This window comes from Mesoplodon bidens (genome assembly GCF_964165515.1).
Source record: "Mesoplodon bidens genome assembly, chromosome: 20".
NCBI lineage: Eukaryota > Metazoa > Chordata > Mammalia > Artiodactyla > Ziphiidae > Mesoplodon > Mesoplodon bidens.
This window is the reverse complement of record NC_138181.1, coordinates 11,576,457-11,720,635: the sequence shown is the minus strand read 5'-3', so window position 1 is coordinate 11,720,635 and position 144,179 is coordinate 11,576,457. Positions and strand designations below refer to the sequence as shown.

At 45.2% G+C, this 144,179-nt stretch overlaps 1 protein-coding gene across 9 annotated transcripts; it reads left to right on the top strand.

Moving 5' to 3' along the window:
- Positions 1 to 48,391: 48,391 nt before the first annotated feature.
- On the top strand, positions 48,392 to 143,821 carry TACC1 (transforming acidic coiled-coil containing protein 1; the record flags this gene model as incomplete). Of its 9 annotated transcripts, none has more annotated exons than XM_081220807.1 (14): positions 48,392 to 48,800; positions 86,462 to 86,577; positions 112,534 to 113,626; positions 116,071 to 116,106; positions 117,357 to 117,417; positions 119,582 to 119,789; positions 122,703 to 122,755; positions 130,265 to 130,390; positions 132,903 to 132,979; positions 134,352 to 134,395; positions 135,614 to 135,774; positions 136,535 to 136,641; positions 137,755 to 137,875; positions 138,994 to 143,821. In XM_081220807.1, the coding sequence occupies 14 exons, from the start codon at positions 48,724 to 48,726 to the stop codon at positions 139,060 to 139,062; spliced, it is 2,349 nt and encodes a 782-aa protein (XP_081076933.1). In that variant the 3' UTR covers positions 139,063 to 143,821. The 9 variants fall into 9 exon arrangements, with proteins under 9 accessions (XP_081076933.1, XP_081076934.1, XP_081076935.1 ...); XM_081220805.1 differs by lacking the exon at positions 48,392 to 48,800 and adding an exon at positions 85,332 to 85,675 and having other exon boundaries at positions 119,582 to 119,702; XM_081220803.1 differs by lacking the exon at positions 48,392 to 48,800 and adding an exon at positions 85,332 to 85,675.
- Between the last annotated feature and the right edge of the window lie 358 nt (positions 143,822 to 144,179).

The following is a 144,179-nucleotide window of genomic DNA, read 5'->3' as shown; positions in this document are numbered from 1 at the left end:
ATCCAACAACACATTAAAAGGATCATACACCATGATCAAGTGGGATTTATCCCAGAATGCAAGGATTCTTCAATATATGCAAATCAATCAATGTGATACACCATATTAACAAATTGAAGAATAAAAACCATATGATCATCTCAATAGATACAAAAAAGCTTTTGACAAAATTCAACATCCATTTATGATAAAAACTCTCCAGAAAGTGGGCATAGAGGGAACCTACCTCAACATAATAAAGGCCATATACGATAAACCCACAGCAAACATCATTCTCAATGGTGAAAAACTGAAAGCATTTCCTCTGAGATCTGGAAAAAGGCAAGGATGTTCACTCTCACCACTATTATTCAACATAGTTTTGGAAGTCCTAGCCATGGCCATCAGAGAAGAAAAAGAAATAAAAGGAATACAAATTGGAAAAGAAAAGTAAAACTGTCACTGTTTGCAGATGACATGATACTATACAAAGAGAATCCTAAAGATGTCACCAGAAAACTACTAGAGCTAATCAATGAATTTGGTAAAGTTGCAGGATGCAAAATCAATGCACAGAAATCTCTTGCATTCCTATACACCAATGATGAAAAATCTGAAAGAGAAACTAAGGAAACACTCCCATTTACCATTGCAACAAAAAGAATAAAATACCTAAGAATAAATCTACCTAGGGAGACAAAAGACCTGTATGCAGAAAACTATAAGACACTAATGAAAGAATTTAAAGATGATACAAACAGATGGAGAGATATACCATGTTCTTGGATTGGAAGAATCAATATTGTGGAAATGACTATACTACCCAAAGCAATCTACAGATTCAATGCAATCCTTATCAAATTACATATGGCATTTTTTACAGAACTAGAACAAAAAAATCTTAAAATTTGTATGGAGACCCAAAAGACCCTGAATAACCAAAGCAGTCTTGAGGGGAAAAAGTGGAGACGGAGGAATCAAATTCCCTGACTTCAGACTATACTACAAAGCTACAGTAATCAAGATAATATGATACTGGCACAAAAACAGAAATATAGATCAATGGAATAGGATAGAAAGCCCAGAGATAAACCCACGCACCTATGGTCAACTAATCTATGACAAAGGAGGCAAGGATATACAACAGAGAAGAGACAGCCTCTTCAATAAGTGGTGCTGGGAAAACTGGACAGCTACATGTAAAAGAGTGAAATTAGAACACTCTCTAACACCATACACAAAAATAAACTCAAAATGGATTAGAGACCTAAATGTAAGATCAGACACTATAAAACTCTTAGAGGAAAACATAGGAAGAACACTCTTTGACATAAATCACAGCAAGATCTTTTTTGATCCACCTCCTAGAGTAATGGAAATAAAAACAAAAATAAACAAATGGGACCTAATGAAACTTAAAAGCGTTTGCAAAGCAAGGAAACTACAAACAAGACGAAAAGACAACCCTCAGAATGGGAGAAAATATTTACAAACGAATCAACGGACAAAGGATTAATCTCTAAAGTATATAAACAGCTCATGCAGCTCAATATTAAAAAAACAAACAACCCAATCCAAAAATGGGCAGAAGACCTAAACAGACATTTCTCCAAAGAAGACATACATGGCCAAGAAGCACATGAAAAGCTGCTCAACATCACTAATTATTAGAGAAATGCAAATCAAAACTACAGTGAGGTATCACCTCACACCAGTTAGAACGGACATCATCAGAAAATCTACAAACAACAAATGCTGGAGAGGGTGTGGAGAAAAGGGAAACCTCTTGCACTGTTGATGGGAATGTAAATTGATATAGCCCTATGGAGAACAGGATGGAGGTCCCTAAAAAACTAAAACTAGAATTACGACCCAGCAACCCCACTACTGGGCATATACCCAGAGAAAACCGTAATTCAAAAAGACACATGCACCCCAATGTTCATTGCAGCACTATTTAGAATAGCCAGGTCATGGAAGCAACCTAAATGCCCATCGACAGACGAATGGATAAAGAAGATGTGGTACATATATACAATGGAATATTGCTCAGCCATAAAAAGGAACGAAATTGGGTCATTTTTAGAGACATGGATGGATCTAGAGGCTGTCATACAGAGTAAAGTAAGTCAGAAAGAGAACAATAAATATCATATATTAACGCATATATGTGGAACCTAGAAAAATGGTACAGATGAACCAGTCTGTAGGGCAGAAATAGAGACACAGATGTAAAGAACAAATGTATGGGCACCAAGGGGGGAAAGTGGCAGGGAGGGTGGTGGTGTGCATAAATTGGGAGATTGGGATTGACATAAATACACTAATATGTATAAAATGGATAACTAATAAGAACCTGCTGTATAAAAAATACATAAAATAAAATTAAAAAATTAAAAAAAAAAAAAAAAACGTTTTTCCATCAGTGTCTCCATTAAAAAAAAAAGGTTGGGGGGAAGCTTCCCCTCTTTCACTTCCCAGGTCCCTCCCTATCCAGGTTACTGAAAAGTTCCTGACTTTCGATATGGCAGTTGGGTAATTTCAGGTTTAGAAATGGAAAGAGCAGCCACAGCCACCTTTCGCTGGGATTGTTAATCATTCACGTTGCATTTCCAAGAACCTCAGATGGGGTCTGTGTGAGTATGTCTTAACTCCCACTTGGATGGTTGGCCCTCAGGGTCCTATGCAAAGAAAACCAATACAGACCAGTAAATAAAATCTCGTCACAGTCGAACATCTTGTGCATCTAAAGTGACCTATGAGTGTTTTTTCACTTTCTGGGGCCCTAAAGGCAGCCGGCCAACCAACACAGCTTCTGAACCAAGGAGGTCACGGTAAGCAGTCTACTGGGAATGCTTCCTTTCTTTGGGGTTGGGATGCTCTGCTTGGCTGACCTTGGTCTGGAGTCTGGCCTGCCTGGGATGAGCACCTCCAGAGACTGAGTGTCACTTTTGCCTTCCTCCAGGCCTCCCAATATAGACCGCAGGTCCCCTGAACTTCATCATCTGGACTACTGCTCATCCTTGAAGTTGTTCCTTTAGTCCTCTACCTTTCACCATAGACAGCCTTGGCCAACTCCCAATGACAGGTCCAACAGGTGACCTGTAGACCACTTTCTATGTTACTAATGTTTATGGGATAATTGTATGAGTTAGAATAGGCTACGCTGTGCTGTGATAACAAATTAGCCCCCAGATCCAATGTTGAACACAAAAAGATTTATTTCTTGCATATGATACATGTTGGTCGCAAAGTCAAGGGTGGTGGGTATGTGTATTGGGAAAATTCCACTCCATCGGTCACTCAAGGATCCAGACTGATGGAGGCTCTACCATCTGTAGCTGTAACATCTAGAACATGTGACTCCTTTGGTCTCCAGGGAAGAGAGAGGTTGGACATCTCATCCACTCTTCAATGCAGAGGAGTGACAGGTGTCACCTCAGCTCACACCCTGTTGGCCTACACTGGTCACACTGTCCCACCAAACCCCAGAGGGCTGGGCAGTCTTGTCTTCCACGTGCCTGGAAGGAGAGGAGACCCAGATGGCGTGAGCATGTCACATCTAACAAGGCCTGCGCTTTTGTTTCAAGCATGACTTATTTATTTACTTACTATAATGAATAAACACCAGGCATTTCAGGGCAGACCTCATCCAGAGCAGTGAAAAGTTTTGTGAAGCCCAGTAAGCTTGCCTCTGTAGCCTCAAGCAGGAACATGCAGGGTTCAGAGGGGTTTTTTTCTCCCAGCCAAGAGGTCAAAAACCAAAAATTCTTTGAGGAGCACGGTCTTAGATAGCCAAGCTACACAGCAGCAACTAGGAAACCCTGAAGAGTGGGGCCTGCACTAAAACAGCCTCCAGATAATTAACCCCATGGCCTTTGTGGTCCCATCCACCCACAGGCATGCAGATTCAGCCTGAGTCTGCGTTCAGAATTCATCTGTAGCTGGGCAGGCTGCGCCAGTTCTGAGATGCCAGAGTTTAACTTACTGGAACAGAGACCACATCAAAAAGCCTGTCACATGGCAGCACCAAGGGAGTCAAACCCCACATCAGAACGCTTTGGCTAGTGTAGAAGTCCTGAAATGTCATGTGTATTCTTCACTGGGAATTAAAACCATGTGGGCCCATCCTAAGTATAGCTTACTCTGAAAGTGTTTTTTATTATTATTATTTTTTTTCCCAGTACATGGGCCTCTCACCACCGTGGCCTCTCCCATTGCGGAGCACAGGCTCCGGACACGCAGGCCCAGTGGCCACGGCCCACGGGCCTAGCCGCTCCGCGGCATGTGGGATCTTCCCGGACCGGGGCACGAACCCGTGTCCCGTGCATCGGCAGGCGGACTCTCAACCGCTGCGCCACCAGGGAAGCCCTGAAAGTGTTTTTAATTAGGAGTTGAGACACTTGAGCATTAGTGGCCACAAGTGACCTGCCTACAAGATGAAGGCCATAGGGATGGGGTCTAACGTCTGAGAACTTAAATAACTTGCACATAGTAGGTGCTCAGAAAGGTTTTTCTTCGTGATGATGATCTATTGTGTGACTTATATGGTAGAGATAAAACTTGGTTGAATTTCTTCTGCTTGTTCATTAGACGATGAAGCCACAAGGCCACGTGCTGCCTGAACTTCTTGGCAGTGAGTAGAAACGCTGATCATTTTCAGGATCTGAGAACCATCAGCAAAGTTTACTTACCAAAAACAATAATAATTTGTACGATTTATTGTATGCCTACTCAGTTCAAAGGCACCGTTTGAAGAACTTTACACGGATTATTTTATTTAATCCTCACAACTACTTATGAGTAGTTGTTATACGAATGAGGGAACTGAGGCTTTAAAAGTTCAAGGAACTTATCTAGAATCACAAATTCCAGTAGTGGAGCTGGGTTCTAATATAAGCCTGTCTGATTGCAAAGCCCACGTGTGTTTCAAAATAACTTCCTTTATACAGCCCAACTCATAGAAAAAATTTAAAATACAAAAATGAAGAGGGAAGGAAATAAATATCATTTGTAATCCACTATCCAGAGATAGTAACTGTCATAATTTGGTGCATGTATATATCTCAGACTTTTCCTATTCTGATGTTACTCACAAGTGACTTGAAATTCCTTAGGTTACTCTTGTTCTTGGTCTGGATCTGCCTTCAGTGCATGTCAACGTCACCCCAAATTTTCCCCAAAGAATACAATCCAACACCCAAAAGAATTTCTATAGGAAATATAAACATTTTAATCATGTTCATTCTTCCAGTCCATGAGCACAGAATGTCTTTCCATTTATTTGTGTCTTCAGTTTCTTGAAGAACAATGTCCTATAGTTTTTGGTGTACAAGTCTTTGTACACAATGTCCTATAGTTTTTGGTGTACAAGTCTTTCACCTCCTTGGTTAAATTTATTCCTAGGTGTTTCATTCTTTTTGTTGTGATTGTATATGGAATTGTTTTCTTAATTTCTCTTTCTGCTAGCTCATTTTTAGCATGCAGAAATGCAACAGAGTTTTATATATTGATTTTGTATCCTGCAACTTTTCTATATTTGTTTATTATTTCTAATAGGGATTTTTGGTGGAGTCTTTGGGATTTTCTATATATAAAATCATGTCATCTGCAAATAGTGACAGTGTTACTTCTTCCTTTCCAATTTGGATGCCCTTTATTTTTTTTGTCTTGCCTAATTGTTCCGTCAAGGACTTCTAATACTATGTTGAATAAGAGTGGCAGGAATGGGCATCCTTGTTTTGTTCCTGATCTTAGAGGGATAGCTTTCAGTTTTTCACCATTGAGTATGATATTAATTGTGGGTTTGTCATATATGGCCTTTATTATCTTGAAGTACTTTTATTCTATAACCACTTTATTGAGATTTTTAAATTGTAAATGGGTGTTGAATCTTGCCAAATGCTTTTTCTGCATATATTGAGATGATCTTATGGTTTTTATCCTTAATTTTGTTCATGTGGTGTATCATGTTGATTGATTTGTAGATGTTGAACCATCCTTAACCCATGGAATAAAATCCCACTTGATCATGATGTATGATCCTTTTAATGTATTGCTGTATTCAGTTTGCTAATATTTTGATGAGAATTTTTGCATCTATCCTCATCAGAGATATTGGCCTGTAATTTTCCTTTTTTGTGTTGTCTTTGATTTTGGCATCAGAGCGATGTTTGCCTCCTAATATGAGTTAAGAAGCATTCCCTCCTCTTCAATTTTTTGGAAAAGTTTTAGAAGGATAGGTATTAGATCTTCTTTGAGTGTTTGATAAAATTTACCTGTAAAGCCATCTGATCCTGGACTTTTGTTTTTCAGGAGCTTTTTGATTACTGTTTCAGTCTCTGTACTAAAATGGGCAAAGAGGGTTTCCTTGGTGGCGCAGTGGTTAAGAATCTGCCTGCCAATGCAGGGGACACGTGTTCAAGCCCTGGTCTGGGAAGATCCCACATGCCGCAGAGCAACTAAGCCCATGTGCCACAAGTGCTGTGCCTGTGCTCTAGAGTCCGTGAGCCACAACTACTGAGTCATGCGGCACACTACTGAAGCCCACACGCCTAGAGCCCATGTTCCGCAACAAGAGAAGCCACTGCAATGAGAAGCCTGCGCTCTGCAATGAAGAGTAGCCCCCACTCACTGCAACTAGAGAAGGACCACGTGCAACAATGAAGACCCAACATAGCCAAAAATAAATAAATAAAATAACTAAATTAAAAAAAAGGAAAATTTAAAAAAAATGGGCAAAGAAGCTGAATAGACATTTTTCCAAAGAAGACATACAGGTGGCCAACAGGCACATGAAAAGATGTTCAACATTACTAACCATCAGGGAAATGCAAATCAAAATCACAATGAGATATCACTTCTTTCCTGTTAGATTGGCTATTATTAAAAAGATAAAAAAATAACAAGAGTTGCCAAGGATGTGGAGCAAAAGGAACCCTCATACACTGTTGGTGGGAATGTAAATTGGTACAGCCACTATGGAGAGTCCTCAAAAAATTAGGAATAGAACAACCATATGATCCAACTTTCCCACTTCTGGGTATTTATCCAAAGAGTATTAAAACACTAATTCAAAAAGATATATGCACCTCTATGTTCCTTGAAGCATTATTTACAATAGCTAAGATAAGGAAACAACCTAAGTGCCCATCAGTGGATGAATGGATAAAGAAGATGTGAGATACACACACACACACACACACACACAATGAAATATTACTCAGCCATTAAAAAATATGAAATCTTCCATTTGCAACAACATGGCTGGACCTTGAGGGTATTATGCTAAGTGAAATAAGTCAGACAGAGAAAGACAAATACTGTATGATCTCATTCATATATGAAATAGAAAAAAATGAATAAACAAACCAAAAATAACCAAACCAAACCAAACAAAAAGAAACACATAAATACAGAGGACAAAATAGTGGTTACCAAAGGGGAAGGGGTGAGGGAAAGGGTGAAATGGGTGAAGGGGGTCAACTTGTATGGTGACAGATAGAAACTAAATTTATGATGGTGAGCACACTGTACTGTATACAGCAGTCATAATAGAATGTTGTACACATGAAGCTTATATGATACTGTAAATCAATGTTACCTCAATAAAAATAAATTTTAAAAAAAGAGTTGCCAAATAACACAGGTTTTACTGAAGGTTTTGTGGTGACCTGGAGGAGATTCCCTGCAGCCCACATAGGAAAATTATCCTCCACCCACACCTTTAAACAAGTCATCCTCTCTGCTTTTGCCTCCTTCCAACATCTCTTCCTTTTCTCATGGAAAAAAAAAAAAAAACCTTTTTATTATCTCACTTTTACTAATTTGTACCCTTCCACATCACCCTGCTCAGGAAAGCAACAGATTCTTCTCAGGATCCACTCCTCTTAGCGCCAGAATTTAGGATCATAAATAATGAAAAAAAATTTTATTCTTGACTCTCTCACACACATTTTCTTACAAAATGGGTTTATTCTGTTTAGTAAGCCACTTTATCTTCCTCAAGAGTATATTATGTTATTTAGGGGAAATCTTAAAGTTCTATTTGCAATTGTTTTACTTGATTAATGAGAAAGGAAACCAGGTGTTAGCCTGTGCACTGGGGAATTTCTGGTAGAACACTGTTATAATTATAGCCCTTCAAGTCATAACGTCATTCTGACTATATTTAGGTTAATATTCAATATAATTTGGTTTCAAGTATACTATTTTAAAAGAGAAATTTTTTACAAGTCACCAACACCTGACCAGATAACTGATTTATTTCTACTGTTAGTCAAACTCTTTCACTAAGCAAGATAAAGCAGTAGTGCCAGTATGAGTTGGTTCTATTTTTCCCTACATTATCCTGCATATATTCTTCTGACTATGCCTTTGGAGTAAATAAGCCATTAAGAGAAAAGCCTGATGAAACAGCTTTGGGGAGGTGCATCAGTAGGAGCAGACCAGCTTCTGATGGCCAGGAATTTCTTATACAAGGGAGCTAAGCCCCAGTCTGGGGATAGAGCTGCTGATACATATTCTATTTACGTAAATTAGTGGTTTTCAGACATTTGTGATTGCATACCATGTAATGGATTAAAGATGGGCACAAATCCTTTGCCAGATCACTCACTGAGAGATGGAGTCTGTGCCTCCACCCCTTGAATCTTGGATGGACTCTTGGACTCCTTTGACCAATAGAATATAATGGAAGTGACATGATGGTATTTTCTTGCTTCAGGCCTTAAAAGACAGACAACTTCTACTTCCTGACTCTTGGAACATTCCCTCTTGGAATCCAGCCTCCATTTCATGAGGAAACCCAAGGAGCCCAACGGGGAAGCCATATGGCAAAGAACTGAGACATTCCCCTCCCCTACAGACAACAGCCCTGGCTGAGCTCCCAACTTGCCAACCAAGTGAATAAACCATCTTGGAAGTGGATCTTCTAGATCAAGTTGAGCTGCTCCAACTGGTGCTGTTTGGGAGAGGGATAAATTGCTCAGGTTGAGTCCTTCACAAATTTCTGATCTACAAGATTGTGAACAAAATTAAATTGTGTTTTAATCCACTAACTTTCTGGTGTATTTGTTACACAACAATAGGTAACCAGAACGCATCCTTATCATCAAAAATATTTTAACGATCTTTGTTTTCTTATTTGTTATGTACTATCCAGTTTTATTACATACATTATAAAACATATCAGAAATAGAAAATAAAAAGGGATTAGCTATAAATAGAAATTCTAAATGTTTCTTCTTATAGCGCAGTGGTTTGTTTTGAGCATATATATATATATTTTGGCAATCATTGGTCTAGAATAGGTGATGCTCGAGACCCAACTCACTGACCATAAATAATCTCCCAATGCTAGTCAAGTGTCTGAAAAATGGAGAGTGTGTAGATAGTACATGGTCCAAGAGGGGATAATTAACCCACATCTCTGGAAAGCTGAATTTGACTCAAGCAAGAACACTCATACTGTGAGACTAGAAGGGCAATTTTTGCCACTGCTATATTTCTCCCCTTTTCATTACCCCAACCAATAAATAGGCTTGTGTTTGTTTGCTTGACTTTAAAACATAGGGTTAAGGGTGAACACTTATTTGAAACTTGCTGCGGCCTAGGGGGAATGTAGATGTGCTGGTCCAAAGTCACGCCATATTATATGAATATTATTCCAGGTCAGTAAATAAAAGTCCGCATCATTATTTTAGTAAATACATGATATTCCAAGGGATGGACATTTTTTTTTTGACCCATAACTTATCATTGGATATTCAGGCTGTTTTCCAACTTTGGGTGATAGTAACAATAATTCTTATAGCTAAATATTTGCATGCATTCTTTTTTATTTACTTATTTCCTTCCAATGTATTCTGATTATTGGTTATGGACAAGCACTGGATATGAATAAGCACTGTCAAATTTCTCTCCAGAAAGTTCGCACCAGTTTATCGTTTTTCTATCATTAGTGTCCACTTCCCAGCACCCTCAACAATACTTGGTATTATAACTTTAAAAATAATTTTGTCAACTTAATATAAAGATTGTGCTATACATACACATATGACACGTATTTTATGTATGAAGCTTTCCCTTTTATTTATTTTGTCTAATTTCCTATTTTTCCTATTTATTTTTATAAACTGCTTCAGAATTGTGTGTGTGTGTGGGAAGGAATAAAGCATACTACAAGTAAACAGTTTTACAGAGGTAATTTCCTAATTCTGGGAAAGACAGAATCAACAGTTTTATTAGTCAATAACTCCTTTCATTTGCAAGTGTCATAAACACAACACCAACTGGCTTAAGCAAAAAAGGAATTTATTGGCTCACTGAAGAGTTTCAGGCACAGCTGATGAATGGGTTAAATAATAACATCAGGACTCTCTCCATGAGCTCTGGTTCCCTCTGCTTGCCTTCACTCCTAGTCAGACTCTTGCTTCGTGTCAGCAGGGATCCAGAGAAAGAGAGTACATCTTTCCCACATGCTTTAACAAAAGACCCAGAGAAGACTGTGATTGGCCAGCTTAGGTCATGTGCTCATACCTGAGCCAATCATACTGGCTGGGATAATAGAATACTCTGATTGGTCAGGCTTTAGCTCCATCTCTTCAGTAAGGGACATGGTGGGTTCTACCACAGCCAAACCAAATGAACTGAGGGCGGGGTGATTCCCAAAGGAGGGGATGCTGATACAGTAGAAATAGGACCTAGGAGTCAGGAAACCTGGAATTCATCCTACCTTTTCACTACTACCTGTGGGAGCTCTCTGAACTTCAGCTATCTCACTCAGCCAAGGGAAAGATTGATTGCCACCATACCTACCTCAAATGATTCTGGTCAAATGAGATCATGAACACGAAAGTGCTTGCCAACAATAAAGTATCATGCAAATATACCCTGCCTACAAATAAAACAAAAACAGGAAATTCTGTGTGTTCCCAATTGCAGTTTTGCATGAGCGCCCCCTTGAGAAATCAATGAAAAAATCCGTGCCTTGTGACTCTAAGGCCCAGCTCCGCTGCCACCCTTCGTACTGGCTCTGTCTAAAACAGTTCATTCTAATTGTGCTGAAAATCAGGTTGAACTGTTGTCCTCAGGAAGCAGGAAAGCGTAGCGGCCATAATCACCGCTGAAAGTTGGAAATAGTACTGACGTCACACCATGCTGATGTCTCTCTAGGAAAATTTGTATCCAGTCTGTCTTTGCTTTCCATCTAATTAACAAGCCTGTGACCTGCCCTAGCATGGAGTGACCCACAGTCCAGAGTGAAGCAGCAGGAAGCACCAAAGTGCATCTGGGCAGCCATGGAATTGCGATCTCGCTGAATCCCAGTTCAGGGCAGGGCCAGAGACAGAAGCCAGACACGGGGCTGTCTGAGAAGCTGAGGTGTTCTGGCTGGGAAATTTGTTTGGAAATAGCCACATGCAGGCAGGGATTATACATGGGGCCTGTTTTTCACCCAGTTACCCAGGGAAATCTGTACTAATTGCTCTCGGCCACCAATGTAGGCTCGGTCATGCTCTGTGCTGTACAGGAAAACAAGACTTTCACAGCTATTCCTGCTCACACCTGCCAGGATGTGGAAGGAGATGAGAGGCCCAGCCAAAGGAAGCTACAACCAGCCTCAAGCCAGAACGGCCACATGCAGGCGGCGACTGTCTGTGGAGTGGAGCTTTGAGAAATGTATCAACTCTTAAAATGCAGCCCCTCTCTTCACCCCACCCGCCCAAGCCCGTCAGGTGACTGCCTAAAATTCCCACAATTCAGACGACTGTTTTAGAGATATTTTTTGTTGTTGTTTTATTTGTTTTGGGTTTTTTTTGGCTGTGCCGCAAAGCATGTGGGATCTTATTTCCTGGACCAGGGATGGAACCTGTGCCCCCTGCAGTGGAAGCTCAGAGTCCTAACTACTAGATCACCAGGGAATTCCCCTAGAGGTATTATTATCTCCAAAAAGACTTGTTAAAAGGCAAATATGGGGAAAAGGTAGGGTGGTTGAGGAAAAAGACTAACAAATCCATTAAATCATTATCCTCCAAGAACTGTGATCTTGGAGAAGAGAGGGGAAGAGGGGGCCAGAGCACGGATGTTAGGTACTTAAGTGCAACGAAGGGTCTTGAAGATAGAGTCTGCCTGTCTCTGAGGCTGGTGTCTATGGGTTAACAATGATTAAAACTGCATCAGCACACTATCACACCTCCACGCACTGGGTCATGTCTGACCTCATCTCTTGATTTAAATACAGAGAAGACAACAGCCTGCGTCTGTCATTTTGACTGCGGATTTTGCTAAATGATTGTTCATAGCTTAGTGCCCTGTTGGAGCCTTCTGAGATTTGAGATTCCCTAGCTGGAACTGGTTTTCAGTACAAATCTGTAAACACAAAACCTGAGTTTTGTTGATTTCCAGATGGTATCTGTTCACATGAAGACTGCTGCTTCAGGAACACTTTCAAGCCTATTTTCTCTTCCTAAACAAAGTGAAGTTCGGGGCTTGAGGGCAGCCTTCCCTCCATTTTGTGCTGCTTCGATGCCTAACTTGCCTGTTCTTTTGCTCTTTCTTGGCAATTCTTCTTTTGCCTCTGATTAGTGATTAGAACTGCATTTGCTGACTGTTAAGTCACTGCACTCATTGGCAGTAACGCCCCCATTCAGAGAATCTGTATTACCTCATGACATATGGCACAGTGCACACTTTGAAAGCTAAGAACTGGAAAGTTTCTCTCCTGCCAACGTTTCCCCCAGTCGCCCAGGCAATTTCCACATGCAACACTTTCCATCCTCATTGAGAGCAGAGTTGAGAGGGCTTGAAATAAAAGACCTCGCAGGTTTTCAGGATTGGCCAACAAAGCCATCTCACCAGATGCCAGGACAACTGGTCAGTTCAAACACTTTGGTCTGAAGCCTCAGTCAATGCAGAGGAATTTGGGGCCTCATTTCTCATTATTAAGGGTAGCCTTAAGAGTGGATTGTTTTCCCCAGGCTGACATTGAGCCCAGTTATAAAATCTAGCAATGAGACAGTCAGCTTTTGTAATGGCAGGGCTACTGAAAAGAAATTGCTGGGAGAGAGTCAAGAATTATCACCGGGAAGGGTGACTCTGTAGCCAGGGCTGCAGAGTGGAATCCGGGCACTGGGACGTAATAGCCGTCACAGACAGTCCTCTGAGGGATACACAGCAACAGGAGAGCCGGGTCAATTTTGGGATCAATGTGGGGCAAATTTGGAAGTGCTTTGAGCTCTGGTCAAGCCGAGAGAGGTCAGGTTGCATATTAAATAGTCTTTGATTCACCTGAGAAGGCCAGGAGGGCAAGTAGCAACCAGGAAGACACAGGAAAGCTCACTGGACCTCCAAGGATGCTGAGGGTACATCTGAGGGCCTCCCTCGTGTAAGCCACACGTAGCTCTTCCTTTGCATCCCAGAGGCTCCCTTCAGGTGAGAAGGAGGAGGAAGGGTATTTTTATCCCTGAAACCCTGAACTCTACCCAAAGGGGCTGTTTAAGTTACTGAAGCTTTAAATGGTGTTGGACAGTTAGTTACTTTTCCCCTTCTAAACAGTGGGTGAAGAGGGCTCAGGGGGAAGACCAGCAAAGTTATGGACAAAATAAATGAATTGCATCTTCTCTGCACAGCTGTGCTGCAGTGTGGCTTAGCTCTGCCATCTTGCTACAGGAAACGTAGGACCTGCCCCCTCGCTCCTCGGCCCACATGGTTTCTTCACTGTCACCTGCAAACAGAACCCTCTGAGCTTTTGGTCCTGCCCAGATCCTCTTGGTTGATGACAAGCTGTGATGTCCCTCAGTCCAGCCCCAAAGGCTTGGGCTCCTGGGCTCCTCTATCCCTTGCATTTGCTGCAAGTTGCTCACACATTGGGCACTTGGCTATTTCCCCTCTGCGTGTTCTCTTCTCAAATCTCATCCCTTGGGGAGCTGTCCTTTGTTCTCTCCCACAGTTCCAAGGGGAAGGACCAGACCTAAGACTCAGACTGACCTCAAGGCTATGAACGAGATGCAAAAAGAGATCCTTGAGAAGGGTCTCAAATCTACATGCAAACTGACAAAGTGCAGACTCCTTAGGATAGGACATCTTATATAGAAACAGTATGTCTAGAATCAAGTCAACAATAGATCTAGAAAAAAGAAAAATAGCCTAGTATGTTTCTAAAGATTCCCTAGTAAGGATGTCACCCCCTCCTTAACCTCATCCCCTCCCTCTCCCCCTCCCTGGCCTTCTTTTCTTCCCTTTTGTTTGCATATCTTTTTTCCTAAGGGATCACGATTAATAAAAATAGTAACAATAGCCAGCACTTATTGAGCACTGACCATGTGCCCACTCTGTGTTAAGTGCTCATCATAGGAAGCCACATCTGTCCTCTGTGGTTGAAAAAATACTTGGGATTGAAAAATAAGCGGAGGAAACTGCGGCGGGGGATGTGGAGAGGTGGCCGGAAGATGCTGGGTTGGAATATGGACAAGACGCAAATTCACAAAATCATGCTGGATGCAACTCCGTTCTAGCTAATTTCCAGACTTTCCTGTTCCTTTTGCTGCCAAAATCCTCCACACTGTGGCCACACTCACTGTCTCCATCTTCTCTGCCCTTAACCGCTGACTCCCCCGCCCTCAATTCTATGGAAATGTCTCATCAAGACCGCTGTGACTTTCTTCTGGCCAAACACGATGTGTGTGTGTGTTTTTTTTTTTCCCCTAGTCCTTGTCCTTTCTGACCTCACGGCAATACTTGACATTGTTAATTACCTGCCTCCCGGGCATGTCCCCTCATCTTCTTCTCTCCCTGCCCGCTTGCTTATTTGCTAGGTTCTCCGGGCGCCCCTGAGTGTGGGGATTTTGTGGGGGGCCCCTCCCACGCCCCACCCCCCTCTTCTGGTTGTAACCATCGGGTCTCTCTAGGGCTCCCAAACTTACCTCTTCATGCTCCTGCATGCTGTACGGCAGGGGTCCCCAACCCCCAAGCCATGGACCAGTACCGGTTTGTGGCATGTTGGGAACCGGGCCGCACAGCAGGAGGTGAGCGGCCGGCGAGCCAGCGAAGCCCCATCTGTATTTACAGCCGCTCCCCATCGCTCGCATTATCTCGCCTGAGCTTCGCCTCCTGTCAGGTCAGCGGCGGCATCAGATTCTCTTAGGAGCGCAAACCCTACTGGGAACTGCGCATGCGAGGGATCTAGGCTGTGCCCTCCTTGTGAGAATCTAATGCCTGATGATCTCAGGTGGAGCCGAGGTGGTGATGCTAGTGCTGGGGAGCGGCTGCAAATACAGATTATCATTAGCAGAGAGGTTTGACTGCAGAGACCATGATAAATCAATTGCTTGCAGACTCATATCAAAACCCTACCAGTAAGGCTTCCCTGGTGGTGCAGTGGTTGAGAGTCCGCCTGCCGATGCAGGGGACACGGGTTCGTGCCCCGGTCCGGGAGGATCCCACATGCCGCGGAGCGGCTGGGCCCGTGAGCCATGGCCGCTGAGCCTGTGCGTCTGGAGCCTGTGCTCCGCAACGGGAGAGGCCACAACAGTGAGAGGCCCACGTACCGCAAAAAACAAACAAACAAACAAAAAACCCTACCAGTGAGTGACAAGTGGCAATTAAGCTGCATCTTACAGAGTAGACTGGACGTAAGGAACACACGACAGGTGTCCCTGTCTTCCATCACCCCCAGATGAGACCATCTAGTTGCAGGAAAACAAGCTCAGAGCTCCCACTGATTCTGCATTATGGTGAGTTGTATAATTATTTCATTATATATTACAAGGTAATACTAATAGAAATAAAGTGCACAATATATGTAATGCACTTGAATCATCCCAAAACCATTCCCCCCCCACACTCTGTGGAAAATTTGTCTTCCAAGAAACCAGTCCCTCGTGACAAAAATGTTGGGGACTGCTGCTCTACGGGTATGCCACACCCCCCGCGTCCAAAATTAAATGTGTCTTCTTCCCTCAACTTAGTTTCTCCTCCAAATATGCCCATTTCCAAAGTGCGTCTAAGGCAAAAGCAACCCCAAAGCCTTGGCGTCATCTGCTCCCGCGCCGCTTGGACTCTACAAACCCAGACTCTCAATGCTTCCCACTGCTGACATCCTCTCCACCCCACTGCTCTGCATGGGTCAGACCCTTCCCACTTCACTCCTCCTCCTTACACTGGTCTTCTAGCTAATCTTGGAGGCTCGACCTCTCCATGCCTCAGTATTTTCCTAAAACATTTCATTTGAAAGCAACTTTTGTGAATTCACACTTTTAAACTCATCTTTGATCTGGAGATTCTATGTACAGAGATCTAACCTAGGGAAATAATCGAATATGTGTGAAAACAAAGATTCATGAACGAGAATATTAAGTGAAAACCAGTTCAGTGGACAAAAGGGGGGGTTAGTAAATACACAGCAGTGAGTCCACTACAAGGGAACACGGTGCAGCTAATTAAAACTGTGCTCCAAAAGGATGTTCTGTGATATGGAGAAATGTTTATCCTATGTTGTTAAATGAAAAAAGCAGGCTACAACCCAGAACGTACTACGTGACCCCTGTCTCAACCCACTCTCTTGCTCATTACATTCCAGTAACATTCCTCTTCTTTCAGTTCTGCTAAGGTCTTTCCTTCCCCAGGGCATTTGCACATGTCAGCAAAAGCTGCACAATGCTTTGAAATGGTGTGCGTGTGTGAAGGAACGGGGGGATTCATGGGTGTCCTGACTAGTTTACCATCCTGGTTATCTACATCTTTCCTTTTCTCTGAGCTAGTTTACAAGTCTATAAGTTGTAGATAACTGAGAAAAATGCAAATGATTATTTTCCATACACCAGTGAATTCTGTCCAAGGGAGAGACAGCGAATTTTCTTGCACCCAGTTTGACATCTATTTGTATTTCATTTCAATATTCTTGATTGATAAGTGTGGTACTTTGAATTCTCCTTTGAACGAATTGTAACATCTTACTGGTTCCCTCATTACTTTATGAGTTAAATAAAATCTTTGGTACATGTTCATTCTATAGAGTCATAATTTACCTTTTTAAAAAATATATCCTTTAACCCTGACTGTTTCTCCCTCTCTTTCTCTCTTCACCTGTCTCAACCCTGCTCACCCTCAGGTCTCAGCTTAAATGTCACATCCTCAGAGAGGCCTCCTCTATTCTAGATAGGTCCTCCATTATTTATTCTCTTATCTGTTCCTTCATAGCACTCGTTACAGTTTATAATTATATATTCTGCATGTGAATGTTGGGGAGTCAAATTACCTGTGATTTGCATTTTCTTCTTTATTTTTTTATTACAAATTTTCTATGATGGATATGTACACTTTTATACATTTCTTAATGTTATCTTTAATCACTACTTTTGAAAGGAAAAAAGAGAACCACAGCATGTCAGTTGCCTCCTGCATCTCCCGTGAAATCTCCCTCCAGCTGCCCCAGGCCACCCAGATTGCTCCCTTACACAAACTCCCTTTGCAATTATATTCTGTTCCACACAATTATACTTACTGGAGCATTCAGGAACAGCATAATGAGCACCTAATGTGTGTATATCACCGTGTGTGTGTGTGTGTGTGTGTGTGTGTGTGTGTGTGTGATGAGACCCTAAGAAGAGTAAGTTGTGCTTTCTACCCCGGAGGAGTTTATAACCTAATAGGACAGACTAAATAACAATGTGAGGTATTATTTAACAAAGTACCAAAGCTCTACGACACAAATATTCCGGCCGGAGCTGACTTGAGGGCCAGAACAATCAAGTGGCCTTATGTGGTCTCAGCCTTGCAGTTTGTTAGCTCTGTGACTCGAACTAGGATGTAACCTCACGGAAGCCCAGATGGTGTTTTGGTTTCTTTGATACCCACAGTATTGAACACAGTCCAGAAACACGGCAGAGGCTCTCATCCATTGATTCACTAATTAATTGTCCATGATGATTGGCTGGGTCAAGTCTTAACTTATCTGAGAAATGGGAGTTTTGCTAAGAGGCCCTCCTCACTCCAGTAGAGCCTGTATCCGTGTTTACCCTATAGACATTCAAGTTACTGCAAAGTTATATATTCGTGATTGCCCGACTCCTGCTGGGACTGATTACAGGGAAGGCCGAGAATCATGCAGAGGCCAATAAAACCTCCCCCTTGGGGTCCCTCTGTGGGCAGTGACGGGGGAGGGCAGCAATGGCTGCTTCCTGCAAGTGGTTCTGTCACACCAGCCTAGGGCCCAGACAGCAAGAGTGTCTCCAGGAAGACGGGAAGCTTTGCTTAAGCAGAAGCTGGAGACCAACCACCTTCCCATGCCCGGCAGGATCCCTACAATTAATTCCATCTAGTCACAGAGGTGTCCACTCTTGGACAACGACTCGCTTCAGACTCTAGTTCGGGAGGCCTGAGGTCAGACTGTGCCATCATCCTGCTGTTTGACATCCTGGGTGACATGAGTCTTCTCAGGGGCTTCCTTGAAAACTGGCCCCACTCTCCGCAGTTGCACCTTTGCACGGTAACACAGCCTGGGCTACTTCCATGTTTGGATTTGCAGAAAAATCTGTGACAAAATAAACGGATCAAAGGAATTTTGATTGGAGAGGGAGTTACTTTATAATCACAGTGTTCTATACGTTACATACCGTGCCTTCTCCAGGTAGCCTTAGAAACTGGTCTCAGAATATGGTTCTTACCCTTCTGACCACCTCCCATATCCTTTTTTTTTTAAGAAAACTCCCTGTCTGCACAAGCTGGTGTCTCATTTCACAAGGAACTGTGTATCTCTCCGTCTCTCTTTTTCTTGCTCACTTTTGGGAGGCATCCCTTCCCTTTAAGAGTGACAGCAAAGAAGTCACTCTATCATCCCCCAAATTCTGTAATGCTATTTTCAGGAAAGACTCCCGGGCCGGATGAACCACGGTCTAAAGCAGCATGGCAGTGATTCCCGTCCTAGAGCGGCACCGTGGGGTCAGGACACCGGGCACAGAAGCCGGGAGGGGCAGCCAGGGTCCCAAGAAATGGACTCCGGGGCACAGCTGGAATCCCAGCGCCCGCCCGTCTCAAGAACAGTGTGGGTTGTCTCCTTCTGAATGTGACATTCTAGCAGCCAGATGTGGAGCAGGAATGCCAGGGCAACTGTTCCCTCCACTCACAGTGTGACCTTTCATCTGCGTCCAGGGAAGGATTAAAAATGGTCATGTTGGGGCTTCCCTGGTGGCGCAGTGGTTGAGAGTCTGCCTGCCGATGCAGGGGACACGGGTTCGTGCCCCGGTCCGGGAAGATCCCACCATGCCACGGAGCGGGCTGGGCCCGTGAGCCATGGCCGCTGAGCCTGTGCGTCCGGAGCCTGTGCTCCGCAACGGGAGAGGCCACAACAGTGAGAGGCCCGCGTACCGCAAAAAAAAAAAAAAAAAAAGGTCATGTTAAGGTCTGCATCCTGGCTGTGATGATCTCCACACAGGCATGTGGGCGGCATTGTTCGGCCTCTCCTGGAAGATCTTGGGCGCTCACAGCACTGGCCGCCTCCCAGCAGGTCTCCCCGCAGCTCTGCTCAGGGCCTGGATGGCTTGGCCTGGTTATCGCAGCCCAGCTTTCCCCAAAGATGCCTGGCGGGGGGGGGGGGGATGTAAGTCGTTCTAGCAGCCTAATTGACGATCACTTTTATTTCTCCTTTGCTGTTGACTTCCTGTTTACCGCTCCTTCAACAAGCCGTTTGCGGCCACACGATGTTTAAAGATTCTTTTCATTCAGGGAGAGCCAAGAGACAAAACTGCAGGCTGCCTGAGAAAACAAAAGAAACAAGGGCTCTGAGGAACCGTCTGATTCCCCGTTGCGTGGGTGGCTGCCTACCGCTTTGCCCTGCGCTGTGATGATTGCAGTCATTAAGCCTGTCTGGTGAGGGGGAGGCCAAGTGAAGAAAAACAACAACAAAAGAGAGAGAAATGAGTCCCAGGGACGAAGAACTGTGCAGGCAAAAAAAAAAAAAAAAAACCACACAACCTTGCACTCCTTTTAGAGTTCACAGCCAGGAGGATAAACACCACTTAATTTGCAAAAGATTGCCATTTGGAGATGATAAAAAAAATTAAATGTCGCTGGAAGAAACACTTACATGCAAATCGTGAGGTCCTGTGCTGAGAGCGTGTGTGAATTTCTCCTCAGCGGTCTCTGTTGGCAACTAGATTCCAGGACATCTATTCCAAGGGCAGTTTAGTTTTTGGTTCTTTACCAACCGTGAAGCAGTGGCTCTCAGACCAGGGTGAGAGGGTGATTCCGCCTCTCCCTTCCTGGGGTCATTTGGCATGTCTGTAGACACTTTTGATTGTCACAACTGTGTGTGCGTGTGGAGCAGGGATTGAGTTGTGAGCACTGCTGGCAACAAGCTTGGAGAGGCCAGGGACGCTGTTGAGAATCCTACAATGCACAGAACAGCCCTGCACAACAAAAAGTGTTCCAGCCCAAGATGTCAGTAGTACGGAGACTGAGAAATAAGGCATCCAAAAGCAGAAAGAAGCAGAGACGAATTGGCTTAAATTCGAACTTTCTACTTGGAAAAAGATGGGGTAAAGGCAAGGGGTCCATCTAGGAAGTTCCTGACTTTCTGGAAACATAGAAAGCTAATGAGATCTATGGAACTGGTATTATAGTCCAGATCTGGTGCGATCAGAATATCTGGAGGGTCTTCTAAAGTCTAGGTGAAGATGTGGCCACCCATCACTACCCTCTAGTGGACCAAATCTGTGAGATGTCTATGTGTGTGCAGTCACTGCCCTCTAGGGGAAGAAATGCATGGAGCTGCCCATCGTGTGTACACTTCAAGGCATTGGGATAAACCTTGGAAGCCCCTTCTTCACTTTTGTGGCATCCGAGAAAGAAGCCTAATTTTATGGTTAGGAGACTGGTTTCAAGCCCCAGTTCTCTCACTGTCTCACACTGACAAACCTCTTAAGTAACCGCTGTTAGCCCCAGCTACGCCCTTTTACTTGATGGGTTCTGTGCATCTCACCAGAACCTGGATGAGCAGGCACAGCAGAGGCATGAATGCATCACATAAATAAATGTACATGGTTATGGTAACTCTAGGATTATAAGGTCAGAGATGCTCAACTATTAACAAATAGTTATTCAGGACCTACCATGTACCACAGTCTCTTGTAAGGGCCAAGAATGTAAAGTAGACGTGACAGAATCCACAGGTGGGCGAGAAAGATAATAAGCTACCAACAAATGAGATAGAATTGTATTCTCAGGTGGTATCCACAGCTATGAAGAAAAGCCACCAGGACGATGGGATAGAGTAAGACTTGGGTGGGGAGGAGACACCATTTCAGTTAATCCACGTGCTCAGGAAAGGCCTTTCTATGTCTGGGACGTAGAAGAAAGTGACCTTATGAGCAAAACTACCCTTGGACCAAGGCACTCGGCACTTCCCTGGGCCCTGTGTGAAGAGGACCCTGAGCAACCTCACTCCCTAACACTGTTTGGACTCCAGGGAAATGCTTCTCCACTCTGCTGTTGGAACGCAAGGTAGCATCGAGAGGACTAGTATGGCGGGGGCACTTAGGGAAGAGGAAGGACAATTGACGAATGAGTTAATTGGTTAAACTCTTCTCCGATTGCATCAGTGCAAAGAATATTGCGTAAGGCATTGTTTCCCAGAATTCCTAACATCCATTTTTGTTGTTGTTGTTCTGTGTTCTGGAGACGCCCATGGATTAGAGGGGTATTTGCCACATTTTCACGTGGTGTGTGTGAGGAACATTTTTCAATGTTAAATAATTCATGTTTCTCTTGAAGTTGTATGTACTTTGGTCTAGACGCAAGAGGCCTGATGCATACCAATTATCTGCCTTGACAATGACATGGACCTTCAAAACTCATAATGAGAATTGTTTTTTTAATATGAATATTTACTACAATTTAGATAAATTTCCGTCCAAAGTTCTTCAGCTTTATTTAAATAATTCTAAGTTAAAATGATCATGCCTACTAATTTTAACATGCATTTATGTAATTTAAAATAATTTTGAATGTGTGAGAAAAATAACTTCTTTGAAAGCATATGTGAAAACATTTTAGTTTTTTATACTTACTTTCAGTTACATTTTTAAAGACAATATATTCAAATTTTGTATATCTGAGGACAATAACATTTAAAAAAATCTTTTATATCATTCATCTCAATAGAACACAAATTACTCGACAATGATTTTATTAGTGATTTCACTTAAATGAAAGCAAAAAAAAATGAATTTTTGTGAAATAAGCATATCAGTTGTGAATACCGTATGTCTGTTTTGTTGATCATTCAAATGTCACCCGCCAACCCGCAGAACCCTCAAATATGGGCAATAATAATTAAATCCCATTTTGTTTTGTATTTTACTAACATACAGTCATAAAAACCATACGTTCACTCATATTTCTCAATTTTGCCATTATGAAGGCATTTGTTTTGTTAAGAGGACAGAACATACCTTATGTAACAGTTTTTAGTGGTATGTGGGCCTCCATTTGTACCCTTGTCCTGGGCCCCTCTAACATTAGGAGTGAGCCTGTGGGGTGTTGTAGGCACAGAAAGCTGGTGTGGCTGCAGCCTGGTAGGTGAGATCAGAGGGGTGGGCAGGGCCTCATGACACGGTGAGGGGTTTGGATCTTCCTATACTGGCAGTGGGAAGCCAGGCGAGGGCTTTAAACGGGAGAAGATGGGTCTGGCTGCTGTACAGAGAGTGATGTCTGGGGGAACGAGAGTAGAGACAGGGCCTGATTGGCAGGCTGCTGCATTAGTCCTAGCAAATGAGAGTGCCTTTGACTTGGGTGTCAGCAGTGGAGTTGGTGAGAGTGGTCAGATTGGGGATACATTTGAAGGAATTCAAATACAGAATTTACTGATGGATTGAGTATTGGGGTGGAAAAAAGAGGGAATGATTTCCAGGGCTTTGGTTTGAGCAACTGGTGTGTGGTGGAGGGAAGCCTAGAAGGTACGGGAAATATTACTACTGTACCTTCTTTTGGCCGCACCATGCAGCATATGGGATATTAGTTCCCCGACCAGGGATCGAACCTGTGCCCCCTGCACTGGGAGCACAGAGTCTTAACCATTGGACCACCAGGGAAGTCCCACTACTGTTCCTTCTTACATTGCTATCAACAGCTTGCAGGTCTCACTGGGGCTTCTGACCCAGGTGCTAGTCAGGGCCTGTCCCATCAACCTGTCCCAGGTTTTGATGGGATAACTGAGCCATTATCCACTAAACTCCTTTCCAACCTCGAAATTCTATGATTTTAAGGTGACAGTGTAGGACCCCAAAGTATTCCGAATTTTAAAAGGAGACTTTTCGAAGACAGAAGAAGAATCAATCTGTAAAGGTAGAAGTGTTTGCGGGGCAGACTTCCAACTGGCCACCACTCACACTAGCATCCTTACCCGCAAATCCTTGTCTCTGTACACCAAGGGGTTGCACATTCACCCAGACGTGCTATTTTTTTTTTTAAGATGTTGGGGGTAGGAGTTTATTAATTAATTTATTTATTTTTGCTGTGTTGGGTCTTCGTTTCCGTGCGAGGGCTTTCTCTGGTTGTGGCAAGCTGGGGCCACTCTTCATCGCGGTGCACGGGCCTCTCACTATCGCGGTCTCTCTTTTTGCGGAGCACAGGCTCCAGACGCGCAGGCTCAGTAGTTGTGGCTCATGGGCCTAGTTGCTCCGCGGCATGTGGGATCCTCCCAGACTAGGGCTCGAACCCGTGTCCCCTGCATTAGCAGGTGGATTCTCAACCACTGTGCCACCAGGGAAGCCCTATTTTTTTGAATTAACGAATTTGGTTAGATGTCACCATGTGTTTATGAACACACCGTGCTATGCACTCAAAATAAAGCCATACAATGTGAGTACAAGAAGGAACCTTTAGGGAGCAGCTGCTCTGACTCTTAGCTGCCCTGATAAGGGAAGCGGAGGGTAAGCTGCTACGTGATGGTCCATGATATGATCACACAGCTGGCTGGTGACGGATGTGGACCTCGAGCCCAGGCTCTGGGACTTCCGGCCCAGGGTGCTTCCCACAAGTAGGGTCTCTGCCCCTGGGATGAAGCAAGGGGTCATGCAGGGCGAGGACCTGACATCAAAATAGGTCTCAGATTTCTTCTTGCAGTGACTGCAGACTCACGCCATTTTCTGCTCTGTATGACCTTATTATACCTCCCAAGAGCTCAAAGCTCTTTTCATAAATACAGTAGCATCGATCTCCACTGCCATTCATTCAATCGACCAACATTCCAGCGGCCAGCTCAGCGGGTACCAAGGATACAAAGAAGAACGGGGCGTGTCTTCATATGGCTGATTCACTTTGTTGTACAACAGAAACTGACACAGTATTGTGAAGCAATTATACTCTAATAAAGATCTATTAGGGCTTCCCTGGTGGCGCAGTGGTTGGGAGTCCGCCTGCTGATGCAGGGGACGCGGGTTCGTGCCCCGGTCCGGGAAGATCCCACATGCCGTGGAGCGGCTGGGCCCGTGAGCCATGGCCGCTGAGCCTGCGCGTCCAGAGCCTGGGCTCCACGACGGGAGAGGCCACAACAGTGAGAGGCCCGCGTACCGCAAAAAAAAAAAAAAAAAAAAAAAAAAAATCTATTAAAAAAATTAAAAAAAAAAAAAGCTGCTGCCAGCGTCTGTGTGTGGTAGGTGACATGGGGGTGGAGGACATGCTGACATTGACCATTCCAATGCAGTGCGTTCGGTTCGGAGCTGTGATGGCAGTGTGTCCAGGGTCCCGTGGGATGGCCCAACACTGACATCAAAGAAGGGTAGGTATTGAGCCGTGGGCTGCACGGAGGAAGTAACAGGAGTTAAACAGGAGAGAAGGGAAGAGTGCTGAAGGTGGTTTCAGGAAAAGGGAACAGCGTGCGCAAAGGCCAAGAAGGAAGGCAGAACTTGGCACATTTGAAGAATTTGCCAGTACTTGATACCGCGGAGCCCGGTGTCAGAGCGCGGAGGCAGAAGTGTGGACGGGATGGAGAAGTGGGCGGGGCCAGGGACTGTCACTCCGCGATACTGGCGCTTGAATCTGAAGCGGAGTGAGATGCCCAGGCCTTCATGCTATTTGCTCCAGGGTCAAGAAATGTCTCCTCCTCCAGGGCGGAAGATTAACCAGGAGAAATCTTCGGAGTGAACAGCAAGGATAGTATTAAAAGTTTAGGGACTGGTGGAAAAGGCAGCCCCAGAGCGGGCTGAGTCGAGGAACAGGGTCTTCCTCTTCTCTCTTGGGAGCACCTGGTGCCTCCACCTCCTTCTGTATCTTACCTTTGCCTCCCCCAGTGACTCTCTTTCCCACTAGCCTGAGTCATGCGTGGAGCCCAACCAAGACAACCCCTGACTTCACCCCTGTGGAAGGCATAGGCTCAGCAGAAGACCATAAGCCCATGAATCACAAGGTATCTGGCACCTAGTAGGTGCTTAATTTCTTTTCTGAGTGTGTGTCATATGAATAAATGACGTGAATGCATCAGGGGGATGCTTTGCTTTGTCCCTCCTCCCCTTTCTCTCATGTGCCAGACCCCAAATCTGATTGGCTGGGGTTGGAGACAGAAGAGCCCTAGTGGGGTTTGTGTGCCAGATGCTTCAGACAAGTCACCAAGCTTTATCCTCACAACACCCTTGCGGTCAGTATTGCCAATCCACAATCTTTTACCCAAAAGCCAGGTGTGCTTCAGGATTCTGATTTTTTTTCCTAAGATTTTGGAAAGGTAATACGACATAATATACGTTTTATGATAGCAAGCCCTCAGTGGGTGGGAGGGGCACCTTATCATCAAACACATAAACCCTTTCTGCCGAGTAATATGAGAAAATTCACATTAAGTAGTAAAACACATAACCTCAGGTCAGCTTAGGTCAGGTCTTGCTGCCGAGTGAGTTGCAAAACGCTTCTGGTTTTCAGAATGTGGGAGTTTGGAAATGTGGACAAGAGAGTGTGGACCTGTGAAATCCTCACTTTTGGGATGAGGCAACTGAGATTCCCAGAGTCACTCTAATCAGAAAAGGGAGTCGGGATTAGGACACGACTGTGTCCAGCTCCAAAACCCACGCTCTTTCTATGGCACCTTCTGGGCTCCTTGCCTAGTCTGCCGCCCAATGCAAAAAGGAGTAAAGGGCAGACCCCTGCTGATCCTCAGCAGCCCCAGCAATTCGGAGACCAAGTTTGGAAAAAAGAGTTTTCTTTCTGGAACAGCAATACCTCCATCTACTGGACGTATCTGGGAATGACATCTGACTCACCCAGAGAATGACGTTTACTGGCCTGGTGGTGGCCTCTATAAAGGGCAGTGGAATTGGCTTTCCCTCTGTAACCATGCATGCCATATTTCAGGGAGCAGAAAGCTGCTACTAAATGACCTCTGCGTAATCCCTCTTTCAAAACAAAACAAAGCAACCACAACAGTAATAAAAATGAAACCCCTTTCACCCGGTTGCCAGAAATTCTGGACCACTTTCACCATTCTCAGTGATTGCAGTACCTCTTCTAAAACATGACACCCTCTTTCTTCAAACTTTTCAGTGGTTCCCATCAATTACAGAGGCGACTCCATAGGCCTCCTTTTAACCACACCTGCCTTTCCAGCCATTCCCCACGCCATACTGCTTTCGTTGGGCCCTTATCCTACTGTATCTTCTATTATAGCACCTGGAACTGCCCGCTATGTTGCTTTGTTTGCTTGTTTCCTCAGCCAGACTAACAGCTCCTGTACATCTCAGGCTACCTGCAATATAGTAGGAGTTTGATCATTTTTGAGAGATGAAAAATTAGAATGAATTTATTTCATCAACTTAAAACACCCCAAAATTTGTTCATCAATTAAATGCACATACAGTAATCGTTGTCAGGCTCCTAAATCTCAGGTAATTCTACTTTCAAAATTCTTTCTTGAATATGAAGTTTGGTAGACGGCAGGATGGAGAGAGTTTGGGGTTATCTATTTCCCTAAAGAAAGAAGATTATCAAAGAATATTCAGAATAAAGTGTTCCTCTAAGAAATGATTCTTTCCTTGAATTTCCCACATCACCTTTTCTCAATGTCTTGAATTTCTCAAAATAAAACCTCAGAATGAGTTAGCCAAGGAAACAAGAAACTGTACATAGACTATGGCACTTTAGAAGTTGGGGTAGGTTACAAACAAACAGAAATAGTTATCTTTTCAGGTATGTCTATTGTTTTTGCAACAGCTTTATTTAGATATAATTTACATACCATAAAGTCACCTACTTAGAGTGTACAATTCAGTGACTTTTAGTATATTTACAAAGTTGTGCAATCATGGCCACATTCAATTTTAGAACATTTTCATCATTCCCCAAAGAAACCCTGTACCCTTTAACTAAAAACCTCCCATGCCCTGCTCCACTGTCACCCTTGGCAACCACTAATCTACTTCCTGTCTTTTAGGAGTTGCCCATTCTGGACCTTTAGGACAAATGGAATCATATAACATGTGGCGTTTTGTGACCAGCTTCTTTCACTTAGCATGATGTATTCAAAGTTCATCCATGTTGTAGTATGCGTCGGTACTTCATTTCTTTTCATGGCTGAGTAATATTCTATTGTATGGCTTTATCACATTTTGTTTATACGCTCATCAGTTAATGGACCTTTGGTTGTTTTCACCAGCAGCTATAGTGCAGAGCGCTACTACAAACATTCGTGTACAGGTTTTTGTATGGATGTAGTTTTCAGTTCTCTTGGGTATATACCTAGGAGGGGAATTGCTGCATCAAATGATATGGGTATGTTTATTTCCATCCCCTACTAAATACAAACACCCCCAGGGCAGAGTTTGAGGCATTCATCTCCTGGCCCAGTACTTTGTACATAAATGTTCAGTAAACGTTTAGTGACTGGAATGAAGGAATGGATGATATTTGCAATTCTAACATGGAACGGAGTAGGGAGTTGGAGGAATAGACAGGCAGCATCAGGAAAATGAATCTTTGGAACAAACTCAAATCATGAACAATCTTGACACTGCCAAGTACAATTGCAAAACGTAGTTCTCAGAAACCAGCTCCCCCTCTGTACAACGAAAGTAACAACACCTTTCAGAGTTGTGTCAAATTGCTTTCTCTCTGGGGAGGCTTCAGACGGGCCTGAGACACACCCTAGGCACTCAACTAACGCTGTGCCGCTACTTAAATTCAGGATGGTCCCTCAACCACAAACCGTCCAAGCTTTGACCTTCTGTGAAATATATTGAGTAGACTTAACCTTGAAAAGACTGGCTTTTCATCTCACTTCAGCTCTGTCTTTTGCTGCCCAATGTGAGGTCAGTATACCTGTATCTACATTCATGATATCAATTTATTTTTTAAATTTTATTCTTTTAATTGAAGTATAATTGGTTTACAATCTTATGCCCATTTCTGCTGTACAGCAAAGTGACTCAGTTATACACACGTAGACATTCTTTTTCTTATATTCTTTTCCATTATGCTTCATCACACGTTATTGAATATAGTTCCCTGTGCTATGCAGCGGGACCCTGCTGTTTATCCATCCTATATATAATAGTTTACATCTGCTAACCCCAAACTCCCACTCCATCCCTGCCCCCCCTTGGCAACCACAAGTCTGTTCTCTGTGTCTGTGAGTCTGTTTCTGTTTTGTAGATAAGTTCATTTGTGCCATATTTTAGATTCCACACGTAAGTGATATCATATGGTATTTGTCTTTCTCTTTTTGACTTACTTCACTTAGTATGATCATCTCTAGTTGCGTCGATGTTGCTGCAAATGACATTATTTCATTCTTTTTTATGGCTGAGTAGTATTCCACTGTATATATGTGCCACATCTTCTTTATCCATTCCTCTGTAAGTGGACATTTAAGTTGTTTCCATGTTTTGGCTATTGTGAATAGTGCAAAGCAGCTAGTTTAAAAGCAGGTGACTAATCTAGTGACTTTTGCCCTCAGGAAGAGCATCAGAAGTGCCATTCCCTCAGTCTTGCCTGGCAGCATCCCTACATCCCCACGGTGAGCTGTGCCTACCTGGCTTCACACTCTGCAAGTCCATGGAATGAGACTTTTGTCCTCAATTGGGGGCAGGATCAATCTTTCAAAAACACACTTTGTTTATTATTTAGATATCAGATAGACTCAATCTGTTGACCTTTTTTCAGAGTGTCATTCTTGAGATCATTTGGGGATAAAAAACCAAGTGAGGGAGTTCTGTGTTTGTGATACTATCATGCTTAAATATCTCTAAAAATAAAATAGGCATCTAATTAAATACTTTTAATGATGGGTTAGATGTTGTTATGATTATCTCCGCAGTAAAACATGTTCAAAATGATACTCTCTAAATTTCAGAATATAAATGCACGTCAATTACTTTCAAGTTCAGGTACCAGCCTCAAGCTAGAACACAAAAATGTCACCTAGCTCAGTTTTGCTTCACCAACTAGATAAAAATAGTATGTAATCAGTACATCAACTCAATGATCTAAAAATAGTTAGCCTCAGCCTATTATGTGTATAGACCGTATAATTTCTGTAAACGGAAGGAGACTTCCAAAACATTTGAAACTTTCTAACCTAGTGAATTGGCCCAAAGTTTTTTTGTTATAATCTTGCTTACACTATTCATTTGTTTCTCACCTACCCTCTTTCAATAAATAGAACAAAGGAGACGTTCTCATTCCTGTTTGTGGAACAATCCCCCAATTAGTTCTTGTGAGAACCACCAAGTTTTATTGCAGGGGTCAAGGAGGACCCCAAAGCTTCCCAATTTGTGGTGGCATTTGACAGTTCACAGCCACGCTGCCCTCCAGGGGACCGCCAACAACTGAATCTCAGGATGCCTTCTCACCCCCATGCATCCCCTACCCAGCGCCTCCAAGAATCACAGCTAGGAATCTTCTCAGTTCATCCCTGGGGGGCTGAGGAGGTAGAGTTTGTAGTTGGAACTGGACCCCATTTGGGAAAGATAGCCCATTCTTGTGCTTCCGTCATAGAAATGCCTAGAACGAAGAGAGGGCCTGGAAGACGATCACTACCCCTCTCTGCCACCCAGCACACACATTGTCCTGTGGGCAGAGGTGTGCGCCCGGGGAAGGCTGACCCAGGCAGGACCCCATGAGCCTACAACCTAAGGACATTTTCTCTGCCATCTTTCACCAATTATTATTGTTACTTTTCAATTAGAAGGGGAGGGAAAAAAAGTCAAGGGGGACTTCCCTGGTGGTCTAGTGGTTAAGACTCCACGCTCCCAATGCAGGGGGCCCAGGTTCGATCCCTGGACAGCCAACTAGATCCCACATGAATGCCGCAACTAAGGAGCCCACGTGCTTCAACTAAGACCCGGCGCAACCAAAAAAAAAAAAAAAAAAAAAAAGACACTGTGGTATTGGTGTAAAAACAAAAACATTAACCAAAAAAAGGTCAAGAGGGATGTGGGTGTGTATATTTCTTGGAATCCAGAGGTTCAGGGGGAAAAAAATCCATCAAAAATGTCCCTAGTACAAAAGTTGGCAAAACAAAGAGCACTCCCTGTCTCTCTTTTTTTCTTAAAGCTGAACTGTGTAACAGGAGAAATTCTCTCACAAGCGGAGGGTGTTCCTGAGCCAAGTTTAGGCCGAGGAAAACTTTTCCAGCATGTCAGGAACGAAGCCGACGTTCCATTAAGGAAAGAAAAAAAAAAAAAAAGTGCCGGAGGAAAGAGTAAGCGGGAAAAGGATTCAGACGGAGCTTTAAATTCCAGACGGGGCCTCAGTTGAGAGCCCTCGGGAAGCTCCCTCTGAAGGGAAACAGCAGCCAATTTCTCCCTGGGGCTCCCAGCCCTAGTGGACATTTCCTGTTCTGCCCCTGGACCTTCAAGCCAAAACTTACAAAACATCCTTTTCCCCTCGAACCAGGCGTTTGGTTTGGAGACCCACCCTTCCCCACGTCGGTGATCTCAGCCCGCCCTCCCTTTCCTTCCACGGAACCCCTCCCAGACCAGAGGCGCTCGGCTTCCTAAGCAAAGATGATGGATCCGCTGTAGCAGGTGACGCCAAAGGGAGAGAGGAGACCCGGGGACCACCGCCGACGAGGTAGGAACGGGGACTGGGTGTTCTGGGGTCATTTGGCATTTACTGAGCAAAGCGGGGCCCTTGAGCTTTTTAAGCCTTGGGCTGGGGACGTTTTCTGGTTGATGGGGGTGTGTGGTGGGTGAGTGAACTCCAGGGAGGTCGGGCATTTCTTTTCCCTCTCCCTTTCCAAATTTTACTTTAATTTTTGGGTCTCTGGAAGCACGCGTTGTTTGTCTGGTGTGGAAAGTGTTAGGGCAGAATTCTGGGAATTCCCTGATTCCTTTTTTCTTTTGCTTTCTTTTCTTGGAAAGGGAGGTCGTGGGGAGGGAGTCTTGCAATGTCAAGGAGCATTCATAAATACATTCCTCTCTGAATAGATTCAGAGAGGAATGACCCACGTGCCTGCACAAGGAAAAGGCATTTTCGCCTTGATGAGCTGGGGTCCAGCTGTTTCCCAGGACCTGGGTGGTGTGTCCTCCTGGTCCACCATGCTTCCCCCTTCCCACCCTCCCACTGTCATGGGGACACACAACTTGAGCTGTTTCTCAGGTCGGGGGATGTGGCACATGGCCCCAGTGCTGTGTGTTTATGGGCAGAGCCCAGGTGTCCCTGGACACTTAGATGTCTGTGGCAGAGCTAACTGGTCTACCTGGAAGGCTGCGTGTGGCTTGTTAGGGAATTGCCCCAGCAGCTGGTCGCTGAGAAGTTAGCCTTGGCAACATGTGCTGACATTGGACTGACCCAGAGAACTCAGCATGGCTTTTGCACAAGGAGTGTTCAAAATTTTATGAAGCAGTCATAAACGAAGAATTTCAAATGCCCTTCCTCTGAATTCCTATGGCTTTTTACTTCTCTGTAGCACTCATTTTGCTCCTTATTCACATACTGCCTTGCACTGTTCTCTAACAAGATGAATAAATGAGAGAGTGAGTTGGACACATGAGTCATAACCTATTACTTGGTGATCCCAAGACAGCTTCTAACTCTAGCTGAGCACTGGCTGTGTGCCAAGCACCATTGTAAAGGTGGCAGGTGTCATCATCATCATCATCCCCATTTTACAGATGAGGAAACTGAGACTGAAGACACAACTAGCAAGTGCAGAGGAGGGATCTATACTGAGTCCAGGATGCGATGTTCCAAAACCAAGATTGGGGTTTGACCCTTGGTTCCCTCATTGTCTAGCTGGGTGATTTTGGACAAGTTAAATGTCCTCAGCCTCAGTTTCCTCATCTGCAAAGTGAAACAGTAATAACCACACCTCACAGAGGTGTTGTGAGAGATAGATTAATTTTAAAGATTATTTTACTGAAGCAGGTCAACAATGTAGGCATGCTCTTCCCAGACCCTACTGTGTGCGTTATAAATGTGGAGGGAATTCTTGCAACAGAAAAGCCTCAGGGTTCTGTAGGAGGAAGCAATAGTGCCTTGTTAGGATTTGTACCTTAACGAGGGACATTGGCGTTCACTTGCCGGCCAGTACAAACCTGTAGCCGCCAGCTCACTAGACTCTAAGCTCGCGAAGGGCAGGGTTTGTGTCGTATACACGTTCTGCGTTCTGGATTCAACCAACCTCGGAACAAACCCCACCCCCCCAAAAAAAAATTCCAGGAAGTTCCCCAAAGCAAAACTTGAATTTGCACTGCAATTATTTACATAGCATTTACATTGTATTTACAACTACTTGCATGGCACTTCCGTTGTATTAGGTTTTATAAGTAATTTAGAGATGATTTAAAGTGTAAGGGAGGATGTGTGTAGGTTATATGCAAGTACTATGCCATCTTATAGAAGGGACTTGAGCATCAGTGGATTTCGCTGTCCACAGGCATCCTGGAAGCAATCCCTGGGGGGGAACCAAGGGACGACTGTGTATTTGTCTCTCTTAGAAAATGTTTCTCAGCCTGGGATCGAAGGACCTCATTGCCCTTCAGAAGGGTCGCAGGGTCCCCTTAGGGGGGGAGTTCAACAAAGAAGCTGTGGATGCTCCAGGCGCCTCCTCTTCCCACTGCTGACAAAGCAGCTCCATCTTTACCTGATTACGTGTCGGGGTGCCCATTTGAAAGAAAGTTTTGAAAACAGTGTTCAGAGCTGCTTACCTGGGATAAGTAATGTTGTGTCTAGGGAGAAAATGACTGCTTACGGAACGGAGTTGATTTATGGAGTGATTTCCAGCTGGGCCCTGTCTGGGCTCTCACTTGGCCCTCCCCATCACCTTCTACTTAGTGACCATCTCCCACTCTGGGGAACCCACAGGAGGTGTGTGCCAAACGGGCTCGGGAGGTGAGCCCTTCCGTCCCAGGCAGCTCTCAGGTGCAGGGACAGGCCAGGGGCGGGGCCCCAGAGAGCTTATATTATTACAACCTGGCCTCTCTCTAAGTCTTCTCGGAATGTGTCCTTCTCAGTTCTGCTCACAGTGGTGGACTGCCTGATCAATACTCATAATAGCTATGATTCATCTACCTTAACGATGACAGCTTACTTTCTGAGCCTGGCGCTGTGCTGAGCACATTACGCAGATATGCTCAGGTAATCCCCACGAAAGCCCTGGAAGGCAGTTTCAGCCTGTTCCCCACTCTGCTGATGAGCAGTGTGAAGGTAAAGACGTTACATCACTTGACCAAGGGCACCCAGCCAGTTAGTGCTGAAGGTGGGATTGGAGCCCCTCCCCCAAGCCTGATCCACCCCACCTTGAATATTTTTGCAGCCCCATTGGACAGAGGTAAGAGGGATGTTGTTGTGTGTTTCTTTCATATTTTTGGCAAAGGGTGGTCCCTGAGAATAGGCTGGGAGGAACGGGGCCAGGACAGAGAGTTCCATGGAGGAAGAGTGCTGCTGTGAAAAAGTCGAGTCGGAATTCTTGTCCAAGCTGTGGCCCTGGGAGCGTCACCTGTCCTATGAGAGGTGACATGGTTTCCTGGGAAAGAGCCAGCTCTATTGCCAGACTCCCCGGGCTCAAATCCTTGCTCGGCCCCATATTAGCTAGATCATCTTCGGCGAATTTCCAAGATAAAGATATTCCATGTAGAGGGATGATGATAACCGCACTTATATCGTAACGATATTATGATGAAATAACTTAGTCCACATAAGGCATTTAGAGCTGTGTCTGGCACATAGTAAGCACTCAATAAATATGTTATTATGTGTAAAAGAGGTTGGTTTAACCTTAGGCAAGTAGTTGGGTGGCAAACTGGATATAAGAAGTAACTAGTGTTTGAGATTGAAAAATGGACACCAGCAATGTCACCTGTGAGCTGGGGATGGGACGGTTGTGCCTGGACCCCAGCCAGGAAGGATCCAGGGTCCCTGAGAGACAGCTTAAGACTTACGAGAAAAAGCTCTTAGAAGCTTAATAAAGCTCTTAGAAGTTTAATAAAACTGAAACAACTAGTCTTCAGGATTGGACTCGCCAAATTGGATCCTTTGATTAAATGAAGTTTAACTTATTTATCTTTGTAGTTATGGAAATTAGTCCCACTTCTGACCTATTGTTATTTCCAAAACAAAAAACAAACAAAAAACGCTTGCTTGTAAGTGCCATTGGCTGAACCACTTGTACTTTGGGAAGGATGGCTTTAAGATTTCAAGCTGAGATATTAAATTTAAGAGCTAAATATAGCTGATAAAAAAAAAAACCAGGAAGGGATCATGACTTACAAAAGAATTTTGTGGCTTTTTCAGAGAACAAATCCGTGAGCACCGCCTAAGTCTAGATTAAATTTGCAATGATTTTGAGAGGAGCATGCATCCGTTTGCCGACTGTTACTGGAAGCAAAAGTATGCAAGAAATAAATGAGTGGTGGCTGTTTATTGAGCACTTACTATGAGTCAGGCATTGTGCTAAGTGCTTCATACGTATTATCTCACTTGTTTAACCCCCATGTCTGCTTATCAGGTGAGTACATTTGATCCTTGAATAACATGGGTTTGAGCTGCGTGGGTCTACTTATAAGAGGATTTTTTTTTCAATAAATACATACAGTATTTAAGTATCTATTGAAAAAACTACCCAACCTGGGGTTGGTTGAATCCATGGATGCGGAATCTTGGATATGGAGGGCTGACTCTGTGGAGGGTGGTGACCCCTAACCCCCTGTGTTGTTCCAGGGGCTACAGTACTATTATTATCCCCAGTTTGACAAAAAGGATAACAAACCTTAGAGAAGGAAATAATATGCCAAAAAACACACAGCTGCTAAGTGCCAGGGTAGGGATTCTAACTCAGGATGTCTGGTTTGGGTACGCTTAACTCTTACCTTACCTTGGGCGCTTAACTCTTACCTTATGGTAAATCTAATCCTCCCTGATTTAAGCCCTTTCTCTCTGTCTGAGGAGGGCTGTATTTGGAAGGGGATGGAGTAACTCACAGTCCTCTCAGGCATTTGGAGAGCAGGGGTCAGAAGATGTAAAGGGCACCTGACAGCAGAGGCCCAGTGCAGCTGCATCCAAGCCAGCAGACTGGGTCAGGCGGCCAGGCGCGGGTAACCTCGTGAAGCAGGTTGTCTTCTTAACCTTTCTCCGTGCACTCCGAGAGGCCCACTGTCTCCAGGGATTTGTCCCTCCTTTTCTGCAGGGATCTCAGCACCTAATCCCCTCTGTCTCCCATATTTAAAATGGATCCTCTTATTTGCTGTCCATCCAACCCTCCTTTGACCAGTGCTTGACTTTCAGCAGACCATTGAAAAGTGACTAATAAGTGAATTGATACACAGGTGCATCTCCAGTGGGAGACTTAGCTGTCACCGTGGCAGCACATAGACGGCCCTTGCCACACAGTCTGTCCCTCCGACCCTCAGGCCTAGGGCAGCAGCAGTGTCTCCCCGACCGTACAGCTCTGGAGAACTGCACTTCCTCTTGTCCCCAACTCTACTCAGCCCTTTGTAAACTGTCCCTTTATTAAACTCTCAAATTGGAGAGTGTTATCTGCCAGGGTCCTGACAGATACAAGACAGATATAGAGAGAGGCAAGTCTATATGACATTTTGTAGGAGGGAGACTCCCCAAGTACCCGCTAGCCAGCTCCCCAGTTGTTTCCTGCTCCAGTCTGGAGAGACAAGCTCCTTTGTGAGTGTCTGGGGTCCAGATCGCAAGGTTTTCATGTGTTACTGGATACCGAAGCTGCTTATCTGAATTCTCCAAATCTTTATAGCACTGACTCAACGGGGACAGCTCCAGGCAGCGGCATGAAGCATGATGTCTTTCCTTGGTGCCCAGAGCTCTCTCTCTCTCTCTCTCTCTTTCGTAGAGGCCCTTCCTCCACCTACCTTCTCAGCCTCCGACATCCAGACCCCTTCCTTCCCCATCCCTGGTAAGGCTTTCAGGCCCTTAATTCACTGGAGAACCTTAAAGCACACATCGCCCATGTGGGTGTGTTTACAACAAGAATATTTTTTTTTTTTTTTTTTTTGCTGGAGACAAGATGACAATGGAATTTAGGAATCAATGAGCAGTTTGGGGAGGGTTTTTAAGGATTTTGGAATATAGGTCCTTCATACATGATAAATGAAGGCTCACGTGGGGCCTATCAGTAGTTATGGAGGGACCTAGTTTAATGGCTAAGGGTAGCGTTAGGGGAAAAGGAGGAATCTGTTGCATCTCCCAGGCCACCCAAGATACATGAGAATGGGGAGATTACACTTTCTGCACTTTCAGCCCTGGAGGGGCTCCTAGCTTCACCTCTATTTTCAAAAGGAGGTTCCATGAGACAGAAACAGACAGAAGTCACTGAAAAAGCAGACACAGTACCGAACAAAATGTCCCAAGGCAGCAGGGGAAGGCTTGGTGTATGTTCACTGGTCCATGTGGGGCTCTCCTGGACCCTTGGAACTTCCCATAGTTTGACTTTCTGGCTAATTATTAGCAGCTGCGTGGTGGCTGGCAGCCACCTCTGCGTTGGGCCTGCCAGCCAGAGTTCTGGGCCAGCCTGAGGGCTGCTCTAGCTGCTGTGGGGGGCTGGGGTCCCTAGAGTTTTCTTCAGGAACAAGCAGGCGTGCCCCGGGCTGCTGACCCCCACCCCGCTGGCTGAGGGACAGCTTCTCTGCCGCCTCATGGCCTCTCACCGTTGGTTGTCCAGAGCCCCGTCTGGTTTTCCTGCCTCAGGTTTCCTTCTCCAGCATCCCTGAGCGAGCGCGGCCCGGCTCCTTTCCTGGGAGTGGCTCAGCGGCCCGAGCTGCCCATCCCTGCAGAGATGCCCGGTGGGCGTCAAGGAAAAGAGACGTTAGTAAATAAACAGCTATTGGGGCTCCAGGCAGGGATCAGCCTTAGCCTGAAGGCATTCAGTCTGTTTCTGGAACCATGAGCGTCAGGCCTGAAAGGGATCTCAGAGGCTTTCTGGTCTAAACCCTTCATTTTACAGATGAGGGGACCTAGGGAAGTAGTGACTTGGCCAAGGTCATAAAGCTTGGGTCCACAAAACCAGTCTGCTGTGTGGGTGGTCTGCTAGGGGTAGTTACAATTTCTCGGGTGCTGGCTATTTCCATTGGCCCCTAAATCCCCTCCCCACCCTTCTCCACTCTCCTCTGTGTCCAGGAGGCTGACCTGAATAGTTCCCTTGCATTTGGCTCCTATATAGTTTAGGTTTGGCCAATGGAGGCCTCAGGAAGGAGGTCAGAGGGAGGGGAGAGGGACACAAAGGTATTTATTCTCCTTGGTCCTTTCGTGCTGCGTTGCCTGGGCTGGTGTCTCCCCTGAATGAAGGCCACCCTCCTGTCAGACGGCCCTTGCCACACAGTCTGTCCCTCCGACCCTCAGGCCTAGGGCAGCAACGGTGTCTCCCCGACCGTACAGCTCTGGAGAACTGCACTTTCTCTTGTCCCCAACTCTACTCAGGCCTTTGTAAACCGTCCCTTTATTAAACTCTCGAACTGAAGAGTGTTACCTGCCAGGGTCCTGACAGATACAAGAGGGTTTATTTATTAGAGACAGGAAAATCTATATGACAGGAGGATGAAAATTAGCAAGAGGGCGTGTTTGTTTCCTGAGGCTATTGTGAGAAATGACCATGAACTTGGAGGCTTAAAACAATAGGCATTTATTCTCTAACAGTTCTGGAGGCCGCATGTCCTACCTCAGCATCACTGGGCAGAAATGAAGGTGTCGCCAGGGCCGTGCTCCCTCCAGCGTCTCTCAGAGAGGATGGCTGCAGTGGGCTGGAGTTGAGTATTTCCCTTTCCAGGTCAGTTAGGCTTTGATGGTACCCCAGCAGGTTAGGCTCTGGTTAACTAGTTTCCCCTGTGGACTCACAGACTTAGAAAGCAAACTATGGTTAACAAAAGGGAAAGGCAGGGCAGGGATAAATTGGGAGTTTGGGATTAACGTATACACACTGCTATATTTAAAAAGGATGACCAACAAGGACCTAATGTACAGCACAGGGAACTCTGATCAATATTCTGTAACAACCTAAGTGGGAAAAGAATTTGAAAAAGAATAGATACGTGCATATGTGTGACTGAATCACTTTGCTGTACACCTGAAACTAACACAACACTGTTAATCAACTAGACTCCAGTATGAAATAAAAATTTTAAAAAGAAGAAGAAGAAGAAGAATGGAACGCTCTGGCAGGTTTCAAATGGTTTCTTTCCCTCTCCCCTTGCCGGAAGCCCAAGGGGATTTTTCTCTGTGGGAATCTGGTCTAGCTCCTGGGGGTAAATCTCAAAATTCTGGGTCTCCCTAGAGTTTGAAACCTTCAGAGCTGTCCACACTGAGCCCCCAGCAATTCGTCAATTGCAGTTTACCCCAGCATGGTTTCCACCGTGGTTCTGGTTGGGAGTCTCTGCTCCGCTAAGCAGTGACTTCCTGCATGCACCCGTATGCCACTCCAATCTGGCTGCAGTGGTTTGCCCTCTTTCCTCCCCTCTCTTACGAATCCCAGAGGAGTTGTTGATTTTTCAGTCCGTTTTTCTTTTTACTTGTTGGTAGGACAGAGTGGCGACCTCCAAGCTCTCTACACACGGAACTGGAAAACTTCACACATTTATGGACATCCCCGTGCTTGACAGAAGCATTGCCCGGTCTTTGGAGGACATGTATTGCTGAAGATGCCTTTCAGCCCCCCAGACTCTCTAATTCTCTTATCCTTGGGCCTGGCAGCTGGCAGTCACTGTGGCATTCCCATTCTGGAGCCAGCAGATTAGTCACCAGGCAAAACACTGTGGGAGACAAAATGGCAGCAGGGGTGATGGGGACACCAAAGTTGTGGAAGGGCCCAGCCTACCGACATTATGTATGTGGAGGTTTTTTGACCCAAGAGTTGAATCCTACAATTGGGAGTTTCGGATTAGCAGATGCAAACTATTATATATAGGATGGATAAACAACAAGGTCCTTCTGTATAACACAGGGAACTCTATTCAGTATCTTGTGATGAACCCTAATGGAAAAGAATATAAAAAAGAATGTGTATATATGTATAACTGAATCACTTTGCTGTACATCAGAAAGTAACACAACCTTGTAAATCAATTATATTTCAATAAGTATACCTGAGTATACACACACATTTATAAATATTTCTATATGTGACTATATGAATCTATATTCAGCAGAACATGAATTCACACTGTCTCCAACTCCAAACCATGACCACATGGATCTTTCTAGACCTCCCTTTGCTCGTCTATAACTTCCCACTCCGACAGTGAGAAACCTGGCTCCCACCATCTGCCATCCACTTACTTCATTGTTCAATTGAGACGTACGTATACAGCGATATTAGACGTATTAACATGTACCCCCATGGGAACAACTTTATCAGCTAGAAAACAGTGCTTGTGCACAATTTCCTTTGCCTTCAGTTTTACAGACTCCATTCATTTCCAAAGTTATTTAGGTCAGCATCTTTCCCCCCACATCCCCTCCACTGAACTTGTTTCATACATTTGCAATACAGTTAGGTCGCTTTGTCACAGTCTGCATTCCATCCTGGGATTCCCTGATCTCCTAAATATTTTTTCTTTAATTTGCACACATTAACTTTCACTTTTTTTGTGCCGTAAAGTTCTATAGGTTTTGATAAATGTGCAGTGTCATGTCCCCACCATGACAGTATCATATGGAATAGTTTTATACCCTAAAAAAATCCCCTGCACTTCACATATTAAGGCTTACTGAGGAGTAACACCTGGGAAAGGAAAAGGAGAGGAAGCAAGATTGGACACTACAGCCTTCAGACTGTGATTCTTTTATTTCCTTCAATCCTAACTCCTATGGGCGCCCCTGGGTTTTTATCTGCAGATGTGCAATTCTGGTCTTTCTCTGCAGGAAGGTGGAAAACTTCCAGAAGGAGTGGCTCTGATGCTTTGTTCTACCTGTGCTTACTTTTGCTTTTATTTAACATGTTGAAGGTTAAAGGCCTGTTTTATTCTTGTAACTTGGCAGCTCTGCCTGGCTCACAAATGTCCTAAGATAAACAAGCGAGGTCTGTATATAACCACTTAGGACAGTCTTAGCTTCCAAGCCAAAAGAACTTTTAATATTTACTTTGACTCTCTTTAGAGATTTCCTTTGAATGTTTGTTTCTGCTTTGAAGCATTTTCAGACTCCATAGACCCTGTTTGTTTTGCCCAGCCAGAGAACAGTGGCATTTTTTTTTCTTTTATTCACGCTCCTATTTTTGTACAATGAACCATGCATACTGATTTTAATTCCAAAGGCTCACAAATTAAAGCGCTTCCTTGAACCCAGACCCTCAGTACTTTTGCCAGCCTTCTCATTTTCTTGTCCACTTTGTTGTTTCTTGGTGGAGTAACTAAAGCCAGAACCTGCTAGCTCAGAGTAGAAATAAACTATTGGTGGATAAACTCTCCTGACCCTCCCACCCCCAGGACCAGACAATGGGGTTGGAATCCATGTTTAAATACCCAATGGTTGCTCCAGGTCACTACTCCAAAGTTATACGAGACCCACAAAAGTACTAAGAGTTACTATTCCAAGGAGACACTTGGCGGTTTCTGAATCCAGGACTTTTGAATTATAGGCAGGTTCTGTCTCTGAACACAAAGCTGGAGCACACATAAATAGCCTGCTTAAAAAAAATCAATAAAAAGCCCACAAAGCGTGTACTGTCCCTGAAGCATTATGTAGGAATAGAAGTGACAAGTAAATGAAATAAAAAAACAAAAGAAGTTTTTTTTTTAAGTTCTTTCATTTCTCTCCCTGAGAATACAGACTGAAATTGTGAACCTGGCAGCTGTTTCCACAGGAGACGAGGGTCACAGGTCTGAAGCGCGAGCTGTCTTCTAGAAACTGCCCTCTTATGGTAGGTGACGGTTGCATCACCTTGAAATAGGAGAACACTTTTTTGTTTTTCTTTTCCCTCCAGAATTCAACTTTACTAGCACAGTGTGTTAGAGAACAATCACAGAGTGGCTATTGGAATTATAGAGGAATCTTTGAGAATTAGCCTTAGGCAAAAGGCATTTGGCTGGAAACTTGCACTGAAAACTTACCTTGCAAGTCAGCATGTGACTTCCACCTGACTTAATTTTCTTCAGTCCCAAGGGTTCCAAGGCCAGAGAAAAGGTTCTGGTCTGGGTTGCTGGCGTGTTTGCTCTTCAGGATCCACTGGGAATAAATTCAAAGACACATCAACAAAGGTAACTTCTCCCTTTGCCACTGAGTATAACTGGGAGGGTTTCTTAAGTAACCTTTTTTGTTTTCTCATCAAAATAACAGATATGCAATCTTTGTATTTGGTTTAAGTGTGAATGAAAGAGAGAAGGATTGAGGAAAGCACCGGGCAGGGGTGGGGAAATCTGAGTCGTGGTTTTAGCTTTGGCTCTATCTCTTGACCTGGGGCATGTTGCTGGGGTATCAGGGCCTTGGTTGACATATATTAAAAGAAGGTGGAACTAGATGACCTCTAAAAGCCTTTCCAGGTCTGTTCTAGGAATCAGTCTCTTAGCTTTTATTTTTTATTATCTTTAGGCCAAAACAATGATGCAAGGTAGAATTAGGGTATAGATTTGAAAGAGGGTCATCTTTTATAAAAAATTTTCTTTTAATTAATTTTTATTGGAGTATAGCTGATTTACAATGTTGTGTTAGTTTCTGCTGTACAGCAGAGTGATTCGGTTATACGTATACATATATCCACTCTTTTTTAGATTCTTTCCCCATATAGGTCATTACAGAGTATTGAGTAGAGTTCCTTGTGCTATACAGTAGGTCCTTATTAGTTATCTATTTTATGTATAGTAGTGTGTATATGTCAATCCCAATCTCCCAATTTATCCCTCCCCCCTTGGTAACCATAAGTTTGTTTTCTACATCTGTGACTCTATTTCTGTTTTGTAAATGAGTTCATTTGTACCATTTTTTTTAAGATTCCACCTATAAGCAATATCATATGATATTTGTCTTTCTTGCAAGAGGGTCATCTTGAGGCTGGTAGCAGGCTTCAGGTGACTCTCACCTCATCCAATATGTTTGCAAAGATGAACTGAGTTCAAGACGGGCATCAGGGTAGGCGTTTATATATATTTGTCAAATGAATGAGTAAATCAATCAATCAGTCAGGATAGTATTGAGGGAGAAGGGAATGATATCATTCCACGGGAGGAAGTTTATTTGGAGTAGGGCATAGATTTGTTTATCAGTGATGGCTGGGGAGAGGTTTTATGGACAGATTCAGCCAGAGCTGAACTTCAGGACTGGGAAATATTAGGGTTAAGACTAGTTTACATAGCACTCTTTATCTATAGAATAAAATAGAGTGATTGCTGGCAGGCTGCTAAGTACTACAGTTTTTCCAGCTACAGGTGGTTTAACTACAAGATAATGGGTCTCTTCTTCCCCCCAGTTTAATGACCAGAATATTGATTAGTATTTGCTTTGGCTGAGTCTTACAGAAATCCAAACTTATAGTGGCTAAACCACATGTAAGTTTATTTTTCTCTCACATAAATGAAATCTGTAGGTAGGCAATTCAGGGCAGGCTTAGAGGTTCCAAGGTGTTATGGATTAGCATCCTTCAACCTCAAGTTGAAGTATGGCTGCATGAACTCAGCTATCCCATCAGCATTCCAGCCAGCAGGCAAAAGAAAGAGCCAGTAAAGGGCTCACCTCCTGTCTTAGTCCGTTTGGGCTGCTCTTACAAACTCTCACAGACTGGGTCATTTATAAACAACAGAAATTTATTTCTCATAATTTTGGAGGCTGGAAGTCTGAGATCAGGGCGCCAGCATGGTTGCATTTCAGTGAGGGCCCTCTTCCTGGTCCATAGCTGCTGCCTTCTAGCTGTGTCCTCACATGGTGGAAGGGGCAAGGGGTCTCTCTGGAGCCTCTTTTATAAGGGCACTGATCCCATTCATGAGGGCTCTACCTCCATGATTTAAGCATCTCCCAAAGTCTCCACCTCCCAATCCCATCACCTTTGGGGGTTCGGGTTTTAACATATGAATTTTAGGGGGATACAGACATTCAGACCATAGTACCTCCCCACTTGCCATGAATGATACACCTTGGAAGTTGAACTTGACACTTCTATTGTCATCCCATTGGCCAAAACCTAATTACATGGCCACACCTAAGTGCAATGGAGACCGGGAAACATAACTTTTATTTATAATACCTAAAAATCAGCTTTTTTTGGTTTGTTTTAAGAGAGAGGGGGAGAACAGATATTAGGGAATATTAGTCTGTCACCCTGAGAGATTACACACTTATTCCAGTTATGCAGTGAAGCTCCTGTTGTTCAGCTCCTTTGGTCCTTATCCCTTAAAATCATCTTCAGGGCCCATAGCAAATTATGTTCAGTATTCTAAATCTTTACCCTGTGGAGGTGAATTTGATTTTTGAAAGCAGGCCAGGGTCACTCGGGACAACTGTGATGAGTAAGGTGGGTGATAAGGCTGAGAATGACCATTTCATAAGAATGAGATATGGGCTTGTATATCTGGGTATTATAGGCTATACTGGGCATTAGGATCATTCCTACAGAAAACAACTCTAGAACCCAGACATAATACATAGAGCGATTACCTGAAGGTACTGAAGAGGAAACAGAAGTAGGTAGATTCTGGTGTTGCATGTAGCTTGGAGAAGAGGAGATGACGAGTCATACAAGTAGTCCCTCTGCCTCGGCTTTTAGTGCGGGGCTAAGTGTAGTCCACACAGTGGCTTGCGTAATAGAGACATACATGAAAAACTCCCGAGCCCTGCTGTTCTGGGGAATGAGAGAAGTGAAGCCAGGAGATGATGAATGCTGAAAAAGTGGGGGAACCCAGAAAGGAAAGAGCCAAAGAGGGGATGCCTACACCAACTCACTGGGCAACCCCTGAACCACACAGGCACAGAAAACACTGAAAGCAGCTCAGCTACACAGAAGGTCTGCACTCAGACTGGAGCTGCCACCCCAAGAAACAGGGTTTGGAGTTCAAGCCCAACAAGAAAATTATCTGCTAAAACAAAGGAAAAACAACTCTCACCAGAGGAAAATAATGGAATCTGAAATCTCCACAGCTTAGTATTCATGATGTCCAAGATGCAGTCCAAAATTACCCAACCAATGGATACTAATAAACTAACACTAATATTAGTCTCTGACATCTGAAAAATCAACATAATTCAAAAAATTAATAGAATATATGGGAAAACCAATATGATTATTTTAATAAGTGCAGAAATAGCATTTGTCAAAATTCAACACCCATTTATCATAAAAAATGTCAGTAAATTATGAATTAAAAAAAAACCTTTCTCAACTGCATCTACAAAATCAGACAGCTAATGTACTACAATGTGAAGGATTTTATGCTTTCTACCTAGGATCAGGAACAAGGCAAGGTTGTTGACTAACTAGTTTTACTTAACATTGTATAGAAGTGCCTAGTCAGTGCAGCAAGACAAGGGGAAAAAAGCATACAGACTATAAAGGAAGAAGTAAAATTGTCTTTATTTGCAAGTGATATCATATAGAAAACCCCAAGGAACGCACAAAAAAGCTATTAGAAGTAATAAGTGAGTTTAGCAAGGTTGCAGGATACAATATACAAAAGTCAATTGTATTTCTATATACTAGCAACTAACATTTAGAAAGTAAAATTATAAAACAACTCCATTTACAATACCATAAAAACACTTAGGAATAAATTTGGCAAAAGATATGTAAGACCTGTAGGCTAAAAACTAGAAAACATTATGGGAAATTCAAGAAGATCTACATAAATAGAGAGCTGTACCATGTCCATGGATCAGAAGTCTCAAAATTGTTAAACTGGCAATCCTCCTTGTATTAGTCAATAGAATCAATATAATCCCTTTGGAAATCCAATCACTGGGATTTTAAATTTTTTCAATTTAATTAAATTTTTAAAAAGAAATTTATACGTTTATTTTGAAATTTATACAGTAACACAAAGGACCTAGAATAGTCAAAACTATTTTGAAAATTGAGAACAATGTTGGAGCACTTACACTACCTGATTTCAAGAACAGTATGTGGCTCTTAAGTAGTAAATCCAGTTTTACTCTTTGGTTTATAAATTGGCATTTAAATAATTTCCAAAAAAAGGGAAGATGGTGCAGCTCTGAGATAAGCATGTAGCTTCCCAAGTTAGCTACTTTGAAGAGTAATATTCATTTGGTATGATTGCTGGGGAAAAAAAATCCACTTTGAGCATAAGCTTTGTAATAAAGACAGAACTGGGTTTAAATACTGAATATACCACTTTCCTTTCTACATCTCAGTTTCTTCATCTTAAAGTGGAGTGCACAGTGTAAAAATTAAGGAAATACAGCATAGAAACTAAGCTTTATATTATAGCTCTAGAACGAGCCTATGTGGGTTAGAACCTGGCTCTGCTGTTTTCTAGCTATGTGGCCTTAGGTGTGTTTAATCTTTCCATGCTTCGTTTTACTCTTTGTAAATTGAGTATACTAAAAGTACCTACCTAAAATGTTGTGACGAACTAAATGAGTTAATAAATCTAAAGCATTTAGAACGGAGTTTGGCACATTAAAAAGTGCCCAACAAGTATTACCTACTATTATCCTTTCCCAGTGTTATGAGGACTAAATGTGGTTACTTTTGTCAACCACCAAGTATCCAATAAATGTTAGCTCCTGGGATCCTCCTTGGAGCATAAGTAGCATAAGTAGCATTCTGAGGGTAGGGTTTGACACTGAAGGGTGTATTTTGCCATCTCGGGGACAATCTTGAATTTCAGTCTCTTAAATTTTCTTTCTTTACTCTTTTTTCGATGTTTAAAAATGCCTTACTGACAGAATCACAATGCACAAAGGGAAACCTTAACCTTAACCTTAACACTGGATATCAAATACTACCCCTTCTGGACCCCATCAGGCATTTTCCCTGAAAAGCCTTCGTAAGTTTATTTCCCAAAGACAAGAATTCCCTTCCCTGTCTTCACTCCTCTGGTTACCCCTGTCTCTGTACCAGACGGGGCAGCAAAAGCAGTAAACACAAGCATCTTAGTAGAGATGCCCTTTGGGCCCCTGTAGACCATCTTTCACGTTATTGTACAGACTCCTTTTCCCCCTCATTGTCTCAGTTTCTGTGCACCACAACAGGACGTGGGCTTCACTCTATTCCTCTTCTTTTAAACCATTTTAGTGATGCTGTCCTGTGCCTTTCCGCACAAATATTGGATTGGACAAAAAGTTCGTTCAGGTTTTTCTGAAAATCTTACAGAAAAACCCGAAGGAACTTTTTGGCCAACCCGGTAGTACTAAAACTCCTCCCACGACCCATCTTGTCTACCCGGTAAAAAAAACCTTTCCCACCCTCATTCCCCTCTCCCACTGCTTCCCCTCCCATTTTTCCCTTGGAATGACCCAGCTTTCTCCCTAGGAAGGGCTGAATGTTCCTCTGGAGGGGACCACAGCTCTTGACAGGGTTGTGTTTGCATTCTCAATGACACTTCAATCACATTGCCAAAGTATTCCAGGTAGAATGTGGGGAGAATTTGAACTTTTAAATTATCTGCCAAGAGTCAACTTTTCTTCAGCTATGTGAAATTCTTCCCACAAAACCTCAATGCTCAGTCTCACTATACTGTTACTAATTAATGTTTATTTTCCCACCCTCAAATATTCTGCTTGTATATGTCTGCAATGCAAGCAGCATCCTGAATCCTGGGAACCTTCTGGCTATAGTAGAGTGAAGATAATGTATAAACAGGAAGTCAAAATTTGACCTAAAAAAAGAGAGATCTGTTGTAAATATGTCTGTATTAGGGGTTTCCCGTCCTTTCTGGAAACATTAAAATGTAGCCATATACATCTTTACTGCCTGTAGCTTCCACTCAAGGGGGACGTTAACATTCCACGCCATTCTGTGTGCTTAACCACTGGCTCGTTCATTCATTCGGCAAATATTTATTATATATAAGCCAGGATACAGGCACTGCGCCAGGCACTAAGCTTGGATACAGAGATAAGGAAGCTTTCTTGCCCTTAAAGAACTCATATCCTAGTGGAAAGACAAGTAAGTGATCATTACAGAATAAGATTGGTAAGTGCTATGTTAGAGAAATAACAAGTGCTATGGGAGCAGTGGGAAGGAAGGTGATAACGTGTGTAGGATGAATGCATTTATCAACAATTATGAGTATGTACTAGGTATGTGCTAGGCATGTTGGGGGAACAGTGAAAATGAAACAATGAAATAAATTCCCTGTCTTCACGGAGTTTACATTCTAGTGAAGGAAACAGGCAATAACAAAAAAGTTGTAAGATCAGGATGCAGGATAGTGTTATGGAAGGGAGTATGAGTTGTGTCTGGAAGGATAAATGGGTGTTAGGAGAAGAGAGCGTTCTTCTTCCCACAAAAAAACGAAACGCTGAGGTGAAGGAGAGATGGCTGGAGGGGAGGGAAGTGGGAGGCGGGAATGGATGAGAAACAGCATGAAGTATTCTGAAAAGGGAGTTATGAGGTGTATGAGTAGGTGGATCACAGGTGTAATGGGAGGGGCAAGGTGCGTTTCCCCCCCGCCCCCCAAGACAGAGCTCGGAAGAGAATTCATTCATTGGTTGTCAGAACCGGAAGGGACATTGAAGAGGTAAAGAATGATCACACTCCCTTATTTTACAAATGAACAAAGCAAGACTCGGGGAGGGCGCAGTAACTTGTCCCAAGTCACCCGGCTAGTCGGGGACACGACCAGGATTCCCCCAGTTTTCTGCACAATTCCGCGGAGGCCTCTGTGCGGGACTAGCTGGCCGGGGGAGGCCGCGCCGCGGGAAGGCAGCCCGGGTTAGGGATGCCGACACACACCGCCCCCTCCCGGGGCTTCTCCGCACGACCGCCCCGCGGGCCTCCTCCCAGCCGCGCCCCTTTCAGCCTCGCGCCGGGGCTCTCCGGGCGCCCGCCCGCACGCACGCCGGGCGGACAGGGAGGACGACGGCCGCCGGGCCCCCAGCCCACTCCACCTGTCGCCCTCCGCCGCCCAGGGTCTCCCTGGCGCCGTGACCCGCGCGCTCAGCCTTTCCCGCGGGGTCTCCAGGAGGGGGTCACGGGCCGCCGCGCCGGCCGAGCCCTGCGATTGGCGGAGAAGTAGCAGCGCCTCCAGCAACGCCCTTTAGCCGGCTCTCCCGGCGGCCGGGACCCTGAGGCCGGGCTCCCCGGCACCCCCGCCCACCCGCGGCCCCACCCTTCCTCTTTCGCCCGCCGCCTCCTCCTGCCGGGGTCCCGGTCGGGCCGGCGCGCGGCAGAGCACGAGCGGGCGCAACCGGGGCGCCGCGCTCCGAGCTATGGGAGGCGCCCACTCTCAGAGCCCGAGGGGCCGGGAGCCGGCCGCGGAGAGGCCCCCGAGACCCCGAGAGATCGCGTGAGTCCCAGAGCCCCCTGCCTCCCGCCCCCAGATCCCCGCGCCGCCGTTCGGGGCTTTGCATGCCGGCCGGGGATGGGAGCGCACGGCTCCCGTCCCACCAGGGCTGGGAAGGTGGGGCTCCCGCTGGCGCCCGCGGGGCGCAAGGGCACAGGGGTGGGCCTGGTGGGACATCACGCCCCGAGCCTCGCCCTGCAGTGCCCCGGGGGCGCTGGGCCACGACCCATGGCGACAGAATCGCGCCCAGGCGGGGCTGCTGTCCCGCGTCCCTTCGCGCTGCGCGGGTGGGACATGGGGACCCCGAGGTTTTCCAGACTCGTCCAAGCAGGAAGACGCACGTGTCCCTAAAGGGCTCAGAAACACTCCAGAGACAGATCTAGTTGCAGGGAGGAGTAGATATTAGAAGGGGACTCGAGTCTCCAAGATAACTCGGCTCGTGTTGGCCTTCAGGGTCCAGGAATTTGATGCAGTGCTCGCTGTTCGCAAAAACTCCCTCTCTTGTTTGCTCCGAGGGCTTCACGATGATCTCAGAGAAAGGGCTGTATTGTAGCAGCAGCAATTAGGCTTTTGTTCTGGGACAGCAACAATTGGGGACACCAAGTACTGAAATGCTCCGAAGGGACATTTTTAGAGAACGTGATTCAGAGCAAGTTGCACGGTTTGGAAGATGGCCTTGCTTCTTACCACAGAGAGGATGCGTCGATAACTATGTATTTATTTGAGAACCCAAACAATCTTTAAGCGTATAATTAAAAAGGCTTAAAGGGTGTGCGTGTCTTGGAGGTGAGGTAATGTCAAGGAATCCACACTCTATTTGAATTCAGCCAATGCCAAAGCTATTTAGTTTGAGAAAGATACACTTAGCCATCACATATAGGCAGCCTGGGCCATGGGAGGGCTTGTTTTGGATTATCTTTTCAAGGCAAAGTATCTTCTGGAATACCCAGATGATAGACGTGTTAGTTGTTCCTTCTGATGTTTACATATGATCAGTAATCTAAACTTAGTTCAGGCATCGTATTAATCATAAGAATAGCTGAGAATTATTGAGCACGTAAAATGTGCCAAACCCTGTTCTAAACACTCTGTGTGTTATTTAATCCCCAAGAAACTGAGTTAGTTTCTATCATTGCCCTCATTTTATTTATTTATTTATTTATTTATTTATTTTTGCGGTACGCGGGCCTCTTACTGTTGTGGCCTCTCCTGTTGCGGAGCACATTCTCCGGACGCGCAGGCTCAGCGGCCATGGCTCACGGGCGCAGGCGCTCCGCGGCATGTGGGATCTTCCCGGACCAGGGCACGAACCCGTGTCCCCTGCATCGGCAGGCGCACTCTCAACCACTGCGCCACCAGGGAAGCCCTATTGCCCTCATTTTATTGGTGAGGAAACTGAAGTAAAAGAGACGTGACTCGTCCAAGGTCACAGAGCTAAAACGTAGTGGACCCTGCTTGTCTGACTCCAGAAATCCTGGTGTAGCCACTTCCCACAGGAGAGTTGGGACTGACTTAGGAAACAATTGTTATCTCAGCTGGCAGAACACACCCCCATTTTCCCCTTTAATTCCTCCCGAATAAGGGAGAAATCTGAATTAGCCATGCTTATGCCTAATGAGCAAAAACTACCAACGTTGATTTAACTTTTTAAAAAGTTAGGAGGCAGTGTAACACTGAGATGAAGTTTCAAGTTTTGGAGGCAGATTGCCCTGGGTTGAATTCTAGGCTCTGCTGCTTAACAGCTAGAGCTCTTTTATCTCTTCCTTAACCTCTCCGGGTCTGATTCCTTGTATGTAAAATGGGAATGAAGACAATGTCCACTTCACAGGCTGTTCTAAGGATGACATAAGATCATGTATATATGAATAACAAGTTATAGTTTTATCTCTGAGCAGTAAGTTGTTTTAGCCAAGGATGACAGCTGACTGCTTAATCTTTGTGAGCACGTGGCTGGTGTAGCTCAAAAGTAAATACTTAAATCATTCTCTGAAAGGATGCTGAAGCAATGAACTCAGGGCTTTCTGTGTAGGATTCAGTTGTCAGGGTGAGGAACTGATTCTTAATTGTCAAATTATCCCGTTCTTTGGCAGTCGGTAGAGGATCTCTATCTCTCCAGTGAGCTTCTGCATGTGCCTTATATATTTAGCTAAACTTGCCTAAAGATAAACATAAAAGCCATCCTTGGTCTAAACCTGGGAATACCGCCCAGGGATGCCCTATCTTACTGGAGTGAGTACATTAAGAAGGACGTAAATGCACGTAGGCAGTGTTGGGAGTTTTGGCCGCATCAGAATGTGCAGGCTTAATGAGTCAGCCCTACAAACCACTTGGTGCAGACCAGCTGAAAGACAAGAAATATGAGCTTCGATGCCTGTGAGATATATACATGAAAAGCAAAAAGCATGCTTTTAAGCCAAATCCTGGCTCATTCAGATGTATAGCCACAAGGGTCTCCACGGTCATTGTTAATGTCACCCGGCTGCAGATTTCCTGCCGGACACATGGCTGCCATGGATAACCCTGACCTCAAGGAAGTTCCCCTAACTCAGGCCATTGCATTTTCAAAATCTATTGTTCCTTTTTTAAAAAATAAAAATAAATACATTAAAACCTCACAAACATTGCATGAATACTGGCATTTGTCTTTTGAGGGAGAAAATTATGTTTCAGAATGTTCACAATTTATATTTCAGAATAACTTAATCAAGTATGAAAATTAACCAGACAAATCTGTCTTAACAGAGCTCTACTGCGAAATATAAACAGGTATGGATGTGCCTGAAGAGAAAGGTCTGATTTTAAGATAAAACACATTATTATTGAAAATTGTAGCTGTCTACCTTCCCCAAGCCAGAGGAAACAAATGAGCCAGGCTTGGTAAAAGCCAGGGGGAAATTTTACTTCATTTATACAAAGAGGCTGCTCACGTAGTGATTAAGAGCAGAAGTTGTGGAGTCAGGCTGACCTGGGCTGGAATTCCAACAAGATCGCTAGCTAGCTTAGCTCAGGAAGCTTTGGAAAATAATCACTTAACTCTTCAGTTGGGCAGTTATCTGCATCTTTAAAATGGCAATAATAATCATATCTACCTTATGAAATGGTGTGTATTATTAATGCAGGGCCTGGTACCTAAGATGTGCTTAATACCTGAGTTACCAGAATTCCCCTACATACAAACGAGTTCCGTTCTGAGAGTGCGTTTGTAAATCCAATTTGTTCGTTAAGTCCAACAAAGTTAGCCTAGGTACCCAGCTAACACAATTGGCTATGTAGTACTGTACTGGAATAGGTTTATAATAGTTTTCACACAAATAATACATAAAAAGCAAACACAAAAAATAAAGACAACATTTTTAATCTTACAGTACAGTACCTTGAAAAGTACAGTAGTACTTTTCAAGTACAACAGCTGGCATGTAGGGGAACGTTCACATCTTTGAAAGTTCGCAACTTGAAAGTTCGTATGTTGGGGACTTACTGTATTATTAGTACATTCACATGTGTATGTACCTATACATCAGGTGCTACGCTAGATTCTGTGGGATGTGTATTTTTGAGGAAGGCTGGATCTCTTCTGAAGGGAGGGTTGACTTGTGTGCTAATTCAGCAAGGCCTCTTGGAGAAGCAAGACAATGGCTTTTTAGAGTTAACTTTTTCCTCAATTAATTTCCATTTTCCAGAAAGATGCACTATCCCGAGGATGGACCTGTGTTTGAGGATATGGTAGTTTGGTGAAATGTTTGTAAACAATGACTCCTTAATTGATTATTTTCGGCAATGGGGCCAAAGTGGGTTTTCTAAGAGCAGTAAATAATTTGCAGAGAGGTTTGAAGAATGACATAAAGCAGAACCTATATTTCAGTAGGGAATATGGCATGTAACTAATTCATCTAGAGCTTGTTGAGTTTGTCCACCTGAGATGAACGATAATGCACTTGTTTTCAATTCTTTCAGTTAAATTTCTAGGCCAGTCTTTGTTTGCATTTAGAATGTATCCTAATGGAATAGGTCGGTGGCGAAGACAGGAGGAGTTTCTGAGGTCTCGAGTGTTTTTGCCATGAGGTTTTCTGATTATATGAATTACATGTAGGTTCTACAATGTACTGGAGAACTGCAGGGTCAGTTGGGAACAATTGAGCCTCTTGATGGACAGACTTCTGACATGAAGAGGGAGGTGCTGGCTTTGAAGTTTTAGACACAGGAAAACAGGACTCAAAACAAGTAAACTTAGGAAGCAACGTTCTTGAAACCCACTGCTTTCAAATTCATATTGTTCACCACCTCCTCACCACACAATTTTTATTGTCATTAAAAACATTTAGGTCCCCAATTGCTGTAAAAAATTTTCAAACTTCCATCTAAAATGTTTTAGTGTACAGTTAAGAAAGAGACTTACAGAAAGTTTGTGGATAAGACCCAGAAAAACCAGCTATATGAAGAAACGTTAAAAGAAGTGTAGTATTTAGCTTGAAGGAGGGACTGGAGAGATGGTGGAAATATATAATTTTTAGGGGATGTTGGTGGGCCTCTATCTCTGATGAAGCCAACCCAACAGGAAATGGTTTGAACTGCAGGACAAGGGAATTATTTGTGTGTGTATGTTGAGTTTAGATAGCACAACTTCTAGACTGTGAGGGTAGTTGATACACCAAAAAGAGGTAATAAGGGAAGAAAAATCCCTTTCTGCAAATCATTGAAAGGTAAGAGAGATAATCTTTCAAGGACTGAGACTCCAAGGGGGTTCGGGTCTAGTTTTGCTCCACAATTTCTGCTCTCTTTTAGCTTCAGTGGCGCCCCACCCCTACCTCTACCCTACGGCTTCTCCCAGCTGGTACAGTTTCCATGTTCAAAATCAAGAAGAGAAAGGGTGGGGGGCACAGCTGCTGGTGTCCTGAGCTAGCGAAGTGGGTTATTTAATATCTGAGTTGGCTGGTAGCCAGAGTGGGCTGCAGGGTGTGTGAATTTGTTAACCCAAGGCCAGAAGATGAACTGGTAGCTCCCTGAATGGCCATGGAACGTGGAGGTCCATCTTCTGAAGAAGCTCTGGTTGTTATGGGGTGCTTTTTTTTTTTTTTTTTTTTGCAATTTTTTTTTTATTGTGGTAAAGTATACGTAAGATAAAATTCACCATTTTAATCATTTTTAAGTGTCCAATTAAGTCCATTTACAATGTTGTATAACCATCACAACTATCCATTTACACTTTTTCATCATCCCAAAGAGAAACTCTGCATCCATTAAAAAGTCACTCCCCATACTTCCCTCCACCAGCCCCTGCTACCTCTAGTCTACTTTCTGCCTCTATCTGCCTATTCCTCACATAAGTGGAATCATATAATATTTGTCCTTGTGTGTCTGGCTTACTTAACTTAGAATCATGTCCTGAGGTTCATTCATGTTGTAGCATGTGTCAGAGTTTCATTCCTTTGTGTTTTTTTTTTTTGTAATATGTATTTGCTTTTTTTTTAAATTTTTATTTATTTATTTATTTATTTATTTATTTATTTTGGGCTGCACTGGGTCTTTGTTGCTGAGTGCGGGCTTTCTCTAGTTGTGGCGAGCGGGGGCTACCCTTCGATGCAGCGCGCAGGCTTCTCATGTTGTGGAGTATGGGTTCTAGGCGTACTGGCTTCCATAGTTGTGGTTTACATGAGCTCAGTAGTTGTGGCGCACGGGCTTAGTTGCTCCGCGGCATGTGGGATCTTCCCGGACCAGGGTTCGAACCCGTGTCCCCTGCATTGGCAGGCGGATTCTTAACCACTGCGCCACCACGGAAGCCCCTCATTCCTTTTTATTGCTGAATAATATTCCCTTGTATGTGTAGACCACATTCTGTTTATCCATTCCTCTGTTGACAGACACTTGGGTTGCCTCCACCTTTTGGCAACTGTGTATGATGCCGGTATGAACATTGGTGTACAAGTATCTGATTGGGTCCCTGCTTTCAATTCTTTGGGGGTATTTGCCTAGGAATAGAATTGCTGGGTCATGTGGTAACTCTACGGTTAACTTTTTGAGGAACCAGCAAACTGTGTTCCACAGGACTTTATTCCATTGACCTATAGCTCTATCTTTATGCCAGTACCACACTGTTTTGATTACTGTAGCTTTGTAATAGGTTTTATTTTATTTTATTAATAAATTTATTTATTTGTTTTTATTTTTGGCTGTGTTGGGTGTTTTTTTTTTTTTGAAGACTTTATTTATTTTTTCATATGTGGTCTTACTTACTTATTTATTTATTTATTTATTTATTTATTTTTGGCTGTGTTGGGTCCTCGTTTCTGTGCGAGGGCCTTCTCCAGTTGCGGCAGGTGGGGGCCACTCCTCATCACGGTGCGCGGGCCTCTCACTATCGCAGCCTCTCCTGTTGCGGAGCACAGGCTCCAGACGCGCAGGCTCAGTAGCTGTGGCTCACGGGCCCAGTTGCTCCGCAGCATGTGGGATCCTCCCAGACCAGGGCTCGAACCCGTGTCCCCCACACCGGCAGGCAGACTCCCAACCACTGCGCCACCAGGGAAGCCCCTGTGTTGGGTCTTTGTGGCTGTGCGCGGGCTTTCTCTAGTTGCAGCGAGCGGGGTCTACTCTTTGTTGCGGTGCATGGGCTTCTCATTGCGGTGGCTTCTCTTGTTGCAGAGCACGGGCTCCAGGCATGTGGGCTTCAGTAGTTGTGGCACGCAGGCTCAGTAATTGTTGCACATGGGCTTAGTTGCTCCGCAGCATGGGGGATCTTCCTGGACCAGGGCTCGAACCTGTGTCCCTTGCATTGGCAGGTGGATTCTTAATCACTGCGCTACCAGGGAAGCCCCTATAGTAGGTTTTAAAATGAGGAAGTTTTAGTCCTTCAGCTTTGTTCTTTTTCAAAATTATTTTAGCTCTTTGGGGTTTCTTGAGGTTTGTTTTTGGTTTTGTGTTTTAATCTCTCGTCTCTCTCTGTCTCTCTGGATTTTTCTTCTTGGCTGGTGGCAGTCAGCAGCCTTCATGAGAGGACGCTGGACTGCCTTCAGCTTGTGTGTCGCCCCAGAAATTCTCTTTCCCTGCCCTCCCCTCTCCTCTCTCTCCAGCCAGACTTTTCACCCCAAGACATGAACCTGCTTGTGAGTCACACACTCGGGCACTGAGTATCCAAAGAGAACCCAGATGTGGGGAGGAGCCCGGGAGGGGTGGGCAGGAGACTGGAGTCACGGTGCAGGTCAGAGGTTCCAAGAGTTGAGCATCAGGGACCCGCCTGTTCCCAGGGGAGAAGCTGACCCTGGAAGGAGTCTTGAAGGATGAGTGAGTGGCCAGGCAAGGGGGGTCAGGGGAGGGCAGGCCAGGTGAGGAAAGCATGGCAGATCATGGCCCGATGTGTCAGGATCCATCCTGTCTGGGCAGTGGGGAGGGTTTGGGGTAGGGTGGGTGTGGAATGGACAGGGGATTGGGAAACAGTGAGTCTGGAGAGGTGAAGAAGAGCTGCGTGCTGGGGGCTTTGTGGCTGGCTGGGAGTTTGGACTTAATTCCAGGAGCCATAGATGAGGGTTTGCCAAGCCCTGGACTGAACTGGGGAGAAGTATTCTCGCGAGAGGCTCAACCACATGGTGGGGGTAACTGTGATTCTACTCAGCACTTCATCACCCACCCAGGCATCACTCCAGGGCACTAGATTTTCCTTTTTCAACCTCTTACTTCGTCTTCATTTTTGTATATTAGCAATTCAGTAACACAGATAAACGTTTTCTTCTTTTCATTTTTCTTGGTTTCCAAATTTTCTACAACAAACACATTTTCCTCTGATAGTTATAACGTACTTAAAAAAAAAAAAGCCTGAAAATTTAGAAAACCCAGAAAACTGAAGAAAATAAACCACTCATAATCTCATCGCCCAGAGATGACTGTTAACATGTTGGTACATTTTATTACAGTCTCTTTTTTTTTTCCAGTAAATATAATTTTCAACAGTGGGGTTATACTATATGTGTTTTGCATTCTGATTTTTTCACTTAATATTATAAACATTTCTCTGTATCCTTATACTGAATTTTAAAATGTCATTTTATTGCTTGCTGAATGGTACACTATGTGCATATATTATAATTAATTTAATTTTTTCCAAATGGTTGACATTTAGGTTGGTTGCCAGTTTTGATCATATAAGTAATACAGTTAATAAATATTCTTATAATTCTTTTTGCATCTCTGATTAATAATTAGGACACATTCCTTGAAGTTTAATTATAGGGTCAAAAATGCAAGTATTTGAAAAGTTATATTTTGTTATATATTACTATATATTGTCAGATTATTCCCCCAAAAGTCATCCCAAATTATACTCCCCCCCTTAGCAGTATAGCGTACTTTCCATATGCTCATAGCATCCTTCCCAACCTAAGCACTATCATTTTCAATCTTTGCCAGTTTGGTAAGAGAAAAATGTGTAATCTTGGTTTGATTTTTTAAATTCTTCGTCCGTGAGAGTGAACTTTTCCCCCTATGTTTAGTAGCGATTTGTAATGTTGTAATTTCTTATGTATTTCTCTTTGCCAGTTTTGTACTGAGGTACTAATTTTTCTATACTTATTTGTGAGAATTCTTTATACAATGAAGCCACCTACTTATTGAGCACTTACTACATGCTAGGCACATGTTAGTCTCTCACATGCATTAACTCATATGATTCTCAAAATAACCCTATAAGCTAGGTAGAGTTTTACATTTCTACTTTACACATGAAGAAACAGGTATAGAGAGGTTAATTAACTTGTCCCAGGTGTCACAGCTGGAGTGACAAAATTGAAATTTAGCTGGCCTCAATCCAGAGACCTACATGCCTAGCCATTGTCTTATACAAATCTGCTAACCCTTGTCCTCCATTTTTGTTTTGTTTTGTTTTGAAGGGGAGGTATTTTTAAAAATTAACCTCTTAATTTAGAACAGTTTCAGATTTACAGAAAATTTCAGCAGATGTACAGAGAGTCCTCATAGATTCCACAAGCAGTTTCCCTTATTATTAGCATCTTATATTAATATGGTACTTTTGCTACAGTTAATGAAACCATCATTGATATATTATTATTAACTAAGGTCCATACTTTTTTTATTTTATTTTTATTTTTTATTTTTTTTAACATCTTTATTGGAGTATAGTTGCTTTCCAATGGTGTGTTAGTTTCTGCTTTATAACAAAGTGAATCAGTTATACATATACATATGTTCCGGTACTTTGTTTAGATTTCCTTAGTTTTTACCTGATACCCTTTTTCTGTTCCAGAACATATTACATTTAGTAGTCATGTTACTTTTTAATATAAATCAACCTATCACATTTTCCTTTGGGGTTTCTTCCTCGGCCTTTCCCTGTCCCCAAATGAAATAACTCTTTTCTTCTATTTGTTTCATGATGTCCTTTTCTTTATAAGAAACCATTTACTCGATCTGAAATTTCTAGAATCACTAGTGTAAGATAAGACTCTAACTTTTTTTTTAAAGGCTCTAACTTTTTTTTTTCAAAATAGCTAACCAGTTATTCCAGTACTAGTATTATTAAATAAGCCTTTTTCTTCCCACCGATTTGTAATACTTTTTTTTTTTTTGACTGTGACATGCAGCTTTTGGGATCTTAGTTCCCCAACCAGGGGTTGAACCCGGGCCCAGGGCACTGAAAGCACCGAGTCCTAACTACTGGACCTCCAGGGAATTCCCTGTAATACCATTTTTTAAAATTCAGTGCTATAACCTGTCTTTCCTTCTGTTTAACCCTTGATGGTTTTTCTCTTTCTGTTCTCACTCATTCAGCAAATACGAATTGACTGCTTTCTTATGTTCAGGCACTGTGAATATCCTTTATTATTTATGTGGGAATTTACACGGGCAGAGGAAAGCATTTCTAAATGTATAAAATCTGAATATTCATTGATAGTGTTGGGGGCAGGACATTTGCCAGAGAGTTGGATGAGGGGAGGTGACCTGTGAAAGGAGCTTGGGGAAAAAAAGGACATTCATAACTGAGCTTTCCTCATAGGTTTTACACCATCCTAGGCCACTCTGCCATTCATCTGAAGGTTTCATTTTAAACAATGTAGCTTCCTGTGCAGAAACAGCTGTGCCTTCAAGTGTTCTCAGGTCATCTGCATGCTTTGTCAGGCTCACATTTTTCATGTACAGTCTAGACTTTATTTTTTGCAGTAACATGATATAAAGTCCTACAGATTTATATAAGGAATGAAGGTTTTATATAAGGATAAACCACCTCTGCTTCTGATCTTCCACCTCTTGTGCCTGTGGAGACGTGGGAACCTTGGAAAGTGCGAGAATCCCTCACTTTGACATTTCTTCATTCTCAGGATTCTTACTGTGCAGGACACTTTGGATATCGTTTTTTGTGGGGGTTTTTTGCCTCTACCTAGTACAGGTTCGCCTTAGCCAATCTTATGGTATGTCTGCTGTGAACGTTATGAATAACAGTTGTAGGCAAAGGGAATTATATTTGGCTTACGTACATTTAGGGGTATTCCGTAGCAACTTTAGAGTCATATCTATATTTTGGAGTCAGGATAGTTCTGTTTTTAATATAACCCATACATCTGTCTCGCACTGCACGTCCCCATAAAAGCCTGACAGCATAAGAAGATATCATTGGTCAGGATGAGAGGTCCCAGGAATCTGGCAAAGACCCTTCACTTTAGAGCAATAGCTCTGAAAACTTCATTGGGTCAGAGATCCTGTGATAACATAAAACTTTTATAGACTTTTTCCAAATGAAAATACATATACACACAGTACAGAAAAGTTACGAGAGTCAGAGATCCTGAGACACAGGCATTAGCTCGTTTAATCCTTTCACGGCCCCTATAAAATAGGTGTTAATCGCTCCATTTTACAGATGAGTAAACTGAGGCCTGGAAAAGTTGAGAAACTAAGGCTGCAGAGCTAGTAAACGGTCGAGCAGGGATTCAAGTGAACCTGGCTGAGGGAAAACAATTACTGGTCATTTCCAGAATGGGTCAGCCACAGAGCAACTTATTAACCAGCAGAGGCTTCTAGAAAATAAGTTTTTATGGCTCCCTCCCTACTGATAACACAGTTTCAGGAAAGTAAACGTTTGAGCAAAGTAAATGGTTGAAAAACACAGCCCATTCTGTAGACAAATACCCGTACACTGTGTTGCCTTTACACAGAGCAGATAGAATGCCTCTCCCGGGTTTCTTTGCTGAATTATTTTCGTCTGTGAGTCTTGTTTTCCTAACAACTGCAAAATGTTATGTTTCCATGGCTACCTCAAAAGTGTTCTTAAATAGGGGTTTGAGAAAACAAAACTAGGAAGGCTTGGGCAAGACATGACCGTAGGAAGATGACATGTTTTACCTGCCAGGCATCACCTTCTCAGCATTTCTGTGAGTCCAGTGGTGTCTTGTCTCTGTCCCCTTCCCCAGTTGACTCCTTTGCCTTTTAAGACCTGTGATCCACTGGTTCCAACACGTGTGAAGCCATGGTTCCTGTGACGTGTCCAGTGGCCTGGAGTGATGGCGTCTGGGAACACAACTCAAGTTCTGAATAACATGGGCCACCATGTTGATACCCGAAGTGCGGGTTGGCAGGTTCCATTGAGGACAAGAGTAGAACTGAGAGATGTGCCCCACGTTTCAGGAGCGGCTGTTGCCGGCGGGAAGGAGGAGACAGAGGTGTCTGCAGTGGACTTCTTTCACCTGTCGTCCACCTCCGTCCCGCTTCTGGCCGGGTAGAGGGTGCTGTTCTCCAGTCTTCCCACCAGGGGGCGCCAGCCACCATCTGCTTAGTTCTGGCCTTGGTTGGCCTGGGGTGACCAGGACGGTCTTCAGCCCACTCCTTTGCTGGGTGGGAGAAAACGAGAGAGTCTTCGGATGCTAACTTACAGTGCATAGGAGGAAAGGAAACAGATTAGGGAGCGAGGGAGGATGAGGCCGAGGGTTTTGGTATTTCCATTTCCTTCTGCTGGCTGGGATCCTGCGTCCCCCGGGTGACTTGTTTCTCTTCACTGCTCCGAATCGTGTGGTTCAGGGCATATTTTTTGTGGCTTCTGAGGAGTTGGAATCTTCCCCGCTCCTTTGCGTTGTTCACTGGTGTCCTCTGGTTGAACTGCAGTATAGACACCCAGGGCTGGACGCAGAGGGGGCTCACTGTGACCTTCTGACTGATAGAAATACACAGCTGGAAGAAAGTCTCTTCAAAAACATTTGCGGGTTGAAGGTGTGACAGAAGTTTCTGGTGCCCCCTGGTGGCCGCTGTTCAGTACTTCATCCACAGAGAGAAAGGAGGAGCCCCGCATCCCCGCCCCCGCCAGCCGCTGGGTCTCCCGTGACACGGCCGGGGTATCGCAGCTTGCGAGGAGTCTTCCGCAGGCACCGAGACCAGACAGCTCTAGTGCTTGAGTGGCTCCTCCGACAAACCTTTTTCTCCGTTTCTGTTGCCCTAGGCCCAAACTTTTAAATTCCTCTTGTGTTTCTCATTCGGCAGTTTTTTCCCAGTTCAAGGCCTTTTTCTTTTAAGTAAAAGTTTTTATGTCCCTGATAATAGTCTGTTTTGTTTGGTTGATTCCATACCCCTGTTTGAATGGTCAGTGGGGCTGGGGAGGGTCTTGTGTTTGGGACTGAAAATGCTTGAAGGGTGTGTGTGTGTGTGTGTGTGTGATGTGTGTGAGTGTGTGTGAGTGTGTGTGAGGTGTGTGTGACTGTGTGGAAGGTGTGTGTATGTATATGTGGGTGTGTAACGGTATATGTGGTGTGTGTGTGATTATGTGCGCGAGGTGTGTGTGTATGTGTACGTGTGTGTGTGACTGTATGCGTGTGTATGTGGGAGGTGAGTGTGTATGTGTAGTGTGTACATGTGACTGTGGTGTGTGTGTGTGACTGTGTGGGTGTGTATGTATATGTGGGTGTGTATGTATATGTGGTGTGTTTATGTGACTGTGTGGGTGTGTATGTATATGTGGTGTGTGTGTGTGACTGTGTGGGTGTGTGACTGTGTGTATGTATATGTGGTGTGTGTATGTGTGTGTGTGACTGTGGATGTGTATGTATGTGTGGGTGTGTATGTGTGGGTGTGTATGTATATGTGGTGTGTGTGTGTGACTATGTGTGGGTGTGTATGTATGTGGGGGATGTGTGTGTGTGACTATGTGTGTATGTATATGTGGTGTGTGTGTGTGTGTGACTATGTGTGGGTGTGTATGTATGTGTGGGGTGTGTGTGTGTGATTATGTGTGTATGTATATGTGGTGTGTGTGTGTGTGTGACTATGTGTGGGTGTGCATGTATATGTGGTGTGTGTGTATGGTGTGTGAGTGTGAAGGAACCCCGGTGCTGCCAGCCCCAACTTGCCCACAAGTCCTTCGTCACAAAGCGGTGACATTTTGCACATAGAGACGTCAGGAGACTGGTTTCCCTGCTGGGCTGAAGAGCTGTCTCGTGTGTCTGGTACAGAGTGTGAATACTCTACTGAGAGCATCAAACCCCAGGTTCTCCGCCTTCTTTACAAAGCACAGAGGGTTTTTGACGTTTCCTTGTTGATCAGCGTGAAACTATCTCCAAGGCAGCAGCGGCGTCCTCGCCGTCTGGGTCATCTGGAAGGGAGTGGGGCCTGGGGCTCCCGTTTCTCCTTTGCATCAGTGCCATCGCCACCCTCGGGTCGCCCCTCCTCTCTCCCTCTCCCCACACATCTTCCCTTGCACGTTTGAAAACCCTCTATGGAAGCTGAATCATGTCGCTTCCTTTTTTGGTCATCCTGGAGCTTTCCTCCACTTGCATCACTCGGATGTGTGAAACAAATCAGTTCCTCGCGTTCTGTTTTGTATGTTCAGAGTTCAGAGAGAATAAGCAGTGCCCTGGGCATAGGGTGCCCCACTGAACCACTCCGTAGATGTTCTTGCACAAGTGAATTTAATTAAAGGGTGGGTGCTGAGATAAAACCATTCCGAATATCTTATTTGAGAAGAAAAATAAAATCAACATCTAAAGGGAGAAGAGAAAGAAACATCCCAGCACATGTTAAGGAAATGTTAATATCTCTGCGTTGAGGAATTTCTGTGCATTTGGCCCTTGATGGTGCTGTCAGGAGAGAGAGTTCTGGGAACATCTGAGGCTGCGTTTTCCCCGACAGATGTACCAGGAGCCCTGGAATGAGGCTGAGGAATGTTGCCACATAATCTGCACGTATCCATCCCGGCATCTGCCAGCCTGGGAAATGTGTCTGCCAGCTGTCACTGCTGGAGGCTTACCGGGTGTCTCAAATAGAGGGATTAGGGAACCAAAAGGCCAGTGACTAATGGAAATGCCCATCCTGGTGGCTGATCCCAGTGCAGGGTCACATTTCTGCATGCCCTGTCCTCTGATACGGCTGAAGCGGGCTCATCCTGTCCCTGGTCATACCTCCTACAGGTGGCCCCTCTGGGCAGTGTTCAGCATGCCTCTCTCCCTTTGGAATGCTGCCAAAGGGCACCAGATTTGCTGCAGGAAGTAGGAGGGGTAGTGATGGAAGAGTTGAGAGAGGTTGTCAGGAGACATGAACCATCGACGGCCTTGGGTCCCACACCCTTGGCTGAGCTGAGCTGTGCAGGGCTTGCGTGCAGGGCTGGCGGTATGTGCTGGGTATGGTGTGGGTCATGCTGAGTCAGACCTGAGTCACTTTCCCACCCCTGCGCCAGGAGCCGGGGGGTCCAAACCACAGGCCCTGAGAGTGAGGGGGGCAATAGGGATTGTGGCTCAAAGAAGGGGACCGATGTTGGTCAGACGAGAATCGGGAGTCCCCTGTGCAGCGGTAATTCGGCTGTTCTGAGTTAGGTGAGTCTTGTTACGGTAATTCAGAATCTTTTCTTAAAAATTTTTTTATTGGAGGAGAGTTGATGTTCAATGTTGTGTTAGTTTCTGCTGTACAGCAACGTGAATCAGTTATACGTATACACATATCCACTCTTTTTTTTTTTTGCGGTACACGGGCCTCTCACTGTTGTGGTCTCTCCCGTTGCGGAGCACAGGCTCCGGACACGCAGGCTCAGCTGCCATGGCTCACGGGCCTAGCTGCTCTGCGGCATGTGGGATCTTCCCGGACCGGGGCACAAACCCGCGTCCCCTGCATCGGCAGGCGGACTCTCAACCCCTGCGCCACCAGGGAAGCCCCATATCCACTCTTTTTTAGATTCTTTTCCCAGATAGACCATTACAGAGTACTGAGAAGAGTTCCCTGTGCTATACAATAGATTCTTATTAGTAGCTACGGAATCTTTTGGAGGAAAGGAAATGGTAAATGATATTCAGTCCACAAATGCAGTTTTGAGGAGGAAATATTGAACCTGCTATTGATCAAAAAGCTTTTCGTCTCCAGTTTAGAGGTTAGAGACACGTTTTCTGTATAGAAAGTGAGGATCTACGGTGTGACTGAAATCCCAATGATTTAAGGCATTTCAGCATCTATCCAGAGTGGCCATCACCTGGACGGCCCATGCCCAGAGTTTCTGATTCGATAAGTCCAGGGTGGGGATCGGGAATTTGCATTTCTAATTCTCAAGTGATGCTGATACTGCTGGGCCAGGGACCCTACATTTACTGATTTAAGGCAAAGGACTGAAACATTCCATTTACCAAAAAAGAAAGAAAGAAGGAAAGAAAGGGAGAAAGGAGGGGAGGGCAGGCAGGCAGGAAGTCCGCCAGTGTTTCAGTAAATACATTACAAGATATTCAGACTTCATTAGTCATCAGATGTGTCAGGTAAAACCAACAGCGGCATAGCATTCCTACCCACTTGCCGAAGTTTTGGAAGATTGACTGACTCGGTGTTGGTTAGGATTTAGGGAAATTGCTGTCTCCTATGCTGCCATGTGAAACTGTGAATTAGTACAGCCTTTCTGGAGGGCAATCTGGCTATGTGTCTCCAGACACAAAATGTGCTCCAGAGTTTTAACTCTAGGAAATAATCCTGTATGTGTGAGAAGATGCTTGTAGAGGGTTATTCATCCCGGTTTCGTGTATAATGAGGAACAATGAACCCCCTAAATATCCCTCCACGGGGAGCAAATTATGTAAACCGTGGAGACACACCAAGGCTTGTTATGCACCTGAGAGGAGCTGGGAACACGGGCTCTGCAGGGGTCAGGAAGGGTCTTGACTCCACACAGCCTGGCTCCCACTCCCTCCCCTGGGGAGCGGAGCTTATGATGAAAACAGGAGAAGTTGGGAATAAGCCCTGGCCTCTAAAGGAGGACCATACGTATATTTAAATCTCATTTGTTTAAAAGTATCTATCTGTCCACCTGTTTATCTGTCTGTCTGTCTGTCTGTCTATCCGTGCTCATAAGTACGTGCTGCGTGTATGTAACAGGGCGATTTGGGAGGTTTTTGTCTATTCATTCAGTCCCCAAATATTATGGAGCAGACGGAACAAGACAGACAAGACGCTTTGTGTTCACAGAGCACACTTCTAGTCAGGAAAGACAGATACTAAGTGGAAAAATAGAAATAATTTCATTCCAGGTGTAAAAAAGTGCTTTGAAAAGAGTGTGTTGCTCACCGACATTTTAACAGTTGGCTGTTTAGGAAAACACGACTCTGGGTAAGTTTTCCTTTCTTCTTTGTACTTTTCTGTGCCATCCGAAATTCACTGTTTCAAAGACTGAGATCCTTGACGTTGGAGGATTCTCCCCTCACTCACTTGGCTTAAGTCACGCCTGCTGCCAGGCTGCTGTCTGCACAGTTCTCAGGCTCCTCCCTCAAGCCTCAGCTAGTCACTTCCTCCGAGCAGCCTCCCCGGCTGTCTTGATTCATCATCTCCACTCGTCCTCCCCACCCCACCCTCCCTGGCCTCCCTAGGAGCCCCTGCACTTTTCTTCTACGTCACTCATGACGGCTTGTAAGTTACGTATTTTCTTTGCTTACTAAACTCACCAATATGCAAGCTCCATGAGGGCAAGAACGGGGTCTGTCTTGTCATTTGTGAAATGTGTGGGGTGATTGAATGAAAGAATTCTTACCGAACTCAGGTTCGGCTGCTCACCGCTCAAAAGCCAATAGTTCAGGAGGCAAGTGTCAATAGAAAGGAAAGGTGCTTTAGTCAGCAAAGCCAGCAATCTGGGGAGAAGGTGGACTTGTGTCCTGAGACCAGCTCCACCGAGTCTGCTCAGCCATGACAGTTTTTAAAGGGGAAAAAAGGGGAAGAACCTCAGTGAATCATCAAGGCAGGAAGTTGGATTCTGCATCATTCTCTGTTGTGTTGCAGACTGGCTGACTCTTTCTTCAGATGTTATCTTGCCCAAGTGATCTGCATGCAGGATTGCTAAGGGGGCTGTTGCAGAGTAGAGAGCTAGTCATTTTAACTGCTTAATTCTTCATTTTTACTGCTTTTTATCTAGGAAAAGAATCAACAGGTTAGACAAGGCATGGTGTGCTTTCAGAAGAGCAGAAGTCAGGAGTTACGTTAAATTGCCTAGTGATCTCATTCCTATAATTAGGTTCTTTTAAAGTTAGAGGGGAACAGAAAGAGGCAAACAGGAACGGGGCAGAAGAGCTGCTTTCAGAATGAGCATGTGTATTCTTTTGCCTTAAACAATAAAGGTATTTCTTTAAAATACTTTTAAAAACAAAGCACAATATTATTTGTATATGAAAGAATCCTTTTCTTGATTAAACCGTTCATGTTGCCTTCTAAAATGAGGTGAATTTGGGGAGGGACGTTGTATCTCTTTTACACATACCAACTGTGCATATTGTTGGAGAGGAATACATTTCCCTCTACCCTTCTAGATTCTTCTGGCTGGTCTAGGAATTAAATGGACATAAGAGAGATTAACAGGAGAAAATCAAACAAAAGTTGAATAACATGTGTACATGGGAGAGACCCAGGATAACCGAGTAACTCCCCCAAATGGCGGAAACCCTCACCTTATATACCATCTTCAGCTGAAGACAAAAGAGGATGCTGGGGGTAGTGGCTGGGACTTCGAAGGGATGGAAGGAACTTCACGTGAAGATGGAAAAGCAGATGTTTGGTACACAACTGTTTGCTGGGCCCTGCAGAGACAATGGGACCCAGTGTGGACTCTGGTCTCTAGGTCCTGCGCCCACTGCACTGAGCCCATACTCTCTGCAGACACCTCTGGTGACAGCTCTATCCCGGGAAGAGGCCCTCTAGCTGAATGTTTTTAGTCAGTTGGGAGAAGGTCCGAATTTCTTCCTGAGTTTTGGTGCCTTGATTGTTTTCACCTTGATATAATCCACATGCCAAAGAGACGTTTGGAGGTGGCGAAGTTCGCTTCCCTATAATATCCTTCAGAGTTGAGGAGGAAGCCTAGAATTCAGACGTCCCACCCGAGAGGACTGAGTCCTAGTCATGCAAACTTTGGTGTCTGGTACTCCTCAGGAAATCCTTAATACAGAGATTCATCTGCTTGTCTGGAAGCAGGATATTGGGCCCAGGGATCTTTGACAAAGGGCTTTTCCAGCTAAAAATTCCTGTGTTTCTGTGAGATCTGGGGTGGAGGCTTAGGCTTGGAGTCAATGACTTATTAGTTCAGAAAAGAATTGAGAACAAATACATTCTACTCAGTAGCTAGCTATGCCTTGGCCAAAGGAAGTGGAAAATACATATGATATTCCTATATCATATGTGATAAGGTGCCGAAAAGAGCAGTAAAGATAACCTTGCTTATGCTAGTTCTGTAAGATAATAATCACAGAATACCTTGGGAATTCCCTGGCAGTCCAGTGGTTAGGACTCTGAGCTTTCACTGCCGAGGGCCTGGGTTCAGTCCCTGGTCGGGGAACTAATATCCCACAAGCCGCGTGGTGTGGCCTATATGTGTGTGTGTGTGTGTGTGTGTGTGTGTGTGTGTGTGTGTGTGTGTGTGTGTGTGTGTGTGTGTATACACATATATCTTGACTAATTATGAGTCCGTAAGAAAACAGTTTCGAAGAAAATACTTCTTGGGTGAGTGCTGGAAATCGTCACTAACACCAGTTAGTGTTACAGCCAAAGGACAACAATGGTTAAGTCATTTATAGAGTGTTGGTCAGTTATTATTTTAGCCTTTGAATTGGAAAAAGACTCATTTATTATATAGTTTTTCTGGATTTCTAAAATCCTATTATTTTCAAGGAAACCTCCCCAAAGAAGATAATATCCTCGTTCAATATCCAACCTTCCTTTCCTTCAATGTATCAATATTTTCACTTACCCAATTGAATTTACCGTGAAGCCAATGAAGCTTAAACTTCAGGACCCCTCACTGTGCAGCCCTTCCTAGGTCTCCAGAGGGGCTCTGGCATTGTGTTCACAAGGTTCATTTGTAATTTTCTTAAAGAGAGCTCCCCAAATGCTGAAGCTTCCTGCTCCACAGAATTGGGCCTGGCAGCCTCCTCCATGCCTCCACCGAGCCCCACCACGCTTCCCGCTTTTTCCCAGATGGGAAGAAAGGTTCCCGGCAGTGCCATCTGCATCATCAACATGGTGTCCTGGAAGAAACCACCCTAAAGGGAATGATAGAAAACAATTCAACCCAGTAAACTGAAAAGTCAAATTGGCTTTATTCTGTGATCCAAGAATCAAACAGCATCCCATGGAGCCAATAGGAGGGAGCTCCCCAGAGCTGCACAAAGTGAAAGGCTTTTATGGACAGAAGGGGCGGGAAAGGGGAACTAGCAAAGAGTGGCTTGTTTCAGGCAAGGTCACCTCCCTTTGGGGGGCAGCAGGGGGCTATGAGGTGTTTACCTCCCTAGGGCTGCCCAGGGAATTCCAGACTGTCTGGTTAAGATCACATGCCTAGGAGGCACTGACTCTGCAGTCAGGTTAGGTATTAAGTCTCGGTTTGGTGCCGTGGGCTTAGCACAAGTGACTCTGTTTGGGGCCTGTTGTCCCTTTTTGAACAATTCCCCCCTTTTGATCAGAGACTCAAGCTTAACTGAGAAATGTGATCCAGATTTAAGGTGTTGGCACCACTCTCAGCTACGGCTCTGAAGTTCTCCGTTTTTGTTGATCCTCTGTGTGGTATTCACAGGTTGTGACTTCAGGTTCACAATTTTTCAGCTGGTCATTTTCTTCATTCCTCTTCTGGCCTTCCAGTCTTAGGGAGATCATGTGCTTGGCGTTTAGCGGCTGCAGACATGCATTAAACCTTTTTAGAAAATGCAGGGACTTCCCTGGCGGTCCAGTGGTTAAGACCCCACACTTCCACTGCAGCGGTTGCGGGTTCAATCCCTGGTCAAGGAACTAGGATCCCTTATGCCACGTGGCGTGGCCAAGAAATTTAAAAAAAAGAAAGAAAGAAAGAAAGAAAATACAGGGTGCCAGGATTATACTGATTGTTACAAGCAAGCTAATTCCCAGTGTTTGGAGTGCACTTTGGAGCCATGGTCCCCAAGATCCAAACCAGTCAAAACCAAGTAAGTCAAAGAAGAACCCCACTGAAGGAGTCACCGTCTTAAGCCAAGTGGCTTGTTTGGTGATCTTCAACTTCCCCAGAAGAGTTAATTCAGGTGCAGCAGGTGGTGTTGACCACAGAACAGACACTTCCTTGCTCCGCTAAAGGATAATCAGGGACTTTCCTATTACCAAGAACAACTTCGGCCAGGAAGTCTAAGGATTCTGGTTCCGCAGCTGTCATCTTAGCAGTGGATTCTGCAATGTTTTCAAGGGTTGAGGAGAGGTTCCTGATCATAGCTTCGTGTACATTTACTCCAAACCAGGGAAGTAGGGCACTGCCAAGGGAAGTGAATCCTAAATCATGAGAGACTCCTGTTAAGTCTTTTCTAACTGGACAAGGCAAATGCAGGGGAGTTCACCAATGATGTGTCTTTGTTTGTTGGTAAACAGTTCGGGGCACAGTTAGAGAACCTAAGAGGCATTGCCCGGCCATGCACCAGCCATCTAGGCATCCATAGGCCCAAGGAGAATGATAACCATCACAGACAAAGTTAAATCCTGCCAGAGCACAAACCACTTTCACTAAGGTGGTGAATGAGTTCATTCTCAGGAATTGTTGCCTTTGCCCATTCAAGCTAGGGGTTAGTCAGCTTTTGTAGTGCATTCGGGAAGTAAATCTCCTACCCTGAAAGTAAAAGTTACTCTAAATTCCAGAGGTTACCTGTCTTTACAGTGGCCTGGGGGATATGGATGATGGCATTATCTTTCCAGGCCAATGTCACAGTAAAGGAAGGAAAATGAGAAGAAAGGGTTGCATGTTTAGTTAAAGCATGAAGTCTTGATCCGGTGTCTTGGGAGGACGCAAGTCCTCAATGGCGGCTAGGTCTCTTCCTAGTCAATTTGATTTTGAGGTCTCTAGCTGGTGTAGAGGACCGGGTATCAGTGGAGACCTCTTCAACTGTGAGATATATACCTTTGGTTCAAGTCATCTGGGTAGTGAAGAGGACCTGGTATGGTCCCTTCCAGGGAGATTCAAGGCCAATCTTTGTTCTTAGGGATTCCAAATCAGAAGGGTGGGAGAAAATTGGACAACTTAGTTTGGAGAGTCGTAGCCAGCTATTTGAGGAAGCTAGAAGAATTCAGGGCACAGTCCAGTTTACAGGTATATAACAAAACCTCAAAAACAATTAGCAGAACTAGAATCTAATATCTATGAAGGTACAAATATAATTTTTCTCTCTTCAATTACCCCATTTCTTTTAACCAAAGATAATCACAGTAAAACTAACTTGCTTCCATTAATCTTGGCCTTATTATTTAAGTAAGTGCAGCAAGAATAGTGATTGACCATATAAGCTCTTTTAAAGACTGCTTTGCTGGAACTTTTCATAAGGAATCTCAGATTGACCTTTTAAAAGCCTCTGAGGCCAGGAAGCCAAGCCGAGGACTTACCATTAGAGTTTACCTGCAATACCTATAGTTTGGGTGAATTCCTCTCTTCTCAAGTTCCCCCCAAATATCCTGAGGTTCCTGAGCCGTCAGGCAGTGACCTTTCTTACTCACCTAGAAGTAAGGCCTCCAGGAACCTTATAAGCAAGGTACCAGGTTGATTTTTCCAAGTTTTTAAAGCTATACAGTTTGATATGTGTGTGTGTGTGTGTGTGTATACACAGCTCTCTCAGATATAAGACTTGGTAATATAGTCAAAGTTTCCAGGTGTGTCCTCTTACAAGGAGAACAGATTCTTATTGAACTTATGCAAATAATGAATTACATTGCCATGAAAAGAATACCCAAGATTTTCCAAATTCTGGAAGGATCAGGTAGGGAGAAAAAGTAAACGTTCCATCTTTGTTTACAAAGATATACTTTACAAAGTTGCTGTAAGTCATAGAGAGCTTAAGAGGAAAGATTTCCTTAAATCTGGAAAAACTAAACATTAAGGAACCAGCAGTGCTTCAAACAAAAATATTATTAAAAATTATGATCATCCTCAGTTCATTCAGTCCCATGTAATTATACTTGTTCTGCTTGAATTCTGTTCAGTTTTATGATCTTAGAGTTATTAGAAACCTGTACTTGCCAAAGTCCTTTCCCTGAATCTTCTTGAAGATGAAGTACTATTGTAGGAATACTTTTGCAAAAACATCTAAGACAAAACTCTGTAAATGACAAAGGCTTTTAAAATACCCATTGTTAAAGATCTGATAAGAGTTCATTTGATAAGGAAATGTAGTTATTTCTGTGATATACAACAGTTTAAGAGAATAACTAGAATTATGACTGATAACATTATACCACAACATATCAGATTTCCAGGAATTTCACAGAGTTTCTAGAACACTTACAAAATATACCTATACAAATACAACATCAAGAAGGCTTAATATTACTTTCTTATTTGACAATGCCCATGTAATTTAACATATCAAATAAGCCTAATTAGGGCTTCCCTGGTGGCGCAGTGGTTGAGAGTCCACCTGCCAATGCAGGGGACACGGGTTCGTGCCCCGGTCCAGGAAGATCCCACGTGCCGCGGAGCGGCTGGGCCCGTGAGCCATGGCCGCTGAGCCTGCGCCTCCGGAGCCTGTGCTCCGCAACAGAAGAGGCCACAGCAGTGAGAGGCCTGCGTACAGCAAAAAAAAAAAAAAAAAAAAAAAAAAGCCTAATTAGTTTAACTTCCCCTTTTTTTATAAGGAGAGAGAGAACAAAACTTTTGAGAAGCTCCAGGGGCCCTCTGGAAAATTTCGAAGTTGGTTCAAGGTCAAAAAACCTTTATTTATAATTTAATTTTTTGGCATTTGCCAAAAACATCAAAGGTTTCAAAACACTTGGTCAAATAGGATCATAGGTAACTGTGAAACAATACTTAGTTATTCATTTAACCAAACTGACAATTGAAGACTTTGCAGGCAAATATAGAAAGTTAAGTAGTTGTCACAGAAAATTATTTTGGCAAAACACAGAATCTTTGCTTTCTAGGCAGATTACTTAAAAGGTAAAGAAACTTTCACAACTGTTCTCAAAAGCAGACCAAAAGTCTAAAAAAATTTTTTAAAAATTAGTCTTAAAAAGACTTAAAAACAGAGAGAAAACCAGGTTTCATTTTGCACCAAAATTCATTTCATTTTTTTTAATTTAAATAAATTCATTCCAATATTAGCCATCTTGATCACACATAAAATTCCTTTACCAAGATTCCTTTTCCACAATCGGTCTACAGTTTTGTCCCATGTTTTTCCTGTTTCCCGTTCTGAAATAACCAGTCTCACTGTAGGACAAACTTTCTTTTCCTCAACAAAAATGCATCTCCATTCCTCATACCTTCTATCATCAAAAACACACATCCTGGGCTTCCCTGGTGGCACAGTGGTTGAGAGTCCACCTGCCAATGCAGGGGACACGGGTTCGTGCCCCGGTCCGGGAAGATCCCACATGCCGCGGAGCAGCTGGGCCCATGAGCCATGGCTGCTGAGCTTGCGCGTCCGGAGGGGGAGAGGCCACAACAGTGAGAGGCCCGTGTACCGCAAAAAACAAACAAAAAACCCCACACATCCTGCCCTCCTTCCACACAGAGATGTTTCTCTTATTATTTCTAGTAGCTCTAATTTTACTATATATATTAGAATTTTTAACTCTAAAAAAACCTTAATTTTTAGTGAAAATAAAGAGGTAAACAACTGTGAACTATCTTTTATATTAGCATTCTGTGGCTTGACAACTTTGTAAATACTTTTTTTTTTTTTTGCGGTACGCGGGCCTCTCATTGTTGTGGCCTCTCCCGTTGCAGAGCACAGGCTCCGGACGCGCAGGCTCAGCGGCCATAGCTCACGGGCCCTGCTGCTCCGCGGCATGTGGGATCTTCCTGGACCGGGGCACGAACCCATGTCCCCTGCATCGGCAGGTGGACTCTCAACCACTGTGCCACAAGGGAAGCCCTGTAAATACTTTTTATAATCTGTAGAAACAATTTCTTTCTCATAGTAAATTTTTCAGTGTAACACAAAACATATTTACAAATAAACCCAAATATCTTTAGTTCCTCTGTAAAAGGAAGCCCAAAATGGACAAACCTGTATTCAGTAATTATTTAATCTTATTTGGAAATGATCTAGATATTTAATAACTATCTGTCATCTAATTTAACTTAGTGAAACTTTAAGGTTTCAGGTTACCAAAAAGATTTGGGGAAACTATTTCAAAAGTTCACATAAAAACTTTTATTCCACTGTATCTATTTAATTCACTTGTTCTTGATAATTATGTTTAGACTAACCACAAAAACTTCATAAGACATTAGTCAAAGTCAACCGTCATCCCAGGCTATTTTTCTTGCCGACATATTTCATAATAGAGATAACATGAACTTCTTTGACCAATAAACCCAAGTAGGATAAAGTTGTATGTCGGCATTATTTTAATGCTGATAATTCTAAAGACATACTTATTTAATGAATCCAAAAAACTTAAACTACCTTTTATTTACCAAAGATTATCTCAGATCATGTGAACTTGAAAAACATTTGGGTTAGCTTCTATTATATTTCTGAGAGTTTTAAGAATCCTTTATACATACAAGTGCTTAACTCTCTTCAAGCCAGTTAAATAGGGCTCTTTTACAAATTAATTTAGTAATACCATCTCAAGGTGGAAAATACCATGTATCTACAACACATGTACATAGACATACATACACGTACAGACAGATGCAAACAGAGACCTTATAGCTTCTGTTTAAAACTTTAGCAATGAATCAGGTAGTTATAAAAGAGATTGGATCCAAATTACATTTCTAGCAGAAGGAATAATCTAAGGTTGCCTGCTCAGATGGCTAAAGCTTTTTATTAATATTTGTGGAGAAGACATTTAGGATTTTTCAGTTGCCTAAGTTTCGAAATAAACTTTACCTCTTCTGTTTTCCTTCTGATAAGAAGTACCTCCTTGAAGTTGGTATTTTAAAGAGATGACCTAAATAAGAGTTCCTGAGCCAAATTTCTGATTTTGCAATGATATGTGAGATAAAGACACTTGCTTTTAATTCCTCAAGGAATTGGGCTGCAACTTAAATGACATTATAGGCTGGTCCACCCATAAATCCTTTTACAAGGGCTTTAGAAGGTTTTTCTTTCCCTCTGGGTACATAGTTTTATTTTAGCTTAGGAAAGAAGGCCTAAAAAAAGTTTGTATCAGGCTCTGCATTTTGGCCAGTTTCTGACCACAGAGCTACTTTGTAATTGTCAGCCGGGACAAACAGTAAATATTTCTGGCAGTATTGAACAACCACTTGGACTCAAGAGGCATCTCCAAAGAGGGTCCTGAAACCGAGCAGGACCCTGTGAGGCTCTTGGGCAAGGAAGCCTTTCTGTGTCCCCCATTTCTTGTTTGTAGGGAATAGACTCCAGCCCCCATAACCTTCCCTGAGTTCCAAAGGGCAGGTTCGAATAGTCCTTCATCAGGGAAGGGAGGGGATGCAGAGACCAGGGAGGAGAGCTCCTGAGGCCGGATTGAAGGAGTGCAGGCCCTGCACACACCCTGATCCTTATCAGCAACCCTGCCCTTGAAACACTGCCATAAAACTCCTCACCAGGTCCTCTCCAGTTGGGACACACAGTTTTTGAGGCATGAGCTCACTGTGTCCCCCTTTGCCTGGAAAACAGTAAAGCTATTCTTTTCTACTTCACCCAAAACTTTGTCTCCAAGATTTAGTTGAGCTCCAGTGCACAGAGGCCGAGTTTTCGGCATCAGTACAAAAGATATTTTATTTTCCTCTCTCTACCGGGTACTAGAGACAGATCTGGAAGAGCTGTCTCTGATAAGAATTCTCACCCTTAGGTGGTTTCTGCCACTTTCTCATCTATAGGTTCCACGTGGAGTTTACATAGAGAGTGTAGCACCGGTATCTACCAGAATTTGGCCAGGTTTCTCATTAATTTTTTTTTTTTTTTTTTTGCGGTATGCGGGCCTCTCACTGTTGTGGCCTCTCCCGTTGCGGAGCACAGGCTCCGGACGCGCAGGCTCAGCGGCCATGGCTCACGGGCCCAGCCGCTCTGCGGTATGTGGGATCCTCCCGGACCGGGGCACGAACCCGTGTCCCCCCGCATCGGCAGGCGGACTCTCAACCACCGTGCCACCAGGGAAGCCCTATCATTAATTTTAATTTTAGTTTTCCTTGGCTGTTGAAGTGGTTTACCAGAAAATTCTTCAGAGATTCATCAACTCTGGGAAGGGCCTGTAAGAGGGTCCTCCTTTGAGAGGAGTAGATCTGGGGGTGTCTGCATGGCCACTAAATTGGTGGACTTTTGTTTATGGTGTTGTGGTCTCTTCAGAATGGAAAGACTTTCAGACAGAGGATTACTAGAAGAAAGTGAGTGCTGCAGGGAGAATAGAGGGGAGCGGTACGAGTTATGTTGGTCTCACACTTCTGGTTCAAGTCTTGTGTTTAGCTTTCCATTATCTGTTTTGCAATGAATCTTTCCATGGGGCTATTTTGGAATTTTGAAGCCTTTTGGAGGCTTCTGCATGCTAATTAAAATAGGTTTCCTATTCTGTTTTTGATTTGGGAGGCTTTGCTTTTAAGTGCACTTCTTAAATGATCTTATCTACTTGGAACTTTAGTCACAGTGGTCATTGTAATTCTAGGTTGTCTTTAGTAAGATTTTGCCATTTGTGTAGATGTTTATAGCTTCCAAAGCCATAGTTCTTAGACATAAAATAAGCAGCTGTGCTGAAAGGTAGCACGCTTGACTCTTTGGAGCTTAAAGATCCCATTCCTTCTTTTTGTTTGTTTCTTCCTTCTGCTAAGCCTTTGGGTCTCTTGGAGCCACACTAATAACTAAAAGGGTTGTGCTGCTGGGTTGGGGATTGTGCAGTGTTTCACAGTGTACCTCATTGCTTGGAAACTTTCTTGAGGTTTGTGGGTGACCTAGTGTCAATCTAACCTGTCCTGTGACCACCTTATCCTAACACAGAGTCTTTGAGTTAGGTGGTGGGTGCCCTAATGGCCTTTAAGTGTTTGATCCGTGCCCACCAATTTTTGCAGCTTTTTTGGCTTCTGAGATTCCCACTAGCAGTGGCCTTTATATACACAAAATGAGACAAATGGGCACCTTAACAAACCAGCAGTAACCAAGAGATGTTACTGCGGGCTGGCCACACCACCAGCAATTCCCAACCCGGAACTGGGGACTGGGGAGGGCACTGAACCACAAGTGAGGATGGCGGACTGGAAGGGGTTTCCCGAAGGGGGAATTGCAGACTGGAATGCCAACTAGGTTGGGAGCTCAATGCAAAGAGAGCCGAGCTCAGAACTGAGAAGCATTTACACGCAGCCTTTGGAAATGGTGGGAAAGACTGGGAACTCAAAGGGCTCTCCAGGCAGCAGGCCTGTGTTTCTCATTGTCCCCGAAGCTGTCAGATGTTCACTTTGGATCCCACCACTGACACCAAACCTGTTAAAAAACAAAATTCAGCTGAGTACATTGAAAGATCAAATTGGCTTCTTTCAATGATCCGTGAATTGGGCAGCATCCCATGGAGCCAGTAGGAGGGAGCTCCCCAGAGTTGCACAAAGTGAAAGGCTTTTATGGACCGAAGGGGCGGGAAAGGGGAACTAGCACAGAGTGGATTGTTTCAGGCAAGGTCACCTCCCTTTGGGAGGCAGCTGGGGGCTATGAGGTGTTTACCTCCCTAGGGCTGCCCAGGGAATTCCAGACTGTCTGGTCAAGATCACATTCCTGGGAGGCGCTGACTCTGCAGTCAGGTTAGGTATTAAGTCTCGGTTTGGTGCCGTGGGCTTAGCACATGTGACTCCATTTGGGGCTTATTGTCTCTTTTTTTAACTGGAAGTACACCAAAAAGAGAGAGCATCCCCCAAAGAAAGATGTTACAATTATGCTTTTGCATCCCCCTCATGAAGTGCACCTTTTACATCCTGGCCCAACTTTGTTTGTCTTTGAGGAGGCTCCTGTGTATCAGTAGGATCCCTGGGAAAATCTCCCTTTTTGCGGCATCTTGGCTGCTTGTACGAGGGTGTCACACTTTGGTCACCAGTCACTTACATTAGACCCACGGGCTGCCCACTGGGTCTTCCTCTCTCTTTTCCACCTGTGGCGTGTCATCCAAGCCCACTGCTTCTTGTATTAATCTCTGGCAGGTCTGGATTCTCTGAGTATGGGCCTCTTGGGTTAAAACTTCCTTGTAACTGATGGGGGAAGAGAATCTTCTATTGGTACCTCTTTCAGATTCGAAAATTCATCTTTAATCAGACTAAAGCCTTGTTCCCGGAGTGGAGCTTGCCTGTACCTGGGGAAGAGGAGGGAGAGAGATGGGTGCAAACACACAGGGTTAATTTCTCATGTAATTTCAAGGAAGTCATGATCTTCTCAAGCCCTTCCTTACTAAGCCCAGATCAAGAGCCCCTGCTCTAGAGGTTGAAAATGTAGCCAACTTGTCCTGCTTTTTTTTTTAAGATGGAATAATACCTTCCTCATGAGACTGTGGGGCAAGGGGTTGAGGACTAAGATGAGATAATTCTTGCAACGCGCTCGTAATGGTGTCGGCACAGAGTATGCAGTTATAACTGCTCACGTCTCTGTTGGGTTTGGATGATCTTACTGGTTTCCATGAGTTCCTTAGGTAATAACAGTGTGAGTTTTAGGTTGCCTCTATCTTCCTCAGCCTGTCTCTTTGCCTTTTTTTTTTTTTTTTGCGGTACGCGGGCCTCTCACTGTTGTGGCCCCTCCCGTTGCGGAGCACAGGCTCCGGACGCGCAGGCTCAGCGGCCATGGCTCACGGGCCCAGCTGCTCCGCGGCATCTGGGATCTTCCCGGACCGGGGCACGAACTCGTGCCCCCCGCATCGGCAGGCGGACTCCCAACCACTGCACCACCAGGGAAGCCCTGTCTGTTTGCCTTTTAATTTGAAGGCAAACATTCAGGAGCTTTCCTCTTCTTATGGAGCCAAATCTGCGATCTTTATTTTGTGTGTGATTTCATTAATTACTCCAAAGTTTGGACAGTCATCCTTCTGACAGAGCTTTGACAGATTCTGTTGCTTCTAGATTGTTTTCTCCCCGTGGTTTGACTTGTATTATTTAGCCATCTAATCCATCTGGAATTTATGTTGGTATATGCTCTGAGGTAAGTGTTGAATTTGAGCTTTTTCCCATTGCCAACCAATTATTCTTCAACCATTTATTAAGTAATCTTCCCTTCCCCACTGTATTGTAACCACTTCTCTATCATATAACAACTTCCTATATCTTACAGGGTTTTTTTCTGGGCTTTCTGTTCTGTTTCACAGAACAAGGATATGCCTATTTTTGCATAAATGTGTCTCAATATCGTGCATAACTAAACCCCTTCTTGACATTTTTTAAAAGAATCTAAAGTATGCTTACCAGTTTATTTTTCCAGATAAATTTTTGAAAACTATTGAGAAATCCTCAGAAAAATCCCCTAAGAATTTTGATGGCAATCGCATTACACCTATAAATTAATTGAGTAGGACTGCCATCTCTACAATATTTAATTTTACCAACTTGGAACATTGTTATGTCTTCCTATCCAGCTAGTCATTTAGCTTTTATTTATTAGCAGTGTGTTAATATTTGGCACTTTTACAAATTTTAACGCCCACAAAAAGGACAGGTTTCCCCCCTCCCTGCTTTGTACTATAACAGAGATGTAAAAACACATATTTTCCTTGAATTGCCACACACATGTAGTTTCAGAACCAAATTGTGGCAGTTAAACTTTTAGCATAAAAAGATAAAAGCTGGAAGTAACAGTAGGCTGCATATCCTGTCATGGAATTTGCTTCTTAGTTTCGGATCTTTTTCTTTTAGAAACACAAGATTTTTGGTCACAAACACACGAGGTCCTGTGATGAAATTTCCCCCACGTGCCCAGAGTGAGGATTTCAGTGGAGTGGGTTTCCCAGTTACTTTGGAAACCTTCTTGCAGTTTTATTCTTTCTTCTGAGAGGATACCTCTCTCCACATCCTCCTATCAGTGACTCTCTGCTGCCCTTTCCAAGTGTCCTCCCAATCTGTACCTTCTAACTACTTGGTGACAGTGTTTTGTAAATGAAAATGGGGACAAGTCTTTATGAAGACACTGGGTCGAATATCTGATATCAGGATGATCTCAGAAAATCTGGGCCATCTGATCAGTGTTCTTCTCGTCTAGCAGATGGGGGCGTTTATTGGGGGAGATTTATTTTATTTTGGACCGGCACCGGTCCACGGCCCAGGGGTTGGGGACCCCTGACCTAGGTGGAATGACATACTTTCTGGGGAAGTCAAACTTTGTTTTTGTGATACAGAGCGAAATAGATGAGAGGGAGGATTTGACAGTTATTCACCAGAGCAAAATCTGGAGCAGGTCTCCTAGGTGGGGAGCTTGGCCAACTCTTTAACGGATGCAGTCTGAATCCCTTTTAATCTTCTTGGAGCTCTGAAAGAGTGTTAGCTATGGACATAAATCCAGCCTTTCTGTTTTTTTTTTTTGCGGTACACGGGCCTCTCACTGCTGTGGCCTCTCCCGTTGTGGAGCACAGGCTCTGGACGCGCAGGCTCAGCGGCCATGGCTCACGGGCCCAGCCACTCCGTGGCATGTGGGATCTTCCCGGACCGGGGCACGAACCCGTGTCCTCTGCATTGGCAGGCGGACTCTCAACCACTGTGCCACCAGGGAAGCCCAGGCTTTCTGTTTTCAAAAAATGAGAAAGGAGGTTCTCTTTAGGATGTAATTTTCAGTGTAAACGCATACTACAAATTCCCTGATTTGGGCGTGTTTGGGTGGTGGAGGGAAGACTGTGATTCTCTAGGTGATGATAGCCTCCAGATAAAGGATAACGTCGGATCTTGCAAGGTTAAGACTGTAACCTGAACTTATTTGAATACCTCAGATGCCGTTGTTGGCAGTGGCAGCTCTTCCCTGGTGGAGTGAGGTAGTCCTAGCTGTGACTTAGCAGCCCGTGCCAGGTGAGCAGGAAGCCAGGACTGCAGCAGCAGCAAGAAATTGAGAGGACCGTCCAGCTGATGGAACCACAAGCTACCAAGTGGCTCCAAGGGCTTTCTGCTTTCTTCCGGTTTGATCCAAAGCAAAGGAAGGGTACTGAAAGGTAGGAGACTAGGGTTCCAGATTCAGTTCTGTGGCGCAGTTTCAGGCAGGTGGCTGCCCTTTCTGCTTCCGTTACCTCATCAGCAAATTGAGAATGAGAAAGCCTGCCCCACTACCGGAGCATGATTGTACGGATCAGATGAAACTTTATTATGTAAGATACTCTTATCATTGCATCTTAGAGACCTTCATCACTTAAATAGAAAAGTAGAAAAAGGTTAAGGGTTGAGGGTGTTTAGCTCAGTGACCGGGCTGATGGAGCGAGCACATGCCCAGAGTGTCCCACCGTGTCTTGGAAGCTCAGTCCGTAGACAGGGTGGCTCTCAAAAAGCAGGGTGGGGAGGGGACACGGTCTGTCGAGGTTCCGCTGAGGCACCTAAACCTAGTGGCCATTGGCCGCTTCAAGTCGGTATGGGCCCATGCTTTTTCTCAGCCCTTCAGAGCCGCCCTGCCACTTTGGTGGCATCATCAATCTGGCATTTCATGTGAATTGAATTAGGTGTATCTTTTGCTCACCCAATTCGTCAATTGTTAGGAAATACAGATGAGTTGATGGGTCTGCCTGCCCGACCTTTCTGTTTTCTCAGCGGTGACTTTATCTCTGTGATTCTATTCCCTAGTGCCACCCTGGTGCCACCCTCATCCCCTCCGGAACATCATCTCGTACACACGGGTGGTCAGAAATTCACCGACTGTCTCATTTCACTGGCTGTCGGAAATGGTTTTCTTCACAATAGCAGTTTTCTCTTCCTTCTGTTGTAAATTGTGCTTGGATTGCTCACAGCTCCAAGTCTTCTTCTTTATTCATTTATTTATTTAAATTAAAAAAAATTTTTTTGGCCGCACTACGTGGCTTGTGGGATTTTAGTTCCCCGATCAGGGACTGAGTGAAAGATAAGGATGCTAATTCCAGCTCTGCTTTTTTACCCTCTGGAGGAGAAGCCGTCTGCCTTCTTCAGGCAGCTTGGGGCAGGGAAAACAGCAGTTTCAGGCGTCTCCCAGTCTTCACTCCTTCCATCCCAGCCCGCAGGTTGTTGCCAGAATGATCTCTCTAAATGGAAGTGTTTTTTTACTGGCTCCAAAGCATGATGACTCCCCTCGGCCCATCCAGGGTCCATGGGCCACACAGGTGCACAAAATGGCTTTTATTTGTCCTGCGCCGCGATGGCCTCCACAAGGTTTAAAACAATTGAAATTAGTCAGAACACGAACGCTTAGCGACTTCCCTGGCGGTCCAGTGGTTAGGACTGTGCGCTTCCACTGCAGGGGACACGGGTTCGATTCCTGGCCGGGGAACTAAGATTCCGCATGCCACACGGCCAAACAAACAAACATGAAAGCTTGGAAGATGTCTTATAAAAGCCAGGATTTGGGTTTCTCTTGGGAGATGGTTAGATGGGCACCAGGAACTGGGTCGGGCCGCCCCTTAGCCTCCTCAGGGTTCTCCAGCTGCCACCCAGGCCTCGTCGCTCCTTCACACTATCTAGGTAGGGACTTGTGTTTGCTCCCCCTACTGCAAGATCCAGTTCAACCTGAGTTAGGATCTACCCCTTAACAGCAGAGGGATCCTTCCTGGTCAGGCCCCACCCTGTCTCTGCCCTCCCCTCCCGCCACATTCCCCCAGACATTCTCACAGTAGCTGCGCCACTAAATGGATAGTTGTTTGCCTGTGTGAATTTGCTTGCTCATATATTTTATCTTATTTTATTTTATTTTACTTTTTACCAAAGAGACCCATTTCACAGACTCCTCTGGAGCACTCGTTAGCGGCAAGGTGTGTGCCTGGCCTGGCCACCTTTGTGGAGTGTTTCAGGGAGTTTCATTTTAGATTTTCATGGTGTATTGATCCGAAGCTTCTGTGAAGGCCAAGGAGCAGAGGAAGGAAGAGACCGGATGGGCCCTTCCTGTGCTTACGGTCATTTCCAAAACAAAGACATTCCATTTGCAGACATTCTGCTCCTTGAAGCTAAGGGATTAGCAGCAAAATGATGGTTTTCCTTGGTTGTCAAACATTGCCCAGTCTTTAGCAGAGTTACAAGAAAATTGACATATCAGCCTCATTATTTGTTCTAGACAATAAAAATAATTCAGGCTATAGAGTAATTACTTACTTTATTGCTGTTCACGTTAAGTCCAGGAGTTTGCAGAGATTTTCAGAAATCTGGGCATTTACCTCTCTAATTTCAAGAAATTGTTCTGTAGTCTGGGCTTTGTCTTGCTGGGGCCATCACTCATCTGGTTTCTGTGCTATGCTGGTTCAAAATCTTGATTTCCCCGGAAGAGTCAGGCTTTAGGAACTTATGTCACCCTAGCCAAACTTAGAAGGTCTGTTGTAAACTGGAATATTCCTTTTCTGCACATTTACAGAACACCCTACTGGGTGTGTGACCCTGTCCTGATTTCTGGGGAAACAAAAATAAATCATAAATATGACGTGGTCCTTGCCGTTTAAAAGCTTATGGTCCAGAAGTGGGAGAGACATGTAAACAAATATGTTACATGTAGTGCGCTAAGTGTAGGGTGACCTTATGTCCTGGTACGTCCTGGTTTATGCCTGTTGTCCTGGTGTAGCTATTAATGGTACCCTCTTTCAAAACTACCTAAGGGCCAAAGTCAAAGTCTCTCTGAATGTTCCGGGTATAGAGATGGTAGAAAGCAGGGAGAAATCAGTCTGTTTTCCCAGGGTAGACACCTGCGCTGGGTGAGGAAGGAAGTTTGGGCAGTCAAGGCCTGGGGGCTTGACATGGGGGTGGAGGCCAGGGCGGGGTGGGGGGGAAGAGGGTTTAAAACTCTGCAGGCAAAAGGGAGATTGTTCCTGATGCAGCAGTTAGTTGGCTCAAGCTGGTCATCGTTTCCCAAATTTATCCTGTGGAAGAACTTCCCCAGGACACTTGGTCAAAATACAGATTTCCAGAATCTGCTGGCAATTTGGATTTGGACTTTTAAAGAGGGGCCCCAGATGATTCTTGGACATATGAAAGGTTCAGAACCCATTCTGTAGAGATTATGGCTACGACTACAAAGGGTCGGAGGAGAGGGGAGCAGGAACAGCAAGACTAGAGCACAAGTCACAGATCAGCCAGGCAAGGGTGACCCCAGCCGAGACGACCCTCAGAGGTAGAACCAATCGGACACATTTACAGTAGATCTATGAAAACTAGGGAGTGTGGGAATTATGTCAGTCACAGTGGGGATGCAGAGGAGGGAAAAGTTTCGAGAACCGCTCAGGAGGAAGAAGGAACAGGACCTACTATATGCCAGCTACAGATTTACATGGGCAACAAGACACGTGTCAGATCCAGGAACGTGGGGGGGACCTTATAATCTGAAGGTTTGTGTGGTGAGCCATAAACCGAAAAATACGACCAGTTGGATTGTATTGTGGCATATTTCATGCAGACCTGAAAAAAAACCGACTCCTGCTTATTTCTCATCTTTGTAGTCTCCAGTACGGTCAAGACAGTTGTATTTATCTCTGGGAAGGAGCTGGATGAATTCTAAAGCATCCAGACACCCCAGCCCTCTAGTCTAGACTTCAGGCGAACCCCCGTCCGTCTGTTATGGTGAGACTACCTGCCACGCCTGATCTTGCGTTATTTTTGCTTTTGTTTTTGTTATCAAATGTGTAAGACAGTCATGATTCATCAACAGTTTGCTGTGCCAACCCCATTCAGTGGAGACGTCCGTGTGGCAGTTTCAGCCTGACTTTGTTCTAAATTCTGGAGCTGTTGTCTCTGTGGGAACCTGCAACTCTGGAAATTACAATAGTACAAGAAACGCCTTATCCAGGCAAGGAGATCATGAAGCCTGGTTGTTTGAGGCAGATTCGCTTGGTGCCTTGGTGATTCTGAGAGGCGCAGTCCCTAAGTGGAATCTCTTGATGGAAAATGAAGAAAATCAGAGGAGAGCCCTGCTACTTCCCTGCCTCTCCCTTCAAACATAGAGGGTTTTTATTTTGAAGGTTGAAATCATTAGGCCTGTTGGCAGACTTCGGAAGCAGCAAACGGAGTCAGAGACCAAACACTTAGAAGTTATGCCTCAAAAAGGAGAATGGGAAACGGATCAAGCTCTAATTTCACAGGGTAATTTAGCACCCTTTACCCAAGACCTGGCCACGGCGCTTCCACCAGTGAGGACTGAGGAGCCACAAAGCATCTAAAATCCCAGCCCTTGGCTACTCTTGCAGCGTTGCTGAGGGATCTGAAGGTTGAAGGTGAACAGGCTGAAATCTTCCACGCCGTCCTATTAGGGAGGGGAAAACACAGTCAACAGCGGCCTCAGAGTTTTTTATAATAAGGGGCTGAACTTCTCTGCGATCCAGTATCACTAACGCCATTAAGTCGCAGTAGCAAGATGAGAAAATAAAAATAAAAAGGGAAGGAGGCACAGTCCAGCGTGCACGTACACGGAAAACGGATCTTCCCGGCTCCCGAAGCCGCTGGAGCTGTTGGGGGCGCCAGGGTCCTCGGCCAGCAGCCAGGGTCGTAGCAGAGAAGCCCCTTCCCGCAGGGAGGGCGCGACCACTGTGGCGTGAAGGCGGGGGGATCCGGCGGGCGCGCGCGCTTCAAAGTGCCGCCGCCGCGGGCGCCCCCGCCCGCGGGCGCGAGTAGTACGGTCCGAGGGGGCGGCTCCTGGGGCGCGGCTCCGCCGCAGCTGATGCGCGCCCAGCCGGCCGTGAGGCGGGAGCCGGGAGCCGGGAGCCGGGCCGCAGGGACCAGGAGCAGCTGAGTCGCCGTGCAACCAAGGCCGAGCCGCCGGGCGTCGCGGACCCGGGCCCCAAGGAGGCCCCAGGAGAGGCATCTCCCCCGCGGGAGTCGCCGGGCGCGGGGGCGCCGTGGCCGCACGTTCAGGAAGGAGGACGCGGAGGAAGCGGCGCTGCCAGCCGGAGGAGAGGAAGCGCTCCACCCGGGCCCCCGACGGCGCTCGTTTAACCACATCCGCGCCTCCGCTGGAAACGCGTCCGGGCGCCTGTCACCGGTTCCCTCCATTTTGAAAGGGAAAAAGGGCTCTCCCCTTTCCCATCCTCCTAGGAGCCGGAGCCGGAGGAACCGCGCTCATGGCGTTCAGCCCCTGGCAGATCCTGTCCCCCGTGCAGTGGGCGAAATGGACGTGGTCCGCGGTGCGCGGCGGGGTCGCCGGAGAGGATGAGGCCGGAGGGCCCGAGGGCGACCCCGAGGAGGAGGACTCGCAAGCCGAGACCAAATCCTTGAGTTTCAGGCAAGTACACGCGTTCCTGCCAAAATGCAAACGCGCTGCTACCCATCCATCCGTCTGCGGCTCATTCTGTGTGCGTGTGTGTGGTCGCCACCCGCGTAACCGTGTTCATGGCAATGCTGCGTCCCTGCCTGTAACCAGGTCCCCGCTGTGCCTTCGAAGGTTCAGGATGTTCTGTCCTCCCGGGTATTTTCTTCCCCCCGTTTCAGTATGAGCTTTCTGAACCTAACCCAGAATCTGCAGTCTCTTTGCATCCCCGTCTGCCTCGGTCACTTTCTCTAAGCTTCGAGCCCCCCGCCCCCCGCCCCTACACACACACACACACACACACACACACACAGTCGTGGATCACACCCGGTGGAACTTGGGGCCTTCCCTGTGGGGAAGAAGTCGCTCCCAAGCCCTCTTGGGGTCCCCCTGTGTCCCGAAAATGCAGCCTTAATAAAGAAGGTCGCGTGATGACAGGCTCCTGGCAGCTGGTGAGAAATGGTGGTATCTGCTGAGCTGTCACCCGTGTGATTGCGGAAGGCAGGTGACAGCCTCCTCGGCCTCTGGCCGGGTGAGTTCCAGACAGGTAGAGGCCTACCAAAGAAAAAGGCATCACGGCGAATATTGGCTGAATTGTTTTAGAACGAGAGGGCAATTTAATTTTTAAACCTCCAGGAAAGGGCTCTTTTGAGAAAAGGAGTCTGTTGAAAGGGCTTTTTTTGGGTATAAGAGGGAAGGATGACCTCAAAAAAAAAAAAAAAAGGTGCTGGAAAAAGGCTCCTGAGGATGGAGGAGATTTCAGGGAGACAGGAGGCCAGACAAGCCTGAGGAGGGCGCGGCGGCAGCTCCCACAGGCCAGTCCGTGCTGAGGACCCGCGGGTTGTAAAATTAGGCAAAAATACCGGACTTGGCGGATATGTAGACTATAAAGGGTGTCGGAAATACCGTTGAAAGTGGTAATTCCTCATTTTTCCCCCCTGGCAGCTCGGATTCTGAAGGTAATTTTGAGACCCCTGAAGCCGAAACGCCCATCAGATCACCTTGCAAAGAATCCTGTGATTCACACCTAGGACTGGCAGACCCTGGGGCCAAAACCCAAGGTAAAGAAAGACTTTCCTTTTTTGCCTTATTTTGTTTAAAGTTTTGAAAATGTAAATGAGGGAAGGAAACGTGTAAATTTAGGGCCATTGGAAAAGGTTGGGATTGTCTCCTTACTCAGCCAGAGCTGTTTGAAAGCTCCTGGCTCATTTGAAATGGTTTTCTTGTTTATTTATTTTTTTTACGAATGTGGTGGTCAGAGGCTTTCTTCCCTAAGTAGGCTGTACATTTGCAGTATGAGATGATCATTATCAGAACATTCCTGCTGGGCCCTTCCCCTCGGCCCCTAAAAAACAAAACTGTGTGTGGTTGATGCCGTGATGGAGGTATGTTTAGCTTTGGCTTCACACATTTCTCAGGCCAACTCACTTTCTACAGGGTGTGGCTGGAGACAAGAATTATAGGTAAGAGTTGACTTTTTTAGATAAGGAGGACTCTTAAGAGGCGGTTTCAAAGTTGGTTACTGCTCCCTCTTCCACCAGGGATGGTGGTGAGCCCCTGAGTCCATCCGAGACTGGAGATTCTCTCCCGGCCCCTCAGAGCCCAGCCTTGAGCCTCTCCTTCATCTGCAGAAGCTGCTGCTGTTCCGCTTCATTAGTAGAAACGCTTTTTGTCCCACAGCCAGCTTTGAGTAACATTTCACCTGTCCTGATCGAATGCGTTTAGCTATCCAGTAAACAGAGTGGGCTGGGGTTCAGCAGTGAAACAGTCCCCGATCTCCGCAAACCAGCGTTACGGAGGGAGACGGGCCTCTTAGAGGTTAAGCAAAATGCATATGTCAGCTTGTCCTAAGGATTTTGGAGAAAAATAAAGCAGGGGAAGGGGGAACAGAGCCGGGGCGGGTAGGAGGCGCTGAAGGCCGATGGGGGGCGGGGGAGCCCGACTGATCAGGGGACTTGAGCAGAGCCCTGAAGGAGGATTGAGGGGAACAGCTGTGCAGGTTCCCAAGAAGTCAGTCTTCCAGCACAGACGGTGGCACCTGCGAGGGGCTGAGACATCAGCAGCCTGCGCGCGGGCGGCGCGTGGTGGCAGGGTGGCAGCATGTTCGAGGACCACGGAAGACAGGCCAGGGCAGCCGCAGCGACCTGCTGGGCAGGGAGCTCTGGGAGCCGCAGTCAGCCAGGTCGGGGGAGGCCTGGGTCACCTCGTAACGAGGCACTGATTTTCCTCCTGAGTGAGACAGGAAGGGGCTGCCTTTCAAAAGGGGCGGCTTGGGCTTCCCTGGTGGTGCAGTGGTTAAGAATCCGCCTGCCAATGCAGGGGACACGGGTTCGAACCCTGGTCCGGGAAGATCCCACATGCCGCGGAGCAACTAAGCCCGTGCGCCACAACTACTGAGTCTGTGCTCTAGAGCCCGCAAGCCTCGACTACTGAGCCTGCACGCCACAACTACTGAGCCCGTGCAGCTAGAGCCCGTGCTCCACAACAAGAGAAGCCGCCGCAATGAGAAGCCCGTGCACCGCAACCAAGAGTAGCCCCCGCTCGCCACAACTAGAGAAAGTTCACGCACAGCAACCAACACCCAACACAGCCAAAAATAAACAAATTTATAAAAAAAAAAAAAAAAGGGGGCGGCTTGAAGCAACAGAAATTGATTCTCTCACAGCTCTGGAGGCCAGAAGTCCAAAATCAAGTTGTTGGCAGGGCCACGCTCCCTGCAGAGGCTCTAGGCAAGGATTCTTCCTTGTTTCTTCTAGCTTCTGGTGGTTGCCAGCAGTTCTCCGTGTTCCTTGGCCTGTGGCAGCAAAACTCCCCTCTCTGCCTCCTTCATCCCATGGCCAGCTCCTCCCTGTGTGTCTCTGTGTCTTCCACGTGGCTTTCTTATAAGGACACCAGTCATTGGGTTTAGGGACCACCCTAATCCAGCTTGACCTCCTCTTAACTGGATTACTGCAAAGATACTACAGTGGAGCCTTGAGCCACGTGGGTTTGAACTGTGCGGGTCCACTCACACAGATTTTTTTCAGTAAGTATGTTCTAGAGTACCACACGGTCCACGGTTGGTTGAATCTGAGGGTGCAGCACCGCTGATGTGGAGGGTTTTCAATGGTGCTGGGTGGTCGGGGGTTGGAACCCCTAACCGCCACGTTGTTCAAGGCTCAGCTGTACTTCCAGATGAGGCCACATTCCAAGGTGTGGGGAGTTAGGACTTGAGCTTATCTTTTGGAGGAGTACAGTCCAAGCCACAGCAGAGGGCTTTGAGCAGAGGGATGGTGCCTTGACTTCCTTTTTCAAAGGCTGGCGGGCTGCTGCCTGGAGATGGGCGTCTAGGAGGGATGTCCTTTTCACATGCTTTTTCTATTCCAGTGTCTGTCACTGTCACCTGCAGTGACAAAGTAGAGCCAGCTTTCAGGTATCCAGTTACCTAGTTTTTGATCTGATCATGAATTTATTCTCCCAAGAACGATTCTATTTTCTTGCTTAGCAGCTTCCTCATGGGTCGCCACGGGAGGTCAGGTTCTCTGTGCTGGACTTCGTGACGGAGCTGGAATTACTGGGGAAATGATACCAGCTTTTTGTGATGTGGTTTTGCTTTAATGGTGAGCTCCATACCGTGCTGCCCTGTTGAGAACTCCCCCGACTGTCCCCGGGCTGCTTTTTACCATGGGTTCAGGCAGAGACCGTGTGGGAACAGGCAAGTCTGCGTGTGGGAGGACTTGTGTGTGGCACTTCGCTGTGTAGCAATCTCAGTGACAGAGATGCCGCTTCATAGCTTCCCTTTTCTTCTCTCAGGATTGGCAGATCAGAATGGAGAGTTGAAAGCCTGAGAGAACTATTCTGTGGCCTTCCCCTCAAATTCAAATAAAGCTCACAAGACATGTTAAGTAGCTGTTTGAAAGCCTCTTTGAATTGCTCAGCCTGGGCCGCCCCCTTCCTCACCATCCTGTCAGCTGGTAGTCTGATTCATCCTGACAGATTCTTTGCTAATTGAACGGAGGCCAGTATGGCCCAGGCCCCCAGAACCACACAGACCCAATTGTTTGGTCCTTCCTGTGCCACTGACTCATTTTTACAAGTTTTGCTAACTTGTAGCTCATACTCTCTTTTTCACTCTTCCTAGAAGTTTTCCTTTTGTGTCTTTTGTTTGTTTGTTTGATTCTGGCCACACCGTGCGGCTTGCAGGATCTTAGTTCCCTGACTAGGGATTGAACCCATGACCCCTGCAGTGGAAGCGTGGAGTCCTAACTACTGGACCCCCCGGGAATTCCTGAAGTTTTCCTTTTAGAGAGTTATGAACCAAGAAAGCTCAGTGGGGTAGATCATGATTGCAGACCATGAATATGGCAGGGGTACAGACTAGGAAACAGCCACTATATATTATGAAATCTTTCAATTTAGGGTCTTTAAATAACAGGATGATTCCTCATCAGCCTGGCAGTATCCTTCTAGGGTCCCTTCTCCCCAACACCCAGTCCTTGTCCAGAGCCCTGTTGATGGCCTTGGCATGCATACACAGTAAGTGTAAAAATACAGCCAAAGCACAAGTCTGACCAGGAAAGAGATCAGTGGACAAAAATTTCTGGAGTCTAATGTTTAAGTCTAATTTCTGGGCCTGGATGGTTCTCTTTCTCCAAAAATTGTTGATTATTTGGCTCCTGATAAGGTTAGTCTTTCGTGTTTCTGTGGTTCAGGACATGGGGCAACAGCAGGTATAGATCATGTAAGACTCTGTCTTCTCTGGGGATGATCTATGAGTTGTTAGCTGGTCAGGGTTGGAATTAACATATGTAAAAGATCCTGGCTTCCTGGTGTAGGAGGGCCCTCAGATGTGTGGCTGCATCCCATGTACTGTACCCGTGGCCTCCATCCCAACCTCCATCTAATTCTTTGCACTTGGGGAAACATCTACATCTATTTTGAACTAATTTTCTTTTTATTGGAAGCTTTTTAGGGACCTAAAGTGCCTGAACTCTATACAGACGTATCTCATTGTACTGCACTTCCCGGATACAACATTTTTTACAGATCGAAGGTTGTGGCAACCCTGCATTGTCAGATGGTGGTTAGCATTTTTTAGTAATAAAGTGCTTTTTACTTAAGGTATATATATATTGTCTTTTTAGACATAATGCTATTGCATACTTAATTACAGTATAGTGTAAACATAACTTTATGCACTGGGAAAACAAGAACAGAATGCATGTGACTCACTTTATATGCAATACTTACTTTATTTCAGTGGTCTGGAACCAAACCCGCAATATCTCTGAGATAGGCCTGTAATAACTCTTCTTAAGGCAGGATTGTATGCCATCCTAGGAATTAGACAGTGGATGAGGTTGTGCGGTTTTTTTAAGCCACAGATAGAAGCCGGTTTCAGACTAACTGTTAAAATAAAACTGTAGGCCAAGAGTTTTCTTGAATGTACCAGAATGGTGGCTATAGTGCTTGGGCTGGTAGCTCTGTGTTTGCTATCTGTCTGCCTTCTTCCGCAAAGGGTGTTTAAGTTGCTGGTGTTAACTGTTCTTTCTCTTTGCTGGGAGATGTATCAGTAAGGAGATATCACCTAGGAAAGGACTTTTGAAAGGCACAATCTCAAGTTCATCTGCTTTTTGTCGTTTGGGTTTTTTTGGTGAGAATGGACTGTGGTTTTGTCCAGTGTTTTGGGTCATAAAAGTGAAAGCTGCAGTGGCTGTCCTCTGTTAATTGACACCTCCCCTCAACACACACACACACACACACACACACACACACGCACACCTTTATTTACAGATTGCTACCTTTCTTTGAGAGAGGGAATTTTAATTCACGCTGAAGCTCTCTATGCCCTTGGAACAAAACTGCCCTGTTTGATGTGTTGATTAGATGGCTAGGTATTCCAGACACACACTGTAGTCCTTCAGAACAAAAGGAGAGAGATAAACAGGGTCAGTCCTTAGGTATCTACTGCTGGAGGCCTGTGGGGACTGCAGACTTGTTTGTCGACACAGTTTGGGTTAGTCTAAATCAGTCATCAGCCAATGATGGCTCGCTCATAGGCCAAATCTGGCCTGCTGTTGCCTTTTACTGTTCTGCCTGAGAGCTGAGAATGGTTTCTGCATTTTTAAATGGTGGAAAAACATATTTTGTTTGAAAAATATATAGAAGTTCAGATTTCAGGGCCCATAAATAAGGTTTCGTTGGCATGCAGCCACACTTGTGCATTTCACTGGTTGTCTGGCTGCTTTTGCACTAAGATAGCAGGTTGAGTACTCGGAATAGAGACTGAAAGAAAGATGGGCAAAAGCCTAAAATATTTACTGTTCGGCTCTTTACAGAAGAGTTTACTGACTGAGATCCACACTTATGACAGTTTTGGTAAAATTATAAAGTTTAAGTAATTAAACATCAATTTAGAAAAAGCTACAAGGCTGTAACTGATTAACAAATGAACTGTGAGCACTGGGTGCCATTCCTGTAGGCCTGAATGGTCAGGTAAGGCATCACGGAGAGACTAGTTTGGGCTGGCTTTTTGTCTCCCTTGCAAAACAATATTTTGGTCTGTCAGTATACCTAATTTTCAATTGACTAAAAGATCTGAGAAAAAAGGAAATTAGGGAAGAATGGGGAGAATTTTGGAATCATTTAGTACAAGTACAATCATAGAGGCTTTTCACTTTTGCCCATTAAGTGTATTTAATGTAACTTTGGGTGTTTGCGAGTTTGTAATTTGACTGTTGCTATGGTGTATTGTTGGTATAGGTTGTGTGGTTGATATGGTGTATTTATTGGATTGTTTTAGACTGTATCTGTATAAGACCTAGAAGGGAGATCTTATTAAAATCTAAAATCTGAGCCTTAGATTTTTGATTCTAAGGCTTTGGGCTACATGTATAAGCAAATATTATGCAAACATTTTTCATGAGGTACTTCTTGAAATGTTCTAGTCGAAACTATGAGTGTGTTTCTCCTAGGGATTTAGCTTGACATCCTTTCCCTGCTCCTACCGCAGGGATTGCTTTATTAGAATGTCCTAGAAGTAATGGGACTAATAAGGACCCTTAATGTTACCTAGTCCGACAGTTCAACCCATGTGGCTCCTTTGACAGCATTTCAGGTTAATGATCTTATTTTATTTTTATTTTCAATTTTTTATGTGATAGGCTTTTTCACAATTTAAATTTTTATATTGCACTATTTTAGATTATTGTAAGAGAAAACATCTCATCGATAGGCTTGAAAACCTAGCTACATGATACAATTCCTCCCCCCCCCCCCGCCTTGTTTAATGTTTGGAGCTATCAGCTTGGAGGTTCTCACTAGTTAGTCAATGGGATCAGGCCATGTTTCTCTGCTGCTTTATTTATAACAATGTAAAGGAGCCATGTAGGGAGCATCTCTACCTCTATATGGTGCTCCACCCAAGGACAATGTACTCCTGGGGGAAAAGTATCATTTTTCCAGCAGAGACTCAGAGAGTGTTGAATGAAAAACTTGGGGGCAGGGGCAAAGTCTGCCTGCCGGAAGTGAAGATTGTAGTAACTGTCAAAGCAGTATTATTCTTTTAAGGTGAATCGCAGATTCAAGACCTTCTTAAATATTGTAATGATTGAACTCACCTCAGACTTGCATTTCCCAATTTGGGGCTTACCTGAGCATCAAGTAAACCAGAATAGCTTTCTTTGATAGCTTCTGGCGGTGGAGGCATTTTCTCTGGTGTATGGGCGGGGGGTGTGAGCAGCCCTGCTAAAATTATGTTGCTACCACTTAACGTTCCACATAAAAAAATGGATGTGGTCTAAAGCCATTTAAACATTTAAAGAGCAGTCCTAGTACCTTTTCCAAGTGATCAGTAATACTGTTCATAGGAAACCCTAGCAGTATATGCCATTTTGTCACGGTCTTCTAAACTCAGATGAGCGACGGGAAGATCGTGGTTGATCCACCCAAAACAGCTGTCTCTGTAGGGATTTGATAACTGTTAACCTTGGGCCTAGGAGGGGATTGCCGTTTCTGAGTTCGAGGTCTCACCCTCACCTTTGGGTGGACATGAACCTCATTTTATGGGCTCTCACAAACATGATTAGATCCCCAGGGCCTAGATTGATGATGGCCAAACTCACAAGAGGATAGTAGCCAAATGGAGTGTTTCATTAATTCACACATGGAAAAATGTCATCTGGCAGTTCTGTTTGGCAGATACAGACATTGTCCTAGCCAGTCCCTCTGCCCTATGTCATTGCTGGAAATACGACAACAAATTCTTGATCTCCAGCTTTCCCACTGCACGATTCTGACCTAGCAGACCACCAACTTTCTGTTTCAGCTGTATTTATCGTACATATCGAAAGCAATTTTTTTTTCAGCATCTTATTTGATTTTATAACAGTGATGCTATGAGATAGGACACATGTGATTTCCAGTCTAAAAACTGGGAAATCGAGGCCACAGCTTTTACAGCAGTGGGGTCGTAAGTTCAGCTTTGAAGATCCCACATCCAGCTCCCAGGGAATGTATGAATCTCCCTCTCTTCGCTGACTTAAGAGAAGACTTATCAGAGGAAATAAAAGTTCTTAAAATGTTGCCAGGACAGAGTGTGTGATGGGGAAAGCATCTTCTTTAGCATCTTATTAAATGATAGTAATTTTTAAAAAAATCATCAGGGGATTACATCTTTCACATGTGTTAACTTCGCATACATAACGTATGAAGTATAAAATGTATTTTAAGAGTTTTGAACATCAGAAGTTTACACACAAGTTAGACATTGAGTCAGAAGGGAAAAAAGAGGGCTTCCCTGGTGGCACAGTGGTTGAGGGTCCGCCTGCCGATGCAGGGGACAAGGGTTCGTGCCCCGGTCCAGTGCCACAGAGCGGCTGGGCCCGTGAGCCATGGCCACTGAGCCTGCGCGTCCGGAGCCCGTGCTCCGCAACGGGAGAGGCCACAACAGTGAGAGGCCCGCGTACCACAAAAAAAAAGAAAAAAAAAAGAAGGGAAAAAAGGAAAAGCATCACAGGGTGAGCAGTGCCGTTGGATTGAAAACATTTTGCTTCTTTAACTCTCAGCTTCTGCTTATCCATGAGAAATAAGCAGGGAATGGACACACTCGTCATAGCTCTTGCTTCCCTCTCCACCTGTGAGTCACGTGTGGGTGAGGAAAGGCAGGTGCGTGGAGACGTGTGCAGTCTCCTGGGACTCTGCCCCTACTTTGGTGTAGAAAGAAGAGTTTCCGAGAGGCTGGTATTGTTTATGTATTGCTGCATAACAGATAACTCCAAAGCTGATGAGCAGCTTAAACCACTGGATGTTTATCATCTCCCGTCGTCGTTTTCATAGGTCTGGAACTTGGGAGCAGCCTAGCGGGGTGATCTGGCTTGGGGTTGCTTGTGAGAATGCAGTCCTGACATTGGCTGGGACTGTAGTCATCTGGAGGCTTGACTGGGGCTGGAACCCCTCCTCGGGCAGCTCACTCACGGCTGGCACCTCGGCCTGGCTGTTGGTGGGAGGCCTCAGTTCTTTATCCCGCGGGTGGACCTCTCTCCATGAGGTAGCTTTAGTGTGTTCGTGCAGCACGGCAGCTGCAGCGTCTCTCATGACAGCCTCAGAAGTCACACTCTGTTATTTCCACAGTATCCTTTCGGTTACACGGGTCCAAGGGCGTGGACACCAGGAGGTGGGGGCTCACTGGGGGCTGCCTTGGAGGCTGCCTGCCACGAAGCCCATTACGCCTTCCTTTGGGGCCTCTTCCCTGCATCCCCACCCCCCTTCTGCCCCTCTTCTTAGGGTGCAGGAGCAGAGAAGGCGGGACCCGTGACGTGGGCTTCAGCCAGGGTCCCCGTGCTGCTGCGGAGGCATCTGCTTGCTCTGTCTGGAGGCCGAACATTCTCCCTCTTTTTCTTTATCCTGCGTCTGCTTCCCAGCTGTGGGGGTGGTTGCTGCTTTGTGAGAGAGGCAGTTGGTGTTTTGAATGCTCTAGTAATGACTTCTAAAGAGATGCGCATCATGGTTGTTTGGCAGCAGCAGAGTGAAGTTCAGGTCTCTGCTGGCTCTGTTGGCACGCGCCCTTTCTCCTCTGCTGCTGCTGCCTGCTGGGGCTGGAGCAGGAGGCTCTGGGGAGGGCTTCTGTCTGTGCGAGGGCGTCTCTGCTCTACTGGAAATGTATCCTCAGACGAATCCAGGTGGTTCCAAACCCAGGGGCACCGCCTGAGTGAGAAGAGAAGACGCACCTGTCATTGGCTCAGCTTCTGGGCGAGGCTGGGGTTCCTGGGGGTGGACTCCTCCGGACGAGTGAGCCCCACCCTCTTACCTTACGGTCACCTTGGCCTTCAGAGGGTAGGGTTTGGGTCTCTTTTTAAATAAAATAGCATAGGGCGCTGGTTTGGAAATGTGAAGTCCTTTCGTCATCCCTAGTACAAACTTTTCCAGTTTATCGAGTGGCTTTCCAGATTATTCTTTACCTGTAGGAGTCTTGTATATTAGAGTGAGCCTCTCTCAGGAGTTAGAAGCTTCCAGCACCTGGCCCCGTCTCTTACAAAAAGCAAATAAATTACCACCACCCCAGCTCCTGGGTAATGTTTTTGTTTTTGTGTTTTGGACAGTGGGGAGGAGGAGGTATAGACCCTATGTCAGTTTGTTGTCTGGGTTCAGGCAAGGGTGTGCGTGTGTGTGTTGGTGCTGTTTTTCTGCTGTAAGTGGGGGCATCTTAACACTGCAGCATACTTAAAAGGCTGTTGTGCTTTTTCCCACCTTGACTCACCCACTCGGAACCCCCTCATCACTCCCAAGCTCTGGGTGACGTGGGGCCCCAGTGCTTGTCAGGGGAGCGTGAGTCCTGCGGCCACCACCCTTAGGGTCTACCCAGCAGTCCTGGAAAAGGCCTTCTCGTCCCGCTTTCCTCTTGTCCTGCCCCTGGACAGCACACTTCTACTCCATTTTAAAAGGCTGATGTCCTTGACTGAGTGGCTGAGAACGTACGTATATGAAGTATATCTCAACTTGGGGGGAATTAGAGGGACTGGGAACTCAGAGATGTGAAACTCTAAAAAATGTTCACATTTTGGACGCTTCCCTAAATGCTAATGCGTACCTTTTTAACAGTCTTCTCAGGTCAGACCCCTTGTGTTTCCCTCCTGAAGCTCTCCATTGGTTCAGACTTGGGAGAGCAAGGGTGGGAGGGAAGACGCAGAAAGGAGGGGGGTCTTCGAAGGGACAGGGTCAGGTGAAGAGCACGTGTTGCTCCTGTGGATAGAGCTGAACGGCTGTATCACTGCTGTTCTGTATACTTTTGTTTTGTATGAAAGATGATCAGGTGGGAAGGGGGTCCTTTATGTATCAGACATCAGCTCAGCAGTGACCGTGAGCATCAGCTCTGTCTTGAGTGCTCAGTTTCTGCTTTGGGGACACAAAAGGGACCAGGGGATAAGGCCCTGCAGAGCTCAGAGTCTGGAAGGAGCGGGCCGCCTCCTGTTCCCCAGGCCCCTTGGTCTCCTTGGCTTCCCCAGATGTTCAGCAGCAGACAGGTAGTTTTAGCAAGGGAATGTGTGAGGGAGGTCTGGGAAGAGGTCCAATGTTAAAAATAAATACATAAAAGACTTCTAAAAAGCACACAACTCCCCCTGCCCCCAAAACAAAAACAAAAGCCTTTTGAGCATGCCAATTGTCGTGTCTCTAAGGTGGTTCATATACTTGGCTACATCTGTTGTAGAAAAGAAGAGTGATGTCGTTTTTTCACCTCTTTCTGTAAATAGGATTTCTCTAGCATGTTGTGGGCTTCCTTAAGGAAAATTTAAAATCCCAAACTGATGTGATGGTGAGACCCACCACCTCTCAAGTACGTGTTCCTACACGTGACACATAAGAGACTATTTAAAGCATTTTCTGAATGTAAGTCCGTGATATAGTAGAGTATTTTTTTAGGAATTGCAGGACATACTTCTGCTCTGTTACCCTCTGAGCCTCTTTGTTCTCTCTCTTTTTTTAAAAACAGTTTTATTGAGGTATAATTCACACGCGTACAGTTCAACCATTTAAAGGGTATATACAATTCACTGGTTTTTAATATATGAACAGAGTTGTGCAACAGTTACCTCAGTCTAATTTTAAGAACATTTTGTCCCCTCCCCCCAAAGAAATCCTGTACCTATTAGCACTCATCCCCCATTTTTCTCTCACCCCCAGGCCTAGGCAACTGATAATCTACTCTGTGTCTCACTAGATTTGCTTATTCTGGACATTTCATATAGATGCAATGAATACAATATGTAGTCTGGTCCTGTTCCCTTACCGTAATGTTTTCAAGGTTCATCCATGTTGTAGCATCTATCAGCACTTCATTCTTTTTTTATTGTTGATTAATATTCCACTCTTTGGATAAACCGTATTTTATGTATCCATTCATCAGTTGATGGACGTTCAGGTTATTTTCACATTTGGGCTATTACGAATAGTGCTGCTATGAACACTCATGTTCAGCTTTTTGTGTGGGTGTATGTTTTCATTTCTCTTGGGTGTACACCTAAAAGTGGAATTGCTAGGTCATAGGGTAACTGTTTCTAATTTTGAGGAGCTGTCAAACTGTTTTCCAAAGTGGCTGCACCATTTTACATCCCTACCAGCAGTATACGGGGGTTTTCAGTTTCTCTACATCCTAGCCAACACTTGTTAATCTGTTTGATTGTAGCCATCTTTATAGGTGTGAAGAGGTCTCTCATGGTGGTTTTGATTTGTATTTCCCTAATGACTAACGATGTTGAGCATTTCCGTGTACTTTTTGGCTGCTTGTATATCTTCTTTAGCAAAATGTTTATCCAGATTTTTGCCTATTTTTAAATTAGATTATTTATCTTAGAGTTGTAAGAATACTTTATGTAGTCTAGATACAAGTCCCTTCTCAGATATCCGATTGTAAATATTTTCTTCCATTCTGTGGGATGTCTTTTCACTCTTTTGGTTATATCGTTTGAAGTGTAAAAGTTTTTACTTTTCATGAAGTTCAGTTTATGTATTTTTTTCTTTTGTCCCTCGTGCTTTCGGTGTCATATCTAAGAAGGCTTTGCCTAACCCATGGTCACAGAGATTTACTACTGTGCTTTCTTTTTTTTTTTTTTTTTTTTTTTTTTGGTACGCGGGCCTCTCACTGTTGTGGCGTCTCCCCTTGCGGAGCACAGGCTCCGGATGCGCAGGCTCAGCGGCCATGGCTCACGGGCCCAGCCGCTCCGCGGCATATGGGATCCTCCCGGACCGGGGCACGAACCCGTATCCCCTGCATCGGCAGGCGGACTCTCAACCACTGCGCCACCAGGGAGGCCCTGTGCTTTCTTCTAAGAGTTTTATAGTTTGAGCTCTTACATTTAGGTCTTTGATCAATTTGGAGTTAATTTTTGTACATGTTGTGAGGAAGTGGTGCAGTTTCAGTATTTTGCATGTGTATAGCCAGTGCCCTAGCACCATTTGTTGAAAAAACTGTTTTTTTCCCTTTTTAATTAACTTTGCACCTTTGTCAAAAATCAGTTGACCAGAGGTGTAAGGGTTGAGCTTTTGATTCTGTTTCATTGAGCTATATGTCTCTCCTTATGCACACTGTCTTGACTATGGTAGCTTTGTGGTGAGTTTAAAAATCAGGAAGTGTGAGTCTTCCAACTTTCTTCTTTTTTCTCAAGGTTGTTATAGCTATTCTAGGTCCATTACATTTCCATGTGAATTTCAGGATCAGCTTGTTAATTTTGCAAAGAAGCCAGCTAGAATTTTGATAGAGATTGTATTCAATCTATAGATAAATTTGGGGAGGATTGTCATCTTAACAGTATTAAATCTTCCAATCCATGAACATGGGATGCCTTTCCATTTATTTAGATCCTTTTTAATATCTTCAAATACTGCTTTGTAGTTTTTACAGTACACATCTTGCACTTCTTTTGTTAAATTTACTTCTAAGCATTTTATTCTTTTTGATACTACTATAAATGGCATTGTTCTCATAATTTTGTTTTTGGACTTTTCATTGCAAGTGTATAGAAATACAGTTGACATTTGCATATTGATCTCGTATCCTGCAACCTTGCTGAATTCACTTATTAGTTATAATAATTTTTGGTGGATTCCTCAGAACTTTCTGTACAAAAAATTGGGTCATCTGCAAATACAGATAGTTTTACTTTTCCTTTTCAATCTGGATGCATTTTTGTTCTTTCTCTTGCCTAATTGACCTGGCTAGAATTTCTAGTACAATTTTGAATAGAAGTGGTGAGAGCTGACATTCCTGTCTTTTTCTTGATCTTAGGGTAAAAACATGCAGTCTTTTACCATTAAATATGACATTAGCTCTGGATTTTTCAGAGATGTATTTTATCAAGTTGAGGAAGTTCCTTTTTATTCCCAGTTTGTTGAGTTCTTGTTTTTTTTTTTTAATCATGAAAGGATGTTGGATTTTGTCAGGTTTTTTTTCTGTGTATATTGAGATGATCATGTGGGTTTTGTCTTCCATTCTGTTGCTGTGGTTATATTACACTAAATGATTTTCAGATGTTCAACCAACCTTGCATTCCTGGGGTAAATCACGCCTTTTTATATGTTGGTGGACTTGGTTTGCTAGTATTTTGAGGATTTTCGCATTGATTTTCAATAAGAAATATTGGTCTGTAGTTTTTCGGTTTTGTATTTTTGGTGACATCTTTGTTTGGTTTTGGCATCAGGGTAATATTGACCTTATAGAATGCATTGGGAAGTGTTTCCTCCTTCTATAGCTTTTTGAAGTTTGGGAACAATTGATGTTAATTCTTCTTTAAATACTTGGTGGAATTCACCAGTCTGGTCCAGGTCTTTTTGTGTGTGTGTGGGCGGGGGGAGTTTTTAATTTACCAGTTCAATCTCTTTACTTGTCCTAGATCTATTCAGATTTTCTATTTCCTCTTGAGTCAGTTTCAGTCGCTTGTGTCTTTTTAGGAATTTGTGTATTTTATCTAAGTTATCAAATTTGTTAACATACCGTTATTCATAGTGTCATTTTCTTGATTTTAAATGGAATTAATAAGCCCTGCTATGCCTTTTTCACAGGGTTGATTTGAGGATCAAGTTAGGTAATATGTATGGAAGTGCTCTGAAGATCATATAACTGCAAAGTATTTTATTTGTTCTAAATTCTTAGTTCTAGGAAAACATACCCAGGGTACCACTGTCTGCAGTGTAACATTTGTACTACGTTTCCCCTTTGTGAGTTGCATTTCAAGGGAGAGATTGTGTCCCTTGTTACCAAAGGAATATGAACTAAGATTGGGTTGGAGGGGGAAGTGGCTTGGGGGTAGCAGAACATAGGTCGTACACTTTCAGAGTCAGAGGGCATCAGTGTCCCATTAGGACATCAGCATCAGGCTCTGACCCATCCAGCTCCTGCCTAGACCCAAGAGCAGCTGTTTCCTTTCCTCTGTGAGGAAGAATGCTGAGTCTGGTCTAGTCACTGATGTCTTCACCTCTCCCGTAGCCCATACCTTAGATGCACTACATTCATTCTTCTTACCTCCTCCCAACTTGCTTTTTTCTTTTAATTAATTTATTTTTTAATGAACCTTTATTGGAGTATAGTTGATTTATTACAATGTTGTGTTAGTTTCTGCTGTACAGCAAAGTGAATCAGTTATACATATACATATATCCATTCTTTTTTAGATTCTTTTCCCATATAGGTCATTACGGAGTATTGAGTAGATTTCCCTGTGCTATACAGCAGGTCCTTATTAGTTATCTATTTTGTACATAGTGGTATGTGTATGTCGATCCCAATCTCCCAATATATCACCCCTTTGACCCCCTTGGTAAGCATAAGTTTGTTTTCTACATCTGTGACTCTATTTCTGTTTTGTAAATAGGTTCATTTGTGCCATTTTTTTTTTAGATTCCGCATACAAGCGATATCATAAGATATTTGTCTTTCTCTGTCTGACTGACTTCACTCAGTATGACAATCTATAGGTCCATCCTTGTCACTGCCCAGCTTGCTTCTAAGTCAACAATAAAGGTCCTTTTAAAATACAACTGGGGGCTTCCCTGGTGGCGCAGTGGTTGAGAGTCCGCCTGCCGATGCAGGGGACGCGGGTTCGTGCCCTGCCGGGAGGATCCCGCGTGCCGCGGAGCGGCTGGGCCCGTGGGCCATGGCCGCTGGGCCTGCGCGTCCGTCCGGAGCCTGTGCTCCGTGGCGGGAGAGGCCACAGCAGTGAGAGGCCCGCGTACCGCAAAAAAAAAAAAAAAAAAAAATACAACTGGGACTTCCCTGGTGGTGCAATGGTTAAGACTCCGCACTCCCAATGCAGGGGGCCTGGGTTCGATCTCTAGTCGGAGAACTAAATCCTGCATGCCCCAACTAAGATCCCACATGCCGCAGCTAAAGGTCCCGCATGCTGCAACTAAGACCCAGTGCAGCCAAATAACTAAATAAATATTTTTTTAAAAATACCACCTACCTGGCTTTAAAAATAAAGAATTACTTTAGTGCTTCTAGAAAGTTCTCTTGCTAAATATGGAGGCACATTCAAAGCGGAAATAACCCATTTAGAAAGGGAAAAGAAGTCGGTGATGCAGGAAGACCAGAGGTCAAGCAGTGGTGGTTTTCTCTGTAAGAACACGTGAGGTGGCTGTCATGTGAGAAGGTGGTAGTCACTTCCTCATGATTCAACCCTTGAGTGTCTCCAAAGGGTCTTGGAATGTGGCTCTCCTCTCCTTCACTGGATTACAAGCCCCATGTGCTGATTTTGTGGCCCCTTCATGCCCAGCGCAGCGTATGCTGCAGGTCATAGGGCCTGTGGCTGGTTGGTTAGGTGATTATCTTAGACATAATTTTATGATTCGACTTTAGGGCTTCAAGTCCCGATGAAGCTGAGGGTTTAAACTGATTAGGGAGTGTGGACATGGAGCATCTGGTTTGGGTATGCATGTAGGATTTCTTAGTACTGTGGCTGACAGTCAGCTTGGCTCACAGCAGTACATTTGTAAAACTTTTTGTCATCCCTGGACCCTCCACGTTTGTGGATCACTGTGAGATCAGGCGCCCCCCACCATGAGGGCAGAATGGAGCGGTAAGGGAGGAACAGGCCCATCTGTTTGTTTCGTCTTTTGGCTGCGCCATGTGGCTTAGTTCCCGAACCAGGGATCGAACCCGGGCCCTCGACAGTGAGAGCACCGGAGTCCTAACCACTGGACCTCCAGGGAACTCCCTAGTCCCACCTGTTTGGATGTCTAGCCCAGCTTGGTCACGTGGGTTCTGTAGCTCGCTTGTGAGCTCTCAGAAGCATGGCACGGGTGGTTTGTTCCTAGACGTGGACTGTCCCCTGCTTCCGTCCTGACTCAGATGCCCACCCCTCCATGGATGTAGCAATGTAGAGCGATATACTTGATTGTGTCCTACCATAGCATTGAACCTCCACCCCAGAACCCTTCTTCCTGGGCTTGTGACCCCATTTGGGTTTTCTCAGGGTCATCCCAGGAGCGAAGAGAAATGAGGTGAATGCAGGCGGCTCTAGAATTAACTGAGGGGCTGTGTAGCATGGTTGAGCCATGACCTTCCTGTGCCCCAGACCAGGCTCCACGCCCCCTCCTCCCTCCTGCTCCCTCGCTCCGTCTGTTCTAACCTCTCTGGGCCGTGGTTTCTTCATCTGTAACATGGGCTTAAGGAACACCTTCAAGTAATATATCTGGAGCACCAAGCACAGTTACAGCAGTAGTGTAATTGCGAAGACTTTTTCAGGAGGGAGGCCCTTCAAAAACAGCCCTTAACAGAAAAATAAATTCCACCCCTGTGTCTTGGGAAGAGAAGGAGAGGTGGGGCTGGGTGGGCTTGGAGCAGCAGTCCTGTGTTGAGATGGAGACAGAGGAGAAACGGGTAAGAGGGGATTAGGTTTGGGTAAGAAGAGATTTTTGTGCTTAGTAAGAAGGATTCTGGGCCTCGGGATGGGAGAATTGGCTTAATATTAGTCATTTGTTTATATATCTGTAACACTGGGGGATAATGTAATGCTTGTCTAAGGTTTATTGCATGAAAATCATTGCACAATAAACAGTCTCTGGGTAAGCTATTCTGGAAGTGAGGTCAAGGCTCTGGGTCCCAGTGTTTTCTAGAAATTGGTTTCTCTAATAATATATAGCCAACATCTTTCTGTGTCAGTAACTACTTCAAACACAATTTTTAACATGGTACCACAATATGTTGTTTTTATTTTAATCATTGAACTGGAGTCAGACAGCTAGTAACCAGGAAGTTAAACAGTACTGTGGGGAAACTTTTTCTCTGTTTTTTTTCTGGAGGATGCAGGGATGGGTACCCCTGCTGGACATCTTGCAGCATCTGGTTTTGTGCGAATTTGCCTCGTTGCCCTTGTGAAGATCATCAGCCTTGGATAATTGTGAATCAAGCTGCTTTTTCCATCACGTGGAGGCAGAAACTTTATCTTGCTACTAGATAAGACTGTATTTATCTACTGTCCGTGGTCAACCTGTAGCTTATTAGGATACATGAAAATGTGACTAAATGTAAATAGCACTTGCAGTTGAGAGGATTTGGGGTTTTTTTTGACACCAAATATGTGGTGTCTTTTCAAATACCAATTCTGTGCCTGGTTGATACAACAACTGAGTGTCCTCCAGTTCAGTCCTAGTCTGACAGGAACTACCCAGAGTTAGCGTCAGACTCCAGAGATTTAAGGGCTCAGTCCCTCAAGGCTGCCCTCACCTGAGGTGCCAGGTGCATCCCAGGTCCCACACTTCTGTCCAACTTGGCTACAGATTTGGGGGATCCCACAACCCCTCTCAGCTTCTCTACTACAGTGACTCACAGAACTCAGGAAAATACGTTTACTGCTTTATTGTAAAGGATGCAACTCAGGAACAGCCGAACGGAAGAGATGCAGGGGGCCGGGTACGTCCTGTCCAGGCCTGTCACCCCTCCAGCACCTCTGTGGGTTCACCAACCTGGGAGCCCCGTGAATCTCACTGTTGAAGACTTTTTATAACCCGACTGATCTCCAGCCCCTGAACGTTCCCACCCTCTAACCACGAGTTGGGTCTTTCTGGTGACCAGCCCCATCTGGACGCTATCTGGGACCCGCACCCTGAGACACCTCATTAAACGCAGGTGTGATCAAAAGGGGCTTGTTATCAATAACAGGACACTCGTGTCACCCAGGAAAATTCTGGGGGTTTTAGGAGCTCTGTGCCAGGAACCTTGGACAAAGGCCATTTTTATTGTATCACATCTTCTAGTATGAAGATACGTACGTGAAAATCTTCACCCAGCAATAATTATAATGACAAAGAAATTTGAAAACCCTCAAAAATTATGTGACATGTAGCGTGACTTCAGTGCTTCTGTCATTAGTTTAACCAGTGAATGGACCTTTTAGGCTGGAAGGTGGGGGAGGGGTGCTGCTAAGTGTGAAGGAGAAACACGAAGCAGCAGAGGTGAGTGCAGGTGCCCACGCGCCTGCTCCGAGCTGTCCCAAGTTTGCTGTTTGCATTCGCTTCATTTTTGAAGTTGCTGTTCTCAGGACACCAGAAGGCTTAACGACACTGAGACTTCTCTCCAGGGGGAAATGGTTAAGTACATACGGCCGTGGAGTTGTGTGATTCAGGTGTTTCATGGCACCCCCTAGAAACCTGCTTTGTCCAGTAAGGTAGCCTGTCGCCACCCATGCCTGCTTAACCAAAATCGAATGAAATTGAACGTTCAGTTCCTCCGTCACACTGTCACATTGCAAGTTCTCAATAGCCACAAAGAACAGGTGGCTGTCTTATCACACAGCTCAGATGATAGGACTTTCTCATCCTGATAGAAAGTTCCATTGGACAAGCACAGCCCTCAGTCCCACTCTGCATGTTAGAATCATCTTTTTTTTTTTTTTTTGCGGTACGCGGGCCTCTCACTGTTGTGGCCTCTCCCGTTGCGGAGCACAGACTCCGGACGCGCAGGCTCAGCGGCCATGGCTCACGGGCCCAGCCGCTCCGCGGCATGTGGGATCTTCCCGGACCGGGGCACGAACCCGTGACCCCTGCATCGGCAGGCGGACTCTCAACCACTGCGCCACCAAGGAAGCCCTAGAATCATCTTTTTAAAAGTGCCTGGGCCCCTCACCGGACCAACTAAATGAGGGGGCTCTGGGCTAACACCCAAGGATCTATTTGTTTCAGAGCTCCCTAAGTGATTTGATTCAGGGGCATTTTCAAATCACTGCACTAGATGCATCCGTTTCCACCACAGGAATATCTGTCTTTCCATCTTTCTGTCAGGCACTCCTGCATCCTCCACCACTGCACAGCCAGCATACCTCATGCTCTTTTCCTACAGCCTGTGTTGTTCCATTTCTGTCTTAAACCATCTGCCGTTTGCTTGCCAATTTTACACTTGCTGATGCAGCCAGACTTTGATTACGCTTTCTGCTTCGCTTCTTGGAGAAATGTTCTGTCTGGTTGCGTCGTGCACCAGCATTGTGTTAAGTTACCTCTTACCCTTCTTTGACAGGCTATGTCTGTAGGTCATTTTCTGAAACCAAGTTTGGAAAGTGGTCAAGTGTATCAAGGTACTGGCTTGGGTGGGATCAAAGGGGATTGGGGCTTCTGTTCCTCTGCGTTGTGCTTGGGGGCGGGAGGCGAAAGGGTGCCTGGGAAGAAAGGGAACTTGTCTTGAACTTTCTAGAAATGGGTGTCGTTGTACATAGCTTTGGAAAATCATCGAAATAATATTCATTGTAGACACAAAGTAGAAAATCTAGATAAGCAAATAAGAGAAAAAGAAAAAGAAAACAGACATAGTCCCAATTCAAGGGATGAGGTATTTAAAAAAAATTCATGTACATCGTTCCAGAGTTTTTTCTAGATATTGTTTTTTTATTCTTATGAAAAATCTAGGCATACAGTAATAGAAGAGTATAATGAATCTCCATATGCATATTACCCAATTATAGCAATCAACATTTTGGCATGTTTGCTTCTTTTTTTTGAAGTATTTATGAGACGTGTTCCCTAAATATTTAAGTGTGCATCTCTAAAACATAAGGACATTTTTCCTGTTAACCATAAGACCATAATCATAACTAATAAAATTAACCTAATTAATGTTATCTAACCCAGGCCGTGTTTAATCAGGCTTCCCCAGTTCTCCTCAGAATGTCTTTAACATTGGATCCAAGCAAAATCACATATTGCATTTGGTAGAATTATGTCTTTTTGGTCTGTTTTAATGTATTAATCGATTCCCTCCATCCCCACACCATTTTTTTTTTCCTACTGCATTTTGTTTGACAAGAGGGCCATTTTCTGTATGCTTGTCCCGTCTTTTGGATTTATCTATTCCCTCATTTCCTGCAAACCGGACATTAGGTCTAAAAACCTGATTCAGGTTATGTATTTATTCTTTTTTTAAAAAAGTTTGAAGAGAATGAAGAGGGCCCATCCTTCCACTGTATGTGTGCCCACCACCCTGCTTTCCCCTTTTCTTGTTAGAAAACTCTAACGGTACAGAAAGCTTCTTTCCACTTTCTCCCCAGGCAGTCGGTCGGCGGTAATTTCCCCTTCCATCGTAAGGTTTGTGTCTTTATACGTCTAAACTGAAGAAGGTCTCATACCTTGCGCACGCTTCTCCCCCCTGCTCTTTCCACCTGACGTGTCTTGGAAACCCTCCCATTTCAGCACATACAAGTCTGCGTGATATCAATAGTATTCCCGTGTCAATGTCGCACATTAAATGATCGGTCAGTCCCCTGTGGTGCTCTATAACAGCCCCCAAAGTGTGTGGGAACATCCTCACCCTCGTACATATGTGTGCTTGGCCCTCTTTGAGAGCGTAATTAAAATAAACGCCTAGCCGAGGAAATCATGAGATAAGCACTTCCTGAAGGATTCCCCCATACGCTTTCCCACACGTGTGAGAGGGCCAACTGGCCCCCTTGCCTGGCCGCTGTTAACTGAGCATCATAAGTGTTTTAATTTTACAAATCTGATGGGTTAAAAACAGTATCTGGTTTATTAATTGTGTGAAAGCGAGTCTGTTTCAAATGTGTTTTGGCCATTTTCTTTTTTCTCTTTTTGCGGTACGCGGGCCTCTCACTGTTATGGCCTCTCCCGTTGCGGAGCACAGGCTCCAGACGCGCAGGCTCAGCGGCCATGGCTCACGGGCCCAGCCGCTCTGCGGCATGTGGGATCTTCCCGGACCAGGGCACGAACCCATGTCCCCTGCATCGGCAGGCGGACTCTCAACCACTGTGCCACCAGGGAAGTCCCACATGTCCAGTATTTTAAAACCCATGAAAGAAGCCTCTTGTAGCTGAAGGAGAGGAAGTGATGGGCAAGTCTAAAAGGAGCTTGCAGACAGCGTTTCGCCAAAAAGTTAAAATCTGAGGGGGGGAAATGTCAAGCATATTTGAGAAAAATGCCAAATCTGCAGTGTTAATGTACCATGTTTTCCAAGTGGTTGCTGTTTTATCTCCTCTTAAATGAGGTTATCCACGTGGAAACAGCCAGCTGAGCAGGTTCTCAGTATATGTGAGCTGAATACATTTCTGAGTTTCAGAAATATTTTGTGTTCATGGCATTTCCCTTCTGCTAAGGTTTTCAAGGTTTTTCATACACTTGCATTTTAACCCAGTATATTTTCAGCATACCAGAGTACAAAGCAGAAGGTCAAGCTGTTACCTCAGTCTTTAGAATTTTGGCATTCTGTGCCTTTTCTTTTACAAATATTATAAAGAAGGAGGAAAAATCTATTTTTACAGAATAGTCTAAAAAAAGCATATAAGGTATCTTTGTTAGAGCACCCATGCGTGCGTCACACAACGTTTTAGATCTAGCAGAGGCTGCTCGTTGAAAGGCAGAGTTTCATTAACAGCAACAGACGTGGCAGAAGTGGAAATGTTGGTCTATTTTTGGATTTCCTCTGTGTTTGCTTTGAATTAATCTGCTAATCACCTCTCTGTCTGTGTTCACCAAGCCGCCAGGCAGTGCTGTGCTGGTCAGAATCATCCAAACTCAGTAGACTCAATCCAGGGAGAGCTAATCAGCGCCCTGGAGGAAGGTTTTGATGGAATGCAGGATTTGTGTAAAAGGGGAAGGATGACTTAGAGGGAGGTTAGTTACATAACAGCGCTCTCAGAAGAGGACTGAGGTTAGACCTCCTAACCAGAGCTGGCAGACATTTTGGGTATTTTACTTCTTACTGAAAGTTACCTGTGGTGCCATGCTTGCCTTCAGCTTCTGTTGTAGGGCAGCCCTGGGTATGTGGGGTGTCCTGGTATTGGCACACTTGCTGATGGAGAGTGTAAATGCAAATAAAATCTTACTCAGAGGTACCTTTTCCAGTTAGGTGAGGAGTTTGGTTTTTTCCTTGTTTTACATTTTCACAAACTCCCCAGACTGGTTTATTTTTATTTTGTTTTTTTTATTTTTATTTTTTGGCTACGCCACGTGGCTTGCGGGATCTTAGTTCCCCCACCAGGGATCGAACCCAGGCCACAGCAGTGAAAGCGCCAAGCCCTAACCACTGGACCGCCAGGGAATTCCCCCAAACTGGTTTAAGTCAATGAGAAGCCCTCCCCCCACTCCTGCCCGTCAGTGCTTTCTCCTGGTGACTGAAGATGCTAGACCAGGGTAGGGCCTGCAGGGATGGGCATAGGACTGGGCAGGTTTACTGACCCGGTACCTGGCCAGAGCTGGCCAAGAAATGCCTGGGCGGGGGTCTTCTGCTCAGGCTGGGGGCCGAATTCAGGTGAGGGGTGCTCGTTCTCCTTCCCCCTGCCACTTGCTGGGTGGCACGCTTTAGGGTACAGCGGAGCTGCAGGTGTCCCCAGGTTGCCCGGCGGGCTCCTTTTCCATCCCTCGCTCCTCTGCAGCCGGTGGAGATGGGGAAAGGGGGAGGGTCTAGAGGAATGGGTGGAGGTGGAGGAAGGTGCCCTTTTCTAGTGGAGGTGATGAGGGCAGAAATTGAAAGCTAGGAGAGAGTAAGCGAAGGGCGACTCCGTAGGTCTCCCCTCGGTCTCTGGGAGGTGCGGGATTGTTGGTGAAGGAATCAGGAAGCGGAGACAAAAGTCCCAAGAGGGAACGGGCCCGCTGGCTGGACACACTGTCCTCGCCTCACCCTTTCCCCTTAACTTATCACAAGCCTCTGGGAAGAACACAGGGGACTCGGGTATCAGTGCCCAGGGCTCCCACGTGGGGGACGGGCAGTAAATGTTTAGAAGTCAATGGCAGGGAGAGGTTGGGAGAGCAATTATGTAACCAAAGACAGATTTTCTTTGATTGCCATCAGCTTCCAATGTCCTACGGTAGAACCTGTGTGTGCCCAGTGCCCCGGTTAAATCATTGTCCCTATTTGCCCAGGTTTGTCCCCACCATGACCTTCTTTTTCTTTTGTTTTGCTGCTTTAATATTTTTAAAACAAGTTCCAGGTATCATGTCACAGATATTTCAGTGTGCATCTCTAAAATGTTTGGGCGCTTTCCTATGTAACTATGATGTGGTGATTAATAATACTCTTAATTTACAAAGATGGTTAAACTTCAACTTTCATTTTAAATGAATCCTTTTTAGGTAACTTCTTTTTAGAAAAAAAAGATAATCAACCTCTATTTAAAATTTTAGAATAAAATATGCTAAGGCTCAAAGACGCCATGTAGGAGGGAGATACCTTACAGTTAAGTAGTATCCAGTGTGACTTCGAAGGTAGTCAGTCTCACGTACATCGTGGCTTCAGTTAGGTCAAGTACTAGTTGCAGCCCAGCCCTGTCTGCGCGACTTACTTCCTACTCAGCATCTCTGCTTCAGGGTCCCAGACAGCTCCCAGTTGTCCAGGGCCAACCTCCCCGCCCCAGCCCGGCAGCCCCAAGCTCTTCGGCTGGTACCCCTGAATCTCATTGAACAGTAATACCATCCTCTCATTCCACGAGCTGAAAACGTACGAGTCATCTTTGATGCCTCCTTCTCCTTCAGTCCTACATCCAGCCTATCACCAAGCCTTATCGAATTTCACCTCATTTTCTCAGTTACTGTGCACTTCTCTTCCTGTCCATTAGCACCGCCCTAGTCGAAGCCCCAGAATAACATGCTAGTGGTTCTGTTTGTTCCATTTTGACCTCCTTCCACATTTCAACTGGAGAGAGCTGTTGAGAACGTAAATCTGATTTCGATCCACCCCTGCTTCAGTGCCCTCTATGGCTCACGTAAAGCAAGCGGCAGCTGTCTATACTTTGGTATAATTAAGATTGGATTGTATTCAACCGACTGATGCCAGGGTGTGAGCAGGTGTGCCCAGACCCAGCCTGGCTTCTAACTGAGCCTGTTGCATGTAGAGTTTTGCAGCCCTGGGGTTTTGATGCTGTACTTTTACTGTTGCTTGTCTACCCTCCCGCCCACCATCAGCACAGAGAAACAGTCAGTAACACCTGCATCACAGCTCAAATACGTGGAGAGAGAATAGAGTCTGTACACACACAAGTGAATTTGTCAGTACACTTTAAAACGTTCTTGTTAAAATCCTGTGTGAAATGCAGTTGTTTTAAATTTTTTTATTTTGAAAGGTTTCAAGAGTACACGATAGAGAAAATAGTACAATGGAAACTCCTATATTCCCATCCCTGGATTCAACAGTTATCAAGATTCTGCCACATTTGCTTTCTCTTTTTAAAAAATATCCTTTTGAAGTATGTTAAATCCCAGGTATCATGCATTGAGAGCTTTTTAAAAAAATTACAGTATTAATAATAGTTAAATATATCTTTAAGAACAAGACATATTGGACATTGGTTAGAATATCTGAAGCATCTGTGCAGAATAGTTTGTAAACCACTGCCCAATTCCAGCCATAAAGGAATCGTGTAAAAAGATGTGTGAGTGCTTTAAAAAAACTCTCCCAGTGATGCTCAGTTCTTTGATCCTGGATTAGGATTGGGATTACCGTCAGGAAGTAGGATTAGTTGGTCATCTCTGAGTTTCCCTTAAATCATGAGATACTCTGATAATAACCAGTTTACTCAGTTTTTGCTGCTACTCTATTATCATTTCAGATATGTAAGTCGGGAAAGCACTATCTTAGTTTGTGCTTTAAAGAAATACCTTCATTTATACCTTCCTGATTGCAGTTTCTCCTTATAAAACCCCAATTAAAAAGGATCTTTCATTTTCACAAATGATTTGAGAAGATTCCTGGCCAGCTTAGAGACGAAGCTTCTAAAGAAGAAGTAACTTTATTGTTTTATGATTTGTGTTTTAGTAAAATAAGGGCTGTTTGTTCATAAAGCCACTTGGCTATCTCTGCTTTTTCTAATTAGTTTTTTTATTTGGCTTTTTCCGTTTTTAAGTGTACAGAGAAGTTATTCTGAGCAGGCCATGATGACTTTTTCATTTAATTTAATTTTATTTTTTTTTTGGTGGTACGCAGGCCTCTCACTGTTGTGGCCTCTCCCGTTGCGGAGCACAGGCTCCAGATGCTCAGGCTCAGCGGCCATGGCTCACGGGCCCAGCCGCTCCGCGGCATGTGGGATCTTCCCAGACCGGGGCACGAACCCATGTCCCCTGCATCAGCAGGCGGACTCTCAACCACTGCGCCACCACGGAAGCCCTATTTAATTTTAAAACAGTCCAGTTATTTAAACTCTATTCTGGGGAAGAGGGAATACTTAACATCCAGAGATTAAAACCCGCTTACTGCATAAAATCCGGACCCTGAAACTCTCAGGCAGTGCCTGGGAACCGTGTCCGTGCCAGGTGAGATCCCTGTACCTGAGTTGTCTGCCATGATCTATTTAGCCATTTCCTAAATAGCTCTCTTTGGTATAATTATTATTTGTGTGACTTGGACAGTACCCACACACCGTTTGGGCTGGGAAGATTCGCTTTAGAGTGTAGTACCAGCCGTCCGCCTTCAGGCCACGCCGCCGTCGCTGCGGAACCTTAGGGATGCTTCGTAAAAGCAAAGAGGGCAGAGCTTGCCGTTTGTGTGGCTTCAGCTAGTGGAGAATATTCACCAATGCTGAAAAGGTAATTTGTTAACAGACGGCTTTTGTGTTTTGTTTTAGACTCACAAGAAGTGGACGAACAGCTGGTAGCAGAAGTGGTTGAAAAATGGTCGCCTGAGGCTGGTTCTAGACCCTCAGAAAACGAGGCAGCTCAGCACGCTACCGAGTCTTACTCAGTCAGGGGTTTCAGAGAAGAACCCGAACACGATGTGAGCAAAATCTCTGTCGTGAGGCCGTTTTCCGTAGAAACCAAGAATTCCACGGCGCCCCGGGGGCCGCCTGGCCCAGCAGCGGCTCATGGCTGCGCGGCCGCGGCCCTAGGCCAGGCCGGGCCCTGCCCCCGCGCGCCGGGCGCCGCCCAGGACCAGGCAATGACCGAGGGCTCCATGGGGGCCACGCTGGAGGCCTCGACGGAAGCCGACCCGGAGGCGGGGAGCCCGTGTCCGGAGCCCGGGGCCAGCAGAAGCAGGCTGCGGAAGCCCAGGCCCGTCCCCCCGAGGAAGAAGGCGGCAGGCGGCGGGGTCTCCGAAACCCACCCGGCCCCGGAGGGCGCGCGTCTTCCCCGGGCGGACCGCCAGTCCGGTCCCGACGGAGCGGCTGGGAACGCTGCCACCCCTGCCCTGCTAGGAGGTGACAGGAGCCAGAAGTGTCCCCCCGAGGTGAGGGAGACACCGTGTGCCCCCGGCGGTGACACCGGCGACTCAGGGGCTGAGCTGCCGGAGGCGGTGAGGAGCTCCCCTCTGAAACTGGAGTTTGACTTCACGGAAGACGTGGAGACTGTGGAGTCCAGGAAAGCCCTCCCGAGGAAACCTGGCCGGAAACCGGGCAGCAGGGTGATGCCCAAGGTTCAGAAAGACGGCGCCGGGGAGCCAGCAGGCGCCCCGGGGGCAGGGGCGTCCTCAGAGCCGGGTCCCCGCCCGTGTCCCGGGGAGAGCCCCGACTTCGGGCCCTTTGGGGGCCACTCCCCGCTGCAGCGCTCGCCCCTGCTCTCGGCTCAGGGCTCCTACCGCTTTGACCCAGATCACTTTGACGAATCCACGGATCCCTTTAAACCCGCTATGACTTTAACGAGCAGTGACTTTGGTTCTCCCGCCGGTAGTCATATTAGTGAAATCTTAGAATCACCCAAGAAGGCAAAGTCGCGTTTGATAACGTGAGTGAGACGGGCGTGGGCCTTGTGTTCTGTGTCCTCTCTGTGAAGTTTGGCGGCCACTGCTTTTGGTTTGGGTGAAGGTGCCCCGGGGCAGACGCAAAGCTTGTATCCTCAGACTGCAGTCTTCAACTGTTTTGCCTAACTCTGGTGTGGAATCAGAGATACCTGAGGTTTCCGTTTTAGATGTCTGCCTTGCTTCTGAATCCTCAGTTTATTCAGCTGAGTTCTTTTTCCCCCCACCTTGGGTACTTTTTTCCTATTAAAAAAAAAAAAAAGTATGTCATGGGCTAGGCAGGTAGAGCTTTGATGGTTTTCAGAAGTCCTATCTGAGCTGTCGGGAATCGTTTTATATACAGAATTCAGGTGTCAGTGCTAGCCACGTTCTTCAGCTTCTCTATGGATGAAACAAGAATCCCAGGGCTGCAGGTAAACTGTGTAGTATCAGGAAAGGGTCTTACAGAAGTCTCTTCACTTGAACAGAAAGCTGTGATTTTTGTTGGAAACAAACCTACCACTAAAAGTTAGAATTCTTATGTCTCCTGGTAAAGCTTCTGGCTCTTTCAGAAAGGAGGTGAGTTTCCAAAAAGAATCAAGACTATTTTAAACAATTGCCTAAATCTCACTAAATTAGGCTGTTAGTCTTCGTTGTGTGAGATCCCTCTCCCCACCAACCCCCCTTCTCCCGGGAAATCTGGAGCCACTTTTGCAAGGTCCTTGGAGTTCTCTCGGAGTGGTCACCCCCAGGCCATAATTCCACGTCACATTTCAGTTTAAACTTGATACAGGGTGACCTTATCACAAAACTTGAGTCGATGACAATCTATTGGTATCTTTATGACCCTGTGACGTTTTACTAAGAATTAGATATAAAGAAGGGCCAATGGGGAATTCCCTGGCGGTCCAGTGGTTAGGACTTGGCGCTTTCACGCTTTCACTGCTGTGGCCCAGGTTTGATCCCTGGTCAGGGAACTAAGATCCCACAAGACGTGTGGTGTGGCCAAATTAAATAAATAAAGTATTAAAAAAAAAAAACAGGGCCAGTGACATGGTGGGTGAAATATGAAAAGGGAGGGTGAGAAGAAGTACCACGTTTCTCATTGTCACCACAGTTGTATTGGCGAAATGCTTTTCAGCATTAATGTGACGTAAAGAAAAACACTAGATGGTGTGGTGATTGACACCAGAGAAAAAGGGTTAAAGAGCAGAAAGTATGAGGACCAAGAAGCTTGAGCACTGCAGGAACGGATTCTTCAGCAGCTCCAGAATATTCCCCAGGACATCTAAAGGGAATAAAATGTCATTAATAGTTCTTGATCTGTTCTTTGATTATAGACACACAGTTAAATGGTTGCTGAAAAATATTATTGATCAGGTGACCTCAAGGTGCTCTTCTGTGGTTCAGGTTAGTTACCTGTGTCTAGACAATGCCCGGGGGACACGATGGCCAGGTCTTTGCCTGGGTTCTTCCTAACCTGGGGTCCCCTAAATATGGGCAGCCCTGCCTATCAGGGTTGATAAGGGGTCATTGGGAGCCTCCCTTTCAGTTGCTTGTTGAAGGTGTGTAGCCAGTGCATTCATGTTACATGAGACTAAAGTGGGACCAAAGGGAGGGAAGTTTATCCTACCTCTTGTTTTCAGTAGCAAGAAGCACCCTCTCCCAGCCCTACCACCCTCACCTGCTAGCATTTTCCTCCTGTTCTGTTTTTTTTTTTTTTTTTTTGCGGTACGCGGGCCTCTCACTGTTGTGGCCTCTCCCGTTGCGGAGCACAGGCTCCGGACGCGCAGGCTCAGCGGCCACGGCCCACGAGCCCAGCCGCTCCGCGGCATGTGGGATCTTCCCCGACCGGGGCACGAACCCGTGTCCCCTGCATTGGCAGGCAGACTCTCAACCACTGCGCCACCAAGGAAGCCCTTGTGTGACTTCTTAAAAGATGATAAAATTGGCATCTCAGATCCTTCTTCTGTAAAATAGAGACATCATCCTATGATTGGGATTTTTGTGGGTCAAATAGGATAAATTATGTAAAATCACTTGGAGTTTCTCAGTAATATACACCTACTGGAGATATAAGCAGATACATTTTCAATTATATTTTCATTCATGCATTGATAGCCTTTAATCTGGACGACTAGACATTTAAGAGTAAACATACTCGGCAGTAATGCTGTTTTTTTACATTTACAAATATTTGAAAGTTTACTTTTCGTCCATAAATCTGACCGTGTGACATTTCCGAGTGTTTCTACCACTCTCTTACTACTGAGAATCGTTCACTCACCAGTGGTAACATCCATGAGTATGACATTTTTAATTCATGTCTCACCTCATAGAACTTTGCAGCCTTTATGTCTGCCAGACTAGAGATAAATATTCCAGGCCTTACATGATTTTTTTTCTCCATCTGTCTGTCTCTTTCCCGTCTCTACTTTTGTTGGTGCATCAGGACTACTGAACAAGTGAAATTTCTCTGTTTTCTGTTGTAAGTACTCCTGTTTCTGGCTCTCTGTGGGGCCCTTGGCAATTCCTCCCCTACCCTCCCCGGACCATCTCTCCATAGCATGTTGGCTTCCCTTTCTGAGTTGGATCTTCTGATGATCTTTTGCATTTCATTTGCCACTTCCTGAGCCAGCTTATTAGCCTTGCCATCTGTACCCAAAGGCTTGGAGATGGGCCCTCCCACCTCAGGTGCGAGAGCTTGCGTCCCCGGCTTGACACACGCCTCGTGCGGCGCTGTGATGCTGTGTGCTGGCTTGGCCCTACTCTCATCCCCGCAGCAGCTTGAGGAACTGCTCTGCTGTTTCATGTCAGGAACAACTGACTTTTTTGAAAGGATAAGGCTGCCGCCTCGGAGCAGGGAATACATTTTACCGAGTCAGCTCCGCCTGAGTTTGGTGGCAGGGGTGACACTCAGGCGTTAGGGAAGACAAGCAGACACTACCGAGGTGGTGGTCCCTCTTCTGGTAGCCATGCGGGTCTTTGTTTTTGCCCCGCAAAAGGAGAAGAACTTGCAGTTTTGGTTGGGGGTGGGGTGTGGTCAGAGCGGCGGTGCTGGAAATTCTAAGTTCATTACAACAGAACAGAATCTGGATAGTCTTCAGATCACAAATCGCGTGCTAGTTTAAACAAAGCGGGCGGTGTGAGCTTCCCCAGTTCCGGCCGTGACGTTCGTTTTCCATCTCACTACCTAAGAGGAATGGTAACAGTTTGCTCAGACATTTTTATTTTCGTCCTTTCTGTTGCCCACAGTCCTCCTCTGTGAGCACACCGGTCTGGAGCTGTCTTCCCAGACTTCTGTGGCTTTTAGCGCAATAAAGAATTTTTAAAGAATGTGGTCCGGCGTGGTAATTTTTCTGGTGACTATCAAAGCCAAGTGAGCGCGGATCAGATGACCCGACCGTCTCCAGGTACTGGGGCTGCTCTCGGAAAAGCTGTTGGTGGCTGCTGGTGTGCAGTTACAAGCCGTAGGGGCCCTAGTGCTGGTGTTTAGCTTCCCGCAGAAGCAAGTGAGGAGGTCACTGAGTTACAGTTCTTTGCTTGCCCTGCCTCTCGGGAGAGGATTCAGAGGCGGGAAGGTGTTTGTTCCCGTCTCTGACGCGTGGAAGTGTGACTCGCGTGGGGCTGTGCGCTTTGGCTTGTGTCTGCACACACCGCTGTCTGCACTATCTCACAGCTTGGAGGTTGTCAGTGTGATTCCAAACCGGCCCGGTGTTCTGTGTGTTTTTTTCCCAGGAGTGGCTGTAAGGTGAAGAAATACGAAGCCCAGTCTCTTGCTTTGGATGGGTGTTCTCAGGTAAGTCTGTGTTCCCCATCAGGGTGGCGATTAATGAAGATTTTCCAGTGGGGATCTGAGTACTCAGCTTTAAGGAAACCAATTCCCAAATCCTTGACTTCCTAAGCTGATCTGAGAAAGGGCTCTGAAGAAAAGGGAACCGTTACTTCACAGCTACCCTTTTCCCACTTATTTCTGATAAAGTTCCCTCTCACCCGTTCTCAAACTTACTAGGGTGCATCACCACTTGGTGTGAAACCTCTGGGCACCAAAGGGGGGATTTGAAATACTGGTGTAAGTTATAAGAAAGTGATTGACTCCAGTGACTGGATAATATATTTTTAAAGTCAGATGGTTTTCCAGTTACTGCTTTTAACAAGTTAGGAGAACCTGAATTTTCAGCTGATTATTAAAAATAATTTTTGACACAGTGATATATGTCAATTATATCTCAATTAAAAAGATAATTATTTGGACTTCCCTGGTGGTCCAGTGGTTAGGACTCCACGCTTCCACTGCAGGGGACTCGGGCTCGATCCCTGGTCGAGGAATTAAGATCCCCCAGGCAGCACGACATGGCCCAAAAGGAAAAAAAAAAAAAAGGTAATTATTGATGATAGAATTTTTTGGAACATAATTTGGAAAGGAGTTCAAAGAAAGACATTTCTATTACAAACTTCCTTCTGTTTCACCTATTTATTTGTATTAGTAAGGCTTCTGGCTTCTTGATTATAATTATAAAAATGGAAAACAGGAATCAAATTGATGCTGACCTTTATTTCATTCTAGCAATAAATATTTGTCCATGACTATATAATTAATTGGGAAACACACACACACACACAAACAAGCAAACAAAAGAAAACCCGGACCCATTTGATTGCAATGAAGTCCTTTTTTTTTCCTTTTTAAAACTTTATTCCAGCGTAACCATGATTACAGAAATACAGTCATTGCATTTTAAGCTTAACTTATCTTACACAATTTGGACCAAAAACTTGGTACGTGGTTTAAGGTTAAAAAAAAATTTGTAATTTGATTTATTCTTCATCTATTACAAATGTATGAAGTATCCACCTTCAAATGCTGCTAAAGCAGGCAGCAAGAACTATGAAAAATTTACCTTTGATTTGCTTCAGAAAAATAACACATACTGCATTGTAAAAGTTTTTTTAAATTGGTGCAACAAAATATTGCAATCGATTTCCATTTTTTTTAAATTTTACTTTTGTGTTTGATTGTAGTTACCAAACATTGTAATACTTTTAGAATAAATTGTGCGTTTGTAATTGTAGTGATAAGTCTCCAGAAGAAAAAATGTTAACACTTAGAGACTTATGATTGTAAAAAAAGGTTTAAAAATTTTTTTTAAACAAATGTAATAGGAGAACTTTAAAAAACTTGAAAGCAAATGCATTTCTTTGGGATAATTTCTTGATGGACATAGGGAGGAAATACAAATTCAGAGAGGAAAAGGAATGATGTAAATTTCTGACTATTAAAGGGCTTATTCATGTTCGATATTATACAGATGGTAAAGTATCAAATCACTAGACTAACTAAATTGAATTAATAAGCCAAGTCAGTATTTAAAATATAATAAAAATTTTTTCTTTTCTTTTGTATCTGTATGAGAGGATGGATGTTCTCCAAACTTGCTGTGATAATTTCATGATGTATGTAAGTCATATCATTATGCTGTAACTCTTATCTCTCCTTCCAGTTTTATCTCAATAAAACTGGAAGGAGAGATAAGTAAACAAGCAAACAAATAAATAATATGTAGCAGATATTATAGCCTTTTTGACTACTTAAGCTCATAGTGAAAGGTTTTTAGATGTCACCTGAAAATACAGTGGGGTGCATAAATTTTCCAGAAAAGTCTAGGATCTATCTATATGAGCAAAATGTATGAAAACTATTTTCTTCAGCCACTTAAACTTCTTGCTTATAAATTTAGGCTAGAAAAGCTTAATTTTTTAAACCTCAGGTGTGAATTACAGAAGGTAGGCCCTAGAAAATACAACCTTCCATGGTTGAGGGGCTGCAGCTTCTTCCTTGGTTGGTACCCAGATTCGTGGAGAACATCCATATGGAATGGCAGCTGCTTTGCTCTTCCTGAGATGTCGCTTTCCCCACTGCTTGCCCTCCTAAATGGTAGCATCTCATCTGTTGCCTTTCCCAGGATGAAGGAGCAGTGATCTCCCAGATTTCAGACATTTCTAACAGGGATGGCCATGCTACCGACGAGGAGAAGCTGGCGTCCACGTCATCTGGTCAGAAACCCATTGGGGCCGAGGGGAAAGGTGAGCCAGAGGACGACCTGGAGTACTTTGAATGTTCCAATGTTCCCGTGTCTGCCATAAATCATACGTTTTCATCCTCAGAAGCAGGTATGAAAGCAAATCTTCATCTTTCTTACGTACATAAGCATAGAAATGCCTGGAAACCCAGGGCAGGAGACACTTTAAAGAGATTAGAGAACGGGTCCCTTGATGGATAGGTTTAGGCTGCTGGTCTGTGCTTTGCTTCTTTGCCTGGAGAAGAGACACAAAAGGGTGTCAGTGGAGCGCCAGGGACGTATGGATCCGAGTGGCAGGATGTACGGAGACACTGATGTATCAGACTCCTTGAATTCTTTCCTGATTATTTCAGTCTGGCCACATCTTCACGTGTAGTGACCTGGAACCATGTTGGGATTATTGGGCTCCTGGTTTCCCTTATAGAAGTAATAACGACTGGGGCTTCCCTGGTGGCGCAGTGGTTGAGAGTCCGCCTGCCGATGCAGGGGACACGGGTTCGTGCCCCGGTCTGGGAAGATCCCACATGCTGCGGAGCGGCTGGGCCCGTGAGCCATGGCCACTGAGCCTGCGCGTCCAGAGCCTGTGCTCTGCGGCGGGAGAGGCCACAACAGTGAGAGACCCGTGTACTGCAAAAAAAAAAAAAGAAAGAAAGAAATAATAACGACTAACAGGTATAGTTGCTTCCACATGCAGGCACTGTTCTAAGTGTTTTACGTGTAGTAACTCATGTCTCCTCACTAGGTAGCGTTCTTTTTTTGGGGTTTTTTTTTTGTTTCTTTTTAAATTGATGTACAGTTGATTTACAGTGTTGTCTTAGTTTCAGGCGTACAGCTACCTGATTCAGTTACATATGTTTTTTCAGATTCTTTTCCATTATAGGTTATTACAAGATATTGAATATAGCTCCCTGTGCCATACAGTAGCTCCTTGTTTTTTATCTGTTTTATATTAGGCAGCATTCTTTTCCCCATTATCAGAGAGGGAAAGTGAGACAGAAGTTAAGGATCTTGGCCACGGTCTCCTGTCTAGTAAGGGTCCGAGTTCCCAGCAGTCTTGGCTCCACGGTCTTTTAACCACAAGGCTAACGTGTGAAGAGATGGTTTTCATTACCCTCAACTATTGTAAATTTTCCTGCTTGCAGACATGGTGGATTGAAAATGACTGATGCTTCTTCATGTTCTCATAAGGGCCTAGACCAACCTGTGCTGAAGCTTAGTGCTGTTTTCCTCTTTAGAACATTCTAAATCCGTGGCCGTTTTCCAGGTCCCAGGTTGTATCTGTGGCTAACCTTCATCGTGAAGCACTTGGCACCGTGTTCCTGACTTCATTAAACATTATGGGAAACTCAGGTCTTTAGCAACATAGTTCATTGTGGAGCTTTTATACTTAGAATTTAAAAAATAATGATCTATCATCAAACCAGAGAAGCAGGTGGAAATCTGGGCTTTGTGAGAGTTATCTCCCCACCTACCCAGGTCTGTTTCCCGTCTGTAAAATAAACATTCCAGACACTGTTCCACGTTTCCTCCCAGGCCTCTTTTCTGCTCTGATGTTTTCTCCAAAGACCCCATCTGCCATTTCCTTTTATGCCCCTTTACCCATTACACAGGCTTTACCCTTAGGACTCTCATACCTACACTTATTTCTTGTATATGAAATGCCTTCCTTCACCATTGTCCTGTAGAGATTCTGCCCATCCTTGCTGGCCTGTCTCACAAAGGTCACTTGGCTCCCACTACATTTCTTCATACGTTCCATGTATTAGTTATGGAAGATTATCTTTTATGGAAGGTTATCTTTTATGGAAGGTTACCTTTGATAAACTTCTTGGGGTTAAGGACTGTGAGTGATTCATCTTCGATTTTCCCCTAGTGCGGGTCCATGGTCCATGTTTGTCGAATTATATCCTTCCTCACTAGGAGGAAATTCCTTTGGCAGAAACTTCGTGAGCTGGGGTTCTGCTAACGGAACAGCTCCCGTTAACACTGTTCGTAACTGATTAGCCACATCGTGGGAGCGAGCAGGGGCCCTGGTCGTGTGGGGTGGGAGGGTGTGGAGGTGGGATGGGTGAGCTGTGTCCTGGGATATCACCTTCGGCCTGGGTCTTGATAGATAAATACAAAGATGCGCCCCAAGGAGTCTCTCACAGGAATGGGAAGGAACCTGCCACACAGGTAAAATGCCCAGTAGCTGTCCGTGAGTACAGGGCAAGTGGGAACCTGGGGTCGTCCTGAGGAATTGGGGCTTTGTCAGTATAGAGGAGCCGCTGAAGGTTTATAAGCGAAGTAGTGATGGTCACATTTGTGTTCTCAATCATTCACTCTCGACAGTGCACTAAAGTAGTAATTTGCGATTGCAGGTGGAGGACTGTAGCTTTAGCATTTTATGTGCTTTTACATATTTAAAAATCTTCTTCAACGAGTGCATGTTCCTTTGATCAGAAAAAGCATTGTGTTGGTTTTTTGTACGCATGGACTCTGGTGGTAGAGTGAAGCCGAGGAAACCAGCTTGAAGGGCGTGGGGAGGATGATGAATTTAGTGTTCAGGCACTGAAATTTAGAGGGTTTTGTTTTATCTGCTACATTAATTCCACTGACATACCCTTCAGGGCTGGAATTCAGATTCACTCCAACTTGGTAATAAAATAGCTTTCAGCGTTAACAGTTTCTCCTCTTTCTGAAATGACCCCGTGGTTAGTCCAACTCACTTGCAAAACTTTTCATGGACACAAGGGGGCAGCCTTGCCGTTCTCACCACCTGAGGACGTGCTTCCGTCTAAGGCTGACCGACCGTAAGCTCCTCTTTCCTCTGGATGTTTTGGACCCTGAACACAGACAGCGCAGTGGTCAGCAGAATGTAGCCCGTCTTCGGAGATCTTGAGATGCTGTTCAGGGGCCCATAGATGTCCTTCCGGGCCTGCGCTGGGGTCTCCCAGAGTCGTTCAGTGGGAAGGAAAGGCACAACCTCTTGGGATGACTCTAAAAATGACTCTCTGTGTTTTAGGTACTGAGAAGGAGGCGTGCCAGCAGATGGAGAAGGATGGACCTGCCGTGCCTGTGAGTCCCCAGGCTCGTGGGGGAGGGGTGTGAGCGCGGGGGGTGTTCAGTGTTTGTTTTGAAGCCCATGTTAACTCAGTAATTAAATTCTAGTCTGTGTCTGGTGATGGACATGAGATAAAAATAAAGCACAGCTCCTTCACTTGAGGTGTCTCGGAGGGTGACCACTAGTACTTGGACCTGTAGCTGGACGTCCTGAGATGTCCTCCAAGTGTAAAGTGCAACCAGCGTTTGACAACTTAGCACAGAAAAGAAGGGAAAATAAAATGTCTCTAACTTTTTGTACTGATAACATGTTGATGTTTTGGATCTATTGGGTTAACGAAACTATATTATTAAAATTAATTTCACCTGTTTCTTTTTACCCTTTAAATGTGGCTACTGAGAATTTTTAAATTACATATGGCTTACGTTGTATTTCTTTTGAGCAGCCCCGGTTGTAGACTACAAAATGGAAACCAGGGTTACCCTGTGGTGAATGTTACACCACGATGTGTCCCCAGGACTGGGGGCACCAGGGCTGACCCACCGCGCGGCAGGTGTCAGGAAGGCTGGATTTGAGCTAATTAAAAGCAATTTTTTTTCTTTTTAACTTTTAGGCTTACAAAAATAGTACAAAGAATTCCTATAACTCGCACCCACGCTCAAACTTTAACCTCTTCTGTAATCAGAATCAGTAAACGCTGGTACAGTATTATTGTCTGGTCTGTAAACCGTATCCAGGTCTTACCAGCTACCCCCACTAGTGTCCTTTCTCTGGCACAGGATCCAGGGCAGGACCTCACAAGGCGTTCAGTGCCCGTGTTCTCAGTCTCCTTTAATCTGTGACAGTTCCTCAGTCTGTGTCCTTCCGGACCTTGGCTCTTTTGATTCAAGAGTGCTGGTTAGTTGTTTTGTAGAATATCTTTCAATTTGGGCTCGTCGAGTGTTTCCTCATGATTAAATTCAGTTTACGCATTTTTGGCACAAGTGCATCAGAAGTGACCTCATGGGTATCGGTGCATCCCATTATTGGTGGAATTAACTGATCACGTGGTTAAGGTGGGGTCTTCTGGGTTCCTCACTTGAACTAAGTTTTAAAGGAAGAAAGGGGTTTGCCAGGTAGATAAGGCAATGAAGGGTGTTCTGGGCAGGAGAGTTGTACTGTGCAAAGACATGGGCTTTATAAGGAGTTGTAGGGACGAATAATCTCACGTGATCGGAGGATACTGTGCATCTGGTAGGTGAGAACCAGGCCACTGGGGCCCTAGACATCGTGCCGGGAGGCTTGGAATTCATGGAAATGCAGCAGAGAACTCTCCTGGGGGTTGAAGTAGGGAGCCTCATGATCGGTAGTAAATCAGAGGATGGGACGGAGGCTGGGACTTAGCAGGTAGAACCATCACTGCTTGGTGGCTTCCGGGGTGTACGTGGTGGCTGAGGTGGAGGTTGGAGAAAGTCGCTGAAGGCCATCGAGGTTTTCGCCTTGAACATCTGAGTGGTCGGTGTTGCTGATAACCAAGCCCAGAGGGTCCTCGTCTCGACAGGTGGCACTGCTGTCCACCTCGTTGTCTAAGTCACAACCCTGGGGTCCTGTTGGACTCCCCCGTCCTCTGTATTCCCACACGTAGGGTCTGTGGTTTCCACGTCCAGAAAGCAGCTGTTGTAAATCCGTCTACTTTTGTCGAGCCCATGGCCACCACCAGTCTTTGTAAGCCTGGTGGCAGTTTCCTAATGAATCTCCCTGTTCCTGAGGCTATCCTGTCCTCCTTTTCCATCAGCCAGAGTTGTTCCTCTTTGCTGAAACCCTTTCGTTGGCTTCCCTTGTCTTTAGGCTGAGCTCAGGCTCTGCTGTGGCCTCCGCGGCTTTCTACACCGCCCCTGCCTCCTTCCCATGCCAGACCCTTGCCCAGCCAAACGGCCTTTCGTTCACTGCTGTGGGCCCGCCCCTTGGAGGCACTTTCTCTTCTCCCCACCTGCCCCACGGGTTGGGACCGTGACTGTGTGCTGGCCCCTGTACGCCAGCACCAACCACAGTGAACACGGCTGAACGTAGGAGCCGGTACATCAGGAGTCCAGAGGAGGAGCAGAATCGCAGAAGTTCAGTGTTAGACGCGTGGCTCTGAGACATCTGTGAGACCAGCTTCTCGGTTCCCATTTCCTGTAGGCAGTGAGAAGCACACAGCGTGAGCTCAGGAAAAGTCAAGGTTGGCTTCAGTAGATCTGAGCGCCCTTAGGACACAGGGCATAGTTTAAGCTGAAGGATTAGGTGAAGTTGTGACAAAAACGTTCTTAACCTGGATCCACAGTAAGAATACATTTTGCATCCTGGCTCGTAGGTACGTATGACACATCTCAACACACGCGTTTGTATTGTTATCAAACAAACTGCACAGAACAGTATCTGCCTCTCTTCATGTGGCTCACTCTGATTTCTTCTCTTCTATTTCATGCGGCTCACTCTGATTTTTTCTATTCTATTTCATTTTTTTTAACGCACGTTGCTTGTCCTAGTAACCGTTTTCGTGACTCACCGTCGGACTGGGACCCACGGTGTTTCCCTGGAGGACACAGAGTAAGGGACGTAGGGGTCGGTGAGGGAGCCGTGTGTGCCAGGCAGAAGGAGGACATGCACACAGGGGTCAGGGGCTTGGAGCGTGGTCCCCTCTCAGGGGCATTACACAGCGGTGGCGGTGGTTTCCGGACAGAATCACTCTTTCGGGAGCCGGGTCTTGTAATCATTCCCAGCACAGCCAACCGTGGCTGATGGCACAGTCACTTAGAGGAGCCACTGAGGCCACCGTTCTGCAAGTAGTGAAGTGTCCCCCGCATCTGTGGGAGGGGGTCCTTCCCCACAAAAGGATGAGACTCCACCCTCCGCTCCCCAAACTGCCTGGTCGTGCCCTTAGGGAAACCAGTTTCCTCTGACGTTTTCCAGGTACGTGGAAACGTGGGAGCGTCGTCTAGTCTTTTCTGTGTGTAAAAATGGCAAAGGGATGGTCGAGGGCTGTGTCGAGGGGCCCAAGCACTGGTTGCAGATTGGGGAGGTTTACCCACGTTCTTGAAACGCCCCGGTTATGCTTGCACATTCCCCAGTTATTCATCCACAGAGTTAGCCCCACCTCCCTGCCTCGGCAGGGTGGTTGTGAAGATGCGGGGAAAGGGTAACGTGCAAGGCTGAGCCAGAGAGCCCTGAGCTGCTGTGAGGTGGCATGACATTGGCGGGAAAGCTGGGGGAGAGCGGGAGAGAGAAGATGGGGGAAGCCTTGTCTCCAGAGCCCCCTGCAAAGACCACGTCCTGGGTCGTCATCTTTGAACGGTAACTCCAGTTGAACTTGCGGAAGTAAATTAATTTCTATTTCCTTAGAATGCTGAATCAGCATTGCATAAAGAACTTGCAATATTCAAAACACTGACTAAGAAGTCTGTTTAGTCTAGCCTGTGCCTCTGTAAGACTCTGGGTGTTGCTCTGAAGGGCATTCCTGTTGCAGTCTCTGCCCAGCGCCAGGGGGCGGCCAGGGCCAAGTAACTAAGATCGGAAGGTGGTCATCTCTCTTTTCAGCTGCTGGTCTACAGCATCTTTCACTTAGGAGTCAATCTGCTATTTTTTCAAAGAAATCTTAAACTTCTTAAAAGTTGAGTTCACTTGGCTTTTCCAGTGTGTCTCCGTTAGAAGAGGCAGGGGGGACACTGCTCTAACAGGTTCAAGGACAGATGGGATGAGCCTGACAGATCAGGGATCCTGATTTCTCTCATCGCAAGGATGTGCACAGAGAATTACTTTGTGGCATCTGCACTCACTGTGAACTTACAGCAAAGACTCCCCTGGGTCCCACTGTCTGTAGACAGGTCTTTGTGGTCCTCAAGGGTAAATGCTTTGTGGGACAGGGAGAAAGACCAGGGGATATGAAGCAGGACCCTTTTGGAAGGATGTGATTGATCTGATTGGTTTAGCATCTTTATTAAACACGTACTAGATTGCCCAGCCCAGGAAGAGATGGTCAGGCCAGTTTTTGGTGATGGTAGATTCTGTAGGCTTTCTGTGCTGTTTGATAAACAGTATAAAGGACTGAGGAATGTAAAAAGCTAAATAAATCCTAGAGGACTGGAAAAGGCAGCTAAAATAGGCCACGGCTATAAATTCCTCGTAAGAGCTGTTGCATTTTTGAGCCTTGGGGCTTGTGGCGTACGGCCAGGCAGAGGGAGTGGCGGGGAGAGCTGCCGGCTGCAGAGCCACTCGTCCAGGTGTATTTGTCCCCATCTAAGGCCTGATCTTCCAGCTCGGAACACTGCCCCTTCCAGACACCTCATTTGTTAGAGGGAAGTCGTTAAACAAGTGGGCGGACTGAATTCATTTATCCCCTCGAGGATGAATGAGATGCAGACCTCCAGAATAGACAATATTCCCCTTTCTAAGAAAACTTGGCTTATTTCCCAAACTCTTGCTAACGTGAGGGTCACAGAAGGCACAGGGGACCAGTTTCCCAGAGTTGACGTGTCTTAGGGATTCTGATTTAGAATAATAAAAACAAAAGACTGATTTAAAATGTAATAATTCAGGGGCTTCCCTGGTGGCGCAGTGGTTGAGAATCTGCCTGCTGATGCCGGGGACACGGGTTCGTGCCCCGGTCCGGGAAGATCCCACATGCCGCGGAGCGGCTGGGCCCGTGAGCCATGGCCGCTGAGCCTGCGCGTCCGGAGCCTGTGCTCCGCAACGGGAGAGGCCACGGCAGTGAGAGGCCTGCGTACCACACACACACACAAAAAAGTAATAATTTAGAATCGGAAATGTAACGAGATGAACGAAATGTGTGGGCTGGACCTAGTAGGCAGGTTACACGGGAAGCAGGATGGTGGGGAGGAGTCTTGATGAGCATCGTGGCATGGGAGGTGGGGGGATGAGTCAGATGTCCAGTGTGTTAGTGACCGACAGCAGACGATCACGGTCTCATCATTTCTGGGTCAGGAGTCCTGGGGCAGCTTCACTGAGTGCCTCTGACTCGGGGTCTCTCCCCAGCTGTGCTCAGGGTACTGACCAGGGCAGGGGTCACCTCCAGGCTCAATTTGGGTGGATCTGCTTCCAAGCTCTCTCACTTGGCCGTTGGCAGAGACGGCCGTTCCTTGCCACGTGGCCTCTCCACAGAGCTTCTCACAGCCGGAGCCTCTTTGTCAACAAGTGATACCGCATGACTTTACCACTTTCTGTGCTTTAGACGAGGGTCACTGGGTCCAGCCTAACTCAAGGGGAGGAGGCTACACAAAAGGACTCGTGCAGGGGGTGGGGTCATTGGGGGCCATTTCAGGGCTGCTGGCCCCTGGTAGCTTCTGGCTCTGGTGATGGAGCTCTCGCAGGATAGAAGGTGTTTCTGGGGGACCTCGGGCTTCTGTCAGCATGGTGGGCTGGCCTCCCCCAGATGGTGCTGGAACGGGCACTCCCAGCTTGTGGCTTTTGCATTTTCCCTTTTCTGTGGCCTCAGCCAGGGGTTTGTCTATTGGACCCTTGGCTGAGGGCAATGAAGATCTAGGTAAAAATTATGTGTGTGTTCTTGAGCATTTTCTAGAGAGAGGGTGAGTCCATAATGACCCTGAAAAGTTTAAAAACCACTGGTCTACGTTCACCTTGGACTTCCTGTTCAAGCTCGATTCAAACAAGAGCCCGATTGATTACAGTCATAACTAATTGATCAGTTATGCTCACATTGAAGATTATTAAGATTATTCCCTAATCCTAACCCTAACTCCAATAATTTTTTTTTAATTTTTTAAATTAGTTTCTGCTTTATAACAAAGTGAATAAGTCATACATATACATCTGTTCCCACATCCCTTCCCTCATGCATCTCCCTCCCTCCCACCCTCCCCATCCCACCCCTCCAGGTGGTCACAGAGCACCGAGCTGATCTCCCTGTGCTCTGTGGCTGCTTCCCACTATCTATCTACCTTACGTTTGGTAGTGTATATATGTCCATGCCTCTCTTTCGCTTTGTCACAGCTTACCCTTCCCCCTCCCCATATCCTCAAGTCCATTCTCAAGTAGGTCTGTGTCTTTATTCCCGTTTTGCCCCTAGGTCCTTCATGACTTTTTTTTTTTTTTTTAAATTCCGTATATATGTGTTAGCATACGGTATTTGTCTTTCTCTTTTTGACTTACTTCACTCTGTATGACAGACTCTAGGTCTATCCACCTCATTACAAATAGCTCAGTTTCGTTTCTTTTTACGGCTGAGTAATATTCCATTGTATATATGTGCCACATCTTCTTTATCCATTCATCCGATGATGGACACTTAGGTTGTTTCCAGCTCCGGGCTATTGTGAATAGAGCTGCAATGAACATTTTGGTACATGTCTCTTTTGGAATTATGGTTTTCTCAGGGTATATGCCCAGTAGTGGGATTCCCAGGGCTTCCCTGGTGGCGCAGTGGTTGGGAGTCCGCCTGCCGATGCAGGGGACGTGGGTTCGTGCCCCAGTCCGGGAAGATCCCACATGCCACGGAGCGGCTGGGCCTGTGAGCCATGGCTGCTGGGCCTGCGCGCCCGGAGCCTGTGCTCCACAACGGGAGAGGCCACAACAGTGAGAGGCCCGAGTACCGGGAAGAAAAAAAAAAAAGATTCCCAGGTCACCTTGGCGGGCATTTTGGGTGTTATTAGATCAGCTTTTTCCCCATTTATACAAAAAGTTAACATAGGTGGGAGGAAATAACCCCCAAAAATGCTTTTTAGGAAAAAAAAATGGTACAAAGCCCACGTTCTTGTGAAAAACAAAATCCCAACTGAATGTGGCTCTCGGGAACCCAGGTTTATGGCAAAAATCAAGCTGGTACCTCAGAAGGTGACATGTTGACGGAAGGGAACTGAAAACTCAATGTCGGGAAGACCCAGGACATGGAAATGCAGTCCAGACCCTGGCATGTGTGCACGTGACAACATCACTGGTTCTCCGCATGCCAGCCCTCAGGGCCACTGAAATTCCCTGTGATCCTGAGTCATCCCGGGGTGGGGTCAGAGTTCACATATATTTGCCATTTCTACCTGCTTAGGCCTGAAAGTCATTTTAGAAACATTTCCATCCAAAGTGGCCAAATAATAGTACACACAAAGCATCTATATGTAAAAAGGTTGACACTTTTTTTGGAATTTATTTACATGGAACACATCCTCCCCAGAGATCCCCAGGTTCACGAGACATTAACCACAGATGGTTTTCTCTTTTACGCACATGACTCTCTGGTGACTGACCTCTATGATAATTACACTGTCTCCTTTTTGGATGAGAAGAAAACTTCTCTAGGCCGTAGGCCGTCCGTTAAAACAGAAGCCAAGACCTCCCTGATATTCATTAGAACAGGTTTTCCTTCAGATCGTACTGTAACTAGGTGTTTTCTTTTTAAGCCTCCCCTGCTGTTTTTTCCCCTTCAAACGTGTTTTTTAAAGAGAGTGATCAGTTTCTTCAGGAGGAAGTTATCGGAGGATATTTGGGGTTAAGAAGCTGAAGAGCAGACGCCTTACCTGTGCCCTCTCCCCCAACAGGCACTGCTGGAGTCCCTGGGGGAGAAGGGCCCTGTGTCCGTGGCCTGTGGAGGGGAGAGCCCGCTAGACGGCATCTGCCTCAGTGAATCCGACAAGACCGCCGTGCTCACCCTGATACGAGAAGAGGTAAAGGCTTCCTCGCTGCGTCCGCTTCTGGCTCCGTTTCTTTGTAAAGCCCGTGTGCCAGTGGGTATCTTCCATCTCTGCTGGCTTGAGTTCTTTCTCCCCAGCTGGAAGTCCCTGTTTCCTCCACTTGTAGCTCGTATAAAGGGCTCCCTGTAAAACACCTCGTTGGAGCTGGATTCCTGGCCTCCTGGTATCCAGAGGGCAAAGCTGACGCTTGGAAATATCCTTGAGAACTTTTGTACACTTCTTTATCTTTTAGCCCTGAAGTTTTACATATCGCATTTTGCCAACTTTACCCACGTATGTAACTAAATCAGCACCTTCGTTTCACAGAGGATATATGCTAGTGCCTAAAAGTTTCTTAAATTCTAGACTTGCAGGAATGCAACATTGTTTCCTACCTTCATCCATTCTTTTTTTTCTTGTTTTTTTTTCTTTCAGAGTTATTTTATTCAGAAACAAGCAATTAGAAATATATGTGTCTTTTCTTCCCTCTTTTAGACAAATGGTAGAATACTACATATACCATCCTGTACCTTGCTTTTCTCACTTAAAAATACGTCATGGTGATCATTCCATATTAGTATTTAATGCACGCCTACTTCTTTTTCTTTTTATAAATTTATTTATTTATTATTATTTTTTAATTTATTTATTTTATCGATTTATTTTTTGGCTGCATTGGGTCTTCGTTGCTGTGTGCGGGCTTTCTCTAGTTGCGGCGAGCCGGGGCTACTCTTCATTGCGGTGCGTGGGCTTCTCACTGCGGTGGCTTCTCTTGTTGCAGAGTACAGGCTTTAGGCACGCGGGCTTCCGTAGTTGCAGCACACAGGCTCAGTAGTTGTGGCGCACGGGCTTAGTTGCTCCGCGGCATGTGGGATCTTCCCGGACCAGGGTTCGAACCTGTGTCCCCTGCATTGGCAGGCAGATTCTTAACCAATGCGCCACCAGGGAAGCCCGCATGCCTATTTCTTTTTCACATCTGTATAGTGTCCCACAGCCAAATTGGGTCATCAGGGACTTAAATTCTTGCCATTTCATCTTCAGTGTACTGGCCTGTCCCCTTCAGTGTCATAGGTCAGCTCCCCTCATGGTCCTAAGATGGCTGCTGCAGCTCTGTGCTTCACACTGCAGACATCAATGCCTAGCATTAGAAAACGTCTAATTCTCGCCATTCACCTCTCTTTAGGAGCAAAGTCCTCTTTTTTAGGACTTTCCCAAAAGTCCCCAGCAGACTTGCTCTCACATCTTAATGCCTATAATCCCTCATCCATTCTTTAATTAAAGAACTCAACTCTCGAATCCCTGTATCGTGTTTATTGAACATCTGTTCAAAATAGATCTCTGCTAGACCTTTCCTGGACAATATGAAAGACACTGTTAGGTACCATTAGTCAGTTACCTCCCTCCTCTGTTGTGTTTCTCTGCTATATTTTATGTTTGGTTTGTGTGTTTCTTGATGATTCCACCTTTTTTTTAAGAAGGTAATTCCCTCAGTGTAGCGACTTAATTTTTATAATATAATGAGAGTGGTTAAGTACCTCTGACCTAGGTCTTTCGAACTGTTAAAACATAGCAATAAGTTGGTAATCAGGGGTGTCAGCTAGTCCTGTTGTCAAAACGTAGGCGATGTGGTAAGGAGGCCCCTACAAAATCTTGTAAAGGAGAAAAATGACTTCTTTCTCCTGAGAGTTACAACTATAAGAGGACCACCAGATGCATCGAAGATGTGCCTGATCCCCTGAAGCAGACAGGTTGGCTTCTGGTTCTTGAGATCCTGATTGATGGCACCAAAATAAAGATGTACCAACTAGAAAGAAGCACAGAGAAGTATAATCACAGGAGAACGATAGGTGCCCAGCTGAGCTCCGTGCAGGGCAAATGGCATTTGAGACCATGAATTTAGAGTGTTTCTTTCCAGTTAGCACGAGCCTCCCAAACGCAGCAATGTGGGTTCTGGTCTGGCGAGCAAGATCTTGCCAACAGTGAGATGGATGCCTCTGCCTGGAGGAACTTCGGGGCCCTATTCTGACTCAGTCCGAGATCTCTGCAGAATGAGACTGTCTGGTCAGGCCAATTTCCACCCCTCTGATTTTGTGGCAGTTGCGTTTCTCAGCCTAATTAAATTGGTGCTCTGGCGTCTCCTTTGGTTAAGATGAGTCTCTGCCAGACAAATGGCTCAGCTGTTGGCGTCCTGACCCAGCAGGGTTCTGGGCTGATAGCCAGACCCCAGACCGAGCTGGAGTTTACAGAGATGGTAATAACCACTTGCAGCTTTCCTGGGAGAGGTTCTGGTCCCCTTCGTCCTGGTGACCACGTTCCAGCATCCTCTGCAGCTGAGAGCATTTCCCCAGTGTTTGTGAGCATTATACACAGATGTTGAGGGGTTTTTTATTCCTAGTGTAGATTGACTGCCTTCAGACGGACCTGGTTGTGGGTTGTTTTCAGGCTCTAGTCTTAAATTCAAGAGATTGAGTAGTTAAAACCAAGCTTTATCTCCATTATAATCTAGATAATCACTAAAGAGATGGAAGCAAATGAATGGAAGAAAAAATACGAAGAAACCCGACAAGAAGTCTTGGAGATGAGGTTAGACTGGAGGTTTGGGGGAGGGGTGGGTACCTTTCTGCATTTTTAGATTTCATACAAAGGAAGTGATGACGGTATTTGCTTACACAGAACCAGCTGTTGAGAACTCGAGGGCTTTGCTGTTTGCACCTTACTTTGTGACTGATGGTGTCATTTCCTGAGGATTGCCGACCAGTTATTGTATTCAAATGCTGTAGCTCATTTTGGGTTGTGCAGAACATTGCAAATAAGCAGAACCCACATGATTCTTGTCTTTTGAAAAGACAAATTTGTGCCAAAACATCCATTTGATATTTGATATAATAACAGAAATACAGAGATTTACTGACATACTCAATTATGGAAACACTATAATTTCTAAAACGAATTATACATGGTAGCTTCAGATTTCACAACCACGAAATAGATTCTAAAAAGCATGTTAACAGGAAACAAAACTGACTTTACATTGAAATCTTTTTATTTTTGCTGCTCACTCCCTAGAGTTAGGAGCTGTGAAATAGCTAAAGATGGCATCAAAGAGCGGGGGGCATAAATAATTTATAAACTGTGCAGTCGGCCCTTGAATGATTAAGAAACATTTTAAGTATGTCCACTCTAATTTGTGGCTCTTGTATTATTTGGTGTTTTGAGCATGTACTGGGTGTAAGTCCCTGTGCTGGCCTGGTGGGGAGGAAGGCACGGCCCCTGACCTTGGGGAGCTTACAGCAGCCATCGTAAGAACTTGGACGCAGGGTCAGCGTGATGGGCGCCACCAGTGAGGGGCGGGGGAGTGGTCACTTCTCACGATGGGGGATGAGGTCACAGGGAGGGTCCCCCGTCACTGGGCAGGATCAGGAAAACACTGCACTTCCCTAAAAGAAAGGTTAACGCGACAGGGTGATCTTTAAACCTCTTTGAATAACTAAAATACTTCTGGAATTAGAACAATCAAATAAAACCTGGATCTGAATCAGAGGGGACCCACTACCTGTAAGAGTGGTTCGGGGCCAGGGGAAGCCTGAACTCAGGTCAGGTCTCTTAGGAAAGAGCCCCAAGAATGTCATTAACTTATTTTGTAAAAGATTCACTTCTCTAAGCAGAATTCACATATTGCCTTGGGGTCATTCACACAAGTGCAAAGAAAAGGTGAAGGCAGTTGTTTCTATAAATAGAACAAAAACTTGTTAAACAAAATCTCAAGAAAAGCCTTTCTGAACATTAACAAATCTTAGGCTAAGCGTAAAAAAAGGAGGAGCCCCAAAGCAGGTACCTGGGTGATGTAAGTTTGTCAGTACATGTTAATGTGTTTAATTGTTCGGGGCAGGGTTTCTCCAGCTTCCATTGTTAATAAAATTCTCTTCTGATAAGAGTTTTTGTTTGTTTGTTTAAGGAAAATTGTGGCTGAGTATGAGAAGACCATTGCCCAAATGATCGGTAAGGAAGTTTTTTTCTAGGGTATGAGCCATGGGATCCAAAGGTGATCTTCAAATCAGAATATAAACCTCAGTTTGTCCATCCCGGAGATACAAGCGATTCTTACTCTTTGCAGTAGTTGATGAAGTTGCCCAAACACTGAATTAGCCGATACTGAATCATTGATCCTCAGGAAAGCTTGCCTTATGGGTGCTTCTGTCTAAAGACACCTTATTTAAGGTATACTGTTGACTCATTAACATTGAGCTCACGGCCAGTGCTGCAGTTCATGCCAGGACAGAGCTCATCTCACACGTGTTTTCCCCCTAAGACACCTCCAGCCCTGTGGCTCTTAGGACACGAGACAGCCCCGCAGCCTAGGCTTGGGGCCCATTTCAAAATCCCCAACAGGAAGCACGAAAATGCCAAAAACGTGGCCCTAAGTAGACTGAAAAGGACACTTGTTTGCAGTATGGAACAAGGCAGAGCATTTCCTTGTCCACCTTCAGCCGAGAACGTGGCCGGCAGGTGACTCCAGTTCTCTGCCATTCCACGCGTGTCCCTGAACGGCCAGGGGCGCACCACACCTACTGCTTTGGGGGCTACACAAAGAAATAGCGAGCAGGGAATCTGCAGATAATGGGGATCCCTGTCGTTAGGTTCCTTTTAGAGGACGGCAGACACTCGAGTTCCAGCGCCAGGGTGGGCGGCCTCACCTGGTCCTTCGTACCCCCCGGGGGGACGTCTCTGCTCTGTGCAGCGGGCTCACTCCGCTGCAGGTGGTGCTTTCCCTGCGCCAGACCCATCGGTGCCCTTAGAAAAGGACAGCGCTTCACCCTCCTGCATTGCATTTAGAACCTCTTGTAGCCTCTGTTGTAAGGACCGACTCCCTAAGTCAGTCAGGTCTTTCTGCATTAACTTAGGCAGCAAGATGATATTTTCTGCCGTCCGCATCACCTGACGCCTGGGTAGACGCACGGCTCCCGCCCTCAGCTCCTCTGGGTCTCCACTCCCATGTCTCCTCTGGCAGAGACTGCTCACCCCTCTTTCCCGGCTGTGTTTCCCCCGCCCCGACCTGTCACCATGTCTCCCCCGCCAGAAAGTCAGTCCTTGAGGGTGGAACCTTTTGTTACCTTGCCTGCTGGGTTCCCCTACCCAGCGTACTGCCTGGTGGCTCGGGAGGGCGGCTGTGCGCTGTGTGTTGAGAGAACGTGCGTTGCTTCTGATCATGACTCACAGAAGATGAACAGAGGACGAGTATGACCTCTCAGAAGAGCTTCCAGCAGCTGACCATGGAGAAGGAGCAGGCCCTGGCCGACCTAAACTCAGTGGAAAGGTCCCTCTCCGACCTGTTCAGGAGATACGAGAACCTGAAAGGCGTCCTGGAAGGATTTAAGAAGGTAGCCCGTCCTTTGCCTTCAGCCCCCCTGGTGGTGTGTCTTCTTGGTAATGGGTCTTCAAACGCACGTGCCAGAGGTGCAGGTGGCCTAGAAACAGGGAATCGGGGCCCCTGGGTGGCGTGTCTTGGTCATTCCTCTCCTGGGTCGGTCAGGAAGCCTTGGACACGACCAGAGTGTGGCATGGAGCATAAGATCCGTGGGACCCTCAGACTTAGGAGAATTCTAGAAATGTTCTTTTTGATTATTCACCAATTTAATGTTAGTAAAAGTAAAAGGGAGTCAAGCCATAGCACTGAAAAATACAGGCTGCATATTCTGGAAGAAAGTAAGTGTAAAGTTTCAAATTTAGTGTAAGTGGGCCTATTGATTTGATTTGGTTGTACACCATCACTAAGACACATTTATAGCAGTGAACACTTTTTTTTTTTCATATTAACCATAAAAATGACTGTCTGGTTTGTCTAAAATGGGGATCAGATTGGCCTTCAGTTTTGAATATCTGCCCTTCCTAAAGCAGGTGTGTCAGTGTAACTTACTGTATGATTTGAAAGTTAATACATGAAGAAGTTATCTACAGTTTCTTCAGTGAGAATTATTTGTGCCTGTTCCAAACTACCATGGAGTCTTATTTGGAGGCATCTGAATGTATTAGGTTTTTTCACTTTTTTTTTAAATGAAAACCCTGATATGTGGTATGTTACTAGTAGAAGGAAAACAAAATGACTTGTTTCTTTCATTTTAAATTGTCACTTGGGAACAGAATGAAGAAGCCTTGAAAAAATGTGCTCAGGATTACTTAGCCAGAGTTAAACAAGAAGAGCAGCGGTATCAGGCCCTGAAAATCCACGCGGAGGAAAAACTGGACAAGTAAGAGCTTGTGCATAAGAATTTCACTTTTCGTGATGTTGTGGGAAGATTGACAGACAAGAAAAAAAAAATCACTATTTTGCAACTCCAGGTTGCACTTGTGTGTACCTGTGTGTCTTATTTAGTTTTTTGAGTAGGTGGACTCTTCACAAGGTTCAGACATTAAAAAGAAGAAAGGGCTTCCCTGGTGGCGCAGTGGTTGAGAGTCCGCCTGCCGATGCAGGGGACACGGGTTCGTGCCCCTATCCCGGAAGATCCCACATGCCGCGCAGCGGCTGGGCCCGCGAGCCATGGCCGCGGAGCCTGTGTGTCCGGAGCCTGTGCTCCGCAACGGGAGAGGCCACAGCAGTGAGAGGCCCGCGTACAGCAAAAAAAAAAAAAAAAAAAAAAAGAAAAAGATACAGTCTCTCCCTCCCACCCCCTCCCCCTCCCAGTGGGTTCCCACCTCTTTCCTCACCCCAGGAAATCGTTCTTTTATCCTTCCAGACATCCTTTTCCCCCTTCTTTTCCCCCCACCCCAGCTGTATTGAGCTATAATTGACATCAGACATTGTGTAAGTTTAAGGTGTACAACATTGATTTGATACATTTACATACGTATCACCATAGAGTTAGCTAATGCTCCATCATGTCACGTAACTACCATTTTTTAAATGTGAGAATCTCCTTTTTTAATGGAGATTTTTAATTAATAAAGTTGCTTGTAGGTCTGTGTTTCATAGATGCCAGTGGTTAGTATCCTGACTCATTGGCTGTGTTAATCCACAGAGATCCTACCTGCTATTGTACTGGGTTAAAAAAAATCTAAGATTGTTGTAGAAACTGTCCCGTGATTCTGTCTTCTGGTGGCATGTGAATGTTGAAGGGTCCCGTGTGCCTTTAAGGTTGATTCTGCCATTGGTTTGCATCATGGAAATCCCCTTAGCAGTTGTGTGTAAATTGAATTTTTATAAATTAAAATTGAATTATATAGCTCACCAATTCCTCTTTTTCCTCTATGGTGGAGTCAGTTCTCCTAGTTCTGTGTCACAGGTGTCAGCGGTTAGCATCCTGATCGTGAGCTGCGACTGATGACAAACCATGTGCTTTTTGTCCACTTCGTTCCATAAACAGAGCCAATGAGGAGATTGCTCAGGTTCGAACAAAAGCAAAGGCTGAGAGCGCCGCTCTCCACGCGGGGCTCCGGAAAGAGCAGATGAAGGTGGAGTCCCTGGAAAGGGCCCTTCAGCAGAAGGTAAGAGGGGACCCACCGAGACCTTTGGTTTTCCTCCTCGGCTGCAGCTCCCATGTCGTCTGGATGAAAGGGGCTTATCTCTGCACAAGCTCCCATGTCGTCTGGATGAAAGGGACTTATCTCTGCGCAGATGCTTCAATCCAGCTCCTTTGGGAAGTGACTCAGGTGGCAACAGATACTCCCAGGTGTATTAGTGGGACCTGGTCACAGGCAGGATACAGAGAGGAGGTTGCATTAACTGAAGCTCAGAGGACCAAAAGCTTAGTTTAGGCTCCGAAGCTACCTTTTTTCTCTTTCCGTTTTGTTTTTTTCTGTAATATAATATGTGAAGCCATCTTCCCCATTCATCGCAATTTTCCCCTCCAGGGGGACATATGGCAACGTCTGGGGGTATATTTGGTTGTCACGACTGGGAGATGTTACAGGCATCTGTGGGTAGAGGCCAGAGATGCTGCTAAACACCCTATGGTGCACAGGATGCGCCCCACACCAAGACTGGCCCTGCCCAGATGTGGTCAAGAAACTCCAGAAGTAAAAATCAGTGGTGATAACGATACCCATTCTCTTGCTAATTAGTGACGCAGACTTCATTTTCTGTGCCTCTGGTGTTTTTCTTACTGTGTCTCCAATCATGTTGTCAGGCCTGCGGCATCCATTCAGCCAGGGCAGGGGTTTTTATCATGGCGTCTGATAACCCCTAAGACAGTGGCCCCTGGGATACTTAGACTCTGGAATCCCAGGTCCCTGGAGATGCTCATGGATCAAGTGAGGCCCAGATACTCTTTTTTTTTCTTTCTTTTTTTTTTTTTTTACAAATACCCCCAAGTAATTCCTATGATAGCAAGGAAGTTTGACAAACAAACTTCGAGGACGGACTTCAGAGGGCCAGTAATTACCCTCACCAACTACTCAATATAAGCCTAACTTTGTGAACACAAGACCATTTCTCGGGGCAGAAGGTATAGCGCTTTCCTTTCTTTAAAGGGTTTCTGATGCAGAAAAGTTAAGAACCACTGAGTTGGGATGCCGAGGGAGGAGTATAGCCAGTCTGGGGACTGTTTCTCTGTGATCCGTTACCTCGGGACACAGACTGCATCATCACATTATTTATCTTTCAGAACCAAGAAATTGAAGAACTGACGAAAATCTGTGACGAGCTGATTGCAAAGCTGGGAAAGACGGACTGAGTTTCCCCTGTTAGCTCAGCAGATCTGCATTTGGCTGCTTCTCTCGTGACCACGATTATCTTGCCTTATCCAGGAATAATTGCCCCTTTGCAGAGAAAAAAAAAAACCACGGAACTTTACAAAAGCACATACCTACCGCTGCCTGTCCCGCTTTGCTGCCGACGCACCCGCCCGGGAGGCGCCGCTGGAGGATTTACTGCGCAGCCGCTGAAGGAGTGGCCCGACCGACCCATCGGGCTCAGTGAGACGGGCTGCCCAGTCTGGGCGGGCTTCTCTCTCTTTGGTTTGTTTTAAAGTCATCTTCACTTTCCCCAAGTGCGTTCAGTGTATGATTTTATGGCTACTATTTGGGACCATATCCTGTCCACCACCTGTCTGATTTTTTAAAAAAATTTATTTCATCTTTTACATTTAATTTTCAATATTAGTGGTTTTATTTGAGGAGATAATTTGGCCTATTGTTACTTCCAGTTGCGTACCCATTTATACGTACGCGCTCTCTCTCACGCACGCATGCACGCACGCACGCATATTTGTATATGCTGCTGGGTTTTGTTTTGTTTTTGTTCCCTGAAGCATAATCAAATAAGAACTTCTCTACAGAAGGGCATATTTCCGTAAACGTAAAACCCTATTTTGAAACAGAGTCCTTTCTCAGAATGCCAACTTCAGAATTTGGGGGGTTGGGGAGGTGAAGCCCCCAGGCTCCATGTCTGGCGTGACTCATAACCTCAGACTCAGGTGTCACACAAGGGAGACTGTTGGCCGTAGTGTCCTGTTGCCCCGTATTTGGATGCTCCTCAGCCTGGATGCAGGCGGCCCCTCTGGAGTTAGTCCTCAGACCCAGGGCATCTGCTCTGTGGGATCCCTCACAGCTGGGGTTCGGCACGTCTGTCCTAGAGCCGGCAGTCTCCTCCGCTTCCATCTGTTGCTCCAAGATCGACATTTGTTCTCTATTATCTCTCTATCTGGAATACGCAAAGGAAGTCTGCTTGTCAAAGGTTTAGATGATCTTATTTAATTAACCCCATTAGCAGTCGTAAGGTGAAGCAAAAGTTGGATTTTTGCAAGTGTGATGCATTGTTCTTCAGACTTTTTTTCCCCAAAGGCAAAAAAAGAAAAACTTGCAAACTTAAAGATAGTAGAATTTTCAACCAGATGGGCAGGAAAAATCGTGCGAGCCACTCCAAAAATCAGTGCGTTTTGAATATTTTTAAACCAAGGCCATTCGAAGACTGGAGGAGGGGAGCGCAGGGAGCAGATCTCACTCATAAAACCAAACTCCTCAGGCCGTTCCTGGGCTCCATTCAGAGTGGCCGGGGCCCTTAACCCCCAACTGGAAATTTCCCGTGTGAACCCCTGCCACTTGATAGGCGAAACCAAATCCACACAGGTGTTTTAAAGCACTCTTGTCTTAATCTGAGCACCCTGAGCGTCTTCACGGTGATACACGTTATCTCCAGTACACGTAAGTTTTCGTACTTTCCTTGTAAAACTACTGCATGACCCAACTTCAGCAATGAATTGTGCCTCGTGGAGACCCGCTCTAGCTCTTTCGAGATGACTTTTTCTTTAGCCGTGTACTGTTCACACGGGTGCAGTCTTTAGCTCCAGGGAGGTCAGTAATGTCTTTTAAAGCCAGAAGTCCCGTTTAACCGATACGCATTTCTCACAATTGGTGCTTAGGCTGTATTTTAAAGCCTACCGTCTTAACAGTTTGTACAAAAAAAAACCAACAACAGAACAACAGAAATGATCTGTGCCCTGCTACGGCCGTGTCCCTGGAGGAGCAGTGTCTCCAGGCAGTGTGACTGTGGCCTCCTCCAGTCCTCCACGACCAGAGAACCTCAGTTTGCGTTTTGCAGGAAGAAACGTTGCTAAACCTTTTTGCTGCTGTGTTTTGGTGACATATCCATGTTTACCTGTTTTGTATTGCTCTGTTTGACGCATGAAAGGCTTAGCATAGGGGTCTCTGTTATAAACCTACAGTCCTCTCTTTTAGGCTTCTTGTGTATAAAAAGAGAAAGTAGCTGTGTGTGGAAACAGAGGTGACGACAATCTTTCCCAAGCACGCTGGTGAGAAGAGACCCCTTCAAACTAGACCCTAGGGAGTAAAGTTGCTGCACAAGGAAAACGAAAGGGTCCTTATTCAGTAATACTTGCCACTGGCCTCTCAGCTATGACCATTACAAGGAAATGGTCTTCCTTCTAATTTAACAGATGGATTTTCTCCAACAAGAAGAAAAATGTAGCTTGTACAGTTGGCAGATCAAGAGAATATACTGGGCGGAATGAAGTATGTTTGTTTATTTTTTTAAAAACATAAGGGGGAGAAAGAAACTTGTAGTAATCTGGAGAGTAAGAATGTGGCCTAGAATTTTGCTTCAAAACATGGGCGGGCCAAATTACTCATAAGCTAGACAGCAATACTCCCTGTGCCAAACATGAAGGGAAAATGAGAGGAAGCCACTGGCCTGGACGGTGGTTTGGGAACATGAGTGGTCTTGTTGAGGCTCTGGATCCAGAGCCATATCCTAAGTTTTTCATTTTGCCAAAGTATAGATAGTCTCTACCTAAAAGTGTTTTAATTGGAGGATCTGTTGGAAGACAGACTGCAGTTTGTCACTTGGTTGGCTAGTCATTTATAGTCAGACCTCCCCAAATTTACTTTATTTGGAGACACTCGTGGAAGCCAGTGACCTGCCCAGACCTTCTGTTCTGTGAAACCGTCCTGGAAACACCGAGAAACCCAGTTTGCTCGCGTGGCTTCTAGCATCTTCAGACCTAGCCCAAATTAGGAAGTGTAGAAGCACATGATGGTGAAAAACTGAGGACCTGGCAGCCTTCCAAACTGATATGGAGTCCAAGGGAAGATTTACCTTTCGTTTTGGAGGATGGCTCAAGTTGAATCTTCTTTCCAGCCAGTTACCTTTTTTTACATGTCCCACACTTTCTGCAACTCTCACACAAATACTTAGATACTTTAGTATGAGCCTTGGTTTCTTACTGACTGATTATAGTCCAGCAGAGTAGACTGCCCCAAATGTCCCTGGGCTGACTCAGTGCAGCCAGAGTGAAGCATTTTACTGAATGTTACTTTATGAAAGCATGTTACTTTCATTTTACTGAAAGGTAACAGAGGACTGGATGGCTCTAAAGCTCAAAATGGGGTTGTGATGAGCAGGCAATGGTGAGTCTGCGTGCACTAACTGGAAATGATTCAGCACGTCCTTTTTCAGTGGAGTAAAATCCCTAAAGCTCCCTTTTGTTTTCCTTTTGGTTTTTTGCTGCAGTCGGTAGCCATCTCATGAATTGTCCACGACCGGTGTCTCTTCTTTGTAGTTTTGTGACCGTGCAGGCTTGCTCTCGGACTTGGGTGGTTTCTTACTTTATCCTCTTGTTGGGAAGAGAGAAACTAGGTGTTTGAAGCATTAAATGATTCAAGCAAAGTGTTTTAGGGTAAAGATGTATATATTCTGAAGAATTTAAAAGAGAGCAGATTATTATTTGCTTATTAAAGAACAAATAACAGTCTGGGAATCCCAGAATGTCAAGCCAAAAGTCTATAGGGTCATCTTCTTCAAAGATTTTCCTAAAGAAGTATTTTAAGGAGACTTCTGTCCAAAAAGGTTTGACTGGCCTCCAGATTCCAGTGATTTGAAGAAAGCATCTTATCACTCAAACCTTGAGTCTCCCATGTAGTAAAGGCAAAGGGATGGTCCTTCTGTCTAAGGATCTTCTCTGGAAGATTGTATGAACAACAATTTCCAGCGAAGACCTACCCCCTAGTGCCCAGAGCTAGCATTCTGGAGACTAAAGATTGCACTTTCCGTAGTTTTTTCGTCCAAATGCAATCCCATTTCTGTGCCTCTTAGCATGCAGTTAGATTTGGACAAGCAAGATTCCTAAGGAATGACTTCATTAACTATAATATGGTTACAGCTACTACATATATATATATATATATATATATATATACACGTATATATACACACTCTGGTTATAGTTGTACTATGGAGATGTCGCGTGCAATGCTGGCCTGTGACGGTCCGTCTAGCGCCCTGACTCAGCCGGCGGAGACCTGGCCTGGTGCTGAGGTGTGGTCTGAACCTTCCCTGTATCCATTCATCCCTTTAGAACCTTGAAGATGCCACTTTCTGTCCCTCTGCCTTTTAGCGGCATCTGAAATCTGCTCCACAGAGACTCTCCCAGTCACGTTGTTAACTGATGCTCTGTGAATAACTTTCAGGGGGACATATACAAATACGAGCTCCAAAACCAGCCCCCGACCCAGTGCAGGAAGGTCTGCAGATTTCACACTCTCAGCCTCAGGCTTGGCGCTTCCCACCCAGTGAGCCAGGATCCTGGCATTTCTTTGAAATCTCAGAGGTAGCAGCAACCTTTTCAGTGTCGCTTTTAGCAAGTGTGTGTTTGCCAGTAGATACCCCTGTGTACTAACGTGCCAACAAGTAAATGTTAATGAATTGCACATCTGCTTCCACTGTGTCCCCACGGGTGCCACGAAGTGTGTGAGGAGCCTCGTCCGGAGGAATCTAACGCTGCATTGACTACTGCTGTCAGGATTGTGTTGTGTGGAATAAATCATCTACATAAATTTTATATGCACAAGTAATTTCCCTTTTATATGTCAGGTAAATATTTGTAAAAGTTATACTCACACAAATGAAATTATTATAATGATTACTAATATATTTTTTCCATGTTTCATTGCCTGAATAAAAACTGTTGATCACTGTTAGATGTGGCTGTGTGGAGACTTTTTTTTTTCCTGGTTATAAGTCACTTTATCCCCAAATGTGAAAATTCATGACAGCCTCACTTTTATGGGCTCCATATTTCAGTGTAAAAATACAAAAGATGACATTTTCGCTACATTCATTTTGTGGGATTTTATGCATTTGGTTAGGCGTGTAATTAAAAACAAAACAAACTTTGGAATTCAGACGTTGCCACATAAATTTCCATGCCTTTGCATCTGTGCAAACAAAGTATTTAATTGGGTGCATCTTGGTTTTGCTTAACAGACTGCTTGTCTGCCCTGGCACATTTCAAGTCGTAAGAACCTAAATCACCCCAAGCTTTCCGACTCTTGAAGG